This window comes from Oncorhynchus masou, chromosome 17 (assembly GCF_036934945.1).
Source record: "Oncorhynchus masou masou isolate Uvic2021 chromosome 17, UVic_Omas_1.1, whole genome shotgun sequence".
Classification (NCBI taxonomy): Eukaryota; Metazoa; Chordata; class Actinopteri; order Salmoniformes; family Salmonidae; genus Oncorhynchus; species Oncorhynchus masou.
Window position 1 is genome coordinate 43,513,486 of NC_088228.1, and position 144,179 is coordinate 43,657,664.

Genomic DNA, 144,179 nt, shown 5'->3' on the forward strand with positions numbered 1-144,179 from the left:
TAGCTAGCTACATAGCCGTCTTTGTATCTAAGACAATTGTGTAGCCTAGAGCGATTTTCTAGTTAGCTAGCCAGCTATTGTCGTTCTTTTTAAAGTAACGTAACGCAATTAACCTGCTAGCTAGCCAGCTAGCCCCCGAATAGCAGCACTGTAGAAACTATTACACTCACGGAACGACTTGATTAGTGTAGTGTCAACATCGCAGCCACTACCAGCTAGCCTACTCCAGCAGTACTGTATCATTTCAATCATTTTAGTCAATAAGATTCTGCTACGTAGTTTAACTTTCTGAACATTCGAGACGTGTAGTCCACTTGTCATTCCAATCTCCTTTGCATTAGCGTAGCCTCTTCTGTACCCTGTTAACTATGTGTCTATCTATCCCTGTTCTCTCCTCTCTGCACAGACCATACAAATGCTCCACACCGCGGGCCGCGCCACCCTAATCTGGTGGTCCCAGCGCACGACCCACGTGGAGTTCCTGGTCTCCGGTAGCCTCTGGAACTGCCGATCTGCGGCCAACAAGGCAGAGTTCATCTCAGCCTATGCCTCCTCCAGTCCCTCGACTTCCCTGGCACTGACGGAAACATGGATCACCACAGATAACACTGCTACTCCTACTGCTCTCTCTTCGTCCGCCCACGTGTTCTCGCACACCCCGAGAGCTTCTGGTCAGCGGGGTGGTGGCACCGGGATCCTCATCTCTCCCAAGTGGTCATTCTCTCTCCTCTCCCCCCTACCCATCTATCTATCGCCTCCTTTGAATTCCATGCTGTCACAGTTACCAGCCCTTTCAAGCTTAACATCCTTATCATTTATCGCCCTCCAGGTTCCTCGGAGAGTTCATCAATGAGCTTGATGCCTTGATAAGCTCCTTTCCTGAGGACGGCTCACCTTCACAGTCCTGGGCGACTTTTAACCTCCCCACGTCTACCTTTTGACTCATTCCTCTCTGCCTCCTTCTTCCACTCCCTCTCCTCTTTTGACCTCACCCTCTCACCTTCCCCCTACTCACAAGGCAGGCAATACGCCCGACCTCATCTTTACTAGATGCTGTTCTTCCACTAACCTCACTGCAACTCCCCTCCAAGTCTCCGACCACTACCTTGTATCCTTTTCCCTCTCGCTCTCATCCAACACTTCCCACACTGCCCCCTGGGATGGTATCGCGCCGTCCCAACCTTCGCTCTCTCTCCCCCGCTACTCTTTCTCTTCCATCCTATCATCTCTTCCCTCTGCTCATACCTTCTCCAACCTTTCTCCTGATTCTGCCTCCCTCAACCCTCCTCTTCCCTTTCTGCATCCTTTGACTCTCTATGTCCCCTATCCTCCAGGCCGGCTCGGTCCTCCCCTCCCGCTCCGTGGCTCGAAGGACTCATTGCGAGCTCACAGAACAGAGCGCCCGGGCAGCCGAGCGTAAATGGGAGGAAAACTCGCCTCCTACGGACCTGGCATCCTTTCACTCCCTCCTCTCTACATTTTCCTCCTCTGTCTCTGCTGCTAAAGCCACTTTCTTCCACTCTAAATTCCAAGCATCTGCCTCTAACCCTAGGAAGCTCTTTGCCACCTTCTCCTCCCTCCTGAATCCTCCTCCCCTCCCCCCCCCTCCCTCCCTCTCTGCAGATGACTTCGTCAACCATTTTGAAAAGAAGGTCGACGACATCCGATCCTCGTTTGCTAAGTCAAACGACACCGCTGGTTCCTGCTCACACTGCCCTACCCTGTGCTCTGACCTCTTTCTCCCCTCTCCCAGATGAAATCTCGCTTCTTGTGACGGCCGGCCGCCCAACAACCTGCCCGCTCGACCCTATCCCCTCCTCTTTCTCCAGACCATTTCCGGGGACCTTCTCCTACCTCACTCTCGCTCATCAACTCATCCCTGACCGCTGGCTAACCCTTCCGTCTTCAAGAGAGCGAGAGTTGCACCCTTCTGAAAAACCTACACTCGATCCCTCCGATGTCAACAACTACAGACCAGTATCCCTTCTTTCTTTTCTCTCTCCAAAACTCTTGAACGTGCCGTCCTTGGCCAGCTCTCCCGCTTATCTCTCAGAATGACCTTCTTGATCCAAATCAGTCAGGTTTCAAGACTAGTCATTCAACTGAGACTGCTCTTCTCTGCATCACGGAGGCGCTCCGCACTGCTAAAGCTAACTTCTCTCTCCTCTGCTCTCATCCTTCTAGACCTATCGGCTGCCTTCAATACTGTGAACCATCAGATCCTCCTCTCCACCCTCTCCGAAGGGCATCCCGGCGCGGCCCACGCTGGATTGCGTCCTACCTGACAGGTCGCTCCCTACCAGGTGGCGTGGCGAGAATCTGTCTCCTCGCCACGCGTTCACCACTGGTGTCCCCCAGGGCTCTGTTCTAGGCCCTCTCCTATTCTCGCTATACACCAAGTCACTTGGCTCTGTCATAACCTCACATGGTCTCTCCTATCATTGCTATGCAGACGACACACAATTAATCTTCCTTTCCCCCTTCTGATGACCAGGTGGCGAATCGCATCCTCTGCATGTCTGGCAGACATATCAGTGTGGATGACGGATCACCACCTCAAGCTGAACCTCGGCAAGACGGAGCTGCTCTTCCTCCTGGGGAAGGACTGCCCGTTCCATGATCTCGCCATCACGGTTGACAACTCCATTGTGTCCTCCTCCCAGAGCGCTAAGAACCTTGGCGTGATCCTGGACAACACCCTGTCGTTCTCAACCAACATCATGGCGGTGGCCCGTTCCTGTAGGTTCATGCTCTACAACATCCGCAGAGTACGACCCTGCCTCACAGGAAGCGGCGCAGGTCCAGGCACTTGTCATCTCCCGTCTGGATTACTGCAACTCGCTGTTGGCTGGGCTCCTGCCTGTGCCATTAAACCCCTACAACTCATCCAGAACGCCGCAGCCCGTCTGGTGTTCAACCTTCCCAAGTTCTCCACGTTACCCCGCTCCTCCGCTCTCCCACTGGCTTCCAGTTGAAGCTCGCATCCGCTACAAGACCATGGTGCTTGCCCTACGGAGCTGTGAGGGAACGGCACCGCAGTACCCAGGCTCTGATCAGGCCCTACACCCAAGCAAGGGCACTGCGTTCATCCACCTCTGGCCTGCTCGCCTCCCTACCATTGGGAGGAAGTACAGTTCCGCTCAGCCCAGTCAAAACTGTTCGCTGCTCTGGCCCCCTCTAATGGTGGAACAAACTCCCTCACGACGCCAGGACAGCGGAGTCAATCACCACCTTCGGAGACACCTGAAACCCCACCTCTTCAAGGAATACCTAGGATAGGATAAGTAATCCTTCACCACCCCCTTAATGATTTAGATGCACTATTGTAAAGTGGCTGTTCCACTGGATGTCAGAAGGTGAATTCACCAATTTGTAAGTCGCTCTGGATAAGAGCGTCTGTCTAAATGACTTAAATGTAAATGTAATTTATGTTACATTATAGCATGCTAAATGTTTCTCATCAGTGATTTATGCTACATTATAGAATGCTAGATGTTTCTGATCAGTGATGTATGCTACATTACAGCATGCTAGATGTTTCTGATCAGTGATTTATGCTACATTACAGCATGCTAGATTTACATTTACATTTAAGTCATTTGGCAGACGCTCTTATCCAGAGCGATCACAAATCGATGTTTCTGATCAGTGATTTATGCTACATTACAGCATGCTTTAGATGTTTCTGATCAGTGATTTATGCTACATTATAGAATGCTAGATGTTTCTGATCAGTGATTTATGCTACATTACAGCATGCTAGATGTTTCTGATCAGTGATTTATGCTACATTACAGCATGCTAGATGTTTCTGATCAGTGATTTATGCTACATTATAGAATGCTAGATGTTTCTGATCAGTGATTTATGCTACATTACAGCATGCTAGATGTTTCTGATCAGTGATTTATGCTACATTATAGCATGCTAGATGTTTTCTGATCAGTGATGTATGCTACATTACAGCATGCTAGATGTTTCTGATCAGTGATTTATGTTACATTATAGCATGCTAAATGTTTCTCATCAGTGATTTATGCTACATTATAGAATGCTAGATGTTTCTGATCAGTGATGTATGCTACATTACAGCATGCTAGATGTTTCTGATCAGTGATTTATGTTACATTATAGCATGCTAAATGTTTCTCATCAGTGATTTATGCTAGCATTATAGAATTGATGTATGCTACATTACAGCATGCTAGATGTTTCTGATCAGTGATTTATGCTACATTACAGAATGCTAGATGTTTCTGATCAGTGATTTATGCTACATTACAGCATGCTAGATGTTTCTGATCAGTGATTTATGCTACATTACAGCATGCTAGATGTTTCTAATCAGTGATTTATGCTACATTATAGAATGCTAGATGTTTCTGATCAGTGATTTATGCTACATTATAGAATGCTAGATGTTTCTGATCAGTGATGTATGCTACATTACAGCATGCTAGATGTTTCTGATCAGTGATTTATGCTACATTACAGCATGCTAGATGTTTCTGATCAGTGATATATGCTACATTATAGCATGCTAAATGTTTCTGATCAGGGATAGATGAGCAAACTAACAGATGAGATATACCCCCTCCACTGATTGGCCCAGCCAGAAACCCTTAACCAAATAGCCTATACTGTACAGACTGAGATTCCATGAAACAAAATCACTGAATAATTATCAGGGAAGTCAGGGAAGTCACAGGCTTTTGGTTGGGAGTAGGTCTAGGCTACTAAGTGACTGGTAGGGAGTAGGCCTAGGCTACTAAGTGACTAGCAGGGAGTAGGCCTAGGCTGCTAAGTGACTGGTAGGGAGTAGGCCTAGACTACTAAGTGACTGGTAAGGAGTAGGCCTAGGCTACTAAGTGACTAGCAGGGAGTAGGCCTAGGCTACTAAGTGACTGGTAGGGAGTAGGCCTAGACTACTAAGTGACTGGTAGGGAGTAGGCCTAGACTACTAAGTGACTGGTAAGGAGTAGGCCTAGACTACTAAGTGACTGGTAGGGAGTAGGCCTAGACTACTAAGTGACTGGTAAGGAGTAGGCCTAGACTACTAAGTGACTGGTAGGGAGTAGGCCTAGGTTAATAAGTGACGGGTAGGGAGTAGGCCTAGACTACTAAGTGACTGGTAGGGAGTAGGCCTAGACTACTAAGTGACTGGTAGGGAGTAGGCCTAGACTACTAAGTGACTGGTAGGGAGCAGGCCTAGACTACTAAGTGACTGGTAGGGAGTAGGCCTAGACTACTAAGTGACTGGTAGGGAGTAGGCCTAGACTACTAAGTGACTGGTAGGGAGTAGGCCTAGACTACTAAGTGACTGGTAAGGAGTAGGCCTAGACTACTAAGTGACTGGTAGGGAGTAGGCATAGACTACTAAGTGACTGGTAGGGAGTAGGCCTAGACTACTAAGTGACTGGTAGGGAGTAGGCATAGACTACTAAGTGACTGGTAAGGAGTAGGCCTAGGCTACTAAGTGACTGGTTGGGAGTAGGCCTAGACTACTAAGTGACTGGTAGGGAGTAGGCCTAGACTACTAAGTGACTGGTAGGGAGTAGGCATAGACTACTAAGTGACTGGTAGGGAGTAGGCATAGGCTACTAAGTGACTGGTAAGGAGTAGGCCTAGACTACTAAGTGACTGGTAAGGAGTAGGCCTAGACTACTAAGTGACTGGTAGGGAGTAGGCCTAGACTACTAAGTGACTGGTAGGGAGTAGGCATAGACTACTAAGTGACTGGTAGGGAGTAGGCATAGACTACTAAGTGACTGGTAGGGAGTAGGTCTAGGCTACTAAGTGACCGGTTGGGAGTAGGCCTAGGCTACTAAGTGACTGGTAGGGAGTAGGCCTATGCTACTAAGTGACTGGTTGGGAGTAGATCTAGGCTACTAAGTGACTGGTTGGGAGTAGGGCTAGGCTACTAAGTGACTGGTTGGGAGTAGGGCTAGGCTACTAAGTGACTGGTAGGGAGTAGGCCTAGGCTACTAAGTGACTGGCAGGGAGTAGGCCTAGGCTACTAAGTGACTGGCAGGCAGTAGGCCTAGGCTACTAAGTGACTGGTTGGGAGTAGGTCTAGGCTACTAAGTGACTCTTAGGGAGTAGGCCTAGGATACTAAGACACTGGTAGGGAGTAGGCCTAGGATACTAAGAGACTGCGAGTGAAGAGTAAAGTGATCCACTTGTTAAACTACATAACATGCTGGCAAAATGTTGTAATAAATTAACCAACTAGACAAGATGATCACTCACCTCAACTTAGCTAACCTTTCCCCTGTCTAAGTGTAGCCAAACCAATATCTAAATGGAGATTCAGTGAAAACATGGAGATTCAGTGAGACCCCACGCTTGTGTAAGGGGTGCGTACTGGCGGCAGAGAAGTCAAACGCAGGAGAGCAAAAACTGCGTTACAACGGCGCAGTTTAATAATAAAAATTACCGTAAACAAAAAAATTAATCAATACAATGAACTTACAATAAACAATTCTGGACAAGGACATGGGGGGAACAGAGGGTTAAATACACAACATGTAATAATGGATTTGAAACCAGGTGTGTGGGAAGACAAGACAAAACAAATGGAAAGTGGATCAATGATGGCTAGAAGACCGGTGACACCGACCGCCGCCCAAACAAGGAGAGGAACCAACTTCGGCGGAAGTCGTGATAACTAGTCTCGAAGTAGCACGATGACACTGTCCGAAGTATCATCTAGTTGACCACACTAGTTGACTTTGGTAGTTTCACTCCCAACAATTTGATACTTCAATTGAATCAGCCTACTTTATATTTTGGTCATTCAGTGCTATTTATTCGCACAGTAATTCTTTATGGATGCATCCAGTTGTGGTTAAGAAAACAGTGCACACTTAGTTGTGGGCTATGTGAAGTCACATGCCTTGTAAAGTTTAGAACAGCCAGGAGGATGGTAAAACCTGCGCTGCCTAGCAACCATCAAGAGTAAGCGCATAGTGCGTGCCATTGCTAACTCAGCATTGCAGCTACGTTTGATACTAAGCCGTAGGCAGAACTTTACCGAAATGATTACTAGGTTGTTTGGTGGAAATAAAAGTTCAAATCAAATCGTATTTGTCACATACACATGGTTAGCAGATCTTAATGTGAGTGTAGCGAAATGCTTGTGCTTCTAGTTCCGACAATGCAGTAATAACCAACGAGTAATCTAACCTAACAATTCCACAACAACTACCTTATACACACAAGTCTAAAGGAATGAAGAATATGTACATAAAAATATATGAATGAGTGATGGTACAGAACGGCATAGGCAAGATGCAGTAGATATCAGATGCAGTAGGCTATCTGCATTGTGTCCCACCCACCACCCGTCAACCCCTCTTTTACGCTACTGCTACTCTCTGTTCATCATATATGCATAGTCACTTGAACCATATCTACATGTACATACTACCTCAATCAGCCTGACTAACCGGTGTCTGTATGTAGCCTCGCTACAAACTATAGCCTCGCTACTGTATATATATGTTTTATTTCTTTAACTACCTATTGTTCACATACCTTTTTTGCACTATTGGTAAGAGCCTGTAAGTAAGCATTTCACTGTAAGGTCTACACCTGTTGTATTCAGTGCACGTGATAAATAAACTTTGATTTGATTGTTAATGCTGAATTGTAATTATTTCTCCTCCGTGGCCAATTTATTGCCTTACCTCCCGACTCTTCACATTTACACACACTGTACATAGATTTTTTTTATTGTGTTATTGACTGTACGTTTGTATGTGTAACTCTGTGTTTTTATCGCACTGCTTTGCTTTATCTTGGCCAGGTCGCAGTTGAGAACAAGTTCTCATTTAGCCTACCTGGTTAAATTACCTGGTTAAACAGACCCATTACAATAACAACTAGCCTACATCAGAACATTACACAGCCCAACATCACAAGCCTAAGATGACCCACATAGTCAGAGACAAGCAACTTTCTTCCTCTGACTTCCCATTCTGGATATTGGCATATTTTTCTCGTCTCTTCTTCTCTCTCCTTTCCCAAATCTGAGTATCCTGGTCCATCATGGTCATCCTCATTATAAAGTTTATCTCGAGTTGTGTTATTAGAGACCATTTCATGGCTAACATGGCTAAGATGGGAAGAATAGACTAGGTATTCAAAGAGATTTCAAGGCTAACTAGAGTAGAAGATTACGTTTCATCTTCTCTGGCACTTCTTTCCCTGGTTCTATTGGAATCACACTCACAATTTAATCAGCTTCTCTGACATGGGAATGAGAAAATGCGCTGGAACACACACACACACACACACACAGTTCGCTTTGATTCATCAGAGAAGATGACAGAACAAAACCAGGCCAGGGAGAATGAGAGACAGAGGTTGCAATCCCTTTAAGTGGAAAAAGAACGACAGAAGGATGCTGAAAGTGACAAAACAAGAGCAGCTTAAATAAACCCTTCCTCTCCTCCTTAAACAGTTTGGGTTTAACCCTAATTAGCGAGATGGTAATTCAGCAACTTCAGAGGGATGTAGCAAGAAGGAACACGTAAGCAGGAAGTAAGCCCTCCCCAAAAGCTGTCAGCGGTTTTATATACCCTCATTCTCTTCTCCATAATTGACTCAGTACTCAGTACTCTTTTCCTCTCTATACTAGGGTTTACCAGGAAATTACTTCCCAGTATTCCCGCTCAAACCGGAAGCATATAATCCCTTAACATTGCCAACATGGTCAGACGAGCCACATTATCCACATTGAGGATGTGGTAATCACATCAGTGGTGGAACGTCACAACTCGGCAACTCGGGGAACAGCTTTTTCTCCGTTTCCCACTTGGAAATCTGACTTGGAAATTTGAAATTTTCAACTGGGAATAAGGAACGTCCGATAACTCAAACGTGAACACGGCAGTGACCTAGGTAGTTTTAACAGGCCAATGAAGCACTGTTGGCCGACTGGTAAAATATAGTGAAAATGACAGTTGTTTTAACTTTGACTGAAATATGCAGCTTGGTCTTTTTCTCTTCCCTTTTGCACCTGGCTATCAGAGGAATTTGGGAAGGTTGTGGCTTTTTGGCATATTGTGGTGATTTTGTCAAAGCAAACTTATCTGATTCTCAGCTACTCAAAGAGATAAGCTGTAGCAGAGATGCAGCACCATGAAAAGTGCTGTGGTTGATTTGCCCGCAAATCTAAAGATATACTGTTGAAGTCGGAAGTTTACATACACTTAGGTTGGAGTCATTAAAACTCGTTTTTCAACCATTCCACACATTTCTTGTTAACAAACTATAGTGATCTCAATTAGCTTATCAGAAGCTTCTAAAACAATGAAATCATTTTCTGGAATTTTCCAAGCTGGTCAAAGGCACAGTCAACTTAGTGTATGTAAACTTCTGACACACTGGAATTGTGATACAGTGAAATAATCTGTCTGCAAACAATTGTTGAAAACATTTATTGTGTCATGCGCAAAGTAGATGTCTTACCCGACTTGCCAAATCTGTAGTTTGTTAACAAGAAATTTGTGGTGGTTGAAAAACGAGTTTTAATGACTCCAACCTAAGTGTATGTGAATATATATATATATACTGAGCAAAAATATAAACGTTAACATGTAAAGTGTTGGTCCCATGTTTCATGAGCTGAAATAAAAGATCCCAGAAATGTTCCATGCACAAAAAGCATATTTCTATCAAATTTTGAGCACACATTTGTTTATATACCTGTTAGTGATTTCTCATTTGCTAAGATAATCCACCCACCCGACAAGTGTGACATATCAAGAAGCTGATCAGCATGATCATTCCACAGGTGCACCTTGTGCTGGGTCAATAAAAGGCCACCTTAAAATGTGTAGTTTTGTAATACAAAACAATGCCACAGATGTCTCAAGTTTTGAGGGAGCGTGCAATTGGCATGCTGACTTGCTGGAATGTCCACCAGAGCTGTTGCTAAAGAATTGTTAGAATGTTAATTTCTCTACCATAAGCCGCCTCCAACGTTGTTTTAGAGAAGTTAGCAATACTTCCAATTGGCCTCACAACCGCAGACCAGTGTAATGTGTAACCATGCCAGCCCAGGACCTCCACATCTGGCTTCTCACCTGCGGTATCTGAGACCAGGCAGCTGATGAAACCGAGGAGTATTTCTGTCTGTAATAAAGCCCTTTTGTGGGATTTTTTTTATTGTGATTGGCTTGGCCTGGCTTCCCAGTAGATATGCCTGGCTCCCAGGCCCACCCGTGGACCCCTGCCCAGTCATGTGAAATCCATAGATTAGTGTCAGGATTTGGCCAGGGTTGTTCCGGGTTTTGGTCACTAGATGCCCCCATTGTGCTTTTTGACCTTTTGCTTTCCCTTGATCCCCATTATTATTTGCACCTGTGCCTCGTTTCCCCTGATTGTATTTAAACCCTTAGTTTCCCTCAGTTCTTTGCTCTGTGTGTGTATGTTAGCACCCAGCCCTAGTATTCTGTGTACTCTTGTTGATCCTGGTGGACGCTCTTGTGGAATTCTGTTTTTTTTTGTTCTTGTTTATTTATTTTTGAGTATCTTTTGAGGCTTTTTATGCTTTACCTACCACCTTGTGGATTTACCTTTTTGTCTTGGAGGATTACCTTGTGGATTACTTTGTTCTTGTGGAATTCCTTTTGAGGTTGTGGAGTTACATGTTTTCCTGAAGGACTTCACTTTTTACTTTATTAAATACACCGTCTCAAGTACTGCCTCATCTTCTGGGTTCTGCTGACTATTCGTGGCTCAGTTGGTTAAGTGACTGTTTCTCACTCCGGAGACCCGGGTTCATAACCGGGTCCTGACAGATTAGGACCTAATGAATGTATTTCCATTGACTGATTTCCTATTATGAACTGTAACTCTGATAAACTGATGAAATTCTTGCATATTCCATTTCCATTTTTCTTCAGTACACTGTTACATCTGCTCCTGCCACGCCTTCTACTGCTCATCCTGTGTCTCCTTGTCCTGCCGCCACTCCCCCAGTGCTCTCTCCCTCCCCCCCTCTCTGTGTGTGTGATTGTGTGGGAGGAGACAGGTGTGCTGGACTCTAAGCAGATCCCCACCATCTGCAACCTGTTCCATAATCAAGACCTCTACAAATACTCAGCCCTGCCACTTCCACACTGCCAGCTCGTAATCTCTGCTCAGTCAGTTTCTAGCCATTTGGTAATATTTAGATCTTGTTATCATGTTATTCCTGTTTTCCTTGCCTGACGCTGTTTTCCTCTCCGCTACAGTTCTGCTCTGACTCTGGTCCCTGCTCCTGTCCCACGTCTGCTCATCCTGCTACTCTGTCCTGGACTTCTCCCGGTCCTGCTTACCCTTTCCCAACACCTCTCGCCTCAGCCATTTCTGGTTCATGGTCATTGTCTATAATTGTCAGTTACAAGATTATAAGAAATTGTGCCAGTCATACTATCACCTACCCCTCCACACCATCCACTCTGCCCCCCCCCTGCACCCTTTCCCTGATGACAGGTTATTGTCTGGATATCTGCTACCCACCTACCCCTCCACACCATCCACTCTGCCCCCCCCTGCACCCTTTCCCTGATGACAGGTTATTGTCTGGATATCTGCTACCCACCTACCCCTCCACACCATCCACTCTGCCCCCCCCCTGCACCCTTTCCCTGATGACAGGTTATTGTCTGGATATCTGCTACCCATCCACTCTGCCCACCACCTACCCCTCCACACCATCCACTCTGCCCCCCCCTGCACCCTTTCCCTGATGACAGGTTATTGTCTGGATATCTGCTACCCACCTACCCCTCCACACCATCCACTCTGCCCCCCCCTGCACCCTTTCCCTGATGACAGGTTATTGTCTGGATATCTGCTACCCACCTACCCCTCCACACCATCCACTCTGCCCCCCCCTGCACCCTTTCCCTGATGACAGGTTATTGTCTGGATATCTGCTACCCACCTACCCCTCCACACCATCCACTCTGCCCCCCCCCCCTGCACCCTTTCCCTGATGACAGGTTATTGTCTGGATATCTGCTACCCACCTACCCCTCCACACCATCCACTCTGCCCCCCCAGGTTATTGTCTGGATATCTGCACCCTTTCCCTGATGACAGGTTATTGTCTGGATATCTGCTACCCACCTACCCCTCCACACCATCCACTCTGCCCCCCCCCCCCCCTGCACCCTTTCCCTGATGACAGGTTATTGTCTGGATATCTGCTACCCACCTACCCCTCCACACCATCCACCCACCTGACACCTGCCTCCACACCATCCACTCTGCCCCCCCCCCTGATGACCACTCTGCCCCCCCCCACACCATGATGACAGGTTATTGTCTGGATATCTGCTACCCACCTACCCCTCCACACCATCCACTCTGCCCCCCCCCCCCCTGATGACAGGTTATTGTCTGGATATCTGCTACCCACCTACCCCTCCACACCATCCACTCTGCCCCCCCTGCACCCTTTCCCTGATGACAGGTTATTGTCTGGATATCTGCTACCCACCTACCCCTCCACACCATCCACTCTGCCCCCCCCCTGCACCCTTTCCCTGATGACAGGTTATTGTCTGGATATCTGCTACCCACCTACCCCTCCACACCATCCACTCTGCCCCCCCCCTGCACCCTTTCCCTGATGACAGGTTATTGTCTGGATATCTGCTACCCACCTACCCCTCCACACCATCCACTCTGCCCCCCCCCTGCACCCTTTCCCTGATGACAGGTTATTGTCTGGATATCTGCTACCCACCTACCCCTCCACACCATCCACTCCCCCCTGATGACAGGTTATTGTCTGGATATCTGCTACCCACCTACCCCTCCACACCATCCACTCTGCCCCCCTGCACCCTTTCCCTGATGACAGGTTATTGTCTGGATATCTGCTACCCACCTACCCCTCCACACCATCCACTCTGCCCCCCCCCCCCCTGCACCCTTTCCCTGATGACAGGTTATTGTCTGGATATCTGCTACCCACCTACCCCTCCACACCATCCACTCTGCCCCCCCTGCACCCTTTCCCTGATGACAGGTTATTGTCTGGATATCTGCTACCCACCTACCCCTCCACACCATCCACTCTGCCCCCCCCTGCACCCTTTCCCTGATGACAGGTTATTGTCTGGATATCTGCTACCCACCTACCCCTCCACACCATCCACTCTGCCCCCCCTGCACCCTTTCCCTGATGACAGGTTATTGTCTGGATATCTGCTACCCACCTACCCCTCCACACCATCCACTCTGCCCCCCCTGCACCCTTTCCCTGATGACAGGTTATTGTCTGGATATCTGCTACCCACCTACCCCTCCACACCATCCACTCTGCCCCCCCCTGCACCCTTTCCCTGATGACAGGTTATTGTCTGGATATCTGCTACCCACCTACCCCTCCACACCATCCACTCTGCCCCCCCACCTTTCCTGCACCCTTTCCCTGATGACAGGTTATTGTCTGGATATCTGCTACCCACCTACCCCTCCACACCATCCACTCTGCCCCCCCCCCTGCCCCCCTTTCCCTGATGACAGGTTATTGTCTGGATATCTGCTACCCACCTACCCCTCCACACCATCCACTCTGCCCCCCTGCACCCTTTCCCTGATGACAGGTTATTGTCTGGATATCTGCTACCCACCTACCCCTCCACACCATCCACTCTGCCCCCCCCTGCACCCTTTCCCTGATGACAGGTTATTGTCTGGATATCTGCTACCCACCTACCCCGCCACACCATCCACTCTGCCCCCCCTGCACCCTTTCCCTGATGACAGGTTATTGTCTGGATATCTGCTACCCACCTACCCCTCCACACCATCCACTCTGCCCCCCCCCCCTTTCCCTGATGACAGGTTATTGTCTGGATATCTGCTACCCACCTACCCCTCCACTGCCACCATCCACTCTGCCATCCACTCTGCCCCCCTACCCCTGCACCCATTTCCCTGATGACAGGTTATTGTCTGGATATCTGCTACCCACCTACCCCTCCACACCATCCACTCTGCCCCCCCCCCCCACACACCCTTTCCCTGATGACAGGTTATTGTCTGGATATCTGCTACCCACCTACCCCTCCACACCATCCACTCTGCCCCCCCCCCTGCACCCTTTCCCTGATGACAGGTTATTGTCTGGATATCTGCTACCCACCTACCCCTCCACACCATCCACTCTGCCCCCCTGCACCCTTTCCCTGATGACAGGTTATTGTCTGGATATCTGCTACCCACCTACCCCTCCACACCATCCACTCTGCCCCCCCACCCCTTTCCCTGATGACAGGTTATTGTCTGGATATCTGATGACAGGTTATTGTCTGGATATCTGCTACCCACCTACCCCTCCACACCATCCACTCTGCCCCCCCCCCTGCACCCTTTCCCTGATGACAGGTTATTGTCTGGATATCTGCTACCCACCTACCCCTCCACACCATCCACTCTGCCCCCCCTGCACCCTTTCCCTGATGACAGGTTATTGTCTGGATATCTGCTACCCACCTACCCCGCCACACCATCCACTCTGCCCCCCCCCCTGCACCCTTTCCCTGATGACAGGTTATATCTGTCTGGATATCTGCTGGATATCCCACCTACCCCTCCACACCATCCACTCTGCCCCCCAGGTTATTGTCTGGATATCTGCTACCCACCTACCCCGCCACACCATCCACTCTGATGACAGGTTATTGTCTGGATATCTGCTACCCACCTACCCCTCCACACCATCCACTCTGCCCCCCCCCCCCTGCACCCTTTCCCTGATGACAGGTTATTGTCTGGATATCTGCTACCCACCTACCCCTCCACACCATCCACTCTGCCCCCCTGCACCCTTTCCCTGATGACAGGTTATTGTCTGGATATCTGCTACCCACCTACCCCTCCACACCATCCACTCTGCCCCCCCCCCTCCACACCCTTTCCCTGATGACAGGTTATTGTCTGGATATCTGCTACCCACCTACCCCTCCACACCATCCACTCTGCCCCCCTGCACCCTTTCCCTGATGACAGGTTATTGTCTGGATATCTGCTACCCACCTACCCCTCCACACCATCCACTCTGCCCCCCTGCACCCCCCTGATGACAGGTTATTGTCTGGATATCTGCTACCCACCTACCCCTCCACACCATCCACTCTGCCCCCCCCCCCTGATGACAGGTTATTGTCTGGATATCTGCTACCCACCTACCCCTCCACACCATCCACTCTGCCCCCCCTGATGACAGGTTATTGTCTGGATATCTGCTACCCACCTACCCCTCCACACCATCCACTCTGCCCCCCTGATGACAGGTTATTGTCTGGATATCTGCTACCCACCTACCCCTCCACACCATCCACTCTGCCCCCCTGATGACAGGTTATTGTCTGGATATCTGCTACCCACCTACCCCTCCACACCATCCACTCCCCCCCCCTGCACCCTTTCCCTGATGACAGGTTATTGTCTGGATATCTGCTACCCACCTACCCCTCCACACCATCCACTCTGCCCCCCCCTGCACCCTTTCCCTGATGACAGGTTATTGTCTGGATATCTGCTACCCACCTACCCCTCCACACCATCCACTCTGCCCCCCCCTGCACCCTTTCCCTGATGACAGGTTATTGTCTGGATATCTGCTACCCACCTACCCCTCCACACCATCCACTCTGCCCCCCCCCCTGCACCCTTTCCCTGATGACAGGTTATTGTCTGGATATCTGCTACCCACCTACCCCTCCACACCATCCACTCTGCCCCCCTGCACCCTTTCCCTGATGACAGGTTATTGTCTGGATATCTGCTACCCACCTACCCCTCCACACCATCCACTCTGCCCCCCTGCCCTGGATATCTGCTACCCCCTACCCCTCCACACCATCCACTCTGCCCCCCTGCACCCTTTCCCTGATGACAGGTTATTGTCTGGATATCTGCTACCCACCTACCCCTCCTCACCATCCACTCTGCCCCCCCTGTCCCCCCCTGATGACAGGTTATTGTCTGGATATCTGCTACCCACCTACCCCTCCACACCATCCACTCTGCCCCCCCCCCCTGATGACAGGTTATTGTCTGGATATCTGCTACCCACCTACCCCGCCACACCATCCACTCTGCCCCCCCCCTGCACCCTTTCCCTGATGACAGGTTATTGTCTGGATATCTGCTACCCACCTACCCCTCCACACCATCCACTCTGCCCCCCCCCCCCTGCACCCTTTCCCTGATGACAGGTTATTGTCTGGATATCTGCTACCCACCTACCCCTCCACACCATCCACTCTGCCCCCCTGCACCCTTTCCCTGATGACAGGTTATTGTCTGGATATCTGCTACCCACCTACCCCTCCACACCATCCACTCTGCCCCCCCCCCTGCACCCTTTCCCTGATGACAGGTTATTGTCTGGATATCTGCTACCCACCTACCCCTCCACACCATCCACTCTGCCCCCCCCCCCCTGCACCCTTTCCCTGATGACAGGTTATTGTCTGGATATCTGCTACCCACCTACCCCTCCACACCATCCACTCTGCCCCCCCCTGCACCCTTTCCCTGATGACAGGTTATTGTCTGGATATCTGCTACCCACCTACCCCTCTACACCATCCACTCTGCCCCCCTGCACCCTTTCCCTGATGACAGGTTATTGTCTGGATATCTGCTACCCACCTACCCCTCCACACCATCCACTCTGCCCCCCCTGCACCCTTTCCCTGATGACAGGTTATTGTCTGGATATCTGCTACCCACCTACCCCTCCACACCATCCACTCTGCCCCCCCCCCCCCCCCTGCACCCTTTCCCTGATGACAGGTTATTGTCTGGATATCTGCTACCCACCTACCCCTCCACACCATCCACTCTGCCCCCCCCTGCACCCTTTCCCTGATGACAGGTTATTGTCTGGATATCTGCTACCCACCTACCCCTCCACACCATCCACTCTGCCCCCCCCCCTCCCCCCCTGCACCCTTTGACTGATGACAGGTTATTGTTTTCTCCCTGCACTAAATCTTCTGTCTGTACATCTTAGGGTTGCCGAGGTAATGCCTGGCTAAACCAGGAGCGTCAGGGAGAGAGATTGGGGGGTGGGATAGAGAGAGGTTGCTTGGTTATTACCCTCTCCCTGACCTCTAACCTTGGACCAATTATGACTGTGACCCCACAGACCTGAGGTCTATATCTTCTCTAAAACATGCCCCCCTTTCCTCTGTCTCTCCCTGTCCTTTTCTTACTCTCTCTCTCTTCAACTCTAATTCACTCTCACTGTATAACTCTCTCTCTATCTCTCTTTCTGCCTCTCTTCATCACCCCCCCTCTCTCTCTCATATCTATATATATATATATTTCACTCTCTCAAGGCTTTGGCCAAAATGATAAATCAAGCGGTGATCAATAATTCAAACACTTTCATGCTTTGTCTCCTCTACCTCTCACAGCGTAAACGAGAGGGAGAGGGGGAAGGAAGGACGTATGACTAGAGAGCGAGAGGGAGAGAGGCTCTGTTAAACCAGGCAGCTATCAATAATTCAAACACTTTCAAGCGTCTCCTCTACCACTCAAAGCCTAAATGAGAGGGAGAGGGGGAAGGAATGATAGACTAGACAGCAAAAACGAGAGAGAGAGAGAGGCTCTGTTAAACCAGGGATCTAACACAGAACAGCTAAACGAGACTCGAGTCCTCATAAAAAATGTAAGCAATGCTCTTCAGCCATGAATACACTGGAAGCTCATCAGGTGAGAGACACCATTATTTTCAGGTATGAAGATTGTGGCCTCCTCTTGTGGACTCGTAGGTGCCGTAGCTTCCTGAGAGCGTTGGTCATTAAGGGTGTAAAGTCACCTTTCACCTTTCACCCCTGGGTTAACATGCTGCTAGATTTCCCTCTCCTTTCATGTCCTGGGTCAGACAGAATCTATCCTTAAAATCATACAGCAGTGGGAACCATGACTTTAGTTTAAGATTGAAGTTGTTTCTGGTGATGAAGGTAGGAGGGGTGCTGTACAAAACAAAGTCCTCAGTGATTGGACCGTCTTGAACCAATCAGAGTATCAAAGCCAAAGTGTGATCTGGCAACCCATCGGTTTCTGGACCAATCACTATGTTGGCATTCGGTGAAGGGTCAGGGAGGTACTCCGATCGACTCATTGTGGAGAAGAAACTAACGTCCGTGGGAGATGCATTTGGCCAGAGCAAGAAGTCTGGGTTACCAGGCAAACCACGGTCCTCCTGATTACCAAATATAGACCACTCTGTTGTGGCTGTTGACTGTTCCAGCATCTTCTCCCTTACACTTCTATCTCCCCCTTTCACTGTTCTCTCTCTCAATGGGAGGTTATTTCCCTCTCTCTTTACACACGCACACACACACACACACACACACACACTTTAAAACTCAAGGTACAAACTCACCTGATTTACCCAGCTGAAGGCATGACACTGTTATTAACCTAAACAAACACACACACAGGTCTGTAGGCAGGCTGTGCTGTGTTTTACTGCTGCGGCGTTCGCTCCAGCTGCAGTAATTATACCTAACGATGCATTAATAATAAAGGTATGCCGAGGCACAGGACAGATTGCGTGTGTGTGAATATGGGGGAGGGGTAGCCTGCGAATTGGGGCGACATCCAGCAACAAATAGCTCATGATTATTCATGGTCAAATTTGAATGTTTAATACTCTGGCATGCACCAAGTGAACCTCTGACTGTATCAGGGCTAGTCTCCACTATCTCTGCCTCTGACTGTATCAGGTCCAGTCTCCACTATCTCTGCCTCTGACTGTATCAGGGCTAGTCTCCACTATCTCTGCCTCTGACTGTATCAGGGCTAGTCTCCACTATCTCTGCCTCTGACTGTATCAGGGCTAGTCTCCACTATCTCTGCCTCTGACTGTATCAGGGCTAGTCTCCACTATCTCTGCCTCTGACTGTATCAGGGCTAGTCTCCACTATCTCTGCCTCTGACTGTATCAGGGCCAGTCTCCACTATCTCTGCCTCTGACTATATCAGGGCTAGTCTCCACTATCTCTGCCTCTGACTGTATCAGGGCTAGTCTCCACTATCTCTGCCTCTGACTGTATCAGGGCTAGTCTCCACTATCTCTGCCTCTGACTGTATCAGGGCCAGTCTCCACTATCTCTGCCTCTGACTATATCAGGGCTAGTCTCCACTATCTCTGCCTCTGACTGTATCAGGGCTAGTCTCCACTATCTCTGCCTCTGACTGTATCAGGGCTAGTCTCCACTATCTCTGCCTCTGACTGTATCAGGGCTAGTCTCCACTATCTCTGCCTCTGACTGTATCAGGGCTAGTCTCCACTATCTCTGCCTCTGACTGTATCAGGGCTAGTCTCCACTATCTCTGCCTCTGACTGTATCAGGGCTAGTCTCCACTATCTCTGCCTCTGACCCTATCAGGGCTAGTCTCCACTATCTCTGCCTCTGACTGTATCAGGGCTAGTCTCCACTATCTCTGCCTCTGACTGTATCAGGGCTAGTCTCCACTATCTCTGCCTCTGACTATATCAGGGCTAGTCTCCACTATCTCTGCCTCTGACTGTATCAGGGCTAGTCTCCACTATCTCTGCCTCTGACTGTATCAGGGCTAGTCTCCACTATCTCTGCCTCTGACTGTATCAGGGCTAGTCTCCACTATCTCTGCCTCTGACTGTATCAGGGCTAGTCTCCACTATCTCTGCCTCTGACTGTATCAGGGCTAGTCTCCACTATCTCTGCCTCTGACTGTATCAGGGCTAGTCTCCACTATCTCTGCCTCTGACCCTATCAGGGCTAGTCTCCACTATCTCTGCCTCTGACTGTATCAGGGCTAGTCTCCACTATCTCTGCCTCTGACTGTATCAGGGCTAGTCTCCACTATCTCTGCCTCTGACTGTATCAGGGCCAGTCTCCACTATCTCTGCCTCTGACTGTATCAGGGCCAGTCTCCACTATCTCTGCCTCTGACTGTATCAGGGCTAGTCTCCACTACCTCTGCCTCTGACTGTATCAGGGCTAGTCTCCACTATCTCTGCCTCTGACTGTATGAGGGCTAGTCTCCACTATCTCTGCCTCTGACTGTATCAGGGCTAGTCTCCACTATCTCTGCCTCTGACTGTATCAGGGCTAGTCTCCACTATCTCTGCCTCTGACTGTATCAGGGCTAGTCTCCACTATCTCTGCCTCTGACTGTATCAGGGCCAGTCTCCACTATCTCTGCCTCTGACTGTATCAGGGCTAGTCTCCACTATCTCTGCCTCTGACTGTATCAGGGCTAGTCTCCACTATCTCTGCCTCTGACTGTATCAGGGCTAGTCTCCACTATCTCTGCCTCTGACTGTATCAGGGCTAGTCTCCACTATCTCTGCCTCTGACTATATCAGGGCTAGTCTCCACTATCTCTGCCTCTGACTGTATCAGGTCTAGTCTCCACTATCTCTGCCTCTGACTGTATCAGGGCTAGTCTCCACTATCTCTGCCTCTGACTGTATCAGGGCTCTCGATCTGGCTGGTTGTTCTCCCCCTCAGAGCTGGCTAGCCAACTCTCCTCCTAGCCAAGTACATTATTGCTGAGTAGGGTGTTGTGCTTTTGTTTTTCTTTAGTTATTCACAGGTCATAGTTGAAGGGGCTGATTTCCATCTGTGACCTCATACACTATGCAAGTGATGAGGCAAGTAGGTTTGTAGTTTTTAATTTTGTAGTCTTTTTCAATGAAAACCTAATGAAAGGCATCTGGCAGAAGCAAATTCATCCACAAACATGAAGATAATGTTTGTATATCTGTTATACAATATATATATATATACAATATATATATATATATACACATACATACATATAAATATACATACATATAGATATCTATATGAACGCGTTTTCATGAATTTGATGATATTACCGTCAAGCCCATTCAGAATAGCAGGGACATGAACACAGAAGTGTAAATATAAGAATGCGTCATTTGCACAAGGTAATACTCCAGACCAGTGTGTGTTTGTGTGTGTGCACTTCAGTGATTGGGCACACAAAGCCACCGTAGTCAATTGGGGGCCTCAGTCATCAATCACCCACTGTCCATGGAGCCACATTCACCATCACCATGATCACTGGGGAAAGGTCATTTTGGAATTCTATGACATTTTGGTCAGTGCACCTGTTCTGAGCTCAGTGGTCACACAAACCTTCACTGGGGAGAGGCTCTCATTACTACAGACCTGTGTGTGTATGCCTGCCTGCCTGTGTGTGTGTCTGAGGAAGGGACGGAAGGTCGTCAAGGACTCCAGTCGGCCGAGTCACCATCTGGAAAGCGGACTAACAGGCTCCGAGACATCTTCTGCCACCAGGCCGTCAGACCACTGAACACCTGAGCGTTCTTCCTGCAGACCTGCACCTCAGAGATTCTCTGCACTCACTACCCACTCATCCAACCCTTACTCATAATTCACACACACACACACACACACACACACACACACACACACACACACACACACACACACACACACACACACACACACACACACACACATACACATACACATACACATACACAAACACACACACACATACACAGCTGTGAAATACTATTTATTCCACTGCGTGACCAAGTCACTTTATTTCTGTGAACAGACCATTATTACTCTGCATATAATGTCTCTTATTGCTTCTGAATTGTTCCGTCCCTTCAACACGCCATGACGCCCACCGTCTCAGATCGTTCAGAAATCATTTCTGTTGTCAGAAACAGATGAGATCAGCATTCCTGAAACGTTATTTTGTTGAAATATAATTTGATCTCGGATAAATTAAATGAATTGACTGCACCCAAAATGGCAATTTTAAGTGATAGGATTCAGATAATATTCAATTAATATAGTACCCAACATCCAATTTGTACCAAACTTCTTCCTACCAGTGCCAATGAGTAAGACATGAGTAATAATTGTTTTGGGTGAAAGGTCACCCACAAGCCCTCCACACCCCAATCCCACCCTAACAACGAGAATACAGTATCATTTTTCTACGATTTTAAAACAATCTTGAGATGGTGGATGTCTAGATTCTCTTTCTTGTGCTTTTTGACGTGGAATGACCATTATTTCTTGTTGACTCTGTAATTATTATATTGTGCTTTTTGACGTGGAATGACCATTATTTCTTGTTGATTCTGTAATTATTATATTGTGCTTTTTGACGTGGAATGACCATTATTTCTTGTTGACTCTGTAATTATTATATTGTGCTTTTTGACGTGGAATGACCATTATTTCTTGTTGACTCTGTAATTATTATATTGTGCTTTTTGACGTGGAATGACCATTATTTCTTGTTGACTCTGTAATTATTATATTGTGCTTTTTGACGTGGAATGACCATTATTTCTTGTTGATTCTGTAATTATTATATTGTGCTTTTTGACGTGGAATGACCATTATTTCTTGTTGACTCTGTAATTATTATATTGTGCTTTTTGACGTGGAATGACCATTATTTCTTGTTGACTCTGTAATTATTATATTGTGCTTTTTGACGTGGAATGACCATTATTTCTTGTTGACTCTGTAATTATTATATTGTATTGATGAATGTACTGTATTGTTGAGCTGGCACATAAGCATTTTGCTGCACCTTTCATACCCGCTGCAAACTATGTATGTGATTTTGTGCGCCTGTCTGCCTATGTGTCTGTTTCTCACTCTGGTGTGGCCTCATATTTCACCACTTAAGACTCCACACAACAGGTCGTCTTGAGAACAACAGACACTAAAAAACAAAACCGTAACTAAATGTTAAGTAAAACAACAATCACAAAAACGTTTGATGACCAAACAATTACAGTAGATGGAAGACTGGCAAACCAGCCATTACTCTGAGGCAGTGCTATACAGAGAGACATCCCATCTGTCCTGAAAGGTCAGCCAGTCTAGAGGAACAAGAGGATTCCCAATCAATAGAAACTCATTATCCGCCTTCAGAGAGAAATCACCACTCGCAACTCCCTGCCTGGCCACGATGCAGCGAACCACAAGTTAATTAGGGATGACAATGATGCCATTGTGGTTTGATCCAGAAAGACATTACAAAGCTACTTATTATCATCACATAGTCTGTGCCTACAGCTGTTCTATTTTTAGCACAAAGAACTGTTTATGGTGTGCTATAGATGGTGATTTACATAATGTTTGCTAATTTATTCAAAATAAAAAACTGAAATATCACATTTACATAAGTATTCAGACCATTTACTCAGTACTTTTTTGAAGAACCTTTGGCAGCGATTACAGCCTCGAGTCTTCTTGGGTATGACGCTACAAGTTTGGCACATCTGTATTTGGGGAGTTTCTCACATTCTTCTCTGCAGATCCTCTCAAGCTCTGTAAGGTTGGATGGAGAGTATTGCTGCACAGATATTTTCAGGTCTCTCCAGAGATGTTCGATCGGGTTCAAGTCCAGGCTCTGGCTGGGCCACTCACGGACATTCAGACACTTGTCCTGAAGCCACTACTGCGTTGTCTTGGTTGTGTGCTGTCATGACTGTCCTGATCGGGTCAGGTTACAGGAGACCACAACCCTACAGATTATCTCTCAACCCCAACAGAGGAGGAGAGATCTAGTGGTCTGAAGATGTGGGGGTTTAATGACCCCTCACGCCCCTGGTAAATCTCAGGCCACAGACAAATTCCTTTGTCCTGTTACTATGGATAACCAGCCTCAGAACATTAAACATGAAATAAAGGGACTTTGGAACAATGGTTTCCGTCAGCCACAATGGTGGTCATGACGATAGATGGTGTTACGGGATTCTTCCGTCGAAAGAGAGGCGGACCAAAATGCCGCGTGGTTGAAGTTCATGTTTTTTTTAATAAGAAAAACTATACATGAACAAACTACAAAAACAAGAACTGTGTAAACCCGAAACAGTCCGAACTGGTGCAAAACACAAAGACAGGAGACAATCACCCACGAAATACCCAAAGAATATGGCTGCCTAAATATGGTTCACAATCAGAGACAACGATAAACACCTGCCTCTGATTGAGAACCACTCTAGGCAACTATAGACTTTCCAAGACAACTCTACTAAACACAACCCCATGAATCTAATAAACCCCTAGACAAGACAAAACACATAAATCACCCATATCACACCCTGGCCTGACCAAAATAATAAAGAAAACACAAAATACTAAGGCCAGGATGTGACAGATGGAATATGAAAATGTATGTCATTTTTGTTTTGTTATTAAAGGTTAATAGATGACGTTATTACGAAAACATTGTAACGTGAAGAGTTTTCATAGTATATGTTTGTTGTTTATAAATTGTACGCTGTATGGAAAATATCCAAATCAAAGGGAATGTTTTGGTAAAGATGAAATGTGAAGTTAGTTGTCTAAAATTGGATTTGAGAAAAACCTCGACCTTAATCTTAACTTGGTACACCCAGAGAATTGCCCTAAAGGCGGTTACACCCACTTCTGACCCAAGGGTATAAAACCTGTGAGTAAAGAATTTACAGACAAGACTACGTGACCCAAGCTGCAGCCAAGGTCTAAAAAGCAAACGAACCCAGAACGCAACACAAGTTTGAAGACAAATAAATATTGTTCTACCCAAGCTACAGATGAGTAGCTGTGTCTAAGCGGGTGAATTCAAGCCGGACCCCCTAGCATCCAATCCCAGGGAATCGTGGTATCTAAACGGTTTCATCCCTATGCTGTGAGCTCTGAGCTACAGAGCTGTCTGTCCTCAGAAGACCACTTCCAGAGCAAAGGGTGAGGGAACAGACTCGTAAGCAAAAAGGACGCTGACATCGTGAGGACGACCAGAAAGGTGCACCGGGCAAGTGCGTCATCGAGCAGCCTGAACGGTTCCCTGAAAGGTCCACGCAGAGAATCCTCGGAGATCTTCCCCACGTAATTACATCACTATATTCTGACCCAAAATAGCAGCAGTTTGGGGCAAGGCTAGGGTTCGAATAGCATAGCTGAAAATTCACCCAAATGTATATTTCTCTTGTGTACTTTCTTTTTTCTCTCTCTCTTTGAAATCCCCATTTTGGGTAACACGCGCAATAGTGTGTTGGCCCGTTACACTAAGTTCTAATCAATAGCCTATAATGTTTTCTTTTCTATGTGTATCTTTTATCATCAATTTAGCTTTCTCATGAATAAATATTCAACTAAGATTGGTGTGGTATGAACTCATCGGTGAGACCCGGGTCCGTGCAGATTGGTGTGGTATGAACTCATTGGTGAGACCCAGGTCTAATCAATAGCCTATAATGTGTTCTTTTCTATGTGTATCTTTTATCATCATTTTAGCTTTTTAGTAAATAAATAATCAACTAAGATTGGTGTGGTACGAACTCATTGGTGAGACCCGGGTCCGTGCAGATTGGTGTGGTATGAACTCATTGGTGAGACCCGGGTCCATGCAGATTGGTGTGGTACGAACTCATTGGTGAGACCCGGGTCCGTGCAGATTGGTGTGGTATGAACTCATTGGTGAGACCCGGGTCCGTGCAGATTGGTGTGGTACGAACTCATTGGTGAGACCCGGGTCCGTGCAGATTGGTGTGGTATGAACTCATTGGTGAGACCCGGGTCCGTGCAGATTGGTGTGGTACGAACTCATTGGTGAGACCCGGGTCCGTGCAGATTGGTGTGGTACGAACTCATTGGTGAGACCCGGGTCCGTGCAGATTGGTGTGGTACTAACTCATTGGTGAGACCCGGGTCCGTGCAGATTGGTGTGGTACGAACTCATTGGTGAGACCCGGGTCCGTGCAGATTGGTGTGGTATGAACTCATTGGTGAGACCCGGGTCCGTGCAGATTCACGGACTATACGACGTTCAGAACAAGATTGTAGAGGTAACTGGTTAATTAGCGGCTGTTGTAAAATTGATATTCTGATATTCTTTGAGTTAATTTGGGAAAATAAAAACTAGTTTCCCCATGGTGCCCCAGGTTAATGAGTTAATAATCGTCACATTAACTAATACAATGTCACGACAGTGCTTAGGGTTGTTGTCTTGTTGGAAGGTGAACATTTGCCCCAGTCTGAGGTCCTGAGCGCTCTGGAGCGGGTTTTCATCTAGGATCTCTCTGTACTTTTCTCCGTTCATCAATGCCTTGTTCCTGACAAGTCTCCCAATACCTGCCGATGAAAAACATCCACACAGCATGATGCTTTACTGTAATGATGGTGCCAGGTTTCCTCCAGACTTGACGCTTGGCATTCAGGCCAAAGAGTTCATTCCTGGTTTTATCAGACCAGATAATCTTGTTTCTCATAGTCTGAGAGTCTTTAGGTGCCTTTTGGCAAACTCCAAGCGGGCTGTCATGTGCCTTTTACTGAGGAGTGGCTTCTGTCTGGTCACTCTACCATAAAGGCCTGATTGTGTGGTGCTGCAGAGATGGTTGTCCTTCTGGAAGGTTCTCCTTTCTCCACAGAGGAACTCTAGAGATCTGTCAGAGTGACCATCAGGTTCTTGGTCACCTCACTGACCAAGACCCTTCTCCTCTGATAGCTCTGTTTGGCCAGGTGGCCATCTCTAGGAAGAGTCTTGATGGTTCCAAACATCTTCCATTTAAGAATGATGTAGGCCACTGTTCTTGGGCACCTTCAATGCTGCAGACATTTTTTATACCCTTCCCCAGATCTGTGCCTCAACACATTCCTGTCTCTGTAAAAACCTAAGTTACTGTGAAGGCCTGTATGGTCAGAGGTTTTTCCTGACCACACATGACCTAGCCTAAGCAGAAAAATGTCTGGGCCTTTACAGAGAGAACCCTTTTAGTTATGCCTTGGTTTTCATAGATCACTCCACTCCAACCCCTGAGCACTCCTCCTCCCTCCCTTTTCTACGGGCCAGATCAAACTAATCAAAACAGAGCGAGGAGGTGTGCCTGACCTGACCCAACACAGGAAGTGTTTGGGGCATTCAGAAATAGTGCTGAGTAGAAAGGCTGTTCCAGTGGTCTTCAGGGACTCTTTAGGAAGGCTGTTGACAGGTTTATACACGTCTTAACAAATTCCTTTACCACTTATCTCTAATGAGGAAAAAAGGTCAGGGCAGGGGGGGGGGCAGGTGTGTTACTCCGAGCAGGGGCGCGGGAGTGTGTGAGTGTGTGAGTGTGTTGTGTGTTTCTGTCTATGTGCATACGGGGAGGGAAGTACTGTGTTGTCATAACTAATAATGATAAGTAATAAGTATTTCATAAATGTGTGATTAGTGTGTTGTATGTATGGAAGTAGGGGAGAGTATAGGGATATTGTTATCCACGTCGGCACCAACAATGTTAGGATGAACAAGTCAGACGTCACCAAGAGCAACATAGCTTCAGCGTGTAAATCAGCTAGAAAGATGTGTCGGCATCGAGTAATTGTCTCTGGCCCCCTCCCAGTTAGGGGGAGTGATGAGCTCTACAGCAGACTCAATCGCGGGTTGAAAACTGTTTTCTGCCCTTCCCAAAATATTGAATTTTTAGATAATTGGCCCTCTTTCTGGGACTCACCCACAAACAGGACCAAGCCTGGCCTGTTGAGGAGTGACGGACTCCATCCTAGCTGGAGGGGTGCTCTCATCTTATCTACCAACATTGACAGGGCTCTAACTCCTCTAGCTCCACAATGAGATAGGGTGCAGGCCAGTAAGCAGGCTAAATTATTTTATTTGAATGCTTTTCTTGTTTTTGTGAAAATGTTGCCTGCTGAATGCTCGGCTTAATGCTATGCTAGGCTATCAATACTCTTACACAAATGCTTGTGTAGCTTTGGTTGAAAAGCATATTTTGAAAATCTGAGATGACAGTGTTGTTAACAAAAGGCTAAGCTTGTGTTTCGATATATTTATCTAATTTCATTTGCGATTTTCATGAATAGGAAACGTTGCGTAATGGTAATGAGCTTGAGGCTATGATTACGCTCCCGGATACGGGTTTGGAGTTGCAAGAAGTTAAACCTGATGAATTTACTGTGTTAAATGAGGCCTCACCTCCTGGTTACACTAGTGACCATATCCCCCGCGCATCCCGCAAAGGCATAGCTGGGGCTAACTCTTATGATAGCAAATTTCAATTTCAAAATGACTGCGTTTTCGTCTTTTGAGCTTCTAGTCATGAAATCTATGCAGCCTCCTCAATCACTTTTTATAGCTACTGTTTACAGGTCTCCTGGGCCATATACAGCGTTCCTAACTGAGTTCCCTGAATTCCTATTGGACCTTGTAGTCATGGCAGATAATATAAAACATTTTGGTGACGTTAATATTCACATGGAAAAGTCCACAGACCCACCCCAAAAGGCTTTCGGAGCCATCATCGACTCAGTGGGTATTGTCCAACATGTCTCTGGGCCTACTCACTGCCACAGTCATACTCTGGACCTAGTTTTGTCCCATGGAATAAATATTGTGGATCTAATATTTTCCCTCATAATCCTGGACTATCGGACCACCATTTTGTTACGTTTGCAATCGCAACAAATAATCTGCTCAGACCCCAACCAAGGTTCATCAAAAGCTGTGCTATAAATTCTCGGACAACCCAAAGATTCCTAGATGCCCTTCCAGACTCCCTCCACCTACCCAACGACGTCAGAGTACAAAAATCGGTTAACCACCGAAATGAGTAACTAAATTTAATCCTCAAGAGAGGATGGTTTTCACTTCAGCAATGATAAATTCATGAACTTCTTTGATGAAAAGATCATGATCATTTGAAAGCAAATTACGGACTCCTCTTTAAATCTGTGTCCTGGGTCTGCACAACACTGCCAGGACCTAGGATCAAGGGAGACACTTAAGGTTTTTAATACTATATCTCTTGACACATTGATGAAAATAATAATGGCCTCTAAACCGCCAAGCTGCATACTGGACACTATTCCAATTAAACTACTGAAAGAGCTGCTTCCTATGCTTGGCCCTCCTATGTTGAACATAATAAACAGCTCCCTATCCACCGGATGTGTACCAAACTCACTAAAAGTGGCAGTAATAAAGCCTCTCTTGAAAAAGCCAAACCTGGACCCAGAAAATATTTTTTAAACTATCGTCCTATATCGAATCTCCCATTCCTCTCAAAAATTGTAGAAAAAACTGTTGCGCTGCAACTTACTGCCTTCCTGAAGACAATGTATACGAAATGCTTCAGACTAGTTTTAGAACCCATCATAGCACAGAGACTGCACTCGTGAAGGTGGTAAATTACCTTTTAACAGCGTCAGAACAAGGCTCTGCATCTTTCTTCGTGCTCCTAGACCTTAGTGCTGCTTTTGATACTATCGATCACCACATTCTTTTGGAGAGTTTGGACACCCAAATTGGTCTACACGGACAAGTTCTGGCCTGTTTTAGAGCTTATCTGTCGGAAAGATATCAGTTTGTCTCTGTGGATGGTTTGTCCTCTGACAAATAAACTGTACATTTCGGTGTTCCTCAGGGTTCCGTTTTAGGACCACTTGTTTTCACTCTATATTTGACCTCTTGGCGATATCATTCGTAAACATGTCACTGCTATGCGGACAATACACAGCTGTACATTTCAATGAAACATGGTGAAGCCCCAAAATTGCCCTCCCTGGAATCCTCTGTTTAAAACCAGTTAGGGCTATGGGAAATACTGCCCCCTTTTGGATGAATGGTGTGCCCAAAGTAAACTAAGAAAAAAACTGTCAAAAATTGCTAATATATGCATATAATAATTATTATTGAATAGAAAACACTCTAAAGCTTCTAAAACCGTTCGAATTATGTCTGTATGTAAAGCAGAACTCACAGGGCAGCCATTCTTCCAAACTATCTCTCCCTCCTTAGAAAATTCCCCCAACTTTGACGTCATCGCACCCACCCTTCCCAACCAGCTATGGCTCTGGGAACAGTTTCTATCTCTTCAGCGCGCTCCCGTCTTACAGTGAGACGTGCAACGGAGAAAATGGCACGAGCTTTGACTGCTTGGTGGGCCAAACACTTCGGTGTCACGAGTTTACAGGAGCGCGCTCTGGAAAAACGGACATTTTTTTCCAAGCTGGTTGAAGTGAGTTCGTTACGTTTGATTTAATCGCCAATTGTTTTGTACGTTAAAAACATCCTAAAGCTTGATTCTGCATTTAGTTTGACCAGTTTAGTCGACATATAATATGTAAATTTGAAGTTTTGATGCGCAATTTTCGTGACCAGAAGTCATTTTTGGGGTAATTCACCTGAAGATGTTAGCTTTTGCTAATACAAAGACACACCAACTGCAACCAAACGTTATATTAGGTAAGTATAACTCCTTCCAGGGCATTCTTGTCGAAGACCATCAAAGGTAAGGGAATATTTATGTTATAAAATTGTATTTTTGTCGAATCCAACATAGTAGAGAAATAATGCTAATGGCTGAATCGCCGTCTCAGATTATTGAATAGTGAACGAATTCTGTAACGTTAAAAATAAATGTAACACAGCGTTTGCATTAAGAAGAAGTGTATCTTTCTAAATATATGTAGAACATGTATATTTAGTCAAAGTTTATGATGTTTATTGCTGTTATCTGGCGTTAGCTGCTGGAGATATTTATAATTTCTCCGGTCATTTCTGCTGCATTTTTTGAACATGGCTCAATGTAAATGGAGATTTATGGATATAAATTGCATATTATTGAAAAAAAACATAAATGTACTGTGTAACATGTGCTATTACTGTCATCTGATGAAGATTTTCAAAAGGTTAGTGAATTATTTTTCTTTTAATCCTGCGTTTGTGATTGTGCTAATTTGCATAGCCATGTGGCTACATATTGTATGTTTCCCTAGTGGTGGTTTAACATAAATATGTGCTATGTTTTCGCTGTAAAACATTTTAAAATTCTGACATGCTGGGTAGATGATCAAGGTGTTTATCTTTCATTTAAGCTATTGGACTTGTTAATGTGTGGAGGTTAAATAATAATAATAATAATATATCCCATTTAGCAGACGCTTTTGTCCAAAGCGACTTACAAGTCGGCTGGGGCCCCTACTTTTACATATGGGTGGTCCCAACGGGAATCGAACCCACGACGCTTGGCGTTGCAAGCGCCATGCTCTACCGACTGAGCCACATATTTTTAAGAATATTTTTGCTTTCCCTGCGTCACCGTGGGGGGCTGGTGGGGGAGGGGAGGTTCCCAGTTGGGATCCCGTAGCCCCATCAGGTTTTAAGACATAAGGAAGATGGCGGCAAATGTTTTAAATGTTTCACTTTGACAAAACAGAGATGCTTGTTCTAGGTCCTAAAAAACAAAGAGGCCTTCTGTTGGCTCTGACAATTCATCTTGATGGTTGTACAGTCATCTCGAATAAAACTGAAGGACCTTGGCGTTACTCTGGACCCTGATCTCACTTTCGATGAACATATCAAGAATATTTCATGGACAGCTTTTTCCATCTTCGTAACCTAGCGAAAACATAATGTTAACTTTCACTGCTATGCGGATGACACACAGCTGTACATTTCAATGAAACATGGTGAAGCCCCAAAATTGCCCTTGCTAGAATCATGTGTTTCAGACATAAGGAAGTGGATGGCTGCAAACTTTCTACTTTTAAACTCGGACAAAACAGAGATACTTGTTCTAGGTCCCAAGAAACAAAGAGATCTTCTGTTGAATCCGACAATTAATCTTAATGGTTTTACAGTCGTCTCAAATAAAACTGTGAAGGACCTCGGCGTTACTCTGGACCCTGATCTCTCTTTTGAAGAACATATCAAGACCATTTCAAGGACAGCTTTTTTCCATCTACGTATATTGCAAAAATCAGAAACTTTCTGTCCAAAAATGATGCAGAAAAATTAATCCATGCTTTTGTCACTTCTAGGTTAGACTACTGCAATGCTCTACTTTCCGGCTACCCGGATAAAGCACTAAATAAACTTCAGTTAGTGCTAAACACGGCTGCTAGAATTTTGACTAGAACCAAAAAATGTGATCATATTACTCCAGTGCTAGCCTCTCTACACTGGCTTCCTGTTAAGGCTAGAGCTGTTTTCAGGGTTCTGCTGCTCACCTACAAAGCATTGCATGGGCTTGCTCCTGCCTATCTTCCCCATTTGGTCCTGCCGTACATATTACACGTACGCAATGGTCACAAGACACAGGCCTCCTTACTGTCCCTAGAATTCTAAGCAAAGAGCTGGAGGCAGGGCTTTCTCCTATAGAGTTACATTTTTATGGAATGGTCTACTACCCATGTGAGAGACGCATTAAGTCTTTATTGAAGACTCATCTCTTCAGTCTTATTATTGGCCCAGGGGTGTGAAGGTGAACGGAAAGGCACTGGAGCGACAAACTACCCTTGTTGATTCAGCCAGCCTCTCTCCTTTTATCTCTTTCTCTTTCTCTCTCTCCTTCTCTCTCTCTTCTCTCGGAGGACCTGAGCCCTAGGACCATGCCTCAGGACAACCTGGCCTGATGACTCCCTGCTGTCCCCAGTCCACCTGGCCATGCTGCTGCTCCAGTTTCAACTGTTCTGCCTGCGGCCCTGACCTGTTCACTGGACGTGCTACCTTGTCCCAGACCTGCTGTTTTGGACTCTCTCTCTACAGCACCTGCTGTCTCTAACTCTGAATTATCGGCTATGAAAAGCCAACTGTCATTTACTCCTGAGGTGCTGACCTGTTGCACCCTCTACAACCACTGTGATTATTATTATCTGACCCTGCTGGTCATCTATGAACGTTTGAACATCTTGGCCATGTAATGTTATAATCTCCACCCAGCACAGCCAGAAGAGGACTGGCCACCCCTCAGCCTGGTTCCTCTATAGGTTTCTTCCTCGGTTCTGGCCTTTCTAGGGAGTTTTTCCTGGTCACCATGCTTCTACACCTGCATTGCTTGCTGTTTGGGGTTTTAGGCTGGGTTTCTGTACAGCACTTTGGGATATCAGCTGATGTGAGAAGGGCTTTATAAATAAATGTGATTGATTGATTTCTAACCCTCTGTCTGTCCGTCTGTCCCTCTGTCTGCCTGTCTGTCTGTCTGTCTGTCTGTCTCTCTGTCTCTCTTTCTAAACCCCCTCTCTCTCTGTCTCTCTTTCTAACCCTCTCTCTCACTCTCTCTCTCTCTCCCTCTGTCTCTGTCTCTCTCTCTTTCTAACCCTCTCTCTCTCTCTCTCTCTCTCTTTCTCTCTCTCTCTCTCTCTCTTTCTCTCTCTCTCTCTCTCTCTAGATAATAGAGGTGAGGTAGATAATATATAAAGTGAGATAAACAATACAAATTAACAGTAAACATTACACATACAGAAGTTTCAAAACGATAAAGACATTACAAATGTCATATTATATATATACAGTGTTTTAACAATGTACAAATGTTTAAAGGACACAAGATAAAATAAATAAGCATAAATATGGGTTGTATTTACAATGGTGTTTGTTCTTCACTGGTTGCCCTTTTCTCGTGGCAACAGTTCACAAATCTTGCTGCTGTGATGGCACACTGTGGAATTTCACCCAGTAGATATGGGAGTTTATCAAAATTGGATTTGTTTTCAAATTCTTTGTGGATCTGTGTAATCTGAGGGAAATATGTCTCTCTAATATGGTCATACATTCGGCAGGAGGTTAGGAAGTGCAGCTCAGTTTCCACTGCATTTTGTGGGCAGTGAGCACATAGTGTTATGCACTTGAGTGAAGACCCAAAAGCGGTTTAACAGAAACAGAGTTATTTTAATGAGAAAACAGGAATGGCATAGATCCTCTTCCGACGTTGTCAAAGGCACAATAGACTACCCGCAGAGAGGGCGACAAATGAAACATAAAGTCCCTCTGATGAATAGCTAGAGAGTCCCCGTCTTAGCAGCAGAGGAGAATAGCTGGGTAGCGGCGACAGGCTGCAGGTCGCTCTGGGTCGGTGCGGGTCACAGAGGAACGGTGGTACCTGATCACACGTAGCATCAGATGAACTGGACACAGTGCAAACGAAAGACAGTTAGAAGTGTACAGGATGCACCTGCCAGGCAGACTCCGACAGGATAGGACTAGGAGGAAGCAAACGAGACGATAGCTTGCTTCTGGCATGAGAAACACAAACGAGAATCTGACACCGAAAGTAGCAGGAACAGAGAGAGAAATAGAGACCTAATCAGAGGGAAAAAAAGGGAACAGGTGGGGAAAGGGTGAACGAGGTAGTTAGGGGAGATGAGGAACAGCTGGAGAAGGAGAGAAAGAGAAGGTAACCTAATAAGACCAGCAGAGAGAGACAGAGTGAAGAGAAAGGACAGGAACAGACATAATAAGACATGACAGTACCCCCCTCCCACTCACCGAGCACCTCCTGGCGCACTCGAGGAGGAAACCTGGCGGCAACGGAGGAAATCATCGATCAGCGAACGGTCCAGCACGTCCCGAGAGGGAACCCAACTCCTCTCCTCAGGACCGTACCCCTCCCAATCCACTAGGTACTGATGACCACGGCCCCGAGGGCGCATGTCCAAAATCTTACGGACCCTGTAGATAGGTGCGCCCTCGACAAGGATGGGGGGCGAGCGGGGCGCGAAGAACGGGCTTAACACAGGAGACATGGAAGACCGGGTGGACGCGACGAAGATAGCGCGGGAGAAGAAGTCGCACTGCGACAGGATTAATGACTTGAGAAATACGGAACGGACCAATGAACCGCGGGGTCAACTTGCGAGAAGCTGTCTTAAGGGAAGGTTCTGAGTGGAGAGCCATACTCTCTGACCGCAACAATATCTAGGACTCTTGGTTCTACGCTTATTAGCGGCTCTCACAGTCTGCGCCCTATAACGGCAAAGTGCCGACCTGACCCCCTTCCAGGTGCGCTCACAACGCTGGACAAAAGCCTCAGCGGAGGGGACGCAGGACTCGGCGAGCTGAGATGAGAACAGCGGAGGTTGGTACCCGAGGCTACTCTGAAAAGGAGATAGACCGGTCGTAGACGAAGGAAGCGAGTTGTGGGCGTACTCTGCCCAGGGGAGCTGTTCTGACCAAGACGCAGGGTTGCGAAAAGAAAGACTGCGTAAGATGCGACCAACAGTCTGATTGGCCCGTTCGGCTTGACCGTTAGACTGGGGATGGAAGCCGGACGAGAGACTGATGGAAGCCCCAATCAAACGGCAAAACTCCCTCCAAAATTGAGACGTGAACTGCGGGCCTCTGTCCGAAACGACGTCTGACGGAAGGCCATGAATTCGGAAAACATTCTCGATAATGATCTGAGCCGTCTCCTTAGCAGAAGGGAGCTTAGCGAAAGGAATAAAATGAGCCGCCTTAGAGAATCTATCGACAACCGTAAGAATAACTGTCTTCCCCGCTGACGAAGGCAGTCCGGTGATAAAATCTAAGGCGATGTGAGACCACGGTCGAGAGGGAATGGGAAGCGGTCTGAGACGGCCGGCAGGAGGAGAGTTTCCGGATTTAGTCTGTGCGCAGACCGAACAAGCAGCGACAAATCGACGCGTGTCACGTTCCCGAGTGGGCCACCAGAAACGCTGGCGAATGGAAGCGAGCGTACCCCGAACGCCGGGGTGGCCGGCTAACTTGGCAGAGTGGGCCCACTGAAGAACGGCCAGACGAGTAGGAACGGGAACGAACAGAAGGTTCCTAGGACAAGCTCGCGGTGACGGAGTGTGAGTGAGTGCTTGCTTTACCTGCCTCTCAATTCCCCAGACAGTCAACCCGACAACACGCCCCTCAGGGAGAATCCCTCGGGGTCGGTGGAGACCTCAGAAGAACTGAAGAGACGAGATAAAGCATCAGGCTTGGTGTTCTTTGAGCCCGGACGATAAGAAATAACGAACTCGAAACGAGCGAAAAACAGAGCCCAACGAGCCTGACGCGCATTAAGTCGTTTGGCTGAACGGATGTACTCAAGGTTCCTATGGTCAGTCCAAACGACAAAAGGAACGGTCGCCCCCTCCAACCACTGTCGCCATTCGCCTAGGGCTAAGCGGATGGCGAGCAGTTCGCGATTACCAACATCATAGTTACGTTCCGACAGCGATAAGCGATGAGAAAAAAACGCGCAAGGGTGGACCTTGCCGTCAGAGAGGGAGCGCTGAGAAAGAATGGCTCCCACGCCCACCTCTGACGCGTCAACCTCAACAACGAACTGTCTAGAGATGTCAGGTGTAACAAGAATAGGTGCGGATGTAAAACGATTCTTGAGAAGATCAAAAGCTCCCTGGGCGGAAACGGACCACTTAAAGCACGTCTTAACAGAAGTAAGGGCTGTGAGGGGAGCTGCCACCTGACCGAAATTACGGATGAAACGACGATAGAAATTCGCGAAGCCAAGAAAGCGCTGCAGCTCGACGCGTGACTTAGGAACGGGCCAATCAATGACAGCCTGGACCTTAGCGGGATCCATCTTAATGCCCTCAGCGGAAATAACGGAACCGAGAAAAGGGACAGAGGAGGCATGAAAAGTGCACTTCTCAGCCTTCACATAAAGACAGTTCTCTAAAAGGCGCTGGAGGACGCGTCGAACGTGCTGAACATGAATCGGAAGAGACGGTGAAAAAATCAGGATATCGTCCATGTAAACGAAAACAAAAATGTTCAGCATGTCTCTCAGGACGTCGTTAACTAGTGCCTGAAAGACAGCTGGAGCGTTAACGAGGCCGAAAGGAAGAACCCGGTATTCAAAGTGCCCTAACGGAGTGTTAAACGCCGTCTTCCACTCGTCCCCCTCCCTGATGCGCACGAGATGGTAGGCGTGACGAAGGTCCAATTTGGTGAAAAACCTGGCTCCCTGCAGGATCTCGAAGGCTGAAGACATAAGAAGAAGCGGATAACGATTCTTAACTGTTATGTCATTCAGCCCTCGATAATCCACGCAGGGGCGCAGGGACCGTCCTTCTTCTGAACAAAAAAAACCCCCGCTCCGGCAGGAGAGGAGGAGGAGACTATGGTACCGGCGTCGAGCGATACAGACAAATAATCCTCGAGAGCCTTACGTTCGGGAGCCGACAGAGAGTATAGTCTACCCCGGGGGGGAGTAGTTCACGGAAGGAGATCAATACTACAGTCATACGACCGGTGTGGAGGAAGAGAAGTGGCCTTGGAACGACTGAACACCGTGCGCAGATCGTGATACTCCTCCGGCACCCCTGTCAAATCACCAGGCTCCTCCTGTGAAGAAGAGACAGAGGAAACAGGAGGGATAGCAGACATTAAACAGGTCACATGACAAGAGACATTCCAGGATAGGATAGTATTACTAGACCAATTAATAGAAGGGTTATGGCGAACTAGCCAGGGATGGCCCAAAACAACAGGTGTAAAAGGTGAACGAAAAATTAAAAAAGAAATGGTTTCGCTATGATTACCAGAGACAGTGAGGGTTAAAGGCAGCGTTTCACGCTGAATCTTGGGGAGAGAACTACCATCTAAAGCGAACAAGGCCGTGGGATCTCTTAACTGTCTGAGAGGAATGTCATGTTCCCGAGCCCAGGTCTCGTCCATAAAACAGCCCTCCGCCCCAGAGTCTATCAAGGCACTGCAGGAAGCAGATGAACCGGTCCAGCGGAGATGGACCGGAAAGGTAGTGCAGGATCTTGAAGGAGAGACCTGAGTAGTTGCGCTCACCAGTAGCCCTCCTCTTACTGATGAGCTCTGGCTTTTACTGGGCATGAAGTGACAAAATGACCAGCGGAGCCGCAGTAGAGACAGAGGCGGTTGGTGATTCTCCGTTCCTTCTCCTTGGCCGAGATGCGGATACCCCCAGCTGCATAGGCTCAGAACCCGAGCCGGCGGAGGAGGGTGGCAGTGATGCGGCAGGTGGCAGTGATGCGGAGAGGGGGCAACGGAGAACGCGAGCTCCTTTCCACGAGCTCGGCGACGAAGATCAAACCGTCGCTCTATGCGAATAGCAAGTGCTATTAAGGAGTCCATGCTGGAAGGAACCTCCCGGGAGAGAATCTCATCCTTAACCTCGGCGAGGAGACCCTCCAGAAAACGAGCGAGCAAAGCCGGCTCGTTCCAGTCACTAGAGGCAGCGAGAGTGCGAAACTCAATAGAATAATCCGTTATGGATCGATTCCCTTGACATAGGGAAGACAGGACCCTGGAAGCCTCCTCCCCAAAAACAGAACGGTCAAAAACCCGTATCATCTCCTCCTTAAAGTCCTGATACTGGTTAATACACTCAGCCCTCGCCTCCCAGATTGCCGTGCCCCACTCACGCGCCCGTCCGGTAAGGAGAGAAATAATGTAGGCGGTGCGAGCTGTGCTCCTGGAGTAAGTGTTGGGCTGGAGAGAAAACACCACATCACACTGAGTGAGGAATGAGCGGCATTCAGTGGGCTCCCCAGAGTAACACGGCGGGTTATTGATTCTGGGCTCCGGAGACTCGGAAACCCTGGAAGTGGGCGGTGGATCGAGGTGGAGTTGGTGAATCTGTCTTGTGAGGTCGGAGACTTGGGCGGCCAGGGTCTCAACGGCATGTCGAGCAGCAGACAATTCCTCCTCGTGTCTGCCTAGCATCGCTCCCTGGATCTCGACGGCGGAGTGAAAAGGATCCGGAGTCGCTGGGTCCATTTTTGGTCAGATTCTTCTGTTATGCACTTGAGTGAAGACCCAAAAGCGGTTTAACAGAAACAGAGTTCTTTTAATGAGAAAACAGGAATGGCATAGATCCTCTTCCGACGTTGTCAAAGGCACAATAGACTACCCGCAGAGAGGGCGACAAATGAAACATAAAGTCCCTCTGATGAATAGCTAGAGAGTCCCCGTCTTAGCAGCAGAGGAGAATAGCTGGGTAGCGGCGACAGGCTGCAGGTCGCTCTGGGTCGGTGCGGGTCACAGAGGAACGGTGGTACCTGATCACACGTAGCATCAGATGAACTGGACACAGTGCAAACGAAAGACAGTTAGAAGTGTACAGGATGCACCTGCCAGGCAGACTCCGACAGGATAGGACTAGGAGGAAGCAAACGAGACGATAGCTTGCTTCTGGCATGAGAAACACAAACGAGAATCTGACACCGAAAGTATCAGGAACAGAGAGAGAAATAGAGACCTAATCAGAGGGAAAAAAGGGAACAGGTGGGGAAAGGGTGAACGAGGTAGTTAGGGAAGATGAGGAACAGCTGGAGAAGGAGAGAAAGAGAAGGTAACCTAATAAGACCAGCAGAGAGAGACAGAGTGAAGAGAAAGGACAGGAACAGACATAATAAGACATGACACATAGCCTGTCTTCTCTTGAGAGCCATGTCTGCCTACGGCGGCCTTTCTCAATAGCAAGGCTATGCTCACTGAGTCTGTACATAGTCAAAGCTTTCCTTCATTTTGGGTCAGTCACAGTGGTCAGGTACTCTGCCGCTGTGTACTCTCTGTGTAGGGCCAAATAGCATTCTAGTTTGCTCTGTTTTTTTGTTAATTCTGTCCAATGTGTCAAGTAATTATCTTTTTGTTTTCTCATGATTTGGTTGGGTCTAATTGTGCTGCTGTCCTGGGGCTCTGTAGGGTGTGTTTGTGTTTGTGAACAGAGCCCCAGGACCAGCTTGCTTAGGGGACTCTTCTCCAGGTTCATCTCTCTGTAGGCGATGGCTTTGTTATGGAAGGTTTGGGAATCGCTTCCTTTTAGGTGGTTATAGAATTTAGCGTCTCTTTTTTGGATTTTGATAATTAGTGGGTATCGGCCTAATTCTGCTCTGCATGCATTATTTGGTGTTCTACGTTGTACACGGAGGATATTTTTGCAGAATTCTCTATGACTGATTCAAGTATTTTTAGCCAAATCCCAATTGGTATGTTGAAATTTATGTTCCTTGTGATGGCATAGAATGCCCTTCTTGCCTTGTCTCTCAGATCAGTCTCTCAGATCGTTCACAGCTTTGTGGAAGTTACCTGTGGCGCTGATGTTTAGGCCAAGGTTTGTATAGTTTTTTGTGTGCTCTAGGGCAACAGTGTCTAGATGTAATTTGTATTTGTGGTCCTGGTGACTGGACCTTTTTTGGAACACCATTATTTTGGTCTTACTGTGATTTACTGTCAGGGCCCAGGTCTGACAGAATCTGTGCATAAGATCTAGGTGCTGCTGTAGGTCCTCCTTGGTTGGTGACAGAAGCAACAGATCATCAGCAAACAGCAGACATTTGACTTCGGATTCTATTAGGGTGAGGCCGGGTGCTGCAGACTTTTCTAGTGTCAATTCGTTGATATATATGTTGAAGAGGGTGGGGCTTAAGCTGCATCCCTGTCTCACCCCACGACCCTGTGTGAAGAAATGTGTGTGTTTTTTGCCAATTTTAACCGCACACTTGTTGTTTGTGTACATGGATTCTGTCTCTCTCTCTGTCTCTTTCTAACCCTCTCTCTCTCTCTCTCTCTCTCTCTCTCTCTCTCTCTCTCTCTCTCTCTCTCTCACTCTCTCTCTCTCTCTCTGTCTAACCCTCTCTGTCTCTGTCTAACCCTCTCTGTCTCTCTCTCTCTCTCTTTCTCTCTCTCTCTCTCTCTGTCTAACCCTCTCTGTCTCTGTCTAACCCTCTCTGTCTCTCTCTCTCTCTCTTTCTAACCCTGAAATGTAGCTACTTTTGAAGCACATGTTATGCTCTAGGAAGTGTATGTAACACTGTAAATACATTAGTTTATTAGAAAAGTAGTGCTGGGAGATAAGTGTGTGTGTGTATGTGTGTGTGTGTGTGTGGGGGGGGGGGGATAAGTGCTTTTTGAGGTCAGGTTTGGTTCAATTATAAAAAAAAAAGGATCACCATTTTTTGGTAATGGTTTAGATAATTTGTTAAAACAGTTAAATGCACTATGCATTATGTGGTTGAATGCTATAACAACACAGAATAAAACAATTAATAAAAGTCCCATGATGGTAGTGACTGCCCATTACTGCTTATCACTAATTAACCATCATTAATTCACATTATTTTACTGTAATAAAATTTGTTTTATTTGATGACTTAATTATTTCATTCCAAGTCATCAGCTATTTTTGTAGTTCTTCATAGTAAATAAGGCTATAAATAAAATAAGACTTTTATGACTGCTGAATACCAACTATCAATCACTAAGTTAATGTATTTTCCCAGCAAAGTGTAAACAAATGGTTAAGGAAGCGCAAGTATGTTTAGAATGGTCCATGACATGATTTATCCCAGCGATCCGCGACTATAGGAAGGTCAAAATGTTGCTCCGGTAATATGGGTCTTTTGTCCTGGTCTAGAACCAAGCCTCACTCACCGTTGTAATGGTGCAACCACGACGCTAATGGATCTGCACTCACTTGTTTCACTGAGGAACTTGGAAACAACGGTACAGCCAAGCCATATCATTACAGCAACAAACAAAACATGTCATAGTCACACAGTGCTCCCAAAATAAAACTTTCATTGCACTTTAGAGCCCTGCTTCCAGGTCTTCAGAAGAGGAGGAAGGAAGAGGAGGAGAGGGGGAGAGGAAGAGGAGTGGGAAGTAAAGGTCAAGGAGGAGAAGAGGACAGGTAGCCAGTTGTGAATGGCCAGAGGTGTCTTCTTGACTTGAGAAAACCTCTTCTCTCCTTTTCTATCCTATCCAGTGAGGTTTATCAACAGGATAAATGAGGATCAAGTAAAGGTCAAGGAGGAGAAGAGGACAGGTAGCCAGTTGTCTTGACTTAGAGAAAACCTCTTCTCTCCTTTCCTATCCTATCCAGTGAGGCTTTCAACAGGATAAATGAGGATCAAGTTGCTGAGGAGAAAGGAAAAGCCTCAGAGGTCTTCAATGTCACACAAACACACACACACAAACCAGCCCAGCTCATATGAAAGACATTTATCTGATCATGTACATATAGACATTGGTGAGTCATTCATGAGGTAAATAGAAACAAGTAGAAGTTCTCAGGTGAAAAGGGCCCGAAAAACAGACCACATCATGTCTCTCTGTCTGCGTGCATGTGTTTGTGTGTGCACATGTGCACACATGTATGTGTGTCACATTCCTGCCCTGGGGTGACAGTTACCAACAGCCCTGAAGCCCCCCTGTAACGTCGGAAGCAGAGAGCATTCTGGGAGGAGAGAGACAGATCTTCAGGAATCTCACAGCCAGCCAAGTAGATACCCCTGGGACATCAGGGGACAGATAGCAATGAGAGGAGTGAAGCACCCTGGGAGAGTGGAAAGAGTGCTGCTGGATGATGGGTGATGATAATATTATATTTCCATCATTCACACTCTGAGATGAACTCTTTCCCACACAGCAATGGAGCTTTCTGGACTCCTGCTTAACTCAACAGTCTCGAGATGAGGCAATATATGAGAGAAGACATGGAGAAGCATATTGTTTGGGACAAAGACATGGGTATGGGTCCCATTGTAACTGTACTACAACAGTTATCTATTTATACTGTACATGGATTGAGGTTGTGAATTGAAGGGTTTACATCACAATTACTTGAACCGGGTTGTCATCAAGTAGCAATCATTGCTACAAAACTGTGTGACAAAAGTGCTCGGTTGCTCATAGCGATTGAGCAACCAGTTAATGGGAATAGGCAAGAGTCCAAGCACGATGACACATAGGATAACCAATCAATCTCAAGTGCCGAGAGGTAACTGTGACCTGATAGGACCTGGATGACATCACCATGGCTCTGACCACTATTCTGACCACGCCAATAGTCTAGAAATGGAATCATAGTTCTTACCACAGAATGGGAATTTATTCCACAAATTCTATGGTTCTCACAGACAATCCAGCATAATGTTGCAGGATCATCACACACTACCAACACAGTATTGTCTGTGTGAAAGAATGGTCTGGGCTGGACTGGCTGGCTGAGTAGACAAGAAATGAGTTCAGGAAAGAAATCCCACGTGGTCTAGCTGGTCATTAGGAGAGGAAGAGACCCAATCATGGCATGGTCTCAATGGGTCAAAAAACCAATTAGTGGAACACATTTCCGAATATACACTACCGGTCAAAAGTTTTAGAACACCTACTCATTCAAGGGTTTTTCCTTTATTTTTACTATTTTCTACATTGTAGAATAATAGTGAAGACATCCAAACTATGAAATAACACCTATGGAATCATATAGTAACCAAAACAGTGTTAAAAAAATATTCTTCAGCTAGCCACACTTTGCCTTGATGACAGCTTTGAACACTCTTGGCATTCTCTCAACCAGCTTCACCTGGAATGCTTTTCCAACAGTCTATAAGGAGTTTCCACGTATGCTGAACAGTTGTTGGCTGCTTTTCCTTCACTCTGCGGTCCGACTCATCCCAAAACATCTCAATTTGTTTGAGGTCGGGTGATTGTGGAGGCCAGGTCATCTGATGCAGCAGTCCATCACCCTCCCTCTTGGTAAAAATAGATCTTACACAGCCTGGAGGTGTGTTGGGTCATTGTCCTGCTGAAAACAAATGATAGTCCACAAAAAGCCCAAACCAGATGGGATGGCGTATCGCTGCAGAATGCTGTGGTAGCCATGCTGGTAAAATGTGCATTGAATTCTAAATAAATCAAAAGACAGTGACACCAGCAATGCACCCCCACACCACCACCTCCTCCATGCGTTACGGTGGAAAATACACATGCAGAGATCATCCGTTCACCCACACCGATGTGGCGGTTGGAACCAAACATCTCCAATTTGGACTCAATATGACCAAAGGACATATTTCTAATGTCCATTGCTTGTGTTTCTTGGCCAAAGCAAGTCTCTTCTTATTATTGGTGTCCTTTAGTAGTGGTTTCTATGCGGCAATTCAACCACAAAGGCCTGATTCACACAGTCTCCTCTGAACAGTTGATGTTGAGATGTGTCTGTTACTTGAACTCTGTGAAGCATTTATTTGGGCAGCAATTTCTGAGGCTGGTAACTCTAATGAACTTATCCTCTGCAGCAGAGATAACTCTGGGTCTTCCTTTCCTGTGGCGGTCCTCATGAGAGCCAGTTTCATCATAGCACTTGATTGTTTTTCCGACTGCACTTGAAGAAACTTTAAAAGTTATTGAAATGTTCCATATTTGACAGAGCATGTCTTAAAGTAATGATGGACTGTCATTTCTCTTTGCTTATTTGAGCTCTTCTTGCCATAATATGAATTTGGTAATTTACCAAATAGGGCTATCTTCTGTATACCAACCCTACCTTTTCACAACACAACTGATTGTCTCAAACGCATTAAGAAGGAAAGAAATTCCACAAATGTAACTTTTAAGAAGGCACACCTGTTAATTGAAATGCATTGCAGGTGACCTCATGAAGCTGGTTGAGAGAACGCCAATATTTGTATTTGAAGAATCTCATATAAATATATTTGGATTATTTAACACTGTTTTGCTTACAACATGATTCTATATGTGTTATTTCATAGTTTTGATATCTTAACTACAATGTAGAAAATAGTCAAAATAAATCAAAACCACTGAATCAGTGTTCTAAAACTTTTGACCGGTAGTGTATACACATTATTCTCTCTCTCCCTACTCCCTTTTCCTTGAACTTAATCCCTGGTGCATGGAAAGAATTACCAGAGTTTTTGTAACAAATAAAAGAGAAGGTTATTGATATTGTAGCTGCCATGGTTGTGTACCATGGGCATACCCAACCTCACTGTGTGTGAGAGCTCTATTAGTGCCATCACAAAGAACATTCTCACACCCTGTCACCTCTACTTCCCCTGTAGAGTGGTTGAGAGTGAGAGGATTGGTGAGGGCATTAGAACAGCCTGCAGCATCTGGCCTCACCCTACTAGAATCTGAAGTCAAATGTCTACTGTTTGCTGATATCATGACTCCTTGGTGAGGATCAATGGTGTCAGATAAACTGGCAATGGCTGACAGACCCCCCTGTCACCCACAGGAGAGGAGAGGGGTGGAGTAGGGCCTGTTTTATGACCTAACAGGCTGTCATACATTTCAGAGAGCACTTTCTTTTTCTTGATCTCTAGTTTGGGAGAATGGAATATCTGGGTGTTACAGAAGAGTGGTCACCCAAAACTTCAACATCTAACGATGAACACTGGGACAATTTTTTTCAACATCCGAATGTTAGGAATGATGAGAGATGGAGAGGGAAAATGTATATCTATTTTGTGACGTCATTAAAATTGGTAGAAAGACTGTATACTGGAAATACTATAACTTAGGAAGGAAACACATTCTCGTTGTAGTTCCTACCAGGTATGATGTTAATACAATATGAAGAAAGATAAAACTATTTTTGAAAATATAAAAATATAATTTTAACCTTCTAAATGAGAACTGTATTTCATGCAAACTTGTGCCCAGTCAGTAGCCCAAGTGAGCTCAGAGTTCGTGTCAACATGACGGAATGCCTCCAAGGCCAGAGTGCTTAAAATGACTTGCTAACGAAATGTACATTAGACCAGAGTACGTGAGGCCGTGGCCCACACACGTTGAAATGATTAAAACTACAAGACCAGACAGAGTGGAACGGTGGCTACACAGCTGAAAATGGGACCCTCTGAAACTCTCAACCCCAGTGAAGAAGGTAAAGACTAGACCAGAACATTCAGTCTGCAGCTGTGCATGTAAAGTAGTTTAGGACATTTGACCAAAGATGAAGGGGAAGAACAGATCCCTCTGAACACCGTGTGGTACACCTGAAGTATCTATATTAACGAACACTCCAACACTAAAACTAAGGACATTGTGACCTCTGGTGAACAACCAGAGACTTACATCGAACCACTCCCGATAGACAGATGGTTTCAACAGAGGTCAGTGGTTTCAACAGAGAGACGACAGAGAACGACATCTACGCGTAAATATACATAGCATTTCTAATCCGAATGAGCGGTTGTAAGGGTGTTAAGTATTCTGGTTACGGTATGTACATTGACTGATACATTGACTCTCTTTGTCTCTCCCTCTTCTTACCTACCCCTTCTTTTCCATTGTGCAACAAAACTGTCATGCTTTTGTTTGTCCACTAGGGACCTATTTTCATTGTAGTACATTAGTAATCGACAACCTATACCATGTGTGTGTGTGTGTTTATGTATTTCTGTGTGATTATTTAGTTAGTTAGTAAATAAATGATTAAGGCAATTTCTGTATTAATCAGATAGGTTAGGGTTCATTCTGATATCCAATAATTATGTGACGTTCAGAATGAGACTGATGAGGTAATAATTAATAATGGACTGTTATTGATGTAAGATATATTTCTTTAGAGTTTAAGTCACGAGAGAATATGAGTAACTCGGTAAACAACTTTTCCCGTGGTGCCCCAAATTCCTAATGAGATAATTGTTACATGATTCATTTATTTGAATAACAATTAAACATAGTAGGTAATTATTTGATAAATAACAGTCACTTCATCTGGTGCTTCGGTCCCCAACCAAGGAGAACAGCAGCATCTAGATCGTCTGCACAGATTCTGTCAGACCTGGGGCCCTGACAGTGAATCTTAGTAAGACAAATATAATAGTGTTCCAAAATAGGTCCAGGACCACAAATTCAAACTCCATTTAGACACCGTTGCCCTAGAGAACACAAAAAAACAATACCTAACTCGGCCAAAACATCAGCACCACGGGTCATTTCCACAAAGCTATGAACGATCTGAGAGACAAGGCAAGAAGGACCTCCTAATCTACGCCATCAAAAGGAAAATAGAATTCCAATTAGGATCTGTCAAAAAATACTTGAATCAGTTCTGAAACACATCGGTGAGCTGGTCAATTGGGGCCTTTTCTTAGACCATGTTGCTATGTGCATAATAGTAAAGTTAACCAGCATATTGGTGTTGAGAACAGGGCAGCAGTGGAGTCAGGAGAAAACAACTCTTGCCTTGTCTAAGAAAAGTGAGGAGAGAAGCAAGGTAATTACATCTATAATCAATAGTCTAACTGTTAAATGTGCCTGGCTTTAAAAATCATCCATATCTACAGAAATGAGACATTTCCTGCTTCTGTTGCCTGTTTGAGTGTTTCTTTTATAGCCTACTGATTCAGTGAGCACCAAGCCTCACGCAACAATTCCACAAATGCTTCAAGTTTTAATCTTTTCCATACTGTAATAAAGGCTTCTATTTATAATCTTTTCCATACTGTAATAAAGGCTGTCCACTTCTATTTATAATATTTTCCATACTGTAATAAATGCTGTCCACTTCTATTTATAATCTTTTCCATACTGTAATAAAGGCTGTCCACTTCTATTTATAATCTTTTCCATACTGTAATAAAGGCTGTCCACTTCTATTTATAATCTTTTCCATACTGTAATAAAGGCTGTCCACTTCTATGTTTAATCTTTTCCATACTGTAATAAAGGCTTCTATTTATAATATTTTCCATACTGTAATAAATGCTGTCCACTTCTATTTATAATATTTTCCCTACTGTAATAAAGGCTGTCCACTTCTATTTTTAATCTTTTCCATACTGTAATAAATGCTGTCCACTTCTATTTATAATATTTTCCATACTGTAATAAAGGCTGTCCACTTCTATTTATAATATTTTCCATACTGTAATAAATGCTGTCCACTTCTATTTATAATCTTTTCCATACTGTAATAAATGCTGTCCACTTCTATTTATAATATTTTCCATACTGTAATAAAGGCTGTCCTCTTCTATTTATAATCTTTTCCATACTGTAATAAAGGCTGTCCACTTCTATTTATAATATTTTCCATACTGTAATAAAGGCTTCTATTTATAATCTTTTCCCTACTGTAATAAAGGCTGTCCACTTCTATTGATAATATTTTCCATACTGTAATAAATGCTGTCCACTTCTATTTTTAATATTTTCCATACTGTAATAAATGCTGTCCACTTCTATTTATAATATTTTCCATACTGTAATAAAGGCTGTCCACTTCTATTTATAATATTTTCCATACTGTAATAAATGCTGTCCACTTCTATTTTTAATATTTTCCATACTATAATAAATGCTGTCCACTTCTATTTATAATATTTTCCATACTGTAATAAAGGCTGTCCACTTCTATTGATAATATTTTCCATACTGTAATAAATGCTGTCCACTTCTATTTTTAATATTTTCCATACTGTAATAAATGCTGTCCACTTCTATTTATAATCTTTTCCATACTGTAATAAAGGCTTCTATTGTTAATCTTTTCCATACTGTAATAAAGGCTGTCCACTTCTATTTATAATCGTTTCCATACTGTAATAAAGGCTGTCCACTTCTATTTATAATATTTTCCATACTGTAATAAAGGCTGTCCACTTCTATTTATAATCTTTTCCATACTGTAATAAAGGCTTCTATTGTTAATCTTTTCCATACTGTAATAAAGGCTGTCCACTTCTATTTATAATCTTTTCCATACTGTAATAAAGGCTGTCCACTTCTATTTATAATCTTTTCCATACTGTAATAAAGGCTTCTATTTATAATATTTTCCATACTGTAATAAAGGCTGTCCACTTCTATTGATAATATTTTCCATACTGTAATAAAGGCTTCTATTTATAATATTTTCCATTTTGTAATAAAGGCTGTCCACTTCTATTTATAATATTTTCCATACTGTAATAAAGGCTGTCCACTTCTATTTATAATCTTTTCCATACTGTAATAAAGGCTGTCCACTTCTATTTTTAATATTTTCCATACTGTAATAAATGCTGTCCACTTCTATTTATAATCTTTTCCATACTGTAATAAATGCTGTCCACTTCTATTTTTAATCTTTTCCATACTGTAATAAAGGCTGTCCACTTCTATTTATAATATTTTCCATACTGTAATAAAGGCTTCTATTTATAATATTTTCCATACTGTAATAAAGGCTTCTATTTATAATAATTTCCATATTGTAATAAATGCTGTCCACTTCTATTCATAATCTTTTCCATACTGTAATAAAGGCTGTCCACTTCTATTTATAATCTTTTCCATACTGTAATAAAGGCTTCTATTTATAATCTTTTCCATACTGTAATAAATGCTGTCCACTTCTATTTATAATATTTTCCATACTGTAATAAAGGCTTCTATTTATAATATTTTCCATACTGTAATAAAGGCTGTCCACTTCTATTTATAATATTTTCCATACTGTAATAAAGGCTGTCCACTTCTATTTATAATATTTTCCATACTGTAATAAAGGCTGTCCACTTCTATTTATAATCTTTTCCATATTGTAATAAAGGCTGTCCACTTCTATTTATAATATTTTCCATACTGTAATAAATGCTGTCCACTTCTATTTTTAATATTTTCCATACTGTAATAAATGCTGTCCACTTCTATTTATAATATTTTCCATACTGTAATAAAGGCTTCTATTTATAATCTTTTCCATACTGTAATAAATGCTGTCCACTTCTATTTTTAATATTTTCCATACTGTAATAAAGGCTGTCCACTTCTATTTATAATAATTTCCATATTGTAATAAAGGCTGTCCACTTCTATTTATAATATTTTCCATACTGTAATAAAAGCTTCTATTTATAATCTTTGCCATACTGTAATAAATGCTGTCCACTTCTATTGATAATCTTTTCCATACTGTAATAAATGCTGTCCACTTCTATGTATAATATTTTCCATACTGTAATAAAGGCTTCTATTTATAATCTTTTCCATACTGTAATAAAGGCTGTCCACTTCTTTTGATAATCTTTTCCATATTGTAATAAAGGCTGTCCACTTCTATTGATAATATTTTCCATACTGTAATAAAGGCTGTCCACTTCTATGTTTAATCTTTTCCATACTGTAATAAAGGCTGTCCACTTCTTTTGATAATCTTTTCCATATTGTAATAAAGGCTGTCCACTTCTATTGATAATATTTTCCATACTGTAATAAAGGCTGTCCACTTCTATGTTTAATCTTTTCCATACTGTAATAAAGGCTGTCCACTTCTATTTATAATCTTTTCCATACTGTAATAAAGGCTGTCCACTTCTATTTTTAATATTTTCCATACTGTAATAAAGGCTTCTATTGATAATATTTTCCATATTGTAATAAAGGCTGTCCACTTCTATTTATAATATTTTCCATACTGTAATAAATGCTGTCCACTTCTATTTTTAATATTTTCCATACTGTAATAAAGGCTGTCCACTTCTTTTGATAATCTTTTCCATATTGTAATAAAGGCTGTCCACTTCTATTGATAATATTTTCCATACTGTAATAAAGGCTGTCCACTTCTATGTTTAATCTTTTCCATACTGTAATAAAGGCTGTCCACTTCTATTTTTAATATTTTCCATACTGTAATAAAGGCTTCTATTGATAATATTTTCCATATTGTAATAAAGGCTGTCCACTTCTATTTATAATATTTTCCATACTGTAATAAATGCTGTCCACTTCTATTTTTAATATTTTCCATACTGTAATAAATGCTGTCCACTTCTTTTGATAATCTTTTCCATATTGTAATAAAGGCTGTCCACTTCTATTTATAATCTTTTCCATACTGTAATAAAGGCTTCTATTTTTAATATTTTCCATACTGTAATAAAGGCTTCTATTGATAATATTTTCCATACTGTAATAAAGGCTGTCCACTTCTATTTATAATATTTTCCATACTGTAATAAAGGCTTCTATTGATAATATTTTCCATACTGTAATAAAGGCTGTCCACTTCTATGTTTAATCTTTTCCATACTGTAATAAATGCTGTCCACTTCTATTTTTAATATTTTCCATACTGTAATAAAGGCTTCTTTTGATAATATTTTCCATACTGTAATAAAGGCTGTCCACTTCTATGTTTAATCTTTTCCATACTGTAATAAAGGCTGTCCACTTCTATTTTTAATATTTTCCATACTGTAATAAAGGCTTCTATTGATAATATTTTCCATATTGTAATAAAGGCTGTCCACTTCTATTTATAATATTTTCCATACTGTAATAAAGGCTTCTATTGATAATATTTTCCATACTGTAATAAATGCTGTCCACTTCTATTTTTAATATTTTCCATACTGTAATAAAGGCTGTCCACTTCTATTTATAATAATTTCCATATTGTAATAAAGGCTGTCCACTTCTATTTATAATATTTTCCATACTGTAATAAAGGCTTCTATTTATAATCTTTGCCATACTGTAATAAATGCTGTCCACTTCTATTGATAATCTTTTCCATACTGTAATAAATGCTGTCCACTTCTATGTATAATATTTTCCATACTGTAATAAAGGCTGTCCACTTTTTTTCCATTGGACAAGCCTCTCTGGTATTATTTATCATTCAACAGTGTTGTTTACAGTGTTCCAAATTGTCCGAAAAAATCATATTCATAATAACAATAATAACCCTTGTTTTTTCTTGATCTCCTTATTATTATTATTATTATTATAATCATCATTATTTGCCACGCCCTGACCTGAGTATTCTTTGTTTTCTTTATTGTGTTGGTTAGGTCAGGGTGTGACATGGGTGATGTATGTGTTTTTTGTACTGTCTAGGGGTTTTGTAGGTTTTTGGGGTTGTTTTACTATCGAGGTGTTTATATATGTCTATGGTTGCCTAGATTGGTTCTCAATTAGAGGCAGGTGTGTATCGTTGTCTCTGATTGGGAACCATATTTAGGCAGCCATCTGCTTTGGGTATTTTGTGGGTTATTGTCTATGTCTATGTCTTTTTGCCTGTGTCTGCACTAGTATTATTGTAGCTTCACGTTCGGTTTGTTGTTTTTGTATAGTTTGTTAAGTGTTCTTCATTAAATATAAAAAGTATGTATTCTCATCACGCTGCGCTTTGGTCTCCTCCGTACGACGAACGTGACATTATTATAATAAGTAATATCATTAGTAGGCTTATAATAGCAGCCTCGTATAACCACCATTGAGCTGTAGAGCGCATCCAGTTTAGTCTTAATACTGTATCTTATGTCTATATTTCAAAACTAGAATATATAGGCTACTGCATCAATCAATTATTCATATGTTAATGTCATCACACAGCATACGAGTCATTCATGATGCAATCAAGCATGTTTGTTTTAAAATAAAATAACAAAGCGATCACTGTTAATTAGCGTAAACAATTTACCAGGCCTAAACCGTTCCATTTCGGAAATTGCATTTTAGTCTTTGCTTTAATAAAGGCTTTACAAAAAAAAATCAAAAAATGTTACAGACTCTCTGGCACACTTATAATTTATCTAGTGTTGTTTACATTCTTCCAAATGGAATATTATATTTATATTGTATGATGTCATATTGGCATATTATGCGTGTTTGACACGCATAATATGCACACAGTGCTTGCTCCATACCATATTTCGAGTATCTCCAGTATTTTCCACAACTAGTCACTAGTCATAATATGCACACAGTGCAGCTCCACACAGCTCCATACCATATATTTCTTGATCTCCAGTATTTTCCACAACTAGTCACATTTATTCGACACATCTGACTTCCCCTTTACCTCCTGAGCAAACAGTAAACATTCTCAACTCAGAGCCAGGCCCGGCACAATCAAATCAATTACATGAGAGATGTATGCATTGAGTCATTTGTGTATCACAACCTCAAACAGTCACACTCCAAACTCCACTATGGCCAAGACCAAAGAGCTATCAAAGGACACCAGAAACAAAATTGTAGACCTGCACAAGGCTGGGAAAACTGAATCTGCAATAGGTAAGCAGCTTGGTTTGAAGAAATCAATTGTGGGAGCAATTATTAGGAAATGCAAGACATACAAGACCACTGATAATCTCACTCGATCTGGGGCTCCACGCAAGATCTCACCCCGTGGGGTCAAAATGATCACAAGAACGGTGAGCAAAAATCCCAGAACCACACGGGGGGACCTAATGAATGACCTGCAGAGAGCTGGGACCAAAGTACCAAAGCCTACCATCAGTAACACACTACGCCGCCAGGGACTCAAATCCTGCAGTGCCAGACGTGTCTCCTGCTTAAGCCAGTACATGTCCAGGCCCGTCTGAAGTTTGCTAAAGAGCATTTGGATGATCCAGAAGAAGATTGGGAGAATGTCATATGGTCAGATGAAACCAAAATATAACTTTTTGGTAAAAACTCAACTCGTCGTGTTTGGAGGACAAAGAATGCTGAGTTGCATCCAAAGAACACCATACCTACTGTGAAGCATGGGAGTGGAAACATCATGCTTTGGGGCTGTTTTTCTGCAAAGGGACCAGGACGACTGATCGGTGTAAAGGAACGAATGAATGGGGCCATGTCTCGTGAGATTTTGAGTGAAAACCTCATTCCATCAACAAGGGCATTGAAGATGACACGTGGCTGGGTCTTTCAGCATGACAATGATCCCAAACACACCGCCTGGGCAACGAAGGAGTGGCTTTGTAAGAAACATTTCAAGGTCCTGGAGTGGCCTAGCCAGTCTCCAGATCTCAACCCCATAGAAAATCTTTGGAGGGAGTTGAAAGTCCGTGTTGCCCAGCAACAGCCCCAAAACATCAATGCTCTGGAGGAGATCTGCATGGAGGAAAGGGCCAAAATACCAGCAACAGTTTGAAAACCTTGCGAAGACTTACAGAAAACATTTGACCTCTGTCAATGCCAACAAAGGGTATATAACAAAGTATTGAGATAAACTTTTGTTATTGACCAAATACTTATTTTCCACCATAATTTGCAAATAAATTCATAAAAAAATCCTACGATGTGATTCTCCTAGATTTTTTTTCTTCTCATTTTGTCTGTCATAAATTACAGGCCTCTCATCTTTTTAAGTGGGAGAACTTGCACAATTGGTGGCTGACTAAATACTTTTTGCCCCACTGTAGTTGATTTGACTAAAACACATATGGTGTGTCTATATATGGAAAATTACACTTTTAGCCTTGCCATTGACAAAGGCCGCCGTAAGGCAGACCTGGCTCTCAAGAGAAGACAGGCAATGTGCTCACTGCCCACAAAATGAGGTGGAAACTGAGCTGCACTTCCTAACCTCCTGCCAAATGTATGAACATATTAGAGACACATATGACCCTCAGATTACACAGACTCACAAAGAATTAGAAAACAAAACCAATTTTGATAAAATCACACATCTATTGGGTGAAATACCACACTGTGCCATCACAGCAGCAAGATGTGAGACCTGTTGCCACAAGAAAAGGGCAACCAGTGATTTGCATATTGTTATAACACTATACATAGCCATAATATAACATTTGAAATGTATCTATTCTTTTGAAACTTTTGTGAGTGTAATGTTTACTGTTCATTTCTGATTGTTTATTTAACTTTTGTTTCTAATCTATTTCACTTGCTTTCCCATGCCAATAACGCCCTTTGAATTGATTTGAGGTTGAGAGAGACAGCGAGAGAGCGAGAGAGAGAGATGACAACATTCAGAATGGGGAGGGGGCACTAACAACAAGTTCACAGCCACTCTGTGTAAAATGTCTCGTCTCACACTCCACTGATCACAACCAGGTAACAACCTCTTTCCAGCAGCTTTCAACTTGCTGATGCCCTTTTGCATTGTGGATCACAGGTTCCCATGGTGCTTCTGGGACAGATGGAAGCTTGCCTACAAAACTATAATGCTTATTTATTTTCACTGAGGTAGGATTACACACACGAACTCACTGTGTGAAAGTGGTTTGATGGATGTACTCTGATCTGCCACACATGAATGATTTTAGCTGAGAATGGTGCTGGTGTTGCACAAAACACCAATAGGCCACTGTGTCAATGATCACCGCACAAACATTGGATCGCAGTACACACCTGTAGGCTCCAGTAAAATAAGCAGAGGTGTGTGAACATGTCTTTGTAAAAGTGTCATGTAATTGAACCTGGTGGCTGCCCACTATAGGACTAGGAGAACCACATACTGTAGCTTGTGGTTCAGGGCGTGCAGTGTAGAATGCTCGCACCGCTCTTCAGTCTTGCCATGTGTCCCTCATAAATCCCAGAGGAGCCTGTCCTCGTGTAACGGACAGGGTGAACGAACAAAACCGCATGCTACAGGTGTAGGTTAGTTTGGGCACATAACACTTGACGCAAATAGTTACATGTATCCTCTATAAGTTAGCGTTATAACTAGACTGATACATTCACACACGAAAGCACCGGTAGTAAAATTGGCCAGTGTTCCAAGAAAAATGACAAAAATTATTTCAAAGAAATGTGTGTTTCACCCAAAAACCGATTTCCAATTTCTAAACAAACATAAGAAACAGGGCAAATGACACTTATCGTATTAGGCAACAGAGGGAACGGGCCACCACTCACCAGCTGAATCGAGCAGAGAAAGATGAGCGTGCATCGGCCGCTGCAGCACCCCATTGTGCCAAAAACAAAATATCACTCGAGAAACGGAAAGGAAATGTCCGTAGAACGGTCTACACTGGGTTACTGGATATCCGGATACCTTTAAATACAAGGAATGGCTTCAAGCTCGGTCCACTTTGAAAACTGCGTAGGTACGCTGCAGGCTCCGACACCCCATGCCTTTTCTGTCCCCCAATGATTGCTTTGTGTATGAAGGGGTGGCTTGGGTTGATTCTACCGCTAGCTTTCGAGTTGAGTAGTTAGATTTCACGCCGGTGCGTGTGCATGTGTGTGTGTGTGTGTGTAGAGGAGAAGAAGGGGGAGATGGAAGGGGCTAGTCGAGGACGTCAACAAACTAACGGTGCCCTGTGGCACTAATCTGTGTTCTCACCTGGTCCCTTTTCCAGAGTTTAAAACACCATTTTCAATGATTGGAACTATTTTCATAACCTGTTGAACTGAGTACACAATTATGCCAAATATGTAGCATATTTTTTAATATAACCTACTACTTACTACCAACTACTATATTTTGCTTGAACCTTTTAAGGATTTATTTACCAAAATAATTATAAATTCTGGTATGGGTCAAACCTAAAAGTACAGTATTAGCAGTGTCAGCTACTGAATTGCACCTCTCTCGTGAGAGCAACTGAGAGATGAGACCAAAACCTTGATGACGGAACTTAGGCGCCACACGCAGGTCATTTGACGCAATTACACACTCAGCAACAGCGCTGTGAACGCCTTCCATCATCTTCTTGTATTTCTTCTGATGAGCTCTAAGAAAATATTAGCCTATTGTGCCTTGTCTTATCATCTTATTCTGTATTGTAAAGAAACTGCTGACTATTTACCAAATGTGTAGGGTTAAACTCATGTGGGTTGATAAACAACTAACAAGTCACCCCACCCGAAAGTTAAATGCATTCAAATGCATCATAAAATATTCAGTGATGAATGAAGCTATATACATCACGAGTAGAAGACTAAGTGGTAATAGACTGTATGACAATAGGCTCCATAGACTGTAAGACTCCAGCAGTGGTGTAAAGTACTTAAGAAAAATACTTTAAAGTCGTAGCTGTACTTTACTATTTATAATGTTGACAACTTTTAGTTTAACTTCACTACATTCCTTAAGAAAATTATTTAGATTTTGCTCCATACATTTTCCTTGACACCCAAAAGTACTCATTACATTTATAATTCTTAGCAAAGACAGGAAAAGGGTCCAATTCACACACTTATCAAGACAACATCCCTGGTCATCCCTCCTGCCTCTGATCTGGAGGACTCACACATGCTTTGTTTGTAAATTATGAGTTTTGGCCCCAAGGCTTTCCGTTATTAATATATATATATATATATATATATATATATATATATATATATATATGTCCCATCTAGTTTGCTTAATATAAGGAATTTTAAAGTATTTGTACTTTTACTTTTGATACTTCAGTATATTTTAGCAATTACATGTACTTTTGATACTTCAGTATATTTTAGCAATTACATGTACTTTTGATACTTCAGTATATTTTAGCAATTACATGTACTTTTGATTCTTAAGTATATTTAAAACCAAATACTTTTAGACTTTTACTCAATAAATATTTTACTGGGTGACTTTCACTTTTACTTGAGTCATTTTCTATTAAGTTATCTTTACTTTTAATCAAATATGACAATTGGGTATTTTTCCATCCCTGGGCTCTATATACACTGTATAGAGAAGAGAGTGAGAAGAGAAGTGACAGAAAGCAACGTCTCCGTAGATTTCAATATGGGTTAAATGAGTGAAATATTTTCACATACAGTACATTCGGAAAGTATTCAGACCCCTCGACTTTTACACACTTTGTTATGTTACAGCCTAATTCTAAAAATGATTAAATTGTTGTTTTTCCTCATCAATCTACACCCAATACCCCATAATTACAAAGCAAACACAGGTGTTTTGAATTTTTGCTAATATCCCGGGTGTCGTGAGGGTGAAATCAGGCGCAGGAAAGCAGAGTTCAATAAAGTGCTACTTTAATGCACTACACGGTGAACTACGGTCACCCCACTTTCGGGTGCTTAAACCAAATGCCTCAGACACAGGGAAACGAAAACAGTCTAGCACTAAATACACGAACACGTACATCTAATGCAAACACCAGGGTTACAATAATTCATCCCGCACAAAGAACCAGGCGGGTGTAACGGATGTGAAATGACTAGCTAGTTCGCGCTATATAGCGTTTCAATCGGTGACTTCACTTGCTCCGAGACCTTGAAGTAGTAGTTCCCCTTGCTCTGCAAGGGCCGCGACTGTTGTGGAGCGATGGGTAACGACGCTTCAAGGGGTGACTGTTGTTGATGTGTGCAGAGGGTCCCTGGTTCGCGCCCTGGTATGGGCGAGCGGACGGTCCAAAGTTATACTGTTACACGGACCGGCTGACTAATAAAGCCTTACTAATTACATACAACCAACTCAAAACAGGTGTACTCAATAAACACATAAGGAGGGGGAGAAATGAATCAGTGATCGACGACGACCGCCGAGCGCCACCGGGAAGGGGAGCCACCTTCGGTTGGAGTCGTGACAATATCAAAAACATCTCAAATTACTTTAGCATAAGTATTCAGACCCTTTACTCAGTACTTTGTTGAAGCACCTTTGGCAGTGATTACAGCCTCGAGTCTTCTTGGGTAAGACACTACAACTTGGTCATCAAGGCAAATGTTGGCTACTTTGAGGAATCCCAAGATCAAATATATTTTGATTTGTTTAACACTTTTTTGGTTACTACACGATTCCATATGTGTTATTTCATAGTTTTGATATCTTCAATATTATTCTACAATGGAGAAAAAAGTCCAAATAAAGAAAAACCCTTACTCTAAAATGATTTTGTTAAAGCCTTACTCTAAAATGATTTTGTTAATTTTAGAGTAAGGCTTTAACGTAACAAAATGTGGGGGGAAATCAAGGGGTCTGAATACTTTCCACTGTAGGTGCAGTTAATGTTACTGACCATAAAAATACTGCACAATTAGAGGACTTTTTTTACTGTGTTCATGAACATAGTCTCTAGGCCTCAGTGGTTCCTATACCAAGGGGTGTACATTTGGTTTTTATCCTAGCACTACACAGCTGAGTCAAATAATCAAAGCTTGATAATGTGGGCAAAAAAAACAAAATGTGGATCCCTTGAGGTCCCCAGGACATCGTTTGGGAAACGCTACCTTACCTTGTGAGGTAGGCCGTTGCCGTGGATCTTGCAGTCAGGAGGCAGACAAGGCCTACCACTGAGAGGATCAACACCGTTATGTATGTAAATCTCATTGTTAAAGCTAAAAAGTGTTGATTCTGAGTGTTGATTCTAGTGAGGTTAACACAAGTTGTCCACCACATGTGGTGTATAAATGAAGTGTTATTTGAATCACAGTGGAATCAACACTGCATGGTGTTGTTGTTACTCGACTATGTTGAGCTCATGTCCGTTAACCCGTTCATAGTGAGAAAGACATGGGAAGGGCCTTATTATCATTCTTCTCAGAATGCTTTGTTGCAGGTTGACTTTTTTTATTTTATGTAAATATCATTATTCTGCATGCACATTGATTAATTCATCTTATACTATACAAAGATAAATAACTTGCATTTTTCAAAACGAATCCAATCTATAAGGGGTTGGATATCTTGCACCCATTACTGAGATGGTTGTTGCAGTTTACATGGTTTAGGTGGTCTTGTTTGCATCCCTCCACCATAGCAGTTGTTCTGAATGCAGATGGTTGTTGCAGTTTACATGGTTTAGGTGGTCTTGTTTCCATCCCTCCACCATAGCAGTTGTTCTGAATGCAGATGGTTGTTGCAGTTTACATGGTTTAGGTGGTCTTGTTTGCATACTTGTTGTTCTGAATGCATGTGGTCGATGGTCAAATATTCAAATTGTTGGTTATCCTCTCTCTGGCTGGATTCTGAAAGGAATAACTGATCACTTTTCAAACCAGTTTATTGTGACTTATTTTGCCCATGATCCCAGATATTCAAACCTAGGCCATAACGAAAGGCCCTATGAAATTTATGCTGCCCTACAAAAGCAAAAACTACAATTTTGGTGAACATTTTTGTCACGAATCTCGCCGAAGATGGTGCCTCTTCCTGTTCGGGCGGCGCTCGGTGGTCATCGTCGCCGCCGGCCTATTGGCTGCCATCGATTCCCTTTCCTTATGTTTCTGTTAATTGGGCTTAATTGGTACACCTGTTTGAGGTTAGTGTTTGTTTGTAGGCTATTTCAAATCAAATCAAATCAAATTTTATTTGTCACATACACATGGTTAGCAGATGTTAATGCGAGTGTAGCGAAATGCTTGTGCTTCTAGTTCCGACAATGCAGTAATAACCAACAAGTAATCTAACTAACAATTCCTAAACTACTGTCTTATACACAGTGTAAGGGGATAAAGAATATGTACATAAGGATATATGAATGAGTGATGGTACAGAGCAGCATAGGCAAGATACAGTAGATGGTATCGAGTACAGTATATACATATGAGATGAGCATGTAAACAAAGTGGCATAGTTAAAGTGGGTAGTGATACATGTATTACATAAGGATGCAGTCGATGATATAGAGTACAGTATATACGTATGCATATGAGATGAATAATGTAGGGTAAGTAACATTATATAAGGTAGCATTGTTTAAAGTGGCTAGTGATATATTTACAACATTTCCCATCAATTCCCATTATTAAAGTGGCTGGAGTTGAGTCAGTGTCAGTGTGTTGGCAGCAGCCACTCAATGTTAGTGGTGGCTGTTTAACAGTCTGATGGCCTTGAGATAGAAGCTGTTTTTCAGTCTCTCGGTCCCAGCTTTGATGCACCTGTACTGACCTCGCCTTCTGGATGATAGCGGGGTGAACAGGCAGTGGCTCGGGTGGTAGATGTCCTTGATGATCTTTATGGCCTTCCTGTAACATCGGGTGTTGTAGGTGTCCTGGAGGGCAGGTAGTTTGCCCCCGATGATGCGTTGTGCAGACCTCACTACCCTCTGGGCAGTTGCCGTACCAGGCAGTGATACAGCCCGCCAGGATGCTCTCGATTGTGCCTCTGTAGAAGTTTTTGGTGACAAGCCGAATTTCTTCAGCCTCCTGAGGTTTTTTAAGTGCACTAGGCCTGCTGGGTATTGTGCGGGCTTGTTCTCTGTTATTTGGTATATTAGTGTGATTTATATTTTTCCGGACAGTTTTCGTCCTTTGTATTTTGGACGGGTTGTTTCATGCGCCCTTGTGTTTTGCATGTCCGTGTCACGTACGGAATTACCTGCTCTCTGCGCTTGACTCCTCCACTCACCATTCATAGAAGTCGTAACAATTTTGTTATGACTGAAATCAGACTTTCTCGTATCTGTTTTATCTTGTGACAAAGTGTCCTCATTCAATTATATTACATTTCAGAGAAAATGGTGAAATTTGCACTAACGACAACATCCAAGTAAAAACCAAGGCAAACGGCAGTAACTGAAATGATTGCACTTTGGATTTGTTCCACCTTGTTTTGGCTGCAGTTACCTGCTCTGCCATACAAAGGCAAAGAGCTACGCAAACAGGGGAACTGAGAAAATCGCTTTAAAGTGTATTTGCTGTCCAACCACATGTGAAAAGATGCTTCAGGGTTACTACAACACAATATTCAAAACATGAAAACATAACCACATTAAACCATTAAATAAAGTTGGAATGTAGTTGGAAAAACAAGTCGGATAAACACATTGAGATTGTAGACACTGCACTTTGCATTAACCATGTCGTTTTTTTAAGGCCATACAAAGGCAGAGTGCAGCATCTACATTTTAAGGGTCAATGGTTATAGTTGATATGGACAAAAAATAATTTCATAATAAATGAAAGAATTGTCTGGCAAACCAAAAAAACTTTAAAGCCATTTTTCTCAGTTGGCATAAGCACTGTATTTTAACTATGTAGAACAGTATAATATGGTCATAATTGGTTAATTTAAAAAAAAAAACATATTCATTTTGGCAATCAGTTGGTGTACAACTAAATATTAGTCAACTCAACATTGACAAACACAGTCATGGGTGGGTTTCTCTCACATTCACTTGAAAGGGATGCTGGAAAATATGCAAATACAGCTTTACAACCTACGATGTTACCCCCACCCCCCCAAAAATACCTTCACAATACATTATTCCTTAACGTAAAAAAGTGTAACCACATCAACTCTAATAAAGTGTTCATTTAAGTCGGAATTTGCAATACCCATGGTGTTAGGGACCAACACTCTGGGGTAGTTAGTTTAGTGTTAGTTTAATACTATGTTTGTGGGTGACAAATCATTTTCATTTAACACGTTGATGTGAAAATTCTGATCTCAAATTTGCTGTAATCATGGGTAAATTGTGACTGACTGTTTGATCTACAAATACAATTGAGTAGTTATTTAAGATGCAAGGTGATTTTTAGATCAGTCAGTCTTGACCCGCCTTTAAAGTCTGCTGCAATTTTGAAAAACCCCAATGATAGCAGGTGTTACAAAATCCCCCTGTTAGGGCACGTTAGGACTAATTCAGCCAATCAGACTGTTCCCATGCACCCCACACTCTGCCGATGCACTGAGCATGCATCTTGTGATTGGTCAGACGCTCCTAGCTCGCACAACCCTGGCCAGTCAGGTCCAATGCATGCTCTCTCAAGCTGTAAGTATTAGCCTGGCCCGAACAAGTCTGAAAGTGGGTGGACATGTGTGCATGGGATGCGTAAATAAAGTGTTCTATATGTTATAGAATGGCAGTATTCTATGTAGTTCTCATTCCTGTTATTATTATGTTACTACTGATATTGTCTGCAATGATTAGTCACTGTTTACTACTTCCTATGTCCTTTATATTTAAATACAGTCCTTGCTCTTGTGAGTTGCTGTGCAATAGCCTACTATTTATAAACACAGTTGCCATTACTCATTATTCTGTGGCCGCAGCTACACTTGCAGGTGCATGTCCTTGTTCAAACTCACCAGCCTGTGAGAGGAAGCCCTGGAAACCTGGGAAGATAGGACAGCAGGGTATATCATACGAAGATATTTAATACGAAGATATTTAATTGAATGCTCCTGTCCCTCCTCGCTGTCGGCAGCTGCCCGTCCTCCATCTGTTGGACAGGGGGCATAATCCGTGTGGGATTATCCATAATCCATAATCTGTCCTCAGTGCAAAAGGAACATCATCTAAAGGGTAATATTGCATAAAGGCTGAGATTCGTCTCCCGCTCTGGACCGCAGAATGGCAAAAAGGCAAGCTCTGTGTGTACTCTCCAGAGGTTGCCATCACAGTGTCGGTAAACCCCAAATCCGGCTCGAAGGACCACTTTGTGAGGGAATATCCTCCTATGTGACTGGTCTGTGACTCACTGAAAACGGACAAAGAAATAACAACCTCACAGAGAGTTAACACTCACAGCAAACTTCATTGCATAGCAGGGGTATGAACATGGAAATGGTGTGAAAGTACAGAAAAAGATAAATAATTAATAAACTATACATTAAACAACAGTAACTGTATAGAAAAGAACTGTCTAAATATAGAGAAAAATGTTACCTGAACATGTAATATAACCCAGTAATAACTAAGAGAAACTTCTACTAACAGTAAGAGTAAACACACCTCAGCCATAACAGGAATAACCACGACTCACTTAGACCCACACACTCCATGAACGCACTGCTGTAAATCCGCCTCTTATCTGCACTGAAGGCAACGGCCATGAGGAGTCCTGCTGTCCTCCTCCTCCTCCTCCTCTTCCTCCTCCTCCTCCACCTTAACCCTGACCCTTCTCCATCTATCCCCTGCTGTCCTCCTCCTCCTCCTCTTCCTCCTCCTCCCCCACCTTAACCCTGACACTTCTCCTTCCATTCTCAATCTATCCCCTGCTGTCCTCCTCCTCCTCCTCCTCCTCCTCCTCCTCCTCCACCTTAACCCTGACCCTTCTCCTTCCATTCTCAATCTATCCCCTGCTGTCCTCCTCCTCCTCCTCCTCCTCTTCCTCCTCCACCTTAACCCTGACCCTTCTCCTTCCATTTTCAATCTATACCCTGCTGTCCTCCTCCTCCTCCTCTTCCTCCTCCTCCTCCTCCACCTTAACCCTGACCCTTCTCCTTCCATTCTCAATCTATACCCTGCTGTCCTCCTCCTCCTCCTCCTCCTCCTCCTCCTCCACCTTAACCCTGACCCTTCTCCTTCCATTCTCAATCTATACCCTGCTGTCCTCCTCCTCCTCCTCCTCCTCCACCACCTTAACCCTGACCCTTCTCCTTCCATTTTCAATCTATACCCTGCTGTCCTCCTCCTCCTCCTCCTCCTCCTCCTCCTCCTCCACCTTAACCCTGACCCTTCTCCTTCCATTCTCAATCTATACCCTGCTGTCCTCCTCCTCCTCCTCCTCCTCCTCCACCTTAACCCTGACCCTTCTCCTTCCATTATCAATCTATACCCTGCTGTCCTCCTCCTCCTCCTCCTCCTCCACCACCTTAACCCTGACCCTTCTCCTTCCATTTTCAATCTATACCCTGCTGTCCTCCTCCTCCTCCTCTTCCTCCTCCTCCTCCACCTTAACCCTGACCCTTCTCCTTCCATTCTCAATCTATACCCTGCTGTCCTCCTCCTCCTCCTCCTCCTCCTCTTCCTCCTCCTCCAACTTAACCCTGACCCTTATCCTTCCATTCTCAATCTATACCCTGCTGTCCTCCTTCTCCTCCTCCTTGTCCTCCTCCTCCTTGTCCTCCTCCCCCTTCTCCCTTCTCCTTCCATTCTCAATCTATACCCTGCTGTCCTCTTCCTCCTCCTCCTCCTCCTCTCTTATCCTTCCATTCTCAATAGAAATCCCTGCTGTCCTCTTCCTCCTCCTCCTCCTCCTCCTCCTCCTCCTCCTCCTCCTCCGCCTCCTCCCTTCTCCTTCCATTCTCAATAGAAATCCCTGCTGTCCTCTTCCTCCTCCTCCTCCTCCCTTATCCTTCCATTCTCAATCTATACCCTGCTGTCCTCTTCCTCCTCCTCCTCCTCCCTTATCCTTCCATTCTCAATAGAAATCCCTGCTGTCCTCGTTCTCCTTCTCCTCCACCTTGGCATTCTGTCCTGCTCTGTCTGGTTGTGGTCTGACCCGTAATAGAAAATATTTTAAGAGCAGTCTCTTTCAGAGGCCTTGCTGGCTGGTTCTGTTTGCCATGGCAGGTTCCCACCTTGCCTCTGCACAAGAGTGATAAATATTTTACACCTCTGCCCACTGAGCAAGGGAACATTTCACTTCTCATTTCATCACACACTCATTCCCTCAAAAGATCTCTCTCTCTCTCGGCCCAGTAGCCTGCCTGTCTCTACAACTAATATATATGGTTGGTATTTTGGGGGCAGTGGGTGTTTTGTCAGTGTTTTCAGAATACTGAACAATCAACACAATGAGTCAATACAATGACTACAAACATACATCACAATCCAGAACTCTGCTCGTGTGCTTTTGTAGTGTAACAATAACCGAATGCACAGTAATGTGTTTTTTTAGAACACGTGTTAAGTTAAAAGCAAGGATGTGAAGCGTGTGATTCTTTAAAAAGTGTTTCTTTAAAAGAAGGCCTGTTCTGAGCCCAGCCTAGCATGGATAGCGTCAGTGGTTGAGCTCTTTTAAGAAATTAAAGGGGCAGTGCCCTTTTTGAGTAAGAGCTGTTTGAAAGAAATGCCTGGAATTTCAGCCTATTCAGGTGGGATGGAGCTTTTGGCCCACATCTGATTATAATAGACCAATAACTGCTCATCTGTGTGTGGGTGTGGGCTCCACACCATCCTAACAGCCAATCTGGCTTTAAGACAACTAATAGAGCCTCTCTTCCTATTATTCCTTTCAACATCTCACTCTGGGATTTATCAGGATCTCTAAGTAGCTCGAAGGACCAATCATACTCGTCGGTCTGAGACAGACAGGTCGAGTGGTGAATGATGAAGCCCCTCACCTCATACCAAAGAGCCATTCACCTGCCGTCTGATCATTCTCAATCTCTTCCTCACAGAAGAGTTCTACTCAGCTCTCCTCAGCAACTTCATTTGTTTTCCTGTTTACCTGTTCGTATCACATATCAGGGGAGAGAGGTGCAGATCAAGATGTTATAGATTGCTGTTGAGGTTAGGACGCTGAGCGCAGGGTTATCAGCTCTTGTCTGTGTTGGATGACTTTATCGAAAGGAAAATGTTTTGCTTCGGGTAAGAATTTGCTTCACACTTTTCTTGATTCATCTCCTGTTGTAGCTAGCTACGGAGACTTGCCTATCTTTGCTGCGCGGCGTAGCGAACCTGGCTAGCTATTCTACTGACTACATTCACTACCTGGAAGGTTAGAATTACTAGTTCGCGCTCTCCTTTAGCTAACCTGGCTAGCTATCCTACTGACTACTTTCACTACCTGGAAGGTTAGAATTACTAGTTCGCGCTCTCCTTTAGCTAACCCGGCTAGCTATCCTACTGACTACTTTCACTACCTGGAAGGTTAGAATTACTAGTTCGCGCTCTCGTTTAGCTAACCCGGCTAGCTATCCTACTGACTACTTTCACTACCTGGAAGGTTAGAATTACTAGTTCGCGCTCTCCTTTAGCTAACCCGGCTAGCTATCCTACTGACTACTTTCACTACCTGGAAGGTTAGAATTACTAGTTCGCGCTCTCCTTTAGCTAACCTGGCTAGCTATCCTACTGACTTCTTTCACTACCTGGAAGGTTAGAATTACTAGTTTGCGCTCTCCTTTAGCTAACCTGGCTAGCTATCCTACTGACTACTTTCACTACCTGGAAGGTTAGAATCACTAGTTCGCGCTCTCGTTTAGCTAACCTGGCTAGCTATCCTACTGACTACTTTCACTACCTGGAAGGTTAGAATTACTAGTTCGCGCTCTCGTTTAGCTAACCTGGCTAGCTATCCTACTGACTACTTTCACTACCTGGAAGGTTAGAATTACTAGTTCGCGCTCTCGTTTAGCTAACCTGGCTAGCTATCCTACTGACTACTTTCACTACCTGGAAGGTTAGAATTACTAGTTCGCGCTCTCCTTTAGCTAACCTGGCTAGCTATCCTACTGACTACTTTCACTACCTGGAAGGTTAGAATTACTAGTTCGCGCTCTCGTTTAGCTAACCTGGCTAGCTATCCTACTGACTACTTTCACTACCTGGAAGGTTAGAATTACTAGTTCGCGCTCTCCTTTAGCTAACCTGGCTAGCTATCCTACTGACTACTTTCACTACCTGGAAGGTTAGAATTACTAGTTCGCGCTCTCGTTTAGCTAACCTGGCTAGCTATCCTACTGACTACTTTCACTACCTGGAAGGTTAGAATTACTAGTTCGCACTTTCGTTTAGCTAACCTGGCTAGCTATCCTACTGACTACTTTCACTACCTGGAAGGTTAGAATCACTAGTTCGCGCTCTCGTTTAGCTAACCTGGCTAGCTATCCTACTGACTACTTTCACTACCTGGAAGGTTAGAATTACTAGTTCGCACTCTCGCTTGGCTAGCTATCCTACTGAACCTGGCTAACCTGGCTAGCTATCCTACTGACTACTTTCACTACCTGGAAGGTTAGAATTACTAGTTCGCGCTCTCGTTTAGCTAACCTGGCTAGCTATCCTACTGACTACTTTCACTACCTGGAAGGTTAGAATTACTAGTTCGCGCTTTCGTTTAGCTAACCTGGCTAGCTATCCTACTGACTACTTTCACTACCTGGAAGGTTAGAATTACTAGTTCGCGCTTTCGTTCAGCTAACCTGGCTAGCTAACCTACTGACTACTTTCACTACCTGGAAGGTTAGAATTACTAGTTCGCGCTCTCCTTTAGCTAACCTGGCTAGCTATCCTACTGACTACTTTCACTACCTGGAAGGTTAGAATTACTAGTTCGCGCTCTCGTTTAGCTAACCTGGCTAGCTATCCTACTGACTACTTTCACTACCTGGAAGGTTAGAATTACTAGTTCTGGCTAACCTGGCTAGCTATCCTACTGACTACTTTCACTACCTGGAAGGTTAGAATTACTAGTTCTCGCTCTCGTTTAGCTAACCTGGCTAGCTATCCTACTGACTACTTTCACTACCTGGAAGGTTAGAATTACTAGTTCGCGCTCTCGTTTAGTTCAACCCTGTACAGGCTTGACTAGACTGACCGGTCCCTGGTCATGAATCCATTGTGTTGTTTTTTGCTGCTAACTAGAGAGTGCACTAGCATCCCAAAGTGGTTTGTCTCCACTAGAGAGTGCACAGGCAGCATCCCAAAGGTTAAATTACAACCGCGCCCGTTAGCTAACCTGGCAGTGGTTTGTCTCCCATTCTTAACTCATGGATGGGCATCAATGGCAGATCACAGATATTCGATCATTAATGTCTGCAAACAGGCAGAAAAAACATACAGGCAAACAACTCCTCCCAGCTGTTCTCACACCGTACCAGGCAAACAACTCCTCCCAGCTGTTCTCACACCGTACCAGGCAAACAACTCCTCCCAGCTGTTCTCACACCGTACCAGGCAACAACTCCTCCCAGCTGTCTCACACCGTACCAGGCAAACAACTCCTCCCAGCTGTTCTCACACCGTACCAGGCAAACAATCCTCCCAGCTGTTCTCACACCGTACCAGGCAAACAATCCTCCCAGCTGTTCCAGATTCCCAGCTGTTCCGGAAGCCAAACGGGATAAAGCTTTGACTGCCAAGGTCCAAACCAGACTTTTTGCCAAAATGAATTCCAAGGACACGGTGGGCCTCGACAAGCCACCAGTGGTCTGTTACTGGCCAACCATCTCAACATCAAAGTCTTGTCATGGCAGGGAGAGGGCAATTCACTGGCAGCAGGGCTTTCCACTGGTCTGAAGCCCCCAGCGACACTGCGGGCATCAAAATCACAGAGCCCTAACAAGGGCTGACAGAGTGGGAAACAGTCCTTCGATGCAGCCGCATCTAGGTCATCTAGATATAGGTCATGGTCATCATAGGTCATCTAGATATAGGTCATGGTCATCATAGGTCATCTAGATATAGGTCATGGTCATCATAGGTCATCTAGATATAGGTCATGGTCATCATAGGTCATCTAGATATAGGTCATGGTCATCTCTAGCTCATCTAGATATAGGTCATGGTCATCATAGGACATCTAGATATAGGTCATGGTCATCTAGGTCATCTAGGTATAGGTCATGGTCATCTAGGTCATCTAGATATAGGTCATGGTCATCATAGGTCATCTAGATATAGGTCATGGTCATCATAGGACATCTAGATCTAGGTCATGGTCATCATAAGACATCTCGATATAGGTCATGGTCATCATAGGACATCTAGATATAGGTCATGGTCATCAAAGGTCATCTAGATATAGGTCATGGTCATCATAGGTCATCTAGATCTAGGTCATGGTCATCATAGGCCATCTAGATATAGGTCATGGTCATCATAGGTCATCTAGATATAGGTCATGGTCATCATAGGTCATCTAGATAGGTCATGGTCATAGGTCATGGTCATCATAGGTCATCATAGGTCATGGTCATCATAGGTCATCTAGATATAGGTCATGGTCATCATAGGTCATCTAGATATAGGTCATGGTCATCATAGGACATCTAGATCTAGGTCATGGTCATCTAGGTCATCTAGATCTAGGTCATGGTCATCATAGGTCATCTAGATCTAGGTCATGCCCGTTTGATTCCCCTGCAAGGAAGAAGGGGTGACCGACCTAGGGGCATGCCCACTGCGGCAGGGAGGGGCAGTCAACAGTTCACCACGTGTTCTGGCCTGCCTCCTCTTGGGTAGAGCACAGACACACACCCCCACCCCCCACCCCACCACCACCACTGTCGGGGAGAGGCACATCTGTTCTCCAAAAACCTTCCTTTGTGCAGCAAACCACTTTCATGCGTTCGTTCTTATGGAAAACAGAGGGAATCCACTCTACCCTCGAGAGGCACGGCTTTCCCCCCAGTTCTAGTTCAAGCAGCCGGACGGGCAGGAAGACTAATTGTCAGTCACCATGAAGCAATGTCCCCATGTTCCAGTGTTGCAACACTGCCCTTTTCAATAAAAAAGCCCCATTTTAAGGACTGAGAGCAAAAATACAATTAAAAGGAGACTCACTCCATCACCACCAGACGGCGCTACGGTGCCTCTAGTGAGCAAGAGTCTATCAATCTGCGACTCTATCGACTCACCAGCAGAGTAGGGAACAGGCACGCATCCACAGTATCGAAGGGATACAGACTGAAGATCGCTCTAAAATCACCCGTTTTAAACTGAACTTTGGAATCAGTAGCAACTGGCAACTTGATACGCATACTAGAGCAGGAAATCTCCTCTCTGTTAAGCAAAGGGGTTATCAGGGTGATACTAGCGGCAAAGAGCCACCTCGGCTTCTACTCCCGGTAATTCCTGGTTCCCAAAAAAGGGGAGAGGTTCGCTCCATTCTGGCCCTATTGGTCCACTGGTTCACCTCAATCAACCTGCAGGATGCTTATTTTCACATAAACACTCTGCCAGCACACAGGAGGTTTCTGAGGTTTGCTTTTCAAGCCTATTAATACCTCACTGTCCCATTTGGGCTTCGGCTGCCCGAACTTCCAGCAAGTGTGTAGTGGCAGCTCTAACACCACTGAGAAACAACGAGCTGAGAGTCTCTGCCCACATAGACAATTACCTGCTTTGCTCTCCATCCCAGTAGCGGTAGGAGACACAACTTCCCTTGTAACCCACCTCTCCGAGCTAGGGTTCAATCTCAATCAGAAAAAGAGCTGTTTGGCGCCCAACACGCAAAATAGAATACCTAGGTGTAATGCTGGATTTTCTCTCTCTAATCAAAATAATGGGTGCAAAACATCTAACTAAATGATTTGATTTGTTTAGAAAAATTTATGTTATTTATCTTTGTGTATAAAATGAATCAATCACTCAATGTACGTGCATGTTACGGTTTTCTTGGTGTGAAGGAGAGTCGGACCAAAATGCGGTTTTCTTGGTGTGAAGGAGAGTCGGACCAAAATGCGGTTTTCTAGGTGTGAAGGAGAGTCGGACCAAAATGGGCTTTTCTAGGTGTGAAGGAGAGTCGGACCGAAATGCGGTTTTCTAGGGGTGAAGGAGAGTCGGACCGAAATGCGGTTTTCTAGGTGTGAAGGAGAGTTGGACCAAAATGCGGTTTTCTAGGTGTGAAGGAGAGTCGGACCGAAATGCGGTTTTCTAGGTGTGAAGGAGAGTCGGACCAAAATGCGGTTTTCTAGGTGTGTAGGAGAGTCGGACCAAAATGCGGTTTTCTAGGTGTGAAGGAGAGTCGGACCAAAATGCGGTTTTCTAGGTGTGAAGGAGAGTCGGACCAAAATGGGCTTTTCTAGGTGTGAAGGAGAGTCGGACCGAAATGCGGTTTTCTAGGGGTGAAGGAGAGTCGGACCGAAATGCGGTTTTCTAGGTGTGAAGGAGAGTCGGACCAAAATGCGGTTTTCTAGGTGTGAAGGAGAGTCGGACCAAAATGCGGTTTTCTAGGTGTGAAGGAGAGTCGGACCAAAATGCGGTGTGTAGATTGCGATCCATGTTTAATAAACTGAAGCAACACGAATCCAAATACAAACACTACAAAAACAATAAACGTAACGAAAACCGAAACAGCCTAATACTCGTGCAAACTAATACACAATGGACAATAGGACAATCACCCACGAAACACTCAAAGAATATGGCTGCCTAAATATGGTTCCCAATCAGAGACAACGATAAACACCTGCCTCTGATTGAGAACCACTCCAGACAGCCATAGACTTATCTAGAACACCCCACTAAGCTACAATCCCAATACAAAACACACCACATACAAAAACCCATGCCACACCCTGGCCTGACCAAATAAATGAAGAAAAACACACAATACTTTGACCAGGACTTCGACCAACAATAGAGTTGGTGACATCTCATTTAGTTTTGAGTCAGTACCACAAACATTGGAAGTGATAATGACTTTTCATTGACTTACTTCAACTTACTAGAAGTATTTGAAATGGCTTGGGGTTTACGGTACTGTCCTCAGTGTCAGGGCTTCTGAGGGTTGATTTGAGACTGCTTGGCTTCAGAGAGCATGTGCGTTATGGGAGTTGGACATATCCCACTGTGAGATGCCTAAACAAATAAGTGAAAGACAACTGAATGTAACTTGTGTAACCCCAGTTCTCTAACACCACAGAGTGTGAGGAAGTTTGGCATGAGAATGATCAGAGGGCAAGTGAGTCAATCTTTAGTATGATGGGAGGGCCTCCCTCATTCACCACTCGACCTGTCTGTCTCCTTCAAGCTACATTGAGATTCTGGTGAATTCCGCTGTGAGATGTCTCACTCACAATATCTGAGAACCGGGGTCACAGCTCTATCGGTTGACACCTTCTAGTAGCCACAGTATACTTGTGTGACTGGCTGTTGTGTGTCCAGTCTGGCCCTATAAGCCCTGGGGGACTGTCACTCCCACATCTCCACAGACACTAACAAAAAGTGACAGGCCAGTCAGGACCATGGTGCTCTGAGGAGACCTGCATTGTAGCATAAACTCAAGAGTCTGGTTCACAGCCAAAAACAACACAAAGAGCTCTGAAAAGCAGAATGGGATGAGGCTTTTCTCTCCTTAAGAGTCTCTCTTTCTCTTTCTTTCTTTTGCGCGCTCTCTCTCTCTCTCTCGCATGCACGCACACAACACACACCACACACACACACACATTTACCTAAACACACACCACCCACACACAGGCACATTTACCTACACACACACACACACACACACACACACACACACACACACACACACACACACACACACACACACACACACACACACACACACACACACACACACACACACACACAGGGTTTTTCCAACTGTCCTCTACTGTCCTCAACTGTTTTGCCAATCAACAGTTATATTGAGCTATATTGTGTGCATGTTTGTCCTTGTTGATGCATGCTTCAATTTATTTATTTTATTTTATTCACCTTTATTTAACCAGGTAGGCCAGTTGAGAACAAGTTCTCATTTACAACTGCGACCTGGCCAAGATAGAGCAAAGCAGTGTGACACAAACAACAACACAGAGTTACACAATGACTGAACTGAACTGAGCCTTCAGATGAATTATTTGTTTTCCATATAGGACAACATGCAATACTATGTCCCTCCTCTCTTATGTTAGATATCTGGTTTAACAGAGATATGCACAAGCTCTCTCTCTCTTCTCTGTCCCTTCATCTCTATCTCTACCGCTCTCTCTATCTATCTTTCTCTCTCGTTCTCTCACTGCACATCCCCCATAAACGCCCAGTATAAACGGAAACTACCAGTAACTTGCTGAGGGCTACAAGCAATGTGAATGGTTTCCTTATATAGGCCTACGCTCATAAATGTTTCACATCATGCACTTTTATGTATCATGTAGCCCAGGCAGCAGTGCCTCTCTAATGGCTATTACTCCAATGTTTTACAATTATAATATTCTAGACTAAATAGAGGCTATTATGGTGAGTATATTCAACAAGACGTGTCCCCATATCCTCAATTTGATTTATTTAGATCTCTTCTTGTTATTTCTTAGGCTGTCCGTTGGTGGGCGCTAAGTGGAGGAGGCCGTTGGAGCGAATGGGTAGGACGCCTGCCTCCATCACATGGTCCAGCGTAACCGAGAAACCTCGAGCACAGATGGAGCAGGACTGGAAACCGAGAGACGAGTCCCTCTGGTAGCGGCGAGAAGCTGCCCCTTCTGCAGCAGAAACGGAAAAACGGACGCAAGAAAAAAAAAGCAACAACAAAACCGACAGTTCTGCACAGAGTCATGCTGCTTTCGCGTTTAATAATATCACGGACGAGTCAGGGAAGGTTGTGAGTGAGGGGGTGGATCGTTTTGCTGAGAATGAAATCCAAGGCGCTTGTTGTCCCAAGTGAATTCATTTGAAGAGCTTGCAGAGACACAGAGCGACCGGGATGCCGCCCAACATCGCTCCTCCTATTCATCCGCGAGGTTAAGTGAGTATAATTGTTGGGGGGGATATACTTTTACCGTTTGACACCTCTTCCATGTGTGGTCTACTTTTGATCAACATTGTCTGCGTTCCGTCAGTGATGTGACGGGCCACTGAGAGCGGTCAGAGTATTCTAGGCGATTCCACCTGTCTGATCAATGATTCATACTCAGCAAAGTGCTCTCGACAATCAGTCAGTGATGTGAGGAACTTGTTTCTTTCCTTTGGGAATTGCGCGCGTCCCCGATAATGGTCGCAATGTAATGTGTTAACACTTCATTAATTCATACACAGAGAGGTCAGGCCAGTGCACTTTGAACTTTTGAACATGGGTCGTAGGCTACTTAACAATTAAAACCAGAAAGATGAATGAATAGATGCCCCGGTTATTGGAGCACCCATCAGTTCTGAAGCACACAATTAATGGTCTGACAGACAGCAGGGAGAGAGGTGCAGATCAAGATGTTATTAATTAATAGTCTGACAGACAGCAGGGGAGAGAGGTTCAGATCAAGATGTTATTAATTAATGGTCTGACAGACAGCAGGGGAGAGAGGTGCAGATCAAGATGTTATTAATTAATGGTCTGACAGACAGCAGGGGAGAGAGGTGCAGATCAAGATATTATTAATTAATGGTCTGAAAGACAGCAGGGGAGATGGGTGCAGATCAAGATGTTATTAATTAATGGTCTGAAAGACAGCAGGGGAGAGAGGTGCAGATCAAGATGTTATTAATTAATGGTCTGACAGACAGCAGGGGAGATGGGTGCAGATCAAGATGTTATTAATTAATGGTCTGAAAGACAGCAGGGGAGAGAGGTGCAGATCAAGATATTATTAATTAATGGTCTGAAAGACAGCAGGGAGAGAGGTGCAGATCAAGATGTTATTAATTAATAGTCTGACAGACAGCAGGGGAGAGAGGTGCAGATCAAGATGTCATTAATTAAGTCATGACCTCATCATCCTGTCCAGGCTTGATGCAGCCTGTCTGTTCTAGATGTAGATGTTGAAGACACCTGTGTTTAGTAGACTGGCTTGAAGAGGGTGTGAAGGGACTGGGTCTCCCTTATAAAACATAATGGACAAATTATGCATATTTTTAGTCATCAACGGGAGAGAATTGATTCCCAGCTATTCTTAGAGTAAGTGTGTGTGTGTGTGTGTGTGTGTGTGTGTGTGTGTGTGTGTGTGTGTGTGTGTGTGTGTGTGTGTGTGTGTGGGAGGGATGCACAGCGGGTTCCACGGTGCATATCGATGAATGGATTCCTCTTACTATGCAGCAGGGGTTCCCAGCTTGTCAAGTGTGTGTGTGTGTACTTCACCCCATTACACTCATTGTGTTAATTTAAGACAGGAGAGTCGCCCCAGAGAGCTGTGCTCCTGTTTCTCTCATTATGAAGTGATGCCCAGAATCACTTTTACACTGACAATCACACCAGGAGGAAGTTGAAAGAGAGCAGAGCTATACTCAGCAACATTACCAACTGAAACAAATGCAGTCTTCTTTCCAGACAGGAGGTTGTTTGGGGGGTCAAATAATTAGTTACTTTGTCTGATGCATGAGGAGTCACAGAGACACTTAGACTTTATTTCAAAGTCCTAATTTGGTCTTAAATCCTGCATACAACACAGGATCTATCCCCAGGCCATTATCTCCACCCATGTAATGTCATGCACCGACACACACACACACACACACACACACACACACACACACACACTGAACACACACACGCCAGACACACACACACACACACACACACACACACACACACACACACACACACACACACACACACACACACACACACACACACACACACACACACACACACACACACACACACACACACACACACACACACACTAAAATGTACTGATCTACTGCATACTTACACTGTAGCATTTCTAAGAACTGACAAACCTCTCTTGGTTCCATAGCATGTCTCTCCAGAGCCCTTTTCCAGGCATGATATCTTAAAGATGAAGCCTTTCTCCCCTGCAGGCGGAACAAGGGTCCTCTCTACGGGGTGACAGAACAGTCAGCCAGAACCCACTGGGCCTGGGGACAATTTCAGAGACCCCAGAACATCTCTCTGTCTCTCTTTTTTTAGATTGGATTGGCACCCTGCCAAATTAAAGTGTGAGTGTGTGTGACAGGGCTCCAGACTAACATTTTCCCCTGGTGGCACTAGTGACACAAACCTTTTCAGTTGGTGGCACCAGCCCATGATTTGTTCACACAATCATTTTATAAGATCATTCACAGTGCTTTATTAGGAGGTGTAACTGAGATTCAATAAATACGTTGTTTCATCTAACATGTCCATGCAGGAATGGATGATTCAAGATATTTTGATGGGCAACCTAATCCAGTGATCGTCATAAACTTTGGCCAGACATTAGGCTATTGTTTTTATATTTTACTGTTCAAATAGGGCTCCAGAATTTTCAGAATTTGCTTTTGTTCAATAGAGATGAATTTGTCCATTTATGTGGGAAAGATGCACTACCTGAGTAAGTGGAAACTCTAAAGACAGCTACATCGCTAACTCAAAACATAATACCCACTGCTGGTAGCCATGTACAATATTCATCTAATAGTAAGTTCAATTTCCTAAAAAAACTTTGCAGTTGTAGCCTAGGCTACTACCCATTGAAGCCCATTGAAGCCTGATGCAAATTTTGCTTTGTATCTCAAAGCCAAGAGTTGTTGTTTCCAAAGCTCCTTTTTTCCCGCAATTCGATTCTGAAATATTACAGCCTACAATCAGATGTAAAAATAACGATCCCGGAGGGGAAGAGTGAGTGGCTCGCTCATCACAGCAGTAGGACCCAGCGAAACAGGGGCAGAAACTTTAATCATCTGAATCATGAGGATAATGAACATTACTGTTTCATGGTTTTAGTAGGCAAAAATAAACTCTTGTTCGGAGTGAGGTGAGCATGTTGAATGTGTTGCTCACACCGATGTGACCAATTAAAAGTGTAACTCACAGATCCAAGGTAAAGGATCGCAAAATGTGACTAAAAGTGACTAGTTTCAGGAAACTAGGCATATGTTACGCGTCACTACTTCACAGGAGAGGCATTTGTAAACATTTATTTTTTATCAAAATGCGTTTTTTGGCAGAAATGCCTTCTGGAACATGTGAACTTTCATGTGCCTTAATTACAAACTTGTAAATACACATACAATTGTTAAATTACGAGTCTAGTTGGTTTAGCCATGGAAAAAGTCAGGAACCTTCCCGCTAGCCATGATTGGCTGACATAATAGGTGGGCTGGACATGCCGAGAGATGCGTTTGGATTGGTCTGCCATGTAGCATGCTTCTGTCTATAATATGAGCTGGTCAGTATGTGTAGGTAATCCTTTCTAATGCAGCTGTTTATAAAGACATCACGTAGTAGAACTGAGATAATAGATGGGCTGGACATGCCGAGAGATGCGTTTGGATTGGTCTGCCATGTAGCATGCTTCTGTCTATAATATGAACTGGTCAGTATGTGTAGGTAATCCTTTCTAATGCAGCTTTTTATAAAGATATCACGTAGTAGAACTGAGATAATAGATGGGCTGGACATGCAGAGAGATGCGTTTGGATTGGTCTGCCATGTAGCATGCTTCTGTCTATAATATGAACTGGTCAGTATGTGTAGGTAATCCTTTCTATAGTGGCTTTCTTGAAAGATGATCCACTTTCTGGAGGACCGAGTTTTGAAATCAATGGAATGTCCAGTGGAAGCAGAGTATGATAGCTAAGGAGATGGAGAAAATTCTGCCGCTTGATTGCAAATATGTGGAGGGTGTCACGGCTTTCGTCGGAAGAAGAAGAAGAGTCGTTGGACAAAAATGCAGCGGGGTGCGTGTTCATCTTTATTAGCTTCACTGACTGAACACTGAATACAAAATAACAAAAAGAATAGCCGAAACAGTTCTGCAAGGTGCAACCAACACTAAACAGAAAATAACCACCCACAACTAACAGTGGGAAAACAGGCTACCTAAGTATGGTTCTCAATCAGAGACAATGAAAGACAGCTGCCCCTGATTGAGAACCATACCCATCCAAAACATAGAAATATGAAACCTAGACATACAAACATAGACATACAAACATTCTAGTGCCAAAAAATAGAAACATACAAAGCAATCTACGGTCAGGGCGTGACAGAGGGAGTCAAAAAGAGAACACACAAGGCTGCTTTATAAAATATCTGTCTCCGGATTATATCTTCAAACTCAGGGCAACCATGGCATCTGTAACAGAGAGGGAATGGTCCATCCGTGTGTTTCGCGTAAGAGAGTCTACTTTTGTCAGAAAGTCATTTTCATTGCAAATGAATATGTACTTTTAGCTAGCGAGCTAACGTTAACTGGCTGTCTCACTAGCTAACTGACGTTAAGTGTATGATCTGTTTAATAATATTATTCGTATCTCAGAGCCATTTGCATTGCTAGTTATAGCTTAATGTTAGCTAGCTAACATTGAACCTAGTTGGTTAGTTTCAGCTACCAGCAGATTCATGCAGGGTAGTAATTTAGGAGTTGGGATTATGTTTAGTGATTGCTAGCTAGCTACATGTCTAAACAAAAGACTCCACTATGCAAGTAACCATTTCACTGTAGCATTTTTATTTAACGAGGCAAGTCAGTTGAGAAGAAATTCTTATTTACAATAACGGCATAGGAAGAGTGAGTTAACTGTCCCAACACTCTAACCACTAGGCTACCTGCTGTCCCAACACTCTAACCACTAGGCTACCTCTAACCACTAGGCTACCTGCTGTCCCAACACTCTAACCACTAGGCTACCTGCTGTCCCAACACTCTAACCACTAGGCTACCTGCTGTCCCAACACTCTAACCACTTACTTATTTTAACCACTGTAATAATGTCCCAATACAAATTACCTGCTAACACTCTAGTTAAGACGTTGTCAACTATATGATATGGTCCATCATTTGTACTGGCTAGCCTGCTTTTAACCATAGGCTATTTCCCCTTTGGATGAATTGCTGTCCCAACATAGTGAACTGCATCAAAATCTGTCCTAAATTGCTGTCCCAATCTAACCATATTATTGCTGTCCCAACATTGACCACTAGAAAACCTGCTGAAGTTTCTAAAACCGTTTGAATTATGTCTGTGTATAACAGAACCACAGGGCAGGCAATCTTCCAAACTAGTTTTGCTGTCCCAATCTCTGAAAGTTGCTGTCCCAACTTTCTAACACACACAAAAAACCACAGTGTTTATATTAAAATACAGCAGTTATGTTATTTTGGTTCTGCTGATGTCATGCAGCCTGTCCCAACACTTTTTGCTGTTTAACACTCTAACCATAATGACCCAACAAACACTAGTTTGATGTCCGGACAACAATAGAATGTCTACAACATAGTATAAACCAGCCCTTTAGTTTTGACATTTTTGGTTGTTTAGTACACTCTAACCACTATTCTACCTGCTGTTTAACACATGGCCTCACATGATTCCTTAAAGAGATGGGTGGGGCTAAAGCTTAAGAGGGTGTGAACGATGCAAATGGGTGTAGACAAAGAAGAGCTCTTCAGTAGGTTTAACCAAAATATTCTAGGGCCATTTTCTCAAAAATGGGGTTACAAGTTTATCAACTGTCAAAACATAATTACATTCCCATTGTTCCTCAACTGTAGTGTATGATATAGACTTTTCTAGCTCTGAGTCTCTATTTTTATCCAATGTAAAAAACACAATTTCACATTTTGCTAATAAGACCGAATGGAGCCAAAGTTAAGCGGTCAACAAATGATTGGCCATCATTTGTCTGGAGCCTGCTTTTAAGGACTGTGGTATTTCCCCTTTGGATGTGTGTGTATTTGCATCAAAATCTGTCAAATTGCATGCTATGCATATTATTGTTAATATTGAATAGAAAACACTGTGTGTTTCTAAAACCGTTTGAATTATGTCTGTGGATGGAGAACTCACAGGGCAGGCAATTTCCAAACTAGTTATCCTGACAAATTAGTCCTGGCCTGGGAATTAAAATACAGCAGTTATGTTATTTTGGTTCTGATGTCAGCCTGCCATCCGTCTATTATAAACCAGCCCTTTAGTTTTGTTTTTGGTTTTTACCACAGATCCATGACTGGGAGGTTCAGGTAGGCATCAAAACCACTGACTGTATAAATCCTCTTCAATTATTAATTCTTTGCATGGGGCAAGACAAGGTTCACAGGCCGAGAGGAGTAGGAGAGGAAATGGAAGAGAGACAAAGGATGGAGAGTTTAGGGGAGATGACAGTTTGACTTATCCCCTTGGGCTGGATGGAGTGTATGATAGACTTTTCAGTTTGAGTCTCTATTTTTATCCAATGTAAAAAACACAATTTCACATTTTGCTACCCCTGGACCGAATGGAGGGCGGATGACAGTTTGACTTATCCCTGGACTGGGGCTGGATGGAGAGGAGGGGCATGATGACAGCGTTGACTTATCCGTGGGTGCGTGGATGGAGAGGGTCGGCGTAGATGGCCAGTTATCCAGACAAATTATCCTGGCCTGGGAAGGGAGAGACCAGGACCTCAGCCTGCCATCCGTCATTAGTACCACAGATCCATGACTGGGAGGTTCAGGGCATCAAAACCCACTGACTGTATCCTCTTCAATGGGGCTTTGCATGGAAGACAAGGTTCAGGGGAGATGACAGTTTGACTTATCCCCTGACAAAGGATGGAGAGTAGGGGAGATGACAGTTTGACTTATCCCCTGGATGGAGAGTAGGGAGATGACAGTTTGACTTATCCCCTGGGGCTGGATGGAGAGGAGGGGAGATGACAGTTTGACTTATCCCCTGGGGCTGGATGGAGAGGAGGGAGATGACAGTTTGACTTTTCCCCTGGGGCTGGATGGAGAGATAGGGGGATGATGACAGTTTGACTTATCCCCTGGGGCTGGATGGAGAGGGAGGGGAGATGACAGTTTAACTTATCCCCTGGGGCTGGATGGAGAGTAGGGAGATGACAGTTTGACTTATCCCCTGGGGCTGGATGGAGAGTAGGGAGATGACAGTTTGACTTATCCCCTGGGGCTGGATGGAGAGGAGGGAGATGACAGTTTGACTTTTCCCCTGGGGCTGGATGGAGAGTAGGGGTGATGACAGTTTGACTTTTCCCCTGGGGCTGGAGAGGGAGAGTAGGGGTGATGACAGTTTGATTCATCCCCTGGGGCTGGATGATGACAGTTTGACTTATCCCCTGGGGCTAGATGGAGAGTAGGGGAGATGACAGTTTGACTATTGCAAAATTAAGATTAAGGGATTGAAAATAAACTTTTAACTCATGGAGACGCATCTCTAAAAAAGCCTTGCAACTGAAACATTGTTTGACAATGTAGCATCTCCCTTCTACTGTATCCCTATGCCTATCCCTATCTATGTAACAGCACAGTGGGTGACACAGAGTGCGATTCACATTGGTTGTCACCTATAATTTAGCGGTAGGTCACGTGCACACTTTGTCTTTTCAAGCATTTATCATCATCATCATCACATGCTCTGGAGAAGATTAGAGCATGGTGCACTTAGGGTGTTCCTCTGCTGCTTATCATATGATATGATATCCTATGCATTAGAAGAACTAGGAGAACTAATCCATAACACTGTAATGATTCATGTCCAACATGGGAGACTCAGATCCTGACACTGGCATGGTAATGTCGGCCTCTTTATGATAGTGTAGTTGAGTAAAGAGGAGAGGAACCCACAACTCATTAAGCACGTCTTTTAGATAGAAATGTAAATGTGATGGTTTTCTATTCGACACGATAGACATAGTTGTGTCCATTCTTTCATAACATTTCTATAAGCTGTGAATATTTCCCAAAAGGCGAAACAGACTAGCATCCATGCTTGTGCACGTCGTGCCTCATTCAACAGTATCATTCTGAGAGAGTAACACACATTTCAGCAAGCAAGTACAAATGTAAAGAGTATTTAGTTGTTTATTACAGTGCTAATTATCCTGAAGGGTGAAAGGTTGAATTATTAGGTGTTAGTAAATTGTGTGGAAGGGAATATCCCTTTAATGGACTATTTTGTGACACCCATAATCTGGATTTAATCCATGTTTTAATCTGTTGAGATTGGGATAATTTGGTAATAGGTTCAGAGATCCAGAGAGTGACATATTGACAGGTCTGGTGTCAGTCCCATGGCAGTCATAGGATTAGAAAAGCTGTAATTATGTGATTCAATGCTGTATGGAAACAATCTGACTTTGTTTGTGCATGTATATCGGGTGGCAGGTAGCCTAGTGGTTAGAGTGTTGGGCCAGTAACAGTAAAGGTTGCTCGATCGAATCCCTGAGTTGACAAGGTACAAATCTGTCGTTCTTCCCCTGAACAAGGCAGTTAACCTACTGTTCCTGGGCTATCGTTGTAAATATGAATGTGTTCTTAACTGACTTGCCTGGATAAATAAATATGGTTATGGATGTTTTAAATTGTATCATAATGTGTAAATACGAGGTCACACAATTGTGGGATCAACGTTGTTTCCACGTCATCTCAATGAAAGTATGTTGAATTGATGTCAGTGCCCAGTGGGCTATCACTATAACATAAACCTCCCCCCCACACACACAGACAGAGCGAGGTGATAGTGAGTTATTCAGAGTGTGTGGACGTTTGTTTATTTATTAAAATGTTACTGTTCCCCCATCTTTTCTAGTTGCTGGATATCATAAGGTTTGGGACAAAAATCATTGAGTATTGAAAGACATTAGTAAGGGGTATGGGATGTTAGTTCCCTTTAGAATGGACCATTCTCCTCAGTAAAATCATTGAGTATTGAAAGACATTAGTAAGGGGTATGGGATGTTAGTTCCCTTTAGAATGGACCATTCTCCTCAGTAAAATCATTGAGTATTGAAAATACATTAGTAAGGGGTATGGGATGTTAGTTCCCTTTAGAATGGACCATTCTCCTCAGTAAAATCATTGAGTATTGAAAGACATTAGTAAGGGGTATGGGATGTTAGTTCCCTTTAGAATGGACCATTCTCCTCAGTAAAATCATTGAGTATTGAAAATACATTAGTAAGGGGTATGGGATGTTAGTTCCCTTTAGAATGGACCATTCTCCTCAGTAAAATCATTGAGTATTGAAAGACATTAGTAAGGGGTATGGGATGTTAGTTCCCTTTAGAATGGACCACTCTCCTCAGTAAATTTCATACAAATAAAAATGGTAAAACATTTAAAGAAGTGATACTTTTATTATAAAACTATACTAAATATAATCATGTCAACAAATTATTGATTAAAACACTATTTTGCACTGACGGTCTACAGTAGCCTCCACTGCACTCTGTAAGGTAGCACCATGGTGTAGCCTGAGGACAGCTAGCATCTGTCATCCTGTATGCTCTTCAACCGATTGCTGCCCGCACCCAACCGCCCGTCTAGCATCACTACTCTGGACGGTTCTGACTTAGAATTTGAGGACAACTACAAATACCTAGGTGTCTGGTTAGACTGTAAACTCTCCTTCCAGACTCACATTAAGCATCTCCAATCCAAAATTAAATCTAGAATCAGCTTCCTATTTCACAACAAAGCCTCCTTCACTCATGCTGCCGAACATACCCTCGTAAAACTGACTATCCTACCGATCCTTAACTTCAGTGATGTCATTTACAAAATAGCCTCCAACACTCTACTCAGCAAATTGGATGCAGTCTATCACAGTGCCACCCATTTTGTCACCAAAGCCCCATATACTACCCATCACTGCGACCTGTATGCTCTTGTTGGCCCTCGCTACATATTCATCGCCAGACCCACTGGCTCCAGGTCATCTATAAGTATCTGCTAGGTAAAGTCCCCCCTTATCTCAGCTCACTGGTCATCATAGCAACACCCACCCATAGCACGTGCTCCAGAAGGTATATTTCACTAGTCACCCCCAAAGCCAACTCCTCCATTTGGACACTTCTCCTTCCAGTTCTCTGCCAATGACTGGAATGAATATTAAAAAATTACTGAAGCTGGAGACTCATATTTCCCTCAGTAACTTTAAGCATCAGCTGTCAGAGCAGCTCACAGATCATTGCACCTATACATAGCTCATCTGTAAATAGCCCACCCAACTACCTCATCCCCATAATGTTTTGTTTTTTTGCTCCTTTGCACCCCAGTATCTCCACTTGCACATTCATCTTCTGCACATCTATTCACTCCAGTGTTTAATTGCAACTACCTCACCACTGTGGCCTATTTATTGCCTTACCTCCCTAATCTTACTTCATTTTCACACACTGTACATAGACTTTTTCTATTGACTGTACGTTTGTTTATTCCATGAGTAACTCCGTGTTGTTTGTGTCGCATTGCATTGCTTCATTTTGGCCAGGTCGCAGTTGTAAATGGTCCCCAGCTTCTTCCATAGACTTACTCAGTAATTATGACAACTTCCGGAGAATGTCCTCCAACCTATCAGAGCTCTTGCATCATGAACTGACATGTTGTTCACCCAATCAAAGGATCAGAGAATTAATCTAGTACTGAAAGCATAAGCTACAGCTAGCTAGCACTGAACTGTAGACATTTTTTATTCCAAAACGAAGGAGAAGCAAGAGAGAGATTTCATATTCATATTCACTTACTTATTAGCTAGCAAATGCAGATAACTAGTTTAACCTACTAAAACAACCTGTTCAAACAGATGAATGCTATTTAGCTAGCTGGCTATGACTATCCAACACAACACTGGAACTCTTCCAAGTCAAGGTCAACTTTGGGTTTTACTAATTTACTGCCACCGGGGCCTGCTGGTGTAAGTGATGAACTACTTACTGACTGCACACTAGGGCTGTCCACGACTAAAAAAAATCTTGGTCGACCAAAAGTCGTCTGTTCTGACCAATCAAAATGTTTCATTGTGTATTTTTCCATATATAGACACACCCCATGTGTTTTAATAAAGTCAACTATGTACACTGAGCTTACAGTTTGATGAAATAAGACAAATGCCTCCAGAAAAAAACTTTAACCAGGAGATGTGGGAGAAGTAACACTGACACATTCTGAATCCGGGAGATGTGGGAGAAGTAACGCCAACACATTCTGAATCCAGGAGATGTGGGAGAAGTAACGCCAACACATTCTGAATCCGGGAGATGTGGGAGAAGTAACGCCAACACATTCTGAATCCGGAGATGTGGGAGAAGTAACACCAACACATTCTGAATCTGGGAGATGTGGGAGAAGTAACACCAACACATTCTGAATCCGGAGATGTGGGAGAAGTAACACCAACACATTCTGAATCTGGGAGATGTGGGAGAAGTAACGCCAACACATTCTGAATCCGGAGATGTGGGAGAAGTAACACCAACACATTCTGAATCCGGGAGATGTGGGAGAAGTAACACCAACACATTCTGAATCCAGGAGATGTGGGAGAAGTAACACCAACACATTCTGAATCCGGAGATGTGGGAGAAGTAACACCAACACATTCTGAATTCAGGAGATGTGGGAGAGAAGTAACGCCAACACATTCTGAATCCGGGAGATGTGGGAGAAGTAACACCAACACTTTCTGAATCCAGGAGATGTGGGAGAAGTAACACCAACACATTCTGAATCCAGGAGATGTGGGAGAAGTAACACCAACACATTCTGAATCCAGGAGAAGTAACGCCAACACATTCTGAATCTGGGAGATGTGGGAGAAGTAACACCAACACATTCTGAATCCGGAGATGTGGGAGAAGTAACACCAACACATTCTGAATCCAGGAGAATGTAACGCCAACACATTCTGAATCCGGGAGATGTGGGAGAAGTAACACCAACACATTCTGAATCCAGGAGATGTGGGAGAAGTAACACCAACACATTCTGAATCCAGGAGAAGTAACGCCAACACATTCTGAATCCAGGAGAAGTAACACCAACACATTCTGAATCCAGGAGAAGTAACACCAACACATTCTGAATCCAGGAGAAGTAACACCAACACATTCTGAATCTGGGAGATGTGGGAGAAGTAACACCAACACATTCTGAATCCGGAGATGTGGGAGAAGTAACACCAACACATTCTGAATCCAGGAGAAGTGCCAACACATTCTGAATCCGGAGATGTGGGAGAAGTAACACAACACATTCTGAATCCGGAGATGTGGAGAAGTAACACCAACACATTCTGAATCCAGGAGAGAACGCCAACACATTCTGAATCTGGGAGATGTGGGAGAAGTAACACCAACACATTCTGAATCCGGAGATGTGGGAGAAGTAATGCCAACACATTCTGAATCCGGAGATGTGGGAGAAGTAACGCCAACACATTCTGAATCCGGAGATGTGGGAGAAGTAACACCAACACATTCTGAATCCGGAGATGTGGGAGAAGTAACACCAACACATTCTGAATCCGGGAGATGTGGGAGAAGTAACGCCAACACATTCTGAATCCGGAGATGTTCTGAATCCGGAGAAGTAACACCAACACATTCTGAATCCAGGAGATGTGGGAGAAGTAACACCAACACATTCTGAATCCGGGAGATGTGGGAGAAGTAACGTCAACACATTCTGAATCCAGGAGATGTGGGAGAAGTAACACCAACACATTCTGAATCCAGGAGAAGTAACGCCAACACATTCTGAATCCGGGAGATGTGGGAGAAGTAACACCAACACATTCTGAATTCAGGAGATGTGGGAGAAGTAGCACCAACACATTCTGAATCCGGGAGAAGTAACGCCAACACATTCTGAATCCGGGAGATGTGGGAGAAGTAACACCAACACATTCTGAATCCGGGACATGTGGGAGAAGTAACGCCAACACATTCTGAATCCAGGAGATGTGGGAGAAGTAACACCAACACATTCTGAATTCAGGAGATGTATTCTGAATCCGGGAGAAGTAACGCCAACACATTCTGAATCTGTGGAGAAGTAACACCAACACATTCTGAATCCGGGAGATGTGGGAGAAGTAACACCAACACATTCTGAATCCAGGAGATGTGGGAGAAGTAACACCAACACATTCTGAATCCAGGAGATGTGGGAAAGTAACACCAACACATTCTGAATCCAGGAGATGTGGGAGAAGTAACACCAACACATTCTGAATCCAGGAGATGTGGGAGAAGTAACACCAACACATTCTGAATCCAGGAGATGTGGGAGAAGTAACACCAACACATTCTGAATCCAGGAGATGTGGGAGAAGTAACACCAACACATTCTGAATCCAGGAGATGTGGGAGAAGTAACACCAACACATTCTGAATCCAGGAGAACACTTTCTGAATCTGGGAGAAGTAACACCAACACATTCTGAATCCAGGAGATGTGGGAGAAGTAACACCAACACATTCTGAATCCAGGAGATGTGGGATAGGTAACGCCAACACATTCTGAATCCAGGAGATGTGGGATAAGTAACGCCAACACATTCTGAATCCAGGAGATGTGGGAGAAGTAACGCCAACACATTCTGAATCCAGGAGATGTGGGAAAGTAACACCACACATTCTGAATCCAGGAGATGTGGGAGAAGTAACACCAACACATTCTGAATCCAGGAGATGTGGGAGAAGTAACACCCAACACATTCTGAATCCAACACATTCTGAATCCAGGAGATGTGGGAGAAGTAACGCCAACACATTCTGAATCCAGGAGATGTGGGAGACGAGGTTGTTTATTTTGTTTCGTAGCTTCTTTTCAATTTCCATTTCGCTTCATCTCATTCCACTTTGTTTGTGCTGCGTGCGTGTGTGCGTGTGTGTGTGTGTGTGTGTGTTTGTGTGATGCCGAGGAGTTTTTTACTGACGTGTGTGCTCCTTGTGGCGAGTACCTGTCTGTCTGGGTCTTGATCAATTCAAGAGCAGCAACTCTGAGAAACAGCTATTTCTGGAGCCAGGGTGTGAAATGCAGAGTAAAGAGGTGACATAACCACAGTTGTGATTTAGCAGCATGGAAACACGACAGGACATCATTCAGTTGGACTCTTGTCGAGTTTATCCTCTGAAATGTGTCCAGTCGTCAGGAGTAGTAAAAAGCTCCAGAGTTGATGTCTGTGCCCCAACTAATTAACATAATACTAAAATCCACTGACCAATCTGTCTGTTCCAGATGGAGATATGTTTTAAATCTAATTAACATAATACTAAAATCCCCTTACCAATCTGTCTGTTCCAGATGGAGATATGTTTTAAATCTAATTAACATAATACTAAAATCCCCTTACCAATCTGTCTGTTCCAGATGGAGATATGTTTTAAATCTAATTAACATAATACTAAAATCCCCTTACCAATCTGTCTGTTCCAGATGGAGATATGTTTTAAATCTAATTAACATAATACTAAAATCCACTGACCAATCTGTCTGTTCCAGATGGAGATATGTTTTAAATCGAATTAACATAATACTAAAATCCCCTTACCAATCTGTCTGTTCCAGATGGAGATATGTTTTAAATCTAATTAACATAATACTAAAATCCCCTTACCAATCTGTCTGTTCCAGATGGAGATATGTTTTAAATCTAATTAACATAAAAATCCCCTAAATCCATAATACTAAAATCCCCTTACCAATCTGTCTGTTCCAGATTATGTTTTAAATCTAATTAACATAATACTAAAATCCCACTGACCAATCTGTCTGTTCCAGATGGAGATATGTTTTAAATCTAATTAACATAATACTAAAATCCCTGACCAATCTGTCTGTTCCAGATGGAGATATGTTTTAAATCTAATTAACATAATACTAAAATCCCCTTACCAATCTGTCTGTTCCAGATGGAGATATGTTTTAAATCTAATTAACATAATACTAAAATCCCCTTACCAATCTGTCTGTTCCAGATGGAGATATGTTTTAAATCTAATTAACATAATACTAAAATCCCCTTACCAATCTGTCTGTTCCAGATGGAGATATGTTTTAAATCTAATTAACATAATACTAAAATCCACTGACCAATCTGTCTGTTCCAGATGGAGATATGTTTTAAATCGAATTAACATAATACTAAAATCCCCTTACCAATCTGTCTGTTCCAGATGGAGATATGTTTTAAATCTAATTAACATAATACTAAAATCCCCTGACCAATCTGTCTGTTCCAGATGGAGCTATGTTTTAAATCTAATTAACATAATACTAAAATCCCCTTACCAATCTGTCTGTTCCAGATGGAGATATGTTTTAAATCTAATTAACATAATACTAAAATCCCCTGACCAATCTGTCTGTTCCAGATGGAGATATGTTTTAAATCTAATTAACATAATACTAAAATCCCCTTACCAATCTGTCTGTTCCAGATGGAGATATGTTTTAAATTCAATTAACATAATACTAAAATCCCCTTACCAATCTGTCTGTTCCAGATGGAGATATGTTTTAAATCTAATTAACATAATACTAAAATCCACTGACCAATCTGTCTGTTCCAGATGGAGATATGTTTTAAATCTAATTAACATAATACTAAAATCCTGTTCCTTATGTTTTACCAATCTGTCTGTTCCAGATGGAGATATGTTTTAAATCTAATTAACATAATACTAAAATCCCCTTACCAATCTGTCTGTTCCAGATGGAGCTATGTTTTAAATCTAATTAACATAATACTAAAATCCCCTGACCAATCTGTCTGTTCCAGATGGAGATATGTTTTAAATCTAATTAACATAATACTAAAATCCCCTTACCAATCTGTCTGTTCCAGATGGAGATATGTTTTAAATCTAATTAACATAATACTAAAATCCCCTTACCAATCTGTCTGTTCCAGATGGAGATATGTTTTAAATCTAATTAACATAATACTAAAATCCCCTTACCAATCTGTCTGTTCCAGATGGAGATATGTTTTAAATCTGCATCTCAATCCACCTCCTCCACCAATGGAGGCATTCCGCATTAAAGTTGCCGAGCTTCAGCGGTGTTTGTCAGACCAAAGTCGGTTTTCTCACGAAATTATCTGCAGCATTCAAACGGGTTTGCAAACTAATATGACCACTCTGTGGTAAGAAGAGACTCTCACAAACACGGTAGTGTTCTCCGTTTTGACTTAGGACCCCCACAAGTGTCACAGGACTCGTTTTGAAGTCGGTAACTTCTGTCTGTAGCGTCCGGACAGTTTAGTCTACACACTAATATGACCCTCTGTGGAAAAGTGAGACTCTCATGAGCACGTGTTATTTTTCTGTATGGACTCGAGACCTTCCTTATATTGATTTTCATCCCTCCATTTTGCTCTTAGAACAGCCTCAATTTGTCGGGGCATGGACTCTACAAGGTGTTCCACAGGAATGCTGACCCATGTTGACTCAATGCTTCCCACAGTTGTGTCAAGTTGGATGGATGTCCTGGCACCTACTACAATACCTCACTCAAAGGCACTTAACTCTTTTGTCTTGCCCATTCGTCCTCTGAATGGCATATGTACACAATCCATGCCTCAGTTGTTTTAAGATTTAAACATCCTTCTTTGACATGTCCCGTCCCCTCCATCTCCACTGATTGAAGTGGATTTAACCGGTGACATCAATAAGGGATCAAATCGTTCACCTGGGTTCACCTGGCCAGTCTGCAGTATGTCATGGAAATACATTTTATTTTTTGACTACTTTTTTCAATGTATGAATCTGTTATTCAATGCTTTTCCATGGGCTAATAGCAGTATGGCCAAATTCAATGTTTCATCAAATACTTTGTTCTAAATATTGTTTAGAATCCTGAAGGAGTCCTAAAATTCTAAATCAAACCAAGGATGATTTAGCGATTTCTCTCTATACAATGGCATAGCCATAGACAGTGAGACAGAGCTACGCAGCAGCCCAACTTTGTTTATATAAGACAACAAGTTGTACATTTTTTTTTTACTTGAGAAATACTGAACCAAACACCTTAATTGGATGTAAAATTGCGCCGCTAAAAGATTATTTGACCAAAAGAATGTTACATTTACTGTAATTACATATTTCTTGAGTTATCTTAGAATTATTCTGGGGATTTTGAGGAAGTGAAATTGGCTTCCGCATCTACAGTGTCTCATAGGGGACAAACATCATTCACCAAACGTGGAATCGGTCAGGAAACACACCTCTAAGGCTGAAATCGAGTTCTTCTGATGAGCAACAGACAACAAACGTGACAATCGCATCTACAGTGTCTCATAGGGGACAAACATCATTAACCAAACGTGGAATCAGTCAGGCTGAGGTGTGTTCAGTGGCTCTGTTCTTCTGATGAGCAACAGACAACAAACGTGACAATCGGTGTGTTCAGTGGCTCTGTAAACAAATTGGGGTGCATCAGATTTTGTGTTGGCTACTGTTTATATTATACTGGCTACTTACATGTTGAGCTAAAACACAGTTCATGTGCGTCCCCTGTCAGTCTCTGGTGTCTCAGATCACATAATACGTCATTGAAAAAGGTTATATTGATAGTATTAGCTGTTGTTTCTTCAACACATTTGTTGACATGGCTAGTATAAACAGAGTTTATTGTCCTTTCCCCCTGGTGTGGTTGTGTTGTGTTGGGTCAAGTATCAGAAACCTGGGTGTAAGTGCGTATAGTATGGAGGGATGGAAAAAGGACCCAATTGTCATACTTGGGTAAAAGTAAAGATACATTCAGAGAAAATGATTCAAGCAAAAGTTAACAGTTAAAAGATAACCCAGTATAATATTATTTGAGTAAAAGTCTAAGCGTTTTTGGTTTTAAATGTACTTAAGTATCAAAAGTAAATGTAATTGCTAAAATATACTTAAGTATCAAAAATAAAAGTATAAATCATTTCAAATTCCTTATATTCAACAAACCAAACGACACCATTTTCTTTATTTTTCTTTATGGATATCCAGGGGCACCTTCCAACACTCAGGCATCATTTACAGACAAAGCATGTGTGTTTACTAGTGAGTCCTCCAGATCAGAGGCAGTAGGGATGACCAGGGGTGTTCTCTGTTTAGTGAGTCCTCCAGATCAGAGGCAGTAGGGATGACCAGGGATGTTCTCTGTTTAGTGAGTCCTCCAGATCAGAGGCAGTAGGGATGACCAGGGATGTTCTCTGTTTAGTGAGTCCTCCAGATCAAAAGCAGTAGGGAGGACCAGGGATGTTCTCTGTTTAGTGAGTCCTCCAGATCAGAGGCAGTAGGGAGGACCAGGTATGTTCTCTGTTTAGTGAGTCCTCCAGATCAGAGGCAGTAGGGATGATGACCAGGGATGTTCTCTGTTTAGTGAGTCCTCCAGATCAGAGGCAGTAGGGATGATGACCAGGGATGTTCTCTTGATAAGTGTTTGAATTACACCATTTTCCTGTCCTGCTAACCATTCAAAATGTAACGAGTAATTTTGGGAAAATTGATGGAGTTAAAATTATTATTTTCTTCTGGAATGTAGTGAAGTAAAAGTGAAAGTTGTCAAAACTATAAATAGTAAAGTACAGTTACCTACAAAAAACTTCTTAAGTTGTACTTTAAAGGATGTTTACTTCAATACTTAACACCACTGATACTATATAGGGATGGGCTGGGACTATTTTGGTCTCTTTTGGAGCAATTGATGCAGTTATTTATTTATGTCTCCACATGAAAGAAAGACTGGGTCCCAGGCGATGTTCTCATAGCAAAGAGATGGAAAACTCTTTCTCCCTCCCTTCCTCTCGGCTCTCTCTCTCTTACTGCCATCTTCGATGCCTTGCTCGTCTACTTTCTTATCTCCTGTCATTTTCTCTTTCCCCATCACTCTTAATGATTCCCTATTGCTCCACTCTCTCGCCCGCTGTCCCTTCCCCCTCTCTGATGTGCTAGTTCCTGTGTAATCCGAGGCTGTGTATGTGTGTGTGTGTGTGTGTGTGTGTGTGTCTAATGAAAGTACCTGCTGTGTGCCCTCCATACATCCGTCTGGTCGATAGAGCCAGAGTGTAGGAATCCACATGGTCACGGAATCTCTGATAACACAATGTCAGGCCAGATCACAAGACCCTACAATGATTCATCTGGCCTACAGTGAAAACAAACACTTTAGTTTGCCCTGACCTTCACCCACATAGACAACAGTTCATTTGCGGTTTACATCATGTACAGTAAGTGTCCTTGTGGCATGATCTCGTCAATCCCCTCAATGGCAATAGTCTATGACCAGGCATAACAAGGCCTAACAGCTTATTACCCCTGTCTAATAAGTGTGTAGGTGGAAAGCCTCGTGTGTGTGTGTGTGTGTGTGTGTATATATGAGTCAGTATATATACACCTCTATGAGAAACACCCACAAGGTTCCATCTGTATTACTGTTTTTACTTACTGTGGAGGAGAGAGCAGCAGAATAGAGTACGGTTGGATAGTAATGACGTCCTCCCCTGAACGTTAAGACTGTTGATGAGTTGGTCTGGCTTTGCCCTTCCTGCCCTCTCTGGTGTACGTCCAAGACGTAGGCCTGAAACGGCAGTGACGCCTGCTCCAGAGACTCACACACGCCTGGGATGTTGGGTTGCTTATCAGGGCATCAGAGGTTGCCTGCAGCTGCAGTGGGAGTGACTCACCCAAAACACAGGGTTGGAGCTCTGTTACAGAACCACTCCACTCCCATCACACACAACCAGTTGGAGAGAGCAGGGTTACATAAGCACATGAACATCTTGTATACTGTAATTTACCATACACTGGTCCGATTGAGTAGCAGCCCAATCCAGTGGAGCCCCAGAGGAATGGTCTAAATCACACCAACACACACCACGTCCTGCAGATTAACATGGAAGCACATAGCGTTCTGAGAACCATATGAGAGGTTGTTCTATGGTTATTATGCAACCTTCCATCAATGTTCTGATACCCAGCTAACACATCCAGTGGAGCCCCTGTTCTCAGAACATTAAAAACACTTTCTATAAAAACCACAAGAAAACTTTAGTAACATTCAAAGAATGTTGTAAGAATGTTATTTAAAAACAAATACGTTATTTTCTCAACATCAATACAACTCTCTCTATCCTCTGTCTTGTTAAGTGTGTTCAGGTGTGTTGGCCACACAGGTGTTGTTTGCTTTGCAGTGGGGTCTGTTTGACTAGACTAAAATGAACAACTTTTGTATTAAAAACTTTGAGTTAAAAAACATAACTTCATCCTGGTGGTGCAGTGGACTAATTCCATGGATAGAAAGCAATATGTCATAGGTTCAAATCTCACTTATGCTAATAAATAAATAAACTAATAACTAATAAACTAATAAAATAAGAAATGTGTTTGCATGATTAATGCCAAACCAAATGAATTTCAATGTGTCCTGTCTGTGCTTAGTGTTTGAAACAGTACACTTAAATTAGCAGTGTTCTTGAAACATGTTCTCAGAACAGTAATTATCTTAGAACACCCCTGCAACCTACACATTTACAGTTGAAGTCAGAAGTTTACATACACTTAGGTTGGAGTCATTAAACTCATTTTCCACCACTCCACACGTCTTGTTAACAAACTATAGTTTTGGCAAGTCGGTTAGGACATCTACTTTGTGTATGACACAAGTCATTTTTCCAACAATTGTTTACAGACAGACTATTTCACTTATAATTCACTGTTTCACAATTCCAGTGGGTCAGAAGTTTACATTCACTAAGTTGACTGGGCCTTTTAACGACATCACGCTACACGTTCCCCAAGGCCCCCCCCCCCCCAAGCTCAACTCAAAAGATGGTGCACAGAATGCAAAAATATTCTTAGAAATATTTAACCTCCAAACATTAACAAGTCCAATAGCTCAAATGAAAGATAAACACCTTGTTCATCTACCCAGCGAGTCAGATTTCTAAAATGTTTTACGGCGAAAACATAGCACATATGTATATCAAACCACCACTAAGACACATGCAATATGTAGCCATTTTGTCAAGCAAAAGACACAATCACAAACGCAGGATTAAAAGAAAAATAATTCACTAACCTTTTGAAAATCTTCATCAGATGACATGTTACACAGTACATTTGTTTTTTTCAATAATATGCCATTTATATCCATAAATCTCCGTTTACATTGAGCCATGTTCAAAAAATGCTACAGAAATGTACGGAGAAATTATAGATGGCTCTGCCAGATAACGCCAGATAACAGCAATACACATCATAAACTTTGACTAAATATACATGTTCTACATATAGTTAGAAAGATACACTGCTTCTTAATGCAACCGCTGGGTTACATTTATTTTTAACGTTACAGAATTCGTTCACTATGCAATAATCTGAGGCGGCGCTCAGACATAAGCAATATTTCTCTGCTATGTTGGAGTCAACAGAAATACAAAATTACAACATAAATATTCCCTTACCTTTGATGGTCTTCGATCAGAATGTAGTGGAAGGAGTCAAACTTACCCAATACATCGTTTGGTTTCAGGTTGTGTGTATTTGTATTAGCATATGCTAACAGCTTCAGCTGAAATGCACCCAAAATGACTTCTGGTCCCGAACAGTTGCGCATCAAAACTTCAAAATTACATATTATATGTTGACTAAACTGGTCAAACTAAGTGCAGAATCAAGCTTTAGGATGTTATTAACGTACAAAACAATTGGCGATTCGACCAAAAGAACGCAACTCTTCTCAGACGAGCTGGAACAATGAGTGCCCTGTCTACAATTGCGCCAGGACGCGCAGATAAATTCTCGTGACAACATCTGCTCACAGCCCGCCAACGGGCCAAAGCTCGCGGGATTTTCTCCATTACTCGCCCTATTGAAATAACACATCACGCTGAAGACACAAACTGTTCCAGATCCGTAGCTGGTTGGGAAGGGTGGGGGCGATGACGTCAAAGTTGGGACAACTTTCCTGATGAGAGAGAGAGTTTGGGAGAATGGCTGCCCTGTGAGTTCTGCTTTACATACAGACATAATTCGAACGGTTTTAGAAGCTTTAGAGTGTTTTCTATTCAATAATAATTATTATATGCATATATTAGCAATTTTGGACAGATTTTTTTTCTGTTTACTATGGGCACGCAATTCATCCAAAGGGGGCAGTATTGTGCATAGCCTTAACAGGTTTTAAACAGCTTGGAAAGTTCCAGAAAATGATGTAATGGATTTAGAAGCTTCTGATAGGATAATTGACATAATTTGAGTCAATTGGAGGTGTACTGTGGATGCATTTCAAGGCCTACCTTCAAACTCAGTGCCTCTTTGCTTGACATCATGGGAAAATCAAAGAAATCAGCCAAGACCCCAGAAAAAGAATTGTAGACCTCCACAAGTCTTGTTCATCCTTGGGAGCAATTTCCAAACGCCTGAAGGTACCAAGTTCATCTGTACAAACAATAGTACGGAAGTATAAACACCATGGGACCACGCAGCCGTCATACTGCTCAGGAAGGAGACGCATTCTGTCTCCTAAAGATGAACGTACTTTGGCGCGAAAAGTGCAAATCAATCCCAGAACAACAGAAAAGGACCCTGTGAAGATGCTGGAGGAAACAGCTACAAAAGTATTTCCACAGTAAAATGAGTCCTATATCGACATAACCTTAAAGGACGCTCAGCAAGGAAGAAGCCACTGCTCCAAAACCGCCATTAAAAAAGCCAGACTACGGTTTGCAACTGCACATGGGGACAAAGATAGTGTCACGACTTCTGCCGAAGTCGTTGCCTCTCCTTATTCGGGCGGTGCTCGGCGTTCGACGTCACCGGTCTTCGAGCCATCATTGATCCATTTTTCATTTTCCATTGGTTTTGTCTTGTCTTCCCACACACCTGTTTTCAATCCCATTCATTACCTGTTGTGTATTTAACCCTCTGTTTCCCCTCATGTCTTTGTCAGAGATTGTTTATTGTCAGTGTAGTGTTTTTGTATAGGTGTGCGACGGATCTTCGTACCCATATTTATTTATTATTAATTTGTGTATTTAGTGTTATGGAGCATGTTACTTGGACTTTATTAAAAGACTCAATTTTATACTCCGTTTGACTCTCCTGCGCCTGACTTCCCTGCCACCTATACACATATGCCTGACAGAGAGTACTTTTTGGAGAAATGTCCTCTGGTCTGATGAAACAAGAATAGAACTGTTTGGCCATAATGACCATTGTTATGTTTGGAGGAAAAAGGGGGAGGCTTGCAAACCAAAGAACACCATCCCAACCGTGAAGCATGGGGGTGGCAGCATCATGTTGTGGGGGTGCTTTGCTGCAGGAGGGACTGGTGACCTTCACAAAATAGATGGCATCATGAGGGAGGAAAAGTATCTGTATATATTGAAGCAACATCTCAAGACATCAGTCAGGAAGTTAAAGCTTGGTCGCAAATGGGTCTTCCCTCCACGTATAGTCACGTGCCAGCAACTCTCTCCTGTTCTCCTTTATGCCTCCTCTCCTCCTCTCCTTCCCTCCACGTATAGTCACGTGCCAGCAGCTCTCTCCTGTTCTCCTTTATGCCTCCTCTCCTCCCCTCCACGTATCGTCATGTGCCAGCAGCTCTCTCCTGTTCTTAGAGGTCCTTGCCCATACACACACTCTCTCTCTCTCTCTCTCACACACACACACAGCTCTTAGCCATCCTGTGAGTGCAGCAGACACAGGCAGCCATTATGAATTATTGAGTCATCTGGCTTTAAGCAGAAATAGACATCTCCCTGCATAAGTGTGAAAACATCACTCACCACCTGAGACCTGGGATATGGCACCGCCATGCGTGTGTGTGTGTGTGTGTGTGTGTGTGTGTGTGTGTGTGTGTATACCACATGACTGTGTTTGTCATTGTGTCCTATAGTTTATCCCAGATCCTTTCAGAACACCTGCCTCGGTAAACTTGCCCATAGTGAAAGCTGACAGGATCATGTGGACCTGCAGGATCTACCACCCAGTTCATATTAGTGATACATCCCCCAACAAGGAAAACCACCCCAATAACTTTGCATGAGAAAGTTGAATAGAACAGAAATACGGAGAACTGACTAACAAGGTCAAATCTGACAGCTGATTGCTTGGAGCTGCTTCACAGTTGGATATAGAGAGAACTTAATGGCTGTTCCTTTCACAACATGCTCATTCAGGGGACATTGCTTACATTTTACAGTGCAACTTAAAAAAAATACATGTCATTCATTCTGGTACAGCGTGTGTCATTCAGCATTACCATACAGGTTGTGTCATTGGTGGTATTGTACAGTGTGTGTGATTGGGATTGGGCAGTGTCAGTAAAATAGAGTACAGTGCTCTGTGTTTAGTGGGATTGGGTCAATGTTAGTACAGTGCGTTACTCTGTGTGTTTCTGGGTCAGAATGATAATGTACAGTCGAGCGCTGTGTGTGTGTGATTGGTATTAGCTCATCCAGCCGTTGAATGAGTCTGGAGCAGGACAGCGCAGGACAGAGTAGGGCAGAGGCAAGCTCTCAGCTGTATGGGACACACACAGATTAACCAGAAATCCCACTGATCGCAGCCTACGCCCTGCCCCCTCACACACACCAGGACAAGCGGCTCTGACCACTAGTCTATCACAGACTGTGGTTAAAATGCCTTGGTCGAACCAAGCTGTCAGAAGAGATGAGAAGGAATGAGGAGGCTAGTGTGTGTGTACGTGTGTGCGTGTGAATGACAAGCTTTAACTAAGAGTTTAAATCTGGTTCAGGTTATAGCAACATGTTAAATAGTGTGTGTTGGATTGGTATATTGTGTGTGATGATGAAATCATGGATTTTGGCAGTGCAGTGTGTGTTTAGCTGTGTGTGAGACCTAGTTGAAAGTTGGTAGTTGGCTTGTTGAAGTAGACAGAGTCATCAGATGAGACACTGTGAGGTGTGATTCTATAATGTATGTAACAGAGGGGCTGAATGGGGTCTGGGTCAGCTCTGCCTGATCCTCATTGTCCCTTTCCTGTGTCCTCTCCGTGAGTTAAGGCTCTTTATCAGACGATAAGCAGTCAAATCATCATTCATCTGCTCACAGCCCACCCAGCGTTAGCTAGCTGTGGAGGGGAGGAGAGAAATCTCCCTGGATCGCTCTGTAATCCTGTTTGGATGTTTCAGTACATTGCAGCCGGAGTAGATAGCTGGGCTGAGCCTTTCTCTGTCTCCACAATTGGGAGGGCTTTTCAAATCTGCACAGGAATGAATTATGCATTTAAAGCGTGGCTGGCTTTGTTTTCACTGGTTTATTAAGAAACGCTCACGGCGATGACTGAAGCCAAAACGAGAGCTGTCTTGGGGGTGTTGGTAGTTCTTGGGTGTGTCTTTCAATCACAACAAACAAGGTTCGTAGTGAGAATACAGCGAGGGAAACTTAAACTAAACTAGCTTTGTTATTGAGAGAACAATGTTTTGAAGTTCCTTTCACGACTGACTCGCCTCAAGATGGTCAGCTAATTCAGATCTCTGTGTAGGCTGAAGCCTGCACTGACCTTAAGGTCAAGCTGAGCAGCTAGCTAGCGTAACTTGGTGATAGCTGCATCTGGCTAATGGCTTTCCTATCTAGCTGGTATTTCTCTGTGAAATCACAGTTAGGCAAAGACAGCAATAACCTGGAAATGTCTGGAAAGTGTTTCATGAAACACTCGTTCTTCAACACCTTGCTCCAAATGTAGAGTGCACCTTACATGCTGACCACCCCACTCATGTCTCATGCGCGAGTATTGCAAAATTAATGTACACATACATGTATGTTCAATCATTGCATCACTGATCACACGTGTCAAGAGCATCTGCGTAGCCAGTCGCTAAAATAGAACTTGTTTCTGTTTGTGACCCTTGACGTGCCACGCCTCTCCCATGTCCTCATTGGTTGTTAGGAGCATATACTCACGTGGGTGATTGAAAGATGACTGAGGTCCACACTCCAGTCCAGTTGGTGGTGGTGGTAATGCACCTTAAAGTTGGTGGCCAACCGCCATATAAAGCCCAAAGAAGAAGAAACCTGAAGGAGGAGAGATCACTGGAAACAAACGTTTACCCTCTTATTCTTTTATCTATTAACCCAATGTTTATATCCCAGGAGAAATTAGTTAGCAGCAGCAAGCTAGCTAGCTAAATTTCCATAAATGTTTAATGCTTTCGACCTGTCCCCTCCCGCAATGGCGCACGCGGACCCATGCGAATGAGCGATCTGATCTGCATGTTAGTTTCAAAGTTTCATAATGTAAAGACATGTTACCGTGGGTATTAACCATTTCCTGGTTGATAAAATTCTAATAGTTTGCCTAAATTCACTTTATGTGACAAAACGATGAAGTATAGTTTAGAGAGACATTGTACCATCTAAATCGCTGTGAAATATAATTACCCAAAATGTTTTTTTTGCATGAAGCCGGAACCAAAAGTAAAAAATGAAACTTAAGAACACACGTAGAACAGATCTACCACTTCTTAGACTTGCTTTCAATGAGAATGACAGATCTATAACTCAAATTTCTTTGGGAATTTGGTCGGGTCACCCAAACAATTACATAATATTTTGGGTAAAAGCACAATCAAAATCCCCATGGCTAATCTCCATCCATGGCTAATAAAGGAAAGGGACAGTTTCAGCTAGCCACCAGGAGGCGCACAGTACTACATAGAGCCATGACTACATGGAACTCTATTCCACAGTACTACATAGAGCCATGACTACATGGAACTCTATTCCACAGTACTACATAGAGCCATGACTACATGGAACTCTATTCCACAGTACTACATAGAGCCATGACTACATGGAACTCTATTCCACATACTACATAGAGCCATGACTACATGGAACTCTTTTCCACAGTACTACATAGAGCCATGACTACATGGAACTCTATTCCACAGTACCACATAGAGCCATGACTACATGGAACTCTATTCCACAGTACTACATAGAGCCATGACTACATGGAACTCTTTTCCACAGTACTACATAGAGCCATGACTACATGGAACTCTATTCCACAGTACCACATAGAGCCATGACTACATGGAACTCTATTCCACAGTACTACATAGAGCCATGACTACATGGAACTCTATTCCCCAGTACTACATAGAGCCATGACTACATGGAACTCTATTCCCCAGTACTACATAGAGCCATGACTACATGGAACTCTATTCCACAGTACTACATAGAGCCATGACCACATGGAACTCTATTCCACAGTACTACATAGAGCCATGACTACATGGAACTCTATTCCACAGTACTACATAGAGCCATGACTACATGGAACTCTATTCCACAGTACTACATAGAGCCATGACTACATGGAACTCTATTCCACAGTACTACATAGAGCCATGACCACATGGAACTCTATTCCACAGTACTACATAGAGCCATGACTACATGGAACTCCATTCCACAGTACTACATAGAGCCATGACCACATGGAACTCTATTCCACAGTACTACATAGAGCCATGACTACATGGAACTCTATTCCACATTACTACATAGAGCCATGACTACATGGAACTCTATTCCACGTACTACATAGAGCCATGACTACATGGAACTCTATTCCACAGTACTACATAGAGCCATGACTACATGGAACTCTATTCCACATTACTACATAGAGCCATGACTACATGGAACTCTATTCCACGTACTACATAGAGCCATGACTACATGGAACTCTATTCCACAGTACCACATAGAGCCATGACTACATGGAACTCTATTCCACAGTACTACATAGAGCCATGACTACATGGAACTCTATTCCACATCAGGTAACTGATGCAGCAGTAGAATCAGATTTAAAACATACGCACTATACACACACACACACATGATACCATACGCACTATACACACACACACTATACCATATGCACTATACACACATACACATGATACCATACGCACTATACACACACATACACATGATACCATACGCACTATACACACACACACACATGATAACATACGCACTATACACACACACCCACATGATACCATACGCACTATACACACACACATACACATGATAACATACGAACTATACACACACACACACATGATACCATACGCACTATACACACACACACACATGATAACATACGCACTATACACACACACACACGATACCATACGCACTATACACACACACACACACACGATAACATACGCACCATACACACACACACACGATAACATACGCACTATACACACACACACACATGATAACATACGCACTATACACACACACACACATGATACCATACGCACTATACACATACACACACACACACACGATACTATACACACACACACACACACACATGATACCATATGCACTATACACACACATACACATGATACCATACGCACTATACACACACATACACATGATACCATATGCACTATACACACACACACATGATAACATACGCACTATACACACACACACACATGATACCATACGCACTATACACACACACACACACACACACACACACACACACACACACACACACACATGATACCATATGCACTATACACACACATACACATGATACCATACGCACTATACACACACATACACATGATACCATACGCACTATACACACAGATACACATGATACCATACGCACTATACACACACACACACACATGATAACATACGCACTATACACACACACACACACACACATGATACCATACGCACTATACACACACATACACGATAACATACGCACTATACACACACACACACATGATACCATACGCACTATACACACACACACACACACACACACATGATAACATACGCACTATACACACACACACACATGATAACATACGCACTATACACACACACACACACATGATACCATACGCAACATACACACACATACACGATAACATACGCACTATACACACACACACACATGATACCATACGCACTATACACACACACACACACACACACACACACACACACACACACACACACACACACACATGATAACATACGCACTATACACACACATACACGATAACATTCCCACTATACACACACATACACGATAACATACGCACTATACACACACACACACTATACCATACGCACCATACACACACATACGCACGATAACATACGCACCATACACACACACACACGATAACATACGCACTATACACACACATACACACATGATACCATATGCACTATACACACACACACACGATAACATACGCACCATACACACACACACATGATACCATACGCACTATACACACACACACACACATGATACCATACGCACTATACACACACACACACATGATACCATACGCACTATACACACACATACACATGGATTTAGTACTGTAGACATGTGGTAGTGGTGGAGTAGGGGCATGAGAATGTGAATGTATTGTAATGTTTCTAAAATTGTATAAACTGCCTCATTAATTCTGCTGGACCCCAGGAACAGCTAATGGGGATCCATAATAAATACAGGTACTGAGACAGGAGCTGTTTCGCTCACTCAAACCCTTTCTCTGGTCACATTCAGCCACTTGTGAATGGAAGACAATTCTGAAACAGAGAGATGAAAGATACATTATTTTCTAATTGTTTATATTTTTGGGGAAGCCTGGCTTCCCTTGGCATCCATCAACACACACCACTGCTGTCTTCTTTTGTATGGTCTCTCCTCTCCTTATGTCCACGGAAGAGAAACCCCAGAACTACTAACACCATACAGGTGTAGGATGCATGTGGACACAAACATCGCTCAGTTGAGATGCATGTATCAGCTAAAAATATTTTTCTGCTGTCTGTATCAGGTGCTTATAAAGACAGCATGCCTACACTTTACCTAGAACATCAACATAGGTTGTGGGTACAAATAGGTTGTGGGTACAACTTCAGCTCGCTAAGCAGAACTAGAATGAGATTATATTTCTGTGGTCTACTTGGCCAAATCTAAGGATTTGTCCAAACACACACTGACATCCACAGCTCTCTGGGTGATGGGTGTCTGTCTGGCGTCTCCAAGTCTCCAGTGGGTGATGGGTGTCTGTCTGGGGGTCTCCAGGTCTCCAGTGGGTGATGGGTGTCTGTCTGGCGTCTCCAAGTCTCCAGTGGGTGATGGGTGTCTGTCTGGGGTCTCCAAGTCTCCAGTGGGTGATGGGTGTCTGTCTGGGGTCTCCAGTGGGTGATGGGTGTCTGTCTGGGGTCTCCAGTCTCCAGTGGGTGATGGGTGTCTGTCTGGGGTCTCCAAGTCTCCAGTGGGTGATGGGTGTCTGTCTGGCGTCTCCAAGTTTCCAGTGGGTGATGGGTGTCTGTCTGGGGGTCTCCAGTGGGTGATGGGCGTCTGTCTGGGGGTCTCCAAGTCTCCAGTGGGTGATGGGTGTCTGTCTGGGGCTCCAAGTCTCCAGTGGGTGATGGGTGTCTGTCTGGGGGTCTCCAGTCTCCAGTGGGTGATGGGGGTCTGTCTGGGGGTCTCCAGTCTCCAGTGGGTGATGGGGGTCTGTCTGGGGGTCTCCAGTCTCCAGTGGGTGATGGGTGTCTGTCTGGGGGTCTCCAGTGGGTGATGGGTGTCTGTCTGGGGTCTCCAAGTCTCCAGTGGGTGATGGGTGTCTGTCTGGCGTCTCCAAGTCTCCAGTGGGTGATGGGTGTCTGTCTGGCGTCTCCAAGTCTCCAGTGGGTGATGGGGGTCTGTCTGGGGGTCTCCAGTCTCCAGTGGGTGATGGGTGTCTGTCTGGGGGTCTCCAGTGGGTGATGGGTGTCTGTCTGGGGGTCTCCAGTGGGTGATGGGTGTCTGTCTGGGGTCTCCAAGTCTCCAGTGGGTGATGGGTGTCTGTCTGGGGGTCTCCAGTGGGTGATGGGTGTCTGTCTGGGGTCTCCAAGTCTCCAGTGGGTGATGGGTGTCTGTCTGGGGGTCTCCAAGTCTCCAGTGGGTGATGGGTGTCTGTCTGGGGGTCTCCAGTCTCCAGTGGGTGATGGGTGTCTGTCTGGGGGTCTCCAAGTCTCCAGTGGGTGATGGGTGTCTGTCTGGGGTCTCCAAGTCTCCAGTGGGTGATGGGTGTCTGTCTGGGGGTCTCCAAGTCTCCAGTGGGTGATGGGTGTCTGTCTGGGTCTCCAAGTCTCCAGTGGGTGATGGGTGTCTGTCTGGGGTCTCCAGTGGGTGATGGGGTCTGTCTGGGTGTCTCCAGTGGGTGATGGGTGTCTGTCTGGGGGTCTCCAGTCTCCAGTGTGTGATGGGTGTCTGTCTGGGCGTCTCCCAAGTCTCCAGTGGGTGATGGGGGTTTGTCTGGGGGTCTCCAGTGGGTGATGGGTGTCTGTCTGGGGGTCTCCAGTCTCCAGTAGGTGATGGGTGTCTGTCTGGGGGTCTCCAAGTCTCCAGTGGGTGATGGGTGTCTGTCTGGGGGTCTCCAGTGGGTGATGGGGGTCTGTCTGGGCGTCTCCAAGTCTCCAGTGGGTGATGGGTGTCTGTCTGGGGTCTCCAAGTCTCCAGTGGGTGATGGGTGTCTTGCTGGCGTCTCCAAGTCTCCAGTGGGTGATGGGGGTCTGTCTGGGGTCTCCAGTGGGTGATGGGTGTCTGTCTGGGGGTCTCCAAGTCTCCAGTGGGTGATGGGGGTCTGTCTGGGGGTCTCCAGTGGGTGATGGGTGTCTGTCTGGGGTCTCCAGTCTCCAGTGGGTGATGGGTGTCTGTCTGGGGGTCTCCAAGTCTCCAGTGGGTGATGGGTGTCTGTCTGGGGTCTCCAAGTCTCCAGTGGGTGATGGGTGTCTGTCTGGCGTCTCCAAGTTTCCAGTGGGTGATGGGTGTCTGTCTGGGGGTCTCCAGTGGGTGATGGGCGTCTGTCTGGGGGTCTCCAAGTCTCCAGTGGGTGATGGGTGTCTGTCTGGGGCTCCAAGTCTCCAGTGGGTGATGGGTGTCTGTCTGGGGGTCTCCAGTCTCCAGTGGGTGATGGGGGTCTGTCTGGGGGTCTCCAGTCTCCAGTGGGTGATGGGTGTCTGTCTGGGGGTCTCCAGTGGGTGATGGGTGTCTGTCTGGGGTCTCCAAGTCTCCAGTGGGTGATGGGTGTCTGTCTGGCGTCTCCAAGTCTCCAGTGGGTGATGGGTGTCTGTCTGGCGTCTCCAAGTCTCCAGTGGGTGATGGGGGTCTGTCTGGGGGTCTCCAGTCTCCAGTGGGTGATGGGTGTCTGTCTGGGGGTCTCCAGTGGGTGATGGGTGTCTGTCTGGGGGTCTCCAGTGGGTGATGGGTGTCTGTCTGGGGTCTCCAAGTCTCCAGTGGGTGATGGGTGTCTGTCTGGGGGTCTCCAGTGGGTGATGGGTGTCTGTCTGGGGTCTCCAAGTCTCCAGTGGGTGATGGGTGTCTGTCTGGGGGTCTCCAAGTCTCCAGTGGGTGATGGGTGTCTGTCTGGGGGTCTCCAGTCTCCAGTGGGTGATGGGTGTCTGTCTGGGGGTCTCCAAGTCTCCAGTGGGTGATGGGTGTCTGTCTGGGGTCTCCAAGTCTCCAGTGGGTGATGGGTGTCTGTCTGGGGGTCTCCAAGTCTCCAGTGGGTGATGGGTGTCTGTCTGGGTGTCTCCAAGTCTCCAGTGGGTGATGGGTGTCTGTCTGGGGTCTCCAGTGGGTGATGGGGTCTGTCTGGGTGTCTCCAGTGGGTGATGGGTGTCTGTCTGGGGGTCTCCAGTCTCCAGTGTGTGATGGGTGTCTGTCTGGGCGTCTCCAAGTCTCCAGTGGGTGATGGGGGTTTGTCTGGGGGTCTCCAGTGGGTGATGGGTGTCTGTCTGGGGGTCTCCAGTCTCCAGTAGGTGATGGGTGTCTGTCTGGGGGTCTCCAAGTCTCCAGTGGGTGATGGGTGTCTGTCTGGGGGTCTCCAGTGGGTGATGGGGGTCTGTCTGGGCGTCTCCAAGTCTCTAGTGGGTGATGGGTGTCTGTCTGGGGTCTCCAAGTCTCCAGTGGGTGATGGGTGTCTTGCTGGCGTCTCCAAGTCTCCAGTGGGTGATGGGGGTCTGTCTGGGGTCTCCAGTGGGTGATGGGTGTCTGTCTGGGGGTCTCCAAGTCTCCAGTGGGTGATGGGGGTCTGTCTGGGGGTCTCCAGTGGGTGATGGGTGTCTGTCTGGGGTCTCCAGTCTCCAGTGGGTGATGGGTGTCTGTCTGGCGTCTCCAAGTCTCCAGTGGGTGATGGGTGTCTGTCTGGGGGTCTCCAAGTCTCCAGTGGGTGATGGGTGTCTGTCTGGCGTCTCCAAGTCTCCAGTGGGTGATGGGTGTCTGTCTGGCGTCTCCAAGTCTCCAGTGGGTGATGGGGGTCTGTCTGGGGGTCTCCAGTCTCCAGTGGGTGATGGGTGTCTGTCTGGGGGTCTCCAGTGGGTGATGGGTGTCTGTCTGGGGGTCTCCAGTGGGTGATGGGTGTCTGTCTGGGGTCTCCAAGTCTCCAGTGGGTGATGGGTGTCTGTCTGGGGGTCTCCAGTGGGTGATGGGTGTCTGTCTGGGGTCTCCAAGTCTCCAGTGGGTGATGGGTGTCTGTCTGGGGGTCTCCAAGTCTCCAGTGGGTGATGGGTGTCTGTCTGGGGGTCTCCAGTCTCCAGTGGGTGATGGGTGTCTGTCTGGGGGTCTCCAAGTCTCCAGTGGGTGATGGGTGTCTGTCTGGGGTCTCCAAGTCTCCAGTGGGTGATGGGTGTCTGTCTGGGGGTCTCCAAGTCTCCAGTGGGTGATGGGTGTCTGTCTGGGTGTCTCCAAGTCTCCAGTGGGTGATGGGTGTCTGTCTGGGGTCTCCAGTGGGTGATGGGGTCTGTCTGGGTGTCTCCAGTGGGTGATGGGTGTCTGTCTGGGGGTCTCCAGTCTCCAGTGTGTGATGGGTGTCTGTCTGGGCGTCTCCAAGTCTCCAGTGGGTGATGGGGGTTTGTCTGGGGGTCTCCAGTGGGTGATGGGTGTCTGTCTGGGGGTCTCCAGTCTCCAGTAGGTGATGGGTGTCTGTCTGGGGGTCTCCAAGTCTCCAGTGGGTGATGGGTGTCTGTCTGGGGGTCTCCAGTGGGTGATGGGGGTCTGTCTGGGCGTCTCCAAGTCTCCAGTGGGTGATGGGTGTCTGTCTGGGGTCTCCAAGTCTCCAGTGGGTGATGGGTGTCTTGCTGGCGTCTCCAAGTCTCCAGTGGGTGATGGGGGTCTGTCTGGGGTCTCCAGTGGGTGATGGGTGTCTGTCTGGGGGTCTCCAAGTCTCCAGTGGGTGATGGGGGTCTGTCTGGGGGTCTCCAGTGGGTGATGGGTGTCTGTCTGGGGTCTCCAGTCTCCAGTGGGTGATGGGTGTCTGTCTGGCGTCTCCAAGTCTCCAGTGGGTGATGGGTGTCTGTCTGGGGGTCTCCAAGTCTCCAGTGGGTGACGGGTGTCTGTCTGGGGGTCTCCAGTGGGTGATTGGTGTCTGTCTGGGGGTCTCCAAGTCTCCAGTGGGTGATGGGTGTCTGTCTGGCGGTCCTCAAGTCTCCAGTGCGTTATGGGTGTCTGTCTGGGGTCTCCAGTCTCCAGTGGGTGATGGGTGTCTTTCTGGCATCTCCAAGTCTCCAGTGGGTGATGGGGGTTTGTCTGGGGGTCTCCAAGTCTCCAGTGGGTGATGGGTGTCTGTCTGGGGCTCCAAGTCTCCAGTGGGTGATGGGGGTCTGTCTGGGGGTCTCCAAGTCTCCAGTGGGTGATGGGTGTCTGTCTGGCGTCTCCAAGTCTCCAGTGGGTGATGGGGGTCTGTCTGGGGTCTCCAAGTCTCCAGTGGGTGATGGGTGTCTGTCTGGGAGTCTCCAGTCTCCAGTGGGTGATGGGTGTCTGTCTGGAGGTCTCCAGTGGTTGATGGGTGTCTGTCTGGGGCTCCAAGTCTCCAGTGGGTGATGGGTGTCTGTCTGGGGCTCCAAGTCTCCAGTGGTTGATGGGTGTCTGTCTGGGGCTCCAAGTCTCCACTGGGTGATGGGTGTCTGTCTGGCGTCTCCAAGTCTCCAGTGGGTGATGGGTGTCTGTCTGGGGGTCTCCAAGTCTCCAGTGGGTGATGGGTGTCTGTCTGGGGTCTCCAGTGGGTGATGGGGGTCTGTCTGGGGTCTCCAAGTCTCCAGTGGGTGATGGGTGTCTGTCTGGGAGTCTCCAGTCTCCAGTGGGTGAAGTCCCTTCCATCCATGTAACATATTACAGGTTATGGGCATGTGCAGTCAGGGGGAAGGAGAGGTGGAGTGCATGACTCTCTATAATTGATATGAGTTTGCCTCAACCCATGGGTCCAGCAGGCAGCAGGCAATAACTACAGGCAGATGTCAGATGCAGGAAGATGGCAATACCAACCAGTTCAATGTGTCCTCCGGGAGAGAAGAATGCAATGTGTCCTCCAGGGGAGAAGAATGCAATGTGTCCTCCAGGAGAGAAGAATGCAATGTGTCCTCTAGGAGAGAAGAATGCAATGTGTCCTCCAGGAGAGAAGAATGCAATGTGTCCTCCAGGAGAGAAGAATGCAATGTGTCCTCCGGGAGAGAAGAATGCAATGTGTCCTCTGGGAGAGAAGAATGCAATGTGTCCTCTAGGAGAGAAGAATGCAATGTGTCCTCCGGGAGAGAAGAATGCAATGTGTCCTCCGGGAGAGAAGAATGCAATGTGTCCTCCGGGAGAGAAGAATGCAATGTGTCCTCCGGGAGAGAAGAATGCAATGTGTCCTCTGGGAGAGAAGAATGCAATGTGTCCTCTAGGAGAGAAGAATGCAATGTGTCCTCCGGGAGAGAAGAATGCAATGTGTCCTCCAGGAGAGAAGAATGCAATGTGTCCTCCGGGAGAGAAGAATGCAATGTGTCCTCTGGGAGAGAAGAATGCAATGTGTCCTCTAGGAGAGAAGAATGCAATGTGTCCTCCGGGAGAGAAGAATGCAATGTGTCCTCCAGGAGAGAAGAATGCAATGTGTCCTCCGGGAGAGAAGAATGCAATGTGTCCTCCAGGAGAGAAGAATGCAATGTGTCCTCCAGGAGAGAAGAATGCAATGTGTCCTCCGGGAGAGAAGAATGCAATGTGTCCTCCAGGAGAGAAGAATGCAATGTGTCCTCTAGGAGAGAAGAATGCAATGTGTCCTCTAGGAGAGAAGAATGCAATGTGTCCTCTAGGAGAGAAGAATGCAATGTGTCCTCTAGGGCAGAAGAATGCAATGTGTCCTCCAGGAGAGAAGAATGCAATGTGTCCTCTAGGACAGAAGAATGCAATGTGTCCTCCAGGAGAGAAGAATGCAATGTGTCCTCTAGGAGAGAAGAATGCAATGTGTCCTCTAGGAGAGAAGAATGCAATGTGTCCTCCAGGAGAGAAGAATGCAATGTGTCCTCTAGGAGAGAAGAATGCAATGTGTCCTCCAGGAGAGAAGAATGCAATGTGTCCTCTAGGAGAGAAGAATGTCCTCATTCAGGAGAGACAACATGTCCTCATGACGGCTGGGGACAGAGAGCAATGTTGTCTCTGGACAGTTGGGGACAGAGAGCCATGTTGTCTCTGGACAGCTGGGGACAGAGGGCCATGTTGTCTCTGGACAGTTGGGGACAGAGGGCCATGTTGTCTCTGGACCTATATGCAGACTGGACAACATGTCCACATGACAGTTGGGGACAGAGAGCCATGTTGTCTCTGGACAGTTGGGGACAGAGAGCCATGTTGTCTCTGGACTCATATGCAGACTGGACAACATGTCCACATGACAGTTGGGGACAGAGAGCCATGTTGTCTCTGGACAGTTGGGGACAGAGAGCCATGTTGTCTCTGGACAGCTGGGGACAAAGGGCCATGTTGTCTCTGGACAGCTGGGGACAGAGGGCCATGTTGTCTCTGGACAGTTGTGGACAGAGGGCCATGTTGTCTCTGGACAGTTGTGGACAGAGGGCCATGTTGTCTCTGGACAGTTGTGGACAGAGGGCCATGTTGTCTCTGAACAGTTGTAGACAGAGGGCCATGTTGTCTCTGGACAGTTGTGGACAGAGGGCCATGTTGTCTCTGGACAGTTGGGGACAGAGGGCCATGTTGTCTCTGGACTCATATGCAGACTGGACAACATGTCCACATGACAGTTGGGGACAGAGAGCCATGTTGTCTCTGGACAGTTGGGGACAGAGAGCCATGTTGTCTCTGGACTCATATGCAGACTGGACAACATGTCCACATGACAGTTGGGGACAGAGAGCCATGTTGTCTCTGGACAGTTGGGGACAGAGAGCCATGTTGTCTCTGGACAGCTGGGGACAAAGGGCCATGTTGTCTCTGGACAGCTGGGGACAGAGGGCCATGTTGTCTTTGGACAGTTGGGGACAGAGGGCCATGTTGTCTCTGGACAGTTGTGGACAGAGGGCCATGTTGTCTCTGGACAGTTGTAGACAGAGGGCCATGTTGTCTCTGGACAGTTGTGGACAGAGGGCCATGTTGTCTCTGGACAGTTGGGGACAGAGGGCCATGTTGTCTCTGGACAGTTGGGGACAGAGGGCCATGTTGTCTCTGGACAGTTGGGGACAGAGGGCCATGTTGTCTCTGGACAGTTGGGCATCATTGACAGAAGTGGGCGTGTAAGTTATCAATCCCAACCCTCAGAAAACTGTGGCCTTAAATCTGGTCTTTTTTATCATCTCTCTGTTTTGTACGAGACTGACTTTATAACAAAATGATCCTTTTTACACTTTGCAGTAAGTTTTGACACAAGAAGATATCAATCTGATTAATATTGATGCCACAGAGGCCATTTTCTAGCAGAGGAGTTGTTTATTGCCTTCAGTTGCTCTTGAAACCATAGAGAGAAAGAGCGACGGAGAGGGAGGAATATCTGTGTCTGTTAGAGGCAGGTGGGGGGCTGGTACTTGAGATGAGCGAACAGAGATGTCTCCTGTCCAGCGTAGTAGCAGACAAGCGAGTTTGAAGATGTTTCAGAAGGTCCAGCTGTTATACATAGTGTTCTGAAAGAGATACACACGCATGTGGACACAAGACTACACCTACCTATTTGAGTTGACCCGCAGTGTTGCACATTATGCAAATTACTTTTTCTGTAGTATTTGTACAAACCTGCGATACACAAAAGATGCTATCTGGAACCAAAAAGGGTTCTTCGGCGGACCCCATAGGGGAACCCTTTGAAGAACCGTGTTTGGTTCCAGGTAGAACCTGCGCTTTTGGTTCTTGGTAAAACCCTTTTTTTCCAGGTAAAACCTTTCCACCAAAAAGGCTTCTACCTGGAACCAAAAAAGGTTCTACTATGGTGACAGCTGAAGAACCCTTTAGAACCCTTTTTTTCTAAGAGTGTATGAAAAGACTAAACGTACTTAAAAGTGGAACACATTTTCTTGTAAACGGTTTGTCAAGGGACCAATTATTGAACATAATGAGACTGAAAAGGTAGACAACTGTTTCGAAGACTCTCTCCCCGACATGGGTTGGAAATGTAGAGTTGCTTGTTGTTTTGATACCATAAGAATTTGCTACTGTCAGATTGTTGATGATCCACTAGCTACACTTTGGGTTTTCCGTTCAGTTCGCAAACTGCTTTGTCTGTTGTTGAAAGTGAACTGCATGGGTGAGCAGAAAACTTCCTTTACCAGCATCATTAAAATAATGAGGAACTATTGGACTGAAATGAGCTGAAGGAGAGAGAGCAGATATGAGAGAAAGAGCAGGCAAGAGAACGAAAGATTCACAATCCCGTGAGACTATCTAAATCTAAAAATCCAAATGTTTGCATCTGATGCAGACTGGTTAATTAAGCCTAAGCTAAGAGAGGGCCTTGCCTTGCCTTGCCCGAGACTCTGGGATCAGTTTAGTATTTCAGCTTTACTCAGCCTCCCATTGGCATTGGACCATCCACACTACTTTAAAGCAGTGGAAAATGGAGATACACTGTCAAGTGTATCAACTGTCATATTGTGAAAGGCGATTTCTTCGCAGTGGTATATGTGGGACCAGGCCATGATAAGGATTTTAATCTTACACCGCTTCTCTGTGCCTGGTCATAGATCTGTTTGGGGTTTTAGACACATCTATTCACTTCCGTCGCAGAGGAGGTGGATAAAACACGAACAGATCTGGGACCAGGCTATGGCACAACAAGAAAGAAACAAAGAGGAGGTGGATAAAACACAAACAGATCTGGGACCAGGCTATGACACAACAAGAAAGAAACAAAGAGGAGGTTGATAAAACACAAACAGATCTGGGACCAGGCTATGACACAACAAGAAAGAAACAAAGAGGAGGTGGATTAAACACAAACAGATCTGGGACCAGGCTATGACACAACAAGAAAGAAACAAAGAGGAGGTGGATAAAACACAAACAGATCTGGGACCAGGCTATGACACAACAAGAAAGAAACAAAGGGGAGGTGGATAAAACACAAACAGATCTGGGACCAGGCTATGGCACAACAAGAAAGAAACAAAGAAGGTCATTCAGCAGATGCTTTTATCCAAAGTAGTAGTAGTTACTTATTATCTAAACATCCCCTGGTACTTCATGAGATTTACATAGTAGATAACTGGGATAAACACATTCATTCACAAGTTGGTAGTAAGCTACGCTCATCATGATGGTATATTTATAGTTATTTCCTTCTTTAGTAAATACACAGAACCCATTTACTGTATCTCCCCTCCCTCCCACCTTAAACTGAACAAAAGATAACACCAGCTAGGTGACAACATAGCCGGCGCACGTCAGTGATAGTTGCTACAGTATGTATACTATGTACATATACAAGTGCAGATATACAGTTGCTTAATGGTTGTAAATAATGAGTTAGACAGAGTCACAATGCAACAATATACAGAATATTGCAGTGTTAATTAGATAACATTAGGACGTGTGTGTCTGTTTATACTGTGGATTAGAGACGGACATGGCAGCCCCCCCACCCCCACCCCCCTTCTCTTCTCGCTCTGTGTTGTTATGGTGGTGTCTCACGGGGGCAGAGATTGCTGAGGACATAATGTGATTTCTCCTCCGCTGTAATGTGTAATGTGATGCTCTGGGGACAAGGCCTCTGTTGAACCAAGCCCACTATGCTGTGATGTTTCCTGGCTTCCCCTCTCTCTCTCTCTCTCTCTCTCTCTCTCTCTCTCTCTCACTCTTTAATCTTCCTCTCTCTCTCTCTCTCTCCATCTTGCTCTCTCCCACAATCTATCTTTCCCCCTCTTTCTTTCACCCATACTCCCTCTCCCCCTTCTCTCTCCTTTCTCCCCCCCTTCCGTTTCTATGATCTGTCATTGGTTAGTGACTAACATCTCCAAACACCTTGATTACAGGTTGATTTAGAGGTTGAGCGTTTAAGAATGAACTACGATGCGGTTCTCATTTGAGACTGAAGGGGGCGCTACACACACACACACACACTGATGCTCTATGCCGATGTTCTGCTCGAATAATCACTTAGTGTGATGTGTGCTGATGTGTTGACAGAGTGAGAGCAGTCGAAGAGGACAGGGTAGCCTGTGTCGGTGGGCATTTGACCCCTTAATCCAACAGAGACAAAATTGTGTCGGTGACATTTGACCCCTTAATCCAACAGAGAAACAGGGAAAAAAGGCTTTTGGGGAGTTTGCAGAGACCATTAAAGCATAACAAGAGGCTGTGTGGCTGGCAGACAGCGGGCTGGGGTGGTGGAGGTGGGGCTGAAACCCTCCCTCTCGTTTCCAGGGGTGGGCACAGAGCCCAACAGAAACATTGATAATCCTGCTCTATGTATGTAAAAGGGGTTTTACAGGTACTCACAGGAATCACAAGTTAAGATTCAGACCGTTGTGTTACAAAGTTAATTCCCATTGACCTCAGATAATACAGCTTCACTTTGAAGGTCTGGACTGATGAAATCATTTTGTATGGAGAAGTGACTACTACACACCTAGGCTGTCACTCTCCTTAGACTCGTTGAAGGTCTGGACTGATGATGTAACAACGTTCTTCGTTTGTTGAATGAGAGTCGGACCGAAATGCAGCGTGGTGGTTACTCATGATCTTTAATGAAGGATCGCGATACATAAAATAACTATTACAAAATACAAACAACAACAAAACGGAACGTGAAACCTAATTACAGCCTATCTGGTGAAACTACACAGAGACAGGAACAATCACCCACAAAATACAAAGTGAAACCCAGGCTACCTAAATACGGTTCCCAATTAGAGACAATGAGAATCACCTGACTCTGATTGAGAACCGCCTCAGGCAGCCAAACCTATGCAACACCCCTACTCAGCCGCAATCCCAATAACTAAAAAACCCCACTACGAAATACAACAACATAAACCCATGTCACACCCTGGCCTGACCAACTAATTAACGAAAACACAAAATACTAAGACCAAGGCGTGACAGATGAAATCATTTTGTATGGAGAAGTGACTACTACACACCTAGGCTGTCACTCCTTAAACTCTCCCCTGCTGTTTTAAAGTGGTCACCTGGCAACATCACAGGTGCATTTAGAACATGGCTGTCAAACTCATTCCATGGAGGGCCGAGTGTCTGCTGATTTTGGGGTTTTCCTTTCAATGAAGGCCTAGACAACCAGGTGAGGGGACTCCTTACAAATCAGTGACCTTAATTCATCCAGTTCAAGGGTGGAGCAAAGACCCGCAGACACTCACCCTCCGCGGAATGAGTTTGACACGTGGTTCAGGTCCTGTGGCTGTGGACATCACAGAATTACACCTGAAAATATGTTCAACATCACTGTCCTGTCTGAAAAGAACTACATAGAGACAATAACTTCCGACAGGACTAAGAGGCCATTCATACAGGTATCATGAGGCTTTGTGTGTCATCCTGAGTGGTGTTGTGTTCTAGCTCTGCTCTCGTTGGTCTCTTGTTTGTCTAAGGAAGCTCAGAGAAGAAGCACTGACTTCTAACTGTGGTTGTTCTGCTATACTTCTCTCTCTCTCTCTCTCTCACACATCTTGCTGCTGTGATGGCACACTGTGGTATTTCACTCAGTAGATATGGGAGTTGATCGAAATCAGGTTTGTTTTCAAATTCTTTGTGAATCTGTGTAATCTGAGGGAAATATGTGACTCTAATATAATCATACATTTGGCAGGAGGTTAGGAAGTGCAGCTCAGTTTCCACCTCATTTTGTGGGCAGTGAGCACATAGCCTGTCTTCTCTTGAGAGCCATGTCGGTCTATGCCGGTCTTTCTCAATAGCAAGGCTATGCTCACTGAGTCTGTACATAGTCAAAGCTTTCCTTAAGTTTGGGTCAGTCACAGTGGTCAGGTATTCCGCCGCTGTGTACTCGCTGTTCAGGGTAAAAAAGCATTCTAGTTTGCTCTGTTTTTTTGTTAATTCTTTCCGATGTGTCAAGTAATTCTCTTTTTTTTTCTTGTGATTTGGTTGGGTCTAATTGTGGGTCTAATTGTGTTCTCTCTCTCACACATCTCAGTTTGTATCTCTCTGTATCACATCTCTGCTCTCTGCTTTTGCATTTCTGCTGAGTTTCCAGAGAAACGCTTCCTCTCAAGGTGTTATCAGCACTAGGTCTGAGTCATAATCATCATCATTATCATCACCACCATCATCTGCAGTGACAGAAGCATAGTTTTTATCATCTTCACAATTATCCTCTTCCTCCCCTCCTCTTCATAATCATTGTTAAAGCCATGTTTAAATGTAGTGTGTGGAAACATACTGAGGTGCTTTGTGTAGTTCGCGTGGGGAAGCTGAAATGATATCTGTGTTTCTCCATTTAATAGGCTGCCAATGACCTCTCTCTCCCCTCATCTCTCCTCTCTGCCACCCTGTCTGTCGATTTCCCTCGAATCTCACTCCCTGCCTTCTTCTTCTTCTTCTACATCTCCCTCTTTATCTCCCCCCCCATATCTCCCTATCTCTCTCGATAGCTGTTGTCAGCAGCTTCTCCAGCATTGGGCCTGTCTGTCTATCTGTCTGTGTCTGTCTGTTCCATACACAGCACATATGGGTGCTAATTAATTTGCTGTGGATCACCCCACATCTCTGCATGGCAGAAAGAGAGGGAGAGAGAGATGAAGAGAGTGAGGGATGAGGAGAGAATTTCTTTATTGGCATGACATAATACTGTGCATTGTAATGGTCGATTAAGGGACCTTTTCAAGATTTCAAGATGATTATTTTCTTTCACACCTTTATTTCATCTTTATTTAAGTCAGTTAAGAACACAGTCTTCTTATCAATGACGGCCAGGAACGGTGGGTTAACTGCCTCGTTCAGGGGCAGAACGACAGATTCTCAGTGTCAGCTCGGGGGATCCAATCTTGCAACCTTACAGTTAACTAGTCCAATGCAATAACGACCTGCCTCTCTCTCGTTGCACTCCACAAGGAGACTGCCTGTTACGCGAATGCAGTAAGCCAAGGTAAGTTGCTAGCTAGCTACTTTCGTGCATTTTGCCAGCAGCTCTTCGTTGTGCGTCAAGCATTGCACTGTTTATGACTTCAACTCCCGAGATGAGGCTGGTGTGACCGAAGTGAAATGGCTAGCTAGTTAGCGCGCGCTAATAGCGTTTCAAACTTCACTCGCTCTGAGCCTTGGGGTGGTTGTTTCCTTTGCTCTGCATGGTTAACTCTGCTTCGATGTGGTGGCTGTTGTCGTTGTGGTTCGAGCCCAGGGAGGAGCGAGGAGAGGGACGAAAGCTATACTTTTACACTGGAAATACTAAAGTGTCTATAAGAACATCCAATAGTCAAATGTTAATGAAATACAAATGGTATAGAGAGAAATAGTCCTATAATAACTACAACCTAAAACATCTTACCTGGGAATATTGAAGACTCATGTTAAAAGGAACCACCAGCTTTCATATGTTCTCATGTTCTGAGCAAGGAACTGAAACGTTAGCTTTCTTACATAGCACATATTGCACTTTTACTTTCTTCTCCAACACTTTGTTTTTGCATTATTTAAACCAAATTGAACATGTTTCATTATCTACTTGAGGCTAAATTGATTTTATTGATGTATTAATTTGAAAGTGTTAATTCAGTATTGTTGTAATTGTCATTATTACAAATATATTTTTGTATTTTATAATTTTTCAAAAATCTACCGATTATTCGGTATCGTTTTTTTTTGGTCCTCCAATAATCGGTATCGGCGTTGAAAAATCATAATCGCTCGACCTCTACTGTGCATATTGCCAAAGCATACTATGGAAATGTACATCTCTCTCTTTCTGTCTCTTTCTCTTTCTTTCTCCCTAACCTCTTTTGCTGACTGCTCTTGTTCATGTCCCTTGTGTTCAGTTTTCCTAATAATCCAGTGGATTGGTCACATCACTTTCACTGACTGTGTGTGTGCAGCGTGTGTGTGCGCACGTGTGTGTGCGTACGTGTGTGAGCTTGTGTGTGTGTGTGTGTGTGTGCGTACGTGTGTGTGTGTGCGTACGTGTGTGTGTGTGCGTATTTGTGTGTGTGCGTACGTGTGTGTGTGCGTACGTGTGTGTGTGTGTGTGTGCATGTGCTGAAAACAGCATAAGTTATGAAAAAGGCAAGCTTTGCATGGGGTTTAATTTCATCTGGGAATAGGGCAATCATGTGCTGAAAACAGCATAAGTTATGAAAAAGGCAAGCTTTGTATGGGGTTTAATTTCATCTGGGAATAGGGCAATCATGTGCTGAAAACAGCATGTTATGAAAAAGGCAAGCTTTGCATGGGGTTTAATTTCATCTGGGAATAGGGCAATCATGTGCTGAAAACAGCATAAGTCATGAAAAAGGAAAGCTTTGCATGGGGTTTAATTTCATCTGGGAATAGGGCAATCGTGCTGAAAACAGCATAAGTTATGAAAAAGGCAAGCTTTGCATGGGGTTTAATTTCATCTGGGAATAGGGCAATCGTGCTGAAAACAGCATAAGTTATGAAAAAGGCAAGCTTTGCATGGGGTTTAATTTCATCTGGGAATAGGGCAATCATGTGCTGAAAACAGCATAAGTTATGAAAAAGGCAAGCTTTGCATGGGTTTAATTTCATCTGGGAATAGGGCAATCATGTGCTGAAAACAGCATAAGTTATGAAAAAGGCAAGCTTTGCATGGGGTTTAATTTCATCTGGGAATAGGGAAAACAGCATAGGGGCAATCAATTTCATCTGTAGCTCATGAAAACAGCATAAGTTATGAAAAAGGCAAGCTTTGCATGGGGTTTAATTTCATCTGGGAATAGGGCAATCATGTGCTGAAAACAGCATAAGTTATGAAAAAGGCAAGCTTTGCATGGGGTTTAATTTCATCTGGGAATAGGGCAATCATGTGCTGAAAACAGCATAAGTTATGAAAAAGGCAAGCTTTGCATGGGGTTTAATTTCATCTGGGAATAGGGCAATCATGTGCTGAAAACAGCATAAGTTATGAAAAAGGCAAGCTTTGCATGGGGTTTAATTTCATCTGGGAATAGGGCAATCATGTGCTGAAAACAGCATAAGTTATGAAAAAGGCAAGCTTTGCATGGGGTTTAATTTCATCTGGGAATAGGGCAATCATGTGCTGAAAACAGCATAAGTTATGAAAAAGGCAAGCTTTGCATGGGGTTTAATTTCATCTGGGAATAGGGCAATCATGTGCTGAAAACAGCATAAGTTATGAAAAAGGCAAGCTTTGCATGGGGTTTAATTTCATCTGGGAATAGGGCAATCATGTGAAAAAGGCTTTGAAAACAGCATAAGTTATGAAAAAGGCAAGCTTTGCATGGGGTTTAATTTCATCTGGGAATAGGGCAATCATGTGCTGAAAACAGCATAAGTTATGAAAAAGGCAAGCTTTGCATGGGGTTTAATTTCATCTGGGAATAGGGCAATCATGTGCTGAAAACAGCATAAGTTATGAAAAAGGCAAGCTTTGCATGGGGTTTAATTTCATCTGGGAATAGGGCAATCATGTGCTGAAAACAGCATAAGTTATGAAAAAGGCAAGCTTTGCATGGGGTTTAATTTCATCTGGGAATAGGGCAATCATGTGCTGAAAACAGCATAAGTTATGAAAAAGGCAAGCTTTGCATGGGGTTTAATTTCATCTGGGAATAGGGCAATCATGTGCTGAAAACAGCATAAGTTATGAAAAAGGCAAGCTTTGCATGGGGTTTAATTTCATCTGGGAATAGGGCAATCATGTGCTGAAAACAGCATAAGTTATGAAAAAGGCAAGCTTTGCATGGGGTTTAAAAAAACAGCATAAGTTATGAAAAAGCAAGCTTTGCATGGGGTTTAATTTCATCTGGGAATAGGGCAATCATGTGCTGAAAACAGCATAAGTTATGAAAAGGCAAGCTTTGCTGAAAACAGCATAAGTTATGAAAAAGGCAAGCTTTGCATGGGATTTAATTTCATCTGGGAATAGGGCAATCATGTGCTGAAAACAGCATAAGTCATGAAAAAGGCAAGCTTTGCATGGGGTTTAATTTCATCTGGGAATAGGGCAATCATGTGCTGAAAACAGCATAAGTTATGAAAAAGGCAAGCTTTGCATGGGGTTTAATTTCATCTGGGAATAGGGCAATCATGTGCTGAAAACAGCATAAGTTATGAAAAAGGCAAGCTTTGCATGGGGTTTAATTTCATCTGGGAATAGGGCAATCATGTGCTGAAAACAGCATAAGTTATGAAAAAGGCAAGCTTTGCATGGGGTTTAATTTCATCTGGGAATAGGGCAATCATGTGCTGAAAACAGCATAAGTTATGAAAAAGGCAAGCTTTGCATGGGGTTTAATTTCATCTGGGAATAGGGCAATCATGTGCTGAAAACAGCATAAGTCATGAAAAAGGCAAGCTTTGCATGGGGTTTAATTTCATCTGGGAATAGGGCAATCATGTGCTGAAAACAGCATAAGTTATGAAAAAGGCAAGCTTTGCATGGGGTTTAATTTCATCTGGGAATAGGGCAATCATGTGCTGAAAACAGCATAAGTTATGAAAAAGGCAAGCTTTGCATGGGGTTTAATTTCATCTGGGAATAGGGCAATCATGTGCTGAAAACAGCATAAGTCATGAAAAAGGCAAGCTTTGCATGGGGTTTAATTTCATCTGGGAATAGGGCAATCATGTGCTGAAAACAGCATAAGTTATGAAAAAGGCAAGCTTTGCATGGGTTTAATTTCATCTGGGAATAGGGCAATCATGTGCTGAAAACAGCATAAGTCATGAAAAAGGCAAGCTTTGCATGGGGTTTAATTTCATCTGGGAATAGGGCAATCATGTGCTGAAAACAGCATAAGTTATGAAAAAGGCAAGCATTTGCATGGGGTTTAATTTCATCTGGGAATAGGGCAATCATGTGCTGAAAACAGCATAAGTTATGAAAAAGGCAAGCTTTGCATGGGGTTTAATTTCATCTGGGAATAGGGCAATCATGTGCTGAAAACAGCATAAGTTATGAAAAAGGCAAGCTTTGCATGGGGTTTAATTTCATCTGGGAATAGGGCAATCATGTGCTGAAAACAGCATAAGTTATGAAAAAGGCAAGCTTTGCATGGGGTTTAATTTCATCTGGGAATAGGGCAATCATGTGCTGAAAACAGCATAAGTTATGAAAAAGGCAAGCTTTGCATGGGGTTTAATTTCATCTGGGAATAGGGCAATCATGTGCTGAAAACAGCATAAGTTATGAAAAAGGCAAGCTTTGCATGGGGTTTAATTTCATCTGGGAATAGGGCAATCATGTGCTGAAAACAGCATAAGTTATGAAAAAGGCAAGCTTTGCATGGGGTTTAATTTCATCTGGGAATAGGGCAATCATGTGCTGAAAACAGCATTTGCATGGAAAAAGGCAAGCTTTGCATGGGGTTTAATTTCATCTGGGAATAGGGCAATCATGTGCTGAAAACAGCATAAGTTATGAAAAAGGCAAGCTTTGCATGGGTTTAATTTCATCTGGGAATAGGGCAATCATGTGCTGAAAACAGCATAAGTTATGAAAAAGGCAAGCTTTGCATGGGGTTTAATTTCATCTGGGAATAGGGCAATCATGTGCTGAAAACAGCATAAGTTATGAAAAAGGCAAGCTTTGCATGGGGTTTAATTTCATCTGGGAATAGGGCAATCATGTGCTGAAAATCTGGGAATAGCATAATGTCTGAAAACAGCATGAAAAAGGCAAGCTTTGCATGGGGTTTAATTTCATCTGGGAATAGGGCAATCATGTGCTGAAAACAGCATAAGTTATGAAAAAGGCAAGCTTTGCATGGGGTTTAATTTCATCTGGGAATAGGGCAATCATGTGCTGAAAACAGCATAAGTTATGAAAAAGGCAAGCTTTGCATGGGGTTTAATTTCATCTGGGAATAGGGCAATCATGTGCTGAAAACAGCATAAGTTATGAAAAAGGCAAGCTTTGCATGGGGTTTAATTTCATCTGGGAATAGGGCAATCATGTGCTGAAAACAGCATAAGTTATGAAAAAGGCAAGCTTTGCATGGGGTTTAATTTCATCTGGGAATAGGGCAATCATGTGCTGAAAACAGCATAAGTTATGAAAAAGGCAAGCTTTGCATGGGGTTTAATTTCATCTGGGAATAGGGCAATCATGTGCTGAAAACAGCAGTCATAAAAAGTTTGCATGAAAATCTGGGAATAGGCAATCATGCTTTGCATGGGGTTTAATTTCATCTGGGAATAGGGCAATCATGTGCTGAAAACAGCATAAGTTATGAAAAAGGCAAGCTTTGCATGGGGTTTAATTTCATCTGGGAATAGGGCAATCATGTGCTGAAAACAGCATAAGTCATGAAAAAGGCAAGCTTTGCATGGGGTTTAATTTCATCTGGGAATAGGGCAATCATGTGCTGAAAACAGCATAAGTCATGAAAAAGGCAAGCTTTGCATGGGGTTTAATTTCATCTGGGAATAGGGCAATCATGTGCTGAAAACAGCATAAGTTATGAAAAAGGCAAGCTTTGCATGGGGTTTAATTTCATCTGGGAATAGGGCAATCATGTGCTGAAAACAGCATAAGTTATGAAAAAGGCAAGCTTTGCATGGGGTTTAATTTCATCTGGGAATAGGGCAATCATGTGCTGAAAACAGCATAAGTCATGAAAAAGGCAAGCTTTGCATGGGGTTTAATTTCATCTGGGAATAGGGCAATCATGTGCTGAAAACAGCATAAGTTATGAAAAAGGCAAGCTTTGCATGGGGTTTAATTTCATCTGGGAATAGGGCAATCATGTGCTGAAAACAGCATAAGTTATGAAAAAGGCAAGCTTTGCATGGGGTTTAATTTCATCTGGGAATAGGGCAATCATGTGCTGAAAACAGCATAAGTTATGAAAAAGGCAAGCTTTGCATGGGTTTAATTTCATCTGGGAAAACAGCATAAGTTATGGGCAATCATGTGCTGAAAACAGCATAAGTTATGAAAAAGGCAAGCTTTGCATGGGGTTTAATTTCATCTGGGAATAGGGCAATCATGTGCTGAAAACAGCATAAGTTATGAAAAAGGCAAGCTTTGCATGGGGTTTAATTTCATCTGGGAATAGGGCAATCATGTGCTGAAAACAGCATAAGTCATGAAAAAGGCAAGCTTTGCATGGGGTTTAATTTCATCTGGGAATAGGGCAATCATGTGCTGAAAACAGCATAAGTTATGAAAAAGGCAAGCTTTGCATGGGGTTTAATTTCATCTGGGAATAGGGCAATCATGTGCTGAAAACAGCATAAGTTATGAAAAAGGCAAGCTTTGCATGGGGTTTAATTTCATCTGGGAATAGGGCAATCATGTGCTGAAAACAGCATAAGTTATGAAAAAGGGGCAAGCTTTGCATTTGGGGTTTAATTTCATCTGGGAATAGGGCAATCATGTGCTGAAAACAGCATAAGTTATGAAAAAGGCAAGCTTTGCATGGGGTTTAATTTCATCTGGGAATAGGGCAATCATGTGCTGAAAACAGCATAAGTTATGAAAAAGGCAAGCTTTGCATGGGGTTTAATTTCATCTGGGAATAGGGCAATCATGTGCTGAAAACAGCATAAGTTATGAAAAAGGCAAGCTTTGCATGGGGTTTAATTTCATCTGGGAATAGGGCAATCATGTGCTGAAAACAGCATAAGTTATGAAAAAGGCAAGCTTTGCATGGGGTTTAATTTCATCTGGGAATAGGGCAATCATGTGCTGAAAACAGCATAAGTTATGAAAAAGGCAAGCTTTGCATGGGGTTTAATTTCATCTGGGAATAGGGCAATCATGTGCTGAAAACAGCATAAGTTATGAAAAAGGCAAGCTTTGCATGGGGTTTAATTTCATCTGGGAATAGGGCAATCATGTGCTGAAAACAGCATAAGTTATGAAAAAGGCAAGCTTTGCATGGGGTTTAATTTCATCTGGGAATAGGGCAATCATGTGCTGAAAACAGCATAAGTTATGAAAAAGGCAAGCTTTGCATGGGGTTTAATTTCATCTGGGAATAGGGCAATCATGTGCTGAAAACAGCATAAGTTATGAAAAAGGCAAGCTTTGCATGGGTTTAATTTCATCTGGGAATAGGGCAATCATGTGCTGAAAACAGCATAAGTTATGAAAAAGGCAAGCTTTGCATGGGGTTTAATTTCATCTGGGAATAGGGCAATCATGTGCTGAAAACAGCATAAGTTATGAAAAAGGCAAGCTTTGCATGGGGTTTAATTTCATCTGGGAATAGGGCAATCATGTGCTGAAAACAGCATAAGTTATGAAAAAGGCAAGCTTTGCATGGGGTTTAATTTCATCTGGGAATAGGGCAATCATGTGCTGAAAACAGCATAAGTTATGAAAAAGGCAAGCTTTGCATGGGGTTTAATTTCATCTGGGAATAGGGCAATCATGTGCTGAAAACAGCATAAGTTATGAAAAAGGCAAGCTTTGCATGGGGTTTAATTTCATCTGGGAATAGGGCAATCATGTGCTGAAAACAGCATAAGTTATGAAAAAGGCAAGCTTTGCATGGGGTTTAATTTCATCTGGGAATAGGGCAATCATGTGCTGAAAACAGCATAAGTTATGAAAAAGGCAAGCTTTGCATGGGGTTTAATTTCATCTGGGAATAGGGCAATCATGTGCTGAAAACAGCATAAGTTATGAAAAAGGCAAGCTTTGCATGGGGTTTAATTTCATCTGGGAATAGGGCAATCATGTGCTGAAAACAGCATAAGTTATGAAAAAGGCAAGCTTTGCATGGGGTTTAATTTCATCTGGGAATAGGGCAATCATGTGCTGAAAACAGCATAAGTTATGAAAAAGGCAAGCTTTGCATGGGGTTTAATTTCATCTGGGAATAGGGCAATCATGTGCTGAAAACAGCATAAGTTATGAAAAAGGCAAGCTTTGCATGGGGTTTAATTTCATCTGGGAATAGGGCAATCATGTGCTGAAAACAGCATAAGTTATGAAAAAGGCAAGCTTTGCATGGGGTTTAATTTCATCTGGGAATAGGGCAATCATGTGCTGAAAACAGCATAAGTTATGAAAAAGGCAAGCTTTGCATGGGGTTTAATTTCATCTGGGAATAGGGCAATCATGTGCTGAAAACAGCATAAGTTATGAAAAAGGCAAGCTTTGCATGGGGTTTAATTTCATCTGGGAATAGGGCAATCATGTGCTGAAAACAGCATAAGTTATGAAAAATAGGGCAATCATGGCAAAACAGCTTTATGCATGGGGTTTAATTTCATCTGGGAATAGGGCAATCATGTGCTGAAAACAGCATAAGTTATGAAAAAGGCAAGCTTTGCATGGGGTTTAATTTCATCTGGGAATAGGGCAATCATGTGCTGAAAACAGCATAAGTTATGAAAAAGGCAAGCTTTGCATGGGGTTTAATTTCATCTGGGAATAGGGCAATCATGTGCTGAAAACAGCATAAGTTATGAAAAAGGCAAGCTTTGCATGGGTTTAATTTCATCTGGGAATAGGGCAATCATGTGCTGAAAACAGCATAAGTTATGAAAAAGGCAAGCTTTGCATGGGGTTTAATTTCATCTGGGAATAGGGCAATCATGTGCTGAAAACAGCATAAGTTATGAAAAAGGCAAGCTTTGCATGGGGTTTAATTTCATCTGGGAATAGGGCAATCATGTGCTGAAAACAGCATAAGTTATGAAAAAGGCAAGCTTTGCATGGGGTTTAATTTCATCTGGGAATAGGGCAATCATGTGCTGAAAACAGCATAAGTTATGAAAAAGGCAAGCTTTGCATGGGTTTAATTTCATCTGGGAATAGGGCAATCATGTGCTGAAAACAGCATAAGTTATGAAAAAGGCAAGCTTTGCATGGGGTTTAATTTCATCTGGGAATAGGGCAATCATGTGCTGAAAACAGCATAAGTTATGAAAAGGCAAGCTTTGCATGGGGTTTAATTTCATCTGGGAATAGGGCAATCATGTGCTGAAAACAGCATAAGTTATGAAAAAGGCAAGCTTTGCATGGGGTTTAATTTCATCTGGGAATAGGGCAATCATGTGCTGAAAACAGCATAAGTCATGAAAAAGGCAAGCTTTGCATGGGGTTTAATTTCATCTGGGAATAGGGCAATCATGTGCTGAAAACAGCATAAGTTATGAAAAAGGCAAGCTTTGCATGGGTTTAATTTCATCTGGGAATAGGGCAATCATGTGCTGAAAACAGCATAAGTCATGAAAAAGGCAAGCTTTGCATGGGGTTTAATTTCATCTGGGAATAGGGCAATCATGTGCTGAAAACAGCATAAGTTATGAAAAAGGCAAAACAGCTTTGCATGGGGGTTTAATTTCATCTGGGAATAGGGCAATCATGTGCTGAAAACAGCATAAGTTATGAAAAAGGCAAGCTTTGCATGGGTTTAATTTCATCTGGGAATAGGGCAATCATGTGCTGAAAACAGCATAAGTTATGAAAAAGGCAAGCTTTGCATGGGTTTAATTTCATCTGGGAATAGGGCAATCATGTGCTGAAAACAGCATAAGTTATGAAAAAGGCAAGCTTTGCATGGGGTTTAATTTCATCTGGGAATAGGGCAATCATGTGCTGAAAACAGCATAAGTTATGAAAAAGGCAAGCTTTGCATGGGGTTTAATTTCATCTGGGAATAGGGCAATCATGTGCTGAAAACAGCATAAGTTATGAAAAAGGCAAGCTTTGCATGGGGTTTAATTTCATCTGGGAATAGGGCAATCATGTGCTGAAAACAGCATAAGTTATGAAAAAGGCAAGCTTTGCATGGGGTTTAATTTCATCTGGGAATAGGGCAATCATGTGCTGAAAACAGCATAAGTTATGAAAAAGGCAAGCTTTGCATGGGGTTTAATTTCATCTGGGAATAGGGCAATCATGTGCTGAAAACAGCATAAGTTATGAAAAAGGCAAGCTTTGCATGGGGTTTAATTTCATCTGGGAATAGGGCAATCATGTGCTGAAAACAGCATAAGTTATGAAAAAGGCAAGCTTTGCATGGGGTTTAATTTCATCTGGGAATAGGGCAATCATGTGCTGAAAACAGCATAAGTTATGAAAAAGGCAAGCTTTGCATGGGGTTTAATTTCATCTGGGAATAGGGCAATCATGTGCTGAAAACAGCATAAGTTATGAAAAAGGCAAGCTTTGCATGGGGTTTAATTTCATCTGGGAATAGGGCAATCATGTGCTGAAAACAGCATAAGTTATGAAAAAGGCAAGCTTTGCATGGGGTTTAATTTCATCTGGGAATAGGGCAATCATGTGCTGAAAACAGCATAAGTTATGAAAAAGGCAAGCTTTGCATGGGGTTTAATTTCATCTGGGAATAGGGCAATCATGTGCTGAAAACAGCATAAGTTATGAAAAAGGCAAGCTTTGCATGGGGTTTAATTTCATCTGGGAATAGGGCAATCATGTGCTGAAAACAGCATAAGTTATGAAAAAGGCAAGCTTTGCATGGGGTTTAATTTCATCTGGGAATAGGGCAATCATGTGCTGAAAACAGCATAAGTTATGAAAAAGGCAAGCTTTGCATGGGGTTTAATTTCATCTGGGAATAGGGCAATCATGTGCTGAAAACAGCATAAGTCATGAAAAAGGCAAGCTTTGCATGGGGTTTAATTTCATCTGGGAATAGGGCAATCATGTGCTGAAAACAGCATAAGTTATGAAAAAGGCAAGCTTTGCATGGGGTTTAATTTCATCTGGGAATAGGGCAATCATGTGCTGAAAACAGCACAAGTTATGAAAAAGGCAAGCTTTGCATGGGTTTAATTTCATCTGGGAATAGGGCAATCATGTGCTGAAAACAGCATAAGTTATGAAAAAGGCAAGCTTTGCATGGGTTTAATTTAATCTGGGAATAGGGCAATCATGTGCTGAAAACAGCATAAGTTATGAAAAAGGCAAGCTTTGCATGGGGTTTAATTTCATCTGGGAATAGGGCAATCATGTGCTGAAAAATCAGCATAAGTCATGAAAAAGGCAAGCTTTGCATGGGGTTTAATTTCATCTGGGAATAGGGCAATCATGTGCTGAAAACAGCTGAAAACAGCATAAGTTATGAAAAAGGCAAGCTTTGCATGGGTTTAATTTCATTTGGGAATAGGGCAATCATGTGCTGAAAACAGCATAAGTCATGAAAAAGGCAAGCTTTGCATGGGGTTTAATTTCATCTGGGAATAGGGCAATCATGTGCTGAAAACAGCATAAGTCATGAAAAAGGCAAGCTTTGCATGGGGTTTAATTTCATCTGGGAATAGGGCAATCATGTGCTGAAAACAGCATAAGTTATGAAAAAGGCAAACTTTGCATGGGTTTAATTTCATCTGGGAATAGGGCAATCATGTGCTGAAAACAGCATAAGTTATGAAAAAGGCAAGCTTTGCATGGGTTTAATTTCATCTGGGAATAGGGCAATCATGTGCTGAAAACAGCATAAGTTATGAAAAAGGCAAGCTTTGCATGGGGTTTAATTTCATCTGGGAATAGGGCAATCATGTGCTGAAAACAGCATGTTATGAAAAAGGCAAGCTTTGCATGGGGTTTAATTTCATCTGGGAATAGGGCAATCATGTGCTGAAAACAGCATAAATCATGAAAAAGGCAAGCTTTGCATGGGGTTTAATTTCATCTGGGAATAGGGCAATCATGTGCTGAAAACAGCATAAGTTATGAAAAAGGCAAGCTTTGCATGGGGTTTAATTTCATCTGGGAATAGGGCAATCATGTGCTGAAAACAGCATAAGTTATGAAAAAGGCAAGCTTTGCATGGGGTTTAATTTCATCTGGGAATAGGGCAATCGTGCTGAAAACAGCATAAGTCATGAAAAAGGCAAGCTTTGCATGGGGTTTAATTTCATCTGGGAATAGGGCAATCATGTGCTGAAAACAGCATAAGTTATGAAAAAGGCAAACTTTGCATGGGTTTAATTTCATCTGGGAATAGGGCAATCATGTGCTGAAAACAGCATAAGTTATGAAAAAGGCAAGCTTTGCATGGGTTTAATTTCATCTGGGAATAGGGCAATCATGTGCTGAAAACAGCATAAGTTATGAAAAAGGCAAGCTTTGCATGGGGTTTAATTTCATCTGGGAATAGGGCAATCATGTGCTGAAAACAGCATGTTATGAAAAAGGCAAGCTTTGCATGGGGTTTAATTTCATCTGGGAATAGGGCAATCATGTGCTGAAAACAGCATAAATCATGAAAAAGGAAAGCTTTGCATGGGGTTTAATTTCATCTGGGAATAGGGCAATCATGTGCTGAAAACAGCATAAGTTATGAAAAAGGCAAGCTTTGCATGGGGTTTAATTTCATCTGGGAATAGGGCAATCATGTGCTGAAAACAGCATAAGTTATGAAAAAGGCAAGCTTTGCATGGGGTTTAATTTCATCTGGGAATAGGGCAATCATGTGCTGAAAACAGCATAAGTCATGAAAAAGGCAAGCTTTGCATGGGGTTTAATTTCATCTGGGAATAGGGCAATCATGTGCTGAAAACAGCATAAGTTATGAAAAAGGCAAGCTTTGCATGGGTTTAATTTCATTTGGGAATAGGGCAATCATGTGCTGAAAACAGCATAAGTCATGAAAAAGGCAAGCTTTGCATGGGGTTTAATTTCATCTGGGAATAGGGCAATCGTGCTGAAAACAGCATAAGTCATGAAAAAGGCAAGCTTTGCATGGGGTTTAATTTCATCTGGGAATAGGGCAATCGTGCTGAAAACAGCATAAGTTATGAAAAAGGCAAACTTTGCATGGGTTTAATTTCATCTGGGAATAGGGCAATCATGTGCTGAAAACAGCATAAGTTATGAAAAAGGCAAGCTTTGCATGGGTTTAATTTCATCTGGGAATAGGGCAATCATGTGCTGAAAACAGCATAAGTTATGAAAAAGCAAGCTTTGCATGGGGTTTAATTTCATCTGGGAATAGGGCAATCATGTGCTGAAAACAGCATGTTATGAAAAAGGCAAGCTTTGCATGGGGTTTAATTTCATCTGGGAATAGGGCAATCATGTGCTGAAAACAGCATAAATCATGAAAAAGGAAAGCTTTGCATGGGGTTTAATTTCATCTGGGAATAGGGCAATCATGTGCTGAAAACAGCATAAGTTATGAAAAAGGCAAGCTTTGCATGGGGTTTAATTTCATCTGGGAATAGGGCAATCATGTGCTGAAAACAGCATAAGTTATGAAAAAGGCAAGCTTTGCATGGGTTTAATTTCATTTGGGAATAGGGCAATCATGTGCTGAAAACAGCATAAGTCATGAAAAAGGCAAGCTTTGCATGGGGTTTAATTTCATCTGGGAATAGGGCAATCGTGCTGAAAACAGCATAAGTTATGAAAAAGGCAAGCTTTGCATGGGGTTTAATTTCATCTGGGAATAGGGCAATCGTGCTGAAAACAGCATAAGTTATGAAAAAGGCAAACTTTGCATGGGTTTAATTTCATCTGGGAATAGGGCAATCATGTGCTGAAAACAGCATAAGTTATGAAAAAGGCAAGCTTTGCATGGGTTTAATTTCATCTGGGAATAGGGCAATCATGTGCTGAAAACAGCATAAGTTATGAAAAAGGCAAGCTTTGCATGGGGTTTAATTTCATCTGGGAATAGGGCAATCATGTGCTGAAAACAGCATGTTATGAAAAAGGCAAACTTTGCATGGGGTTTAATTTCATCTGGGAATAGGGCAATCATGTGCTGAAAACAGCATAAATCATGAAAAAGGAAAGCTTTGCATGGGGTTTAATTTCATCTGGGAATAGGGCAATCATGTGCTGAAAACAGCATAAGTTATGAAAAAGGCAAGCTTTGCATGGGGTTTAATTTCATCTGGGAATAGGGCAATCATGTGCTGAAAACAGCATAAGTTATGAAAAAGGCAAGCTTTGCATGGGGTTTAATTTCATCTGGGAATAGGGCAATCATGTGCTGAAAACAGCATAAGTTATGAAAAAGGCAAGCTTTGCATGGGGTTTAATTTCATCTGGGAATAGGGCAATCATGTGCTGAAAACAGCATAAGTTATGAGAAAGGCAAGCTTTGCATGGGTTTAATTTCATCTGGGAATAGGGCAATCATGTGCTGAAAACAGCATAAGTTATGAAAAAGGCAAGCTTTGCATGGGTTTAAGTTCATCTTGGAATAGGGCAATCATGTGCTGAAAACAGAATAAGTTATGAAAAAGGCAAGCTTTGCATGGGTTTAATTTCATCTGGGAATAGGGCAATCATGTGCTGAAAACAGCATAAGTTATGAAAAAGGCAAGCTTTGCATGGGGTTTAATTTCATCTGGGAATAGGGCAATCATGTGCTGAAAACAGCATGTTATGAAAAAGGCAAGCTTTGCATGGGGTTTAATTTCATCTGGGAATAGGGCAATCATGTGCTGAAAACAGCATAAGTCATGAAAAAGGAAAGCTTTGCATGGGGTTTAATTTCATCTGGGAATAGGGCAATCATGTGCTGAAAACAGCATAAGTTATGAAAAAGGCAAGCTTTGCATGGGGTTTAATTTCATCTGGGAATGGTGCAATCATGTGCTGAAAACAGCATAAGTTATGAGAAAGGCAAGCTTTGCATGGGTTTAATTTCATCTGGGAATAGGGCAATCATGTGCTGAAAACAGCATAAGTTATGAAAAAGGCAAGCTTTGCATGGGTTTAAGTTCATCTGGGAATAGGGCAATCATGTGCTGAAAACAGCATAAGTTATGAAAAAGGCAAGCTTTGCATGGGTTTAAGTTCATCTGGGAATAGGGCAATCATGTGCTGAAAACAGCATAAGTTATGAAAAAGGCAAGCTTTGCATGGGTTTAAGTTCATCTGGGAATAGGGCAATCATGTGCTGAAAACAGCATAAGTTATGAAAAAGGCAAGCTTTGTATGGGGTTTAATTTCATCTGGGAATAGGGCAATCATGTGCTGAAAACAGCATAAGTTATGAAAAAGGCAGGCTTTGCATGGGGTTTAATTTCATCTGGGAATAGGGCAATCATGTGCTGAAAACAGCATAAGTTATGAAAAAGGCAAGCTTTGCATGGGGTTTAATTTCATCTGGGAATAGGGCAATCATGTGCTGAAAACAGCATAAGTTATGAAAAAGGCAAGCTTTGCATGGGGTTTAATTTCATCTGGGAATAGGGCAATCATGTGCTGAAAACAGCATAAGTTATGAAAAGGCAGGCTTTGCATGGGGTTTAATTTCATCTGGGAATAGGGAAATCATGTGCTGAAAACAGCATAAGTCATGAAAAAGGCAAGCTTTGCATGGGGTTTAATTTCATCTGGGAATAGGGCAATCATGTGCTGAAAACAGCATAAGTTATGAAAAAGGCAAGCTTTGTATGGGGTTTAATTTCATCTGGGAATAGGGCAATCATGTGCTGAAAACAGCATAAGTTATGAAAAAGGCAGGCTTTGCATGGGGTTTAATTTCATCTGGGAATAGGGCAATCATGTGCTGAAAACAGCATAAGTTATGAAAAAGGCAAGCTTTGCATGGGGTTTAATTTCATCTGGGAATAGGGCAATCATGTGCTGAAAACAGCATAAGTTATGAAAAAGGCAAGCTTTGCATGGGGTTTAATTTCATCTGGGAATAGGGCAATCATGTGCTGAAAACAGCATAAGTTATGAAAAAGGCAGGCTTTGCATGGGGTTTAATTTCATCTGGGAATAGGGCAATCATGTGCTGAAAACAGCATAAGTTATGAAAAAGGCAGGCTTTGCATGGGGTTTAATTTAATCTGGGAATAGGGCAATCATGTGCTGAAAACAGCATGCTATGAAAAAGGCAAGCTTTGCATGGGGTTTAATTTCATCTGGGAATAGGGCAATCATGTGCTGAAAACAGCATAAGTTATGAAAAAGGCAAGCTTTGCATGGGGTTTAATTTCATCTGGGAATAGGGCAATCATGTGCTGAAAACAGCATAAGTTATGAGAAAGGCAAGCTTTGCATGGGTTTAATTTCATCTGGGAATAGGGCAATCATGTGCTGAAAACAGCATAAGTTATGAAAAAGGAAAGCTTTGCATGGGGTTTAATTTCATCTGGGAATAGGGCAATCATGTGCTGAAAACAGCATAAGTTATGAAAAAGGCAAGCTTTGCATGGGTTTAAGTTCATCTGGGAATAGGGCAATCATGTGCTGAAAACAGCATAAGTTATGAAAAAGGCAAGCTTTGCATGGGGTTTAATTTCATCTGGGAATAGGGCAATCATGTGCTGAAAACAGCATAAGTTATGAAAAAGGCAAGCTTTGCATGGGGTTTAATTTCATCTGGGAATGGTGCAATCATGTGCTGAAAACAGCATAAGTTATGAGAAAGGCAAGCTTTGCATGGGTTTAATTTCATCTGGGAATAGGGCAATCATGTGCTGAAAACAGCATAAGTTATGAAAAAGGCAAGCTTTGCATGGGTTTAAGTTCATCTGGGAATAGGGCAATCATGTGCTGAAAACAGCATAAGTTATGAAAAAGGCAAGCTTTGCATGGGGTTTAATTTCATCTGGGAATAGGGCAATCATGTGCTGAAAACAGCATAAGTTATGAAAAAGGCAGGCTTTGCATGGGGTTTAATTTCATCTGGGAATGGTGCAATCATGTGCTGAAAACAGCATAAGTTATGAGAAAGGCAAGCTTTGCATGGGGTTTAATTTAATCTGGGAATAGGGCAATCATGTGCTGAAAACAGCATGCTATGAAAAAGGCAAGCTTTGCATGGGGTTTAATTTCATCTGGGAATAGGGCAATCATGTGCTGAAAACAGCATAAGTTATGAAAAAGGCAAGCTTTGCATGGGGTTTAATTTCATCTGGGAATAGGGCAATCATGTGCTGAAAACAGCATAAGTTATGAAAAAGGCAAGCTTTGCATGGGGTTTAATTTCATCTGGGAATAGGGCAATCATGTGCTGAAAACAGAATAAGTTATGAAAAAGGCAAGCTTTGCATGGGTTTAATTTCATCTGGGAATAGGGCAATCATGTGCTGAAAACAGCATAAGTTATGAAAAAGGCAAGCTTTGCATGGGGTTTAATTTCATCTGGGAATAGGGCAATCATGTGCTGAAAACAGCATGTTATGAAAAAGGCAAGCTTTGCATGGGGTTTAATTTCATCTGGGAATAGGGCAATCATGTGCTGAAAACAGCATAAGTCATGAAAAAGGAAAGCTTTGCATGGGGTTTAATTTCATCTGGGAATAGGGCAATCATGTGCTGAAAACAGCATAAGTTATGAAAAAGGCAAGCTTTGCATGGGGTTTAATTTCATCTGGGAATGGTGCAATCATGTGCTGAAAACAGCATAAGTTATGAGAAAGACAAGCTTTGCATGGGTTTAATTTCATCTGGGAATAGGGCAATCATGTGCTGAAAACAGCATAAGTTATGAAAAAGGCAAGCTTTGCATGGGTTTAAGTTCATCTGGGAATAGGGCAATCATGTGCTGAAAACAGCATAAGTTATGAAAAAGGCAAGCTTTGCATGGGTTTAAGTTCATCTGGGAATAGGGCAATCATGTGCTGAAAACAGCATAAGTTATGAAAAAGGCAAGCTTTGCATGGGTTTAAGTTCATCTGGGAATAGGGCAATCATGTGCTGAAAACAGCATAAGTTATGAAAAAGGCAAGCTTTGTATGGGGTTTAATTTCATCTGGGAATAGGGCAATCATGTGCTGAAAACAGCATAAGTTATGAAAAAGGCAGGCTTTGCATGGGGTTTAATTTCATCTGGGAATAGGGCAATCATGTGCTGAAAACAGCATAAGTTATGAAAAAGGCAAGCTTTGCATGGGGTTTAATTTCATCTGGGAATAGGGCAATCATGTGCTGAAAACAGCATAAGTTATGAAAAAGGCAAGCTTTGCATGGGGTTTAATTTCATCTGGGAATAGGGCAATCATGTGCTGAAAACAGCATAAGTTATGAAAAAGGCAGGCTTTGCATGGGGTTTAATTTCATCTGGGAATAGGGCAATCATGTGCTGAAAACAGCATAAGTTATGAAAAAGGCAAGCTTTGCATGGGGTTTAATTTCATCTGGGAATAGGGCAATCATGTGCTGAAAACAGCATAAGTTATGAAAAAGGCAAGCTTTGTATGGGGTTTAATTTCATCTGGGAATAGGGCAATCATGTGCTGAAAAAAGCATAAGTTATGAAAAAGGCAGGCTTTGCATGGGGTTTAATTTCATCTGGGAATAGGGCAATCATGTGCTGAAAACAGCATAAGTTATGAAAAAGGCAAGCTTTGCATGGGGTTTAATTTCATCTGGGAATAGGGCAATCATGTGCTGAAAACAGCATAAGTTATGAAAAAGGCAAGCTTTGCATGGGGTTTAATTTCATCTGGGAATAGGGCAATCATGTGCTGAAAACAGCATAAGTTATGAAAAAGGCAGGCTTTGCATGGGGTTTAATTTCATCTGGGAATAGGGCAATCATGTGCTGAAAACAGCATAAGTTATGAAAAAGGCAGGCTTTGCATGGGGTTTAATTTAATCTGGGAATAGGGCAATCATGTGCTGAAAACAGCATGCTATGAAAAAGGCAAGCTTTGCATGGGGTTTAATTTCATCTGGGAATAGGGCAATCATGTGCTGAAAACAGCATAAGTTATGAAAAAGGCAAGCTTTGCATGGGGTTTAATTTCATCTGGGAATAGGGCAATCATGTGCTGAAAACAGCATAAGTTATGAGAAAGGCAAGCTTTGCATGGGTTTAATTTCATCTGGGAATAGGGCAATCATGTGCTGAAAACAGCATAAGTTATGAAAAAGGCAAGCTTTGCATGGGGTTTAATTTCATCTGGGAATAGGGCAATCATGTGCTGAAAACAGCATAAGTTATGAAAAAGGAAAGCTTTGCATGGGGTTTAATTTCATCTGGGAATAGGGCAATCATGTGCTGAAAACAGCATAAGTTATGAAAAAGGCAGGCTTTGCATGGGGTTTAATTTCATCTGGGAATAGGGCAATCATGTGCTGAAAACAGCATAAGTTATGAGAAAGGCAAGCTTTGCATGGGTTTAATTTCATCTGGGAATAGGGCAATCATGTGCTGAAAACAGCATAAGTTATGAAAAAGGCAAGCTTTGCATGGGTTTAAGTTCATCTGGGAATAGGGCAATCATGTGCTGAAAACAGCATAAGTTATGAAAAAGGCAAGCTTTGCATGGGTTTAAGTTCATCTGGGAATAGGGCAATCATGTGCTGAAAACAGCATAAGTTATGAAAAAGGCAAGCTTTGCATGGGGTTTAATTTCTTCTGGGAATAGGGCAATCATGTGCTGAAAACAGCATAAGTTATGAAAAAGGCAAGCTTTGCATGGGGTTTAATTTCATCTGGGAATGGTGCAATCATGTGCTGAAAACAGCATAAGTTATGAGAAAGGCAAGCTTTGCATGGGTTTAATTTCATCTGGGAATAGGGCAATCATGTGCTGAAAACAGCATAAGTTATGAAAAAGGCAAGCTTTGCATGGGTTTAAGTTCATCTGGGAATAGGGCAATCATGTGCTGAAAACAGCATAAGTTATGAAAAAGGCAAGCTTTGCATGGGGTTTAATTTCATCTGGGAATAGGGCAATCATGTGCTGAAAACAGCATAAGTTATGAAAAAGGCAGGCTTTGCATGGGGTTTAATTTCATCTGGGAATGGTGCAATCATGTGCTGAAAACAGCATAAGTTATGAGAAAGGCAAGCTTTGCATGGGGTTTAATTTAATCTGGGAATAGGGCAATCATGTGCTGAAAACAGCATGCTATGAAAAAGGCAAGCTTTGCATGGGGTTTAATTTCATCTGGGAATAGGGCAATCATGTGCTGAAAACAGCATAAGTTATGAAAAAGGCAAGCTTTGCATGGGGTTTAATTTCATCTGGGAATAGGGCAATCATGTGCTGAAAACAGCATAAGTTATGAAAAAGGCAAGCTTTGCATGGGGTTTAATTTCATCTGGGAATAGGGCAATCATGTGCTGAAAACAGCATGTTATGAAAAAGGCAAGCTTTGCATGGGGTTTAATTTCATCTGGGAATAGGGCAATCATGTGCTGAAAACAGCATAAGTCATGAAAAAGGAAAGCTTTGCATGGGGTTTAATTTCATCTGGGAATAGGGCAATCATGTGCTGAAAACAGCATAAGTTATGAAAAAGGCAAGCTTTGCATGGATTTTAATTTCATCTGGGAATGGTGCAATCATGTGCTGAAAACAGCATAAGTTATGAAAAAGGCAAGCTTTGCATGGGGTTTAATTTCATCTGGGAATAGGGCAATCATGTGCTGAAAACAGCATAAGTTATGAAAAAGGAAAGCTTTGCATGGGGTTTAATTTCATCTGGGAATAGGGCAATCATGTGCTGAAAACAGCATAAGTTATGAAAAAGGCAGGCTTTGCATGGGGTTTAATTTCATCTGGGAATAGGGCAATCATGTGCTGAAAACAGCATAAGTTATGAGAAAGGCAAGCTTTGCATGGGTTTAATTTCATCTGGGAATAGGGCAATCATGTGCTGAAAACAGCATAAGTTATGAAAAAGGCAAGCTTTGCATGGGTTTAAGTTCATCTGGGAATAGGGCAATCATGTGCTGAAAACAGCATAAGTTATGAAAAAGGCAAGCTTTGCATGGGTTTAAGTTCATCTGGGAATAGGGCAATCATGTGCTGAAAACAGCATAAGTTATGAAAAAGGCAAGCTTTGCATGGGGTTTAATTTCATCTGGGAATAGGGCAATCATGTGCTGAAAACAGCATAAGTTATGAAAAAGGCAAGCTTTGCATGGGGTTTAATTTCATCTGGGAATGGTGCAATCATGTGCTGAAAACAGCATAAGTTATGAGAAAGGCAAGCTTTGCATGGGTTTAATTTCATCTGGGAATAGGGCAATCATGTGCTGAAAACAGCATAAGTTATGAAAAAGGCAAGCTTTGCATGGGTTTAAGTTCATCTGGGAATAGGGCAATCATGTGCTGAAAACAGCATAAGTTATGAAAAAGGCAAGCTTTGCATGGGGTTTAATTTCATCTGGGAATAGGGCAATCATGTGCTGAAAACAGCATAAGTTATGAAAAAGGCAGGCTTTGCATGGGGTTTAATTTCATCTGGGAATGGTGCAATCATGTGCTGAAAACAGCATAAGTTATGAGAAAGGCAAGCTTTGCATGGGGTTTAATTTAATCTGGGAATAGGGCAATCATGTGCTGAAAACAGCATGCTATGAAAAAGGCAAGCTTTGCATGGGGTTTAATTTCATCTGGGAATAGGGCAATCATGTGCTGAAAACAGCATAAGTTATGAAAAAGGCAAGCTTTGCATGGGGTTTAATTTCATCTGGGAATAGGGCAATCATGTGCTGAAAACAGCATAAGTTATGAAAAAGGCAAGCTTTGCATGGGGTTTAATTTCATCTGGGAATAGGGCAATCATGTGCTGAAAACAGCATGTTATGAAAAAGGCAAGCTTTGCATGGGGTTTAATTTCATCTGGGAATAGGGCAATCATGTGCTGAAAACAGCATAAGTCATGAAAAAGGAAAGCTTTGCATGGGGTTTAATTTCATCTGGGAATAGGGCAATCATGTGCTGAAAACAGCATAAGTTATGAAAAAGGCAAGCTTTGCATGGATTTTAATTTCATCTGGGAATGGTGCAATCATGTGCTGAAAACAGCATAAGTTATGAGAAAGGCAAGCTTTGCATGGGTTTAATTTCATCTGGGAATAGGGCAATCATGTGCTGAAAACAGCATAAGTTATGAAAAAGGCAAGCTTTGCATGGGTTTAAGTTCATCTGGGAATAGGGCAATCATGTGCTGAAAACAGCATAAGTTATGAAAAAGGCAAGCTTTGCATGGGTTTAAGTTCATCTGGGAATAGGGCAATCATGTGCTGAAAACAGCATAAGTTATGAAAAAGGCAAGCTTTGCATGGGTTTAAGTTCATCTGGGAATAGGGCAATCATGTGCTGAAAACAGCATAAGTTATGAAAAAGGCAAGCTTTGTATGGGGTTTAATTTCATCTGGGAATAGGGCAATCATGTGCTGAAAACAGCATAAGTTATGAAAAAGGCAGGCTTTGCATGGGGTTTAATTTCATCTGGGAATAGGGCAATCATGTGCTGAAAACAGCATAAGTTATGAAAAAGGCAAGCTTTGCATGGGGTTTAATTTCATCTGGGAATAGGGCAATCATGTGCTGAAAACAGCATAAGTTATGAAAAAGGCAAGCTTTGCATGGGGTTTAATTTCATCTGGGAATAGGGCAATCATGTGCTGAAAACAGCATAAGTTATGAAAAAGGCAGGCTTTGCATGGGGTTTAATTTCATCTGGGAATAGGGCAATCATGTGCTGAAAACAGCATAAGTTATGAAAAAGGCAAGCTTTGCATGGGGTTTAATTTCATCTGGGAATAGGGCAATCATGTGCTGAAAACAGCATAAGTTATGAAAAAGGCAGGCTTTGCATGGGGTTTAATTTCATCTGGGAATAGGGCAATCATGTGCTGAAAACAGCATAAGTTATGAAAAAGGCAAGCTTTGCATGGGGTTTAATTTCATCTGGGAATAGGGCAATCATGTGCTGAAAACAGCATAAGTTATGAAAAAGGCAGGCTTTGCATGGGGTTTAATTTCATCTGGGAATAGGGCAATCATGTGCTGAAAACAGCATAAGTTATGAAAAAGGCAAGCTTTGCATGGGGTTTAATTTCTTCTGGGAATAGGGCAATCATGTGCTGAAAGCAGCATAAGTTATGAAAAAGGCAAGCTTTGCATGGGGTTTAATTTCATCTGGGAATAGGGCAATCATGTGCTGAAAACAGCATAAGTTATGAAAAAGGCAAGCTTTGCATGGGGTTTAATTTCATCTGGGAATAGGGCAATCATGTGCTGAAAACAGCATAAGTTATGAAAAAGGCAGGCTTTGCATGGGGTTTAATTTCATCTGGGAATAGGGCAATCATGTGCTGAAAACAGCATAAGTTATGAAAAAGGCAAACTTTGCATGGGTTTAATTTCATCTGGGAATAGGGCAATCATGTGCTGAAAACAGCATAAGTTATGAAAAAGGCAAGCTTTGCATGGGTTTAATTTCATCTGGGAATAGGGCAATCATGTGCTGAAAACAGCATAAGTTATGAAAAAGGCAAGCTTTGCATGGGGTTTAATTTCATCTGGGAATAGGGCAATCATGTGCTGAAAACAGCATAAGTTATGAAAAAGGCAAGCTTTGCATGGGGTTTAATTTAATCTGGGAATAGGGCAATCATGTGCTGAAAACAGCATGTTATGAAAAAGGCAAGCTTTGCATGGGGTTTAATTTCATCTGGGAATAGGGCAATCATGTGCTGAAAACAGCATAAGTCGTGAAAAAGGAAAGCTTTGCATGGGGTTTAATTTAATCTGGGAATAGGGCAATCATGTGCTGAAAACAGCATGTTATGAAAAAGGCAAGCTTTGCATGGGGTTTAATTTCATCTGGGAATAGGGCAATCATGTGCTGAAAACAGCATAAGTTATGAAAAAGGCAAGCTTTGTATGGGGTTTAATTTCATCTGGGAATAGGGCAATCATGTGCTGAAAACAGCATAAGTTATGAAAAAGGCAAGCTTTGCATGGGGTTTAATTTCATCTGGGAATAGGGCAATCATGTGCTGAAAACAGCATAAGTTATGAAAAAGGCAAGCTTTGCATGGGTTTAAGTTCATCTGGGAATAGGGCAATCATGTGCTGAAAACAGCATAAGTTATGAAAAAAGCAGGCTTTGCATGGGGTTTAATTTCATCTGGGAATAGGGCAATCATGTGCTGAAAACAGCATAAGTTATGAAAAAGGCAAGCTTTGCATGGGGTTTAATTTCATCTGGGAATAGGGCAATCATGTGCTGAAAACAGCATAAGTTATGAAAAAGGCAAGCTTTGCATGGGGTTTAATTTCATCTGGGAATAGGGCAATCATGTGCTGAAAACAGCATAAGTTATGAAAAAGGCAAGCTTTGCATGGGGTTTAATTTCATCTGGGAATAGGGCAATCATGTGCTGAAAACAGCATAAGTTATGAAAAAGGCAAGCTTTGCATGGGGTTTAATTTCATCTGGGAATAGGGCAATCATGTGCTGAAAACAGCATAAGTTATGAAAAAGGCAAGCTTTGCATGGGGTTTAATTTCATCTGGGAATAGGGCAATCATGTGCTGAAAACAGCATAAGTTATGAAAAAGGCAGGCTTTGCATGGGGTTTAATTTCATCTGGGAATAGGGCAATCATGTGCTGAAAACAGCATGTTATGAAAAAGGCAAGCTTTGCATGGGGTTTAATTTCATCTGGGAATAGGGCAATCATGTGCTGAAAACAGCATAAGTTATGAAAAAGGCAAACTTTGCATGGGTTTAATTTCATCTGGGAATAGGGCAATCATGTGCTGAAAACAGCATAAGTTATGAAAAAGGCAAGCTTTGCATGGGTTTAATTTCATCTGGGAATAGGGCAATCATGTGCTGAAAACAGCATAAGTTATGAAAAAGGCAAGCTTTGCATGGGGTTTAATTTCATCTGGGAATAGGGCAATCATGTGCTGAAAACAGCATAATTTATGAAAAAGGCAAGCTTTGCATGGGGTTTAATTTCATCTGGGAATAGGGCAATCATGTGCTGAAAACAGCATGTTATGAAAAAGGCAAGCTTTGCATGGGGTTTAATTTCATCTGGGAATAGGGCAATCATGTGCTGAAAACAGCATAAGTCGTGAAAAAGGAAAGCTTTGCATGGGGTTTAATTTAATCTGGGAATAGGGCAATCATGTGCTGAAAACAGCATGTTATGAAAAAGGCAAGCTTTGCATGGGGTTTAATTTCATCTGGGAATAGGGCAATCATGTGCTGAAAACAGCATAAGTTATGAAAAAGGCAAGCTTTGTATGGGGTTTAATTTCATCTGGGAATAGGGCAATCATGTGCTGAAAACAGCATAAGTTATGAAAAAGGCAAGCTTTGCATGGGGTTTAATTTCATCTGGGAATAGGGCAATCATGTGCTGAAAACAGCATAAGTTATGAAAAAGGCAGGCTTTGCATGGGGTTTAATTTCATCTGGGAATAGGGCAATCATGTGCTGAAAACAGCATAAGTCGTGAAAAAGGAAAGCTTTGCATGGGGTTTAATTTAATCTGGGAATAGGGCAATCATGTGCTGAAAACAGCATGTTATGAAAAAGGCAAGCTTTGCATGGGGTTTAATTTCATCTGGGAATAGGGCAATCATGTGCTGAAAACAGCATAAGTTATGAAAAAGGCAAGCTTTGTATGGGGTTTAATTTCATCTGGGAATAGGGCAATCATGTGCTGAAAACAGCATAAGTTATGAAAAAGGCAAGCTTTGCATGGGGTTTAATTTCATCTGGGAATAGGGCAATCATGTGCTGAAAACAGCATAAGTTATGAAAAAGGCAGGCTTTGCATGGGGTTTAATTTCATCTGGGAATAGGGCAATCATGTGCTGAAAACAGCATAAGTTATGAAAAAGGCAAGCTTTGCATGGGGTTTAATTTCATCTGGGAATAGGGCAATCATGTGCTGAAAACAGCATAAGTTATGAAAAAGGCAAGCTTTGCATGGGGTTTAATTTCATCTGGGAATAGGGCAATCATGTGCTGAAAACAGCATAAGTCGTGAAAAAGGCAAGCTTTGCATGGGGTTTAATTTCATCTGGGAATAGGGCAATCATGTGCTGAAAACAGCATAAGTTATGAAAAAGGCAGGCTTTGCATGGGTTTAATTTCATATAGGGCAATACTGCCACAACCTGTCCAAGGTGTATCAGGATTACATCTCGTTTTCATTTACATTCGGTTTGTCAATTCTACGTGAAATCAACAAAATAAATCCTACTATTTCATTGGATTTGTTGTTAAAAGTTGATCGAACGTCATCACATTTATTTGACAAACTACTGATTACAGAAGATGTCTCTCTCTCTCTGTGTGTGTGTGTGTGTGTGTGTGTGTGTGTGTGTGTGTGTTTGTGTATCAAATCAAATGTTATTGGTCGCATACATGTTTAGCAGATGTTACTGCGGGTGTAGTGAAATGCTTGTGTTCCTAGCTCCAGTGCAGTAGCTCCAGTGCAGTAACAGTGCAGTAATATCTAACACAACAATACACACAAAAAGTAGTAGAATGGAATTAAGAAATATATAAATATTAGGACGATCAATGTCAGAGTCTGGAGTATGAATATAAACATCACTGCTCTAGAGGGGATCTGCATGGAGGAATTGGCCAAAATACCAGCAACAGTGTGTGAAAACCTTGTGAAGACTTACAGAAAACATTTGACCTCTGTCATTGCCAACAAAGGGTATATAACAAAGTATTGAGATAAACTTTTGTTATTTACCAAATACTTATTTTCCACCATCATTTGCAAATAAATAAATAAAAAATACTACAATGTGATTTTCTGGATTTCTTTCCCTCATTTTGTCATCATTTAGTCGAAGTGTACCTATGATGAAAATTAAAGGCCTCTCTCATCTTTTTAAGTGGGAGAACTTGCACAATTGGTGGCTGACTGAATACTTTTTTGCCCCACTGTACATATGAAATGTGTTAAACATTATGTAAACGTGATTCAAGGTCCATTACTAAAGTGACCAGTGTCCATGTCTATGTACATAGGGCAGCAGCCTCTAAGGTGCAGAGATGAGTAACCGGGTGGTAGCTGGCTAGTGACTGATGGCAGGGTACTGTGTGGAGGTCGCCTAGTGATGGCTGTTTAACAGTCTGAGGGTCTTGAGATAGAAGCTGTTTTTTAGTATCTCTGTCCCAGCTTTGAGGCACCTGTACTGACCTGGAGGACAGCGGGGTGACCAGGCAGTGGCACGAGTAGCTGAGATCCTTGATACTCTTCTTGGTCTTCCTGTGACATTGGGTGCTATAGATGTCCTGGAGGGCAGGTAGTGTCCTCCCAGGGATGTGTTGGGCAGACCGCACCACCCTCTACTCTAGATGTCCTGGAGGGCAGGTAGTGTCCTCCCAGGGATGCGTAGGGCAGACCGCACCACCCTCTACTCTAGATGTCCTGGAGGGCAGGTAGTGTCCTCCCAGGGATGCGTTGGGCAGACCGCACCACCCTCTACTCTAGATGTCCTGGAGGGCAGGTAGTGTCCTCCCAGGGATGCGTAGGGCAGACCGCACCACACTCTACTCTAGATGTCCTGGAGGGCAGGTAGTGTCCTCCCAGGGATGCGTAGGGCAGACCGCACCACCCTCTACTCTAGATGTCCTGGAGGGCAGGTAGTGTCCTCCCAGGGATGCGTTGGGCAGACCGCACCACCCTCTGCTCTAGATGTCCTGGAGGGCAGGTAGTGTCCTCCCAGGGATGCGTTGGGCAGACCGCACCACCCTCTGCTCTAGATGTCCTGGAGGGCAGGTAGTGTCCTCCCAGGGATGCGTTGGGCAGACCGCACCACCCTCTGCTCTAGATGTCCTGGAGGGCAGGTAGTGTCCTCCCAGGGATGCGTAGGGCAGACCGCACCACCCTCT